At 44.6% G+C, this 144,179-nt stretch overlaps 6 protein-coding genes across 10 annotated transcripts in view; 1 reads left to right on the forward strand and 5 right to left on the reverse strand.

Annotated features, from left to right (window-relative positions):
* Nucleotides 1–15,748: 15,748 nt before the first annotated feature.
* Nucleotides 15,749–23,222, reverse strand: LOC121580623 (rhodopsin kinase grk7a-like). Its single transcript, XM_041895595.2, has 4 exons — nucleotides 22,493–23,222; nucleotides 21,542–21,985; nucleotides 17,758–18,038; nucleotides 15,749–16,947 (listed from the first exon to the last, which is right to left on the reverse strand). Exons 1-4 carry the CDS (start codon nucleotides 23,087–23,089, stop codon nucleotides 16,608–16,610), a joined length of 1,662 nt encoding a protein of 553 aa, XP_041751529.1. The 5' UTR covers nucleotides 23,090–23,222; the 3' UTR covers nucleotides 15,749–16,607.
* A 9,787-nt stretch (nucleotides 23,223–33,009) lies between these two features.
* On the reverse strand, nucleotides 33,010–64,174 carry LOC121581641 (olfactory receptor 1F12). Its single transcript, XM_045224911.1, has 3 exons — nucleotides 64,129–64,174; nucleotides 63,000–63,917; nucleotides 33,010–33,077 (listed from the first exon to the last, which is right to left on the reverse strand). The coding sequence occupies exons 1-3, from the start codon at nucleotides 64,172–64,174 to the stop codon at nucleotides 33,010–33,012; spliced, it is 1,032 nt and encodes a 343-aa protein (XP_045080846.1).
* A 1,393-nt stretch (nucleotides 64,175–65,567) lies between these two features.
* On the reverse strand, nucleotides 65,568–72,390 carry fbxo36b (F-box protein 36b). Its single transcript, XM_041896913.2, has 4 exons — nucleotides 72,295–72,390; nucleotides 71,823–71,931; nucleotides 70,429–70,601; nucleotides 65,568–65,905 (listed from the first exon to the last, which is right to left on the reverse strand). The coding sequence occupies exons 1-4, from the start codon at nucleotides 72,388–72,390 to the stop codon at nucleotides 65,576–65,578; spliced, it is 708 nt and encodes a 235-aa protein (XP_041752847.2). The 3' UTR covers nucleotides 65,568–65,575.
* Nucleotides 72,391–73,738: 1,348 nt separating this feature from the next.
* agfg1b (ArfGAP with FG repeats 1b) lies at nucleotides 73,739–89,438 on the reverse strand. Of its 4 annotated transcripts, none has more exons than XM_041895598.2 (12): nucleotides 89,073–89,438; nucleotides 88,169–88,262; nucleotides 87,703–87,818; nucleotides 83,437–83,578; nucleotides 80,721–80,877; nucleotides 79,552–79,659; nucleotides 77,655–77,799; nucleotides 77,401–77,495; nucleotides 77,244–77,312; nucleotides 76,672–76,833; nucleotides 76,334–76,422; nucleotides 73,739–76,073 (listed from the first exon to the last, which is right to left on the reverse strand). In XM_041895598.2, the coding sequence occupies exons 1-12, from the start codon at nucleotides 89,237–89,239 to the stop codon at nucleotides 76,014–76,016; spliced, it is 1,404 nt and encodes a 467-aa protein (XP_041751532.2). In that variant the 5' UTR covers nucleotides 89,240–89,438; the 3' UTR covers nucleotides 73,739–76,013. The 4 variants fall into 4 exon arrangements, with proteins under 4 accessions (XP_041751532.2, XP_041751531.2, XP_041751530.2 ...); XM_041895597.2 differs by having other exon boundaries at nucleotides 77,226–77,312; nucleotides 77,401–77,486; nucleotides 89,073–89,437; XM_041895596.2 differs by having other exon boundaries at nucleotides 77,226–77,312; nucleotides 89,073–89,433.
* An 11,758-nt stretch (nucleotides 89,439–101,196) lies between these two features.
* On the reverse strand, nucleotides 101,197–116,393 carry LOC121580626 (mitochondrial fission factor homolog A-like). Of its 2 annotated transcripts, none has more exons than XM_041895602.2 (7): nucleotides 115,932–116,393; nucleotides 105,800–106,033; nucleotides 105,026–105,204; nucleotides 104,552–104,637; nucleotides 103,245–103,418; nucleotides 102,267–102,345; nucleotides 101,197–101,746 (listed from the first exon to the last, which is right to left on the reverse strand). In XM_041895602.2, the coding sequence occupies exons 2-7, from the start codon at nucleotides 106,026–106,028 to the stop codon at nucleotides 101,615–101,617; spliced, it is 879 nt and encodes a 292-aa protein (XP_041751536.2). In that variant the 5' UTR covers nucleotides 106,029–106,033; nucleotides 115,932–116,393; the 3' UTR covers nucleotides 101,197–101,614. The 2 variants fall into 2 exon arrangements, with proteins under 2 accessions (XP_041751536.2, XP_041751534.2); XM_041895600.2 differs by having other exon boundaries at nucleotides 105,800–106,009; nucleotides 115,932–116,392.
* Nucleotides 116,394–139,808: 23,415 nt separating this feature from the next.
* LOC121580627 (serine/arginine repetitive matrix protein 2) overlaps nucleotides 139,809–144,179 on the forward strand; it is a 27,981-nt gene continuing 23,610 nt past the window's right edge. The window contains exons 1-2 of the mRNA XM_041895603.2: nucleotides 139,809–140,598; nucleotides 142,700–143,659. Coding sequence (XP_041751537.2) covers nucleotides 142,725–143,659 — 935 coding nt within the window. The 5' untranslated portion in view covers nucleotides 139,809–140,598; nucleotides 142,700–142,724. The remainder of the gene's footprint in view (nucleotides 140,599–142,699; nucleotides 143,660–144,179) is intronic.

A 144,179-nucleotide genomic window follows, 5' to 3' on the forward strand; every position in this document is an offset into this window, starting at 1 on the left:
GGGGGGCCAGTATGAAAAAAAAGAATAATGTATGCACTAACTGTAAGTCGCTCTGGATAAGAGCGTCTGCTAAATGACGTAAATGTAAATGTAAAAAGATGAGAGAGGCCTGTAATTTTCATCATAGGTATACGTCAACTATGACAAACAAAATGAGAAAAAAAATCCAGAAAATCACATTGTAGGATTTTTAATGAATTTATTTGCAAATTATGGTGGAAAATAAGTATTTGGTCAATAACAAAAGTTTCTCAATACTTTGTTATATACCCCTTTGTTGGCAATGACACAGGTCAAACGTTTTCTGTAAGTCTTCACAAGGTTTTCACACACTGTTGCTGGTATTTTGGCCCATTCCTCCATGCAGATCTCCTCTAGAGCAGTGATGTTTTGGGGCTGTCGCTGGGCAACACGGACTTTCAACTCCCTCCAAAGATTTTCTATGGGGTTGAGATCTGGAGACTGGCTAGGCCACTCCAGGACCTTGAAATGCTTCTTACGAAGCCACTCCTTCGTTGCCCGGGCGGTGTGTTTGGGATCATTGTCATGCTGAAAGACCCAGCCACGTTTCATCTTCAATGCCCTTGCTGATGGAAGGAGGTTTTCAATCAAAATCTCACGATACATGGCCCCATTCATTCTTTCCTTTACACGGATCAGTCGTCCTGGTCCCTTTGCAGAAAAACAGCCCCAAAGCATGATGTTTCCACCCCCATGCTTCACAGTAGGTATGGTGTTCTTTGGATGCAACTCAGCATTCTTTGTCCTCCAAACACGACGAGTTGAGTTTTTACCAAAAAGTTCTATTTTGGTTTCATCTGACCATATGACATTCTCCCAATCCTCTTCTGGATCATCCAAATGCACTCTAGCAAACTTCAGACGGGCCTGGACATGTACTGGCTTAAGCAGGGGGACACGTCTGGCACTGCAGGATTTGAGTCCCTGGCGGCGTAGTGTGTTACTGATGGTAGGCTTTGTTACTTTGGTCCCAGCTCTCTGCAGGTCATCCACTAGGTCCCCCTGTGTGGTTCTGGGATTTTTGCTCACCGTTCTTGTGATAATTTTGACCCCACGGGATGAGATCTTGCGTGGAGCCCCAGATCGAGGGAGATTATCAGTGGTCTTGTATGTCTTCCATTTCCTAATAATTGCTCCCACAGTTGATTTCTTCAAACCAAGCTGCTTACCTATTGCAGATTCAGTCTTCCCAGCCTGGTGCAGGTCTACAATTTTGTTTCTGGTGTCCTTTGACAGCTCTTTGGTCTTGGCCATAGTGGAGTTTGGAGTGTGACTGTTTGAGGTTGTGGACAGGTGTCTTTTATACTGATAACAAGTTCAAACAGGTGCCATTAATACAGGTAACGAGTGGAGGACAGAGGAGCCTCTTAAAGAAGATGTTACAGGTCTGTGAGAGCCAGAAATCTTGCTTGTTTGTAGGTGACCAAATACTTATTTTCCACCATAATTTGCAAATAAATTCATAAAAAATCCTACAATGTGATTTTCTGAATTTTTTAAAATCCATTTGTCTGTCATAGTTGACGTGTACCTATGATGAAAATTACAGGCCTCTCTCATCTTTTTAAGTGGGAGAACTTGCACAATTGGTGGCTGACTAAATACTTTTTCTCCCCACTGTACATATGGACAAGCAATAACAGAGCGGCATGGACTAAGATACAGTCGAATATTATAGAATAGAATGCAGTATATACATATGAGATGAGTAATGTAAGATATGTAAACATTATTAAAGTGACTAGTGTTCCATTTCTTAAAGTGGCCAGTGATTTCAATAGGCAGCAGCAGCCTCTAATGTGCTAGTGATGGCTATTTAACAGTCTGATGGCCTTGAGATAGAAGCTGACCTCGCCTTCTGGATGATAGCAGTGGCTCAGGTGGTTGATGTCTTGATGATCTTTTTGGCCTTCCTGTGACATCGGGTGATGTAGGTGTCCTGGAGGGCGGGTAGTTTGAGAAGCAATAGAGAACAAAAGAGGAAAGCCCCCCCCCCTTGTGCCATGTCATGAGGATACCTGGAACACCTATTGAGATGCGCCTTTTGTTCAGTACATCAGCTGATAAATGAGGTGAAAAGGAGACAGGAGTAGGACTTTAACCCTTTGGGATGGTGATATCCAGTAGTGATATTTAACATAGTAGTAGCCTAATGGTTTGCAGTCAAGCAATAATTGCGTTTAAGCACCCAACATAACAATATTATATATTAGTAGTAGATAATAAGCATCATCTTAAATTAAAGGCGCTTGGTTGGCAATTACTTTGATTACCGTAAATAAACTGTGATATTTATTACCGTAAATAAACTGTGATATTTATTACCGTAAATAAACCGTGATATTTATTACCGTAAATAAACCGTGATATTTATTACCGTAAATAAACCGTGATATTTATTACCGTAAATAAACCGTGATATTTATTACCGTAAATAAACCGTGATATTTATTACCGTAAATAAACCGTGATATTTATTACCGTAAATAAACCGTGATATTTATTACTGTAAATAAACCGTGATATTTATTACCGTAAATAAACCGTGATATTTATTACCGTAAATAAACCGTGACCTTTTTGCCCCTTGTGCTGTCTGTGCCTAACAATGTTTGTGCTGCTGCCATGTTGTGTTGCTGCCATGTTGTGCTGCTACCATGTTGTGCTGCTGCCATGTTGTGTTGCTGCCATGTTGTGCTGCTACCATGTTGTGCTGCTGCCATGTTGTGCTGCTACCATGTTGTGCTGCTACCATGTTGTGCTGCTGCCATGTTGTGCTGCTGCCATGTTGTGCTGCTGCCATGTTGTGCTGCTGCCATGTTGTGTTGCTGCCATGTTGTGCTGCTGCCATGTTGTGCTGCTGCCATGTTGTGCTTCTGCCACGTTGTGCTGCTGCCACGTTGTGCTGCTGCCACGTTGTGCTGCTGCCACGTTGTGCTGCTGCCACGTTGTGTTGCTGCCACGTTGTGTTTCTGCCATGTTGTGCTGCTGCCACGTTGTGCTGCTGCCACGTTGTGCTGCTGCCACGTTGTGCTGCTACCACGTTGTGCTGCTATCACGTTGTGCTGCTGCCACGTTGTGCTGCTATCACGTTGTGCTGCTGCCATGTTGTGCTGCTACCATGTTGTGCTGCTGCCATGTTGTGCTGCTGCCACGTTGTGCTGCTGCCATGTTGTGCTGCTGCCATGTTCTGCTGCTGCCATGTTGTGCTGCTACCATGTTGTGCTGCTGCCATGTTGTGCTGCTGCCATGTTGTGCTGCTACCGTGTTGTTGTCATGATGTGTTGCTACCATGCTGTGTTGTCATGTGTTGCTGCCATGCTATGTTGTTGTCTTAGGTCTCTCTTTATGTAATGTTGTGGTGTCGCTCTTGTCGTGATGTGTGTTTTGTCCTAAATTATTATTATGTTGGGTTTTTTGCCCCCTTCACCGCAGGAGGGCTTTTGCCTCGTGGTAAGCCGTCATTGTAAATAAGAATTTGTTCTTAATTGACTTTCCTAGTTAAATAAATATACAATATTTTGTTTTAAATATTCCATTTATGTTGAGAACTAAATGAATTTAAGGGGCTTGCTTGCTCAGAGAAGTATAATGTTTATTTCTTGCTTGATGATTGTGACACACATATTGGAGCAAACTAATATGTTCAGAATATTACACACATAAGCCAGCGCTTACGAACTTAGCTACATGTTTAGCCAAGCACAGGTGGTCTGCGGCACCTTAATTGGGGAGGACAGGCTCGCGGTAATGGCTGGAGCGGAATCAGTGGAATGGTATCAAATACATCAAACCCATGGTTTCCATGGTTTCCATGTGTTTGATGCCATTCTATTCACTCCGTTCCAGACCTTATTATGAACCGTCCTCCCCTCAGCAGCCTCCATTGTAGCTAAAGTATTATTACACTACTTATATAGTAGGCTTACAATATGTTCAAAGGCTGATGCAAGGATGTGATCAAAACAACATAGAAATTCAGGTAAAATGTGGGGGACAGTGGAGGCTCTCAGAGGAGGTAGGGGAGAACCATCCTACTTAGTGATTTTCAGAAAGAAAAAAAAAAAATAAAACATTAAAATAGTTATCCTTTTTAGATAAAACTATGCTAAATATATTTACGTCACCAAATACCTGATTAAAACCAGTGGAGGCTGCTAAGGGGAGGACGGCTCATAATAATGGCCGGAACGGAGCAAATGGAATGGCATTAAATATGTGGAACCAGGGACCCTCTGCACACATCGACAACAGTCACCCTCGAAGCACCGTTACCCGTCGCGGCCCTTGCAGAGGAAGAGGAAGAGAACCACCGACCTCAAGGTCTCAGAGCGAGTGACGTCAGCGATTGAAACTCTACTGGCGCGCGCCGCTAACTAGCGAGCCATTTCTCACCGGTTACACCGGTTACACCGGCCTTCTTTTTAGACAGAATATGAGGTGGTGTTCTATTAATGGCAGCACCGCTTTTATCAAATGTTCATATTGATATTTTAGGCTACGCTGTGAAAACGGTTTCCATGCATGGGCACACAAATCCAAAATGATTTATGCGATTGCGAAATCGAATGCTTCTAACGAAAGAGTCACCTAACTTGTGTGGTTCTTCTATAGGCTATGCATAGGCAAATATACGTACTTGTTGGATGCGCATTTGGTATCCAGCTGTGTAGTTAGGCCTAGTGATATTACATTTATATTTTAGTCATTTAGCAGACGCTCTTATCCAGAGCGACTTACAGTTAGTGAGTGCATACATTTTCATATTGTAGACCATCCTCAGCTGATCCAGGAAATATTTTTCTGAATGACAGTCAAGTCAGCTGTCATGATGTAGCGTGTGACGCAAAAACAGCCTGTGCGGAAAATGGTGTTTCGGAAAAATGTCCAGAATATGTTGTCTCCTTGTTCAGTGAAGTTGTGATCCACGTTGGAACCAACGCAATACCCCAACATTTATGTTGATTATCTGCTATTGTCTGCTTGATAGAAATTTTAACAGAGAAAGCATCAAGGTAATTTTTCTGTTGAGTTGGATTGGACATCGAGGTAGGCTTCAGCGCGCAATTGTGTAGGATAGTTTAGGCTATCGCGCGAACACCCAACGGTATTTTCCTTTCTATTATTCAGGACATTGAATGACATCAAATCAGATGCCTAGTGGGCTTATAAACACAATGATTTGGTGAATTTGAATGATATAAATAATTATAATGATGATGGTGAGAGCCCAGTAACAGATGGACTCCAATCACTGGCACCGCGCAGTTTCTCTGGACCCCCTTCCCTAAAAACAACACTCTAATGCTCAAGGCTCTCGCTGTCTATGGTTCTGAAATTGCGAGGTGTTTGCGGCTACCTATCCATAGGCTATCAGATTATGTAGTGCTAGTGCCTGTAGTAGTCTATAACCTTTGCTTTAATGGAAACATTTGTATTTGGTCGTCAAGGTTATGTTTCACGAAGCTATAGGCCTACGGTGTCGCAATGCTGCTATTTAGAATGCTGGCTGGTGGCAATAATGTACTTACTTGTTCGGTAATTAAAGCGGGACATTCAGACATTGCAGATAGCAAAATTAATGTTCGATGCAAGAGCATACTAATCTGTAAGCAATAGATTTTTTTTTGAATATACAACTGTCCTGTAGGCCTATAGCCTAAATTTAGCCAGCCATGCTCTCTCTGGCAGCTTGCATAGCATGTTTGTGCTGCGTAAAACCAGTCTATTAATGCCAAATAATACAAACAGTCAAAACAATAGCTCACTAGGGATTGTTTCATTATGCAGACAATGCAGTCTAGCCTTCTAGCCTATCTATAGCTATATACATTGTGTTACTTTACAGCCTTATTCTAAAATTGATTAAATTGTCCCCCCTCATCAATCTACACACAATACCCCATAATGACAAAGCAAAAACAGGTTTTTAGAAATTTTTGCAAAGTTATTCAAAACAAAAAGCTGAAATATCACATTTACAGAAGTATTCAGCCCCTTTACTCAGTACTTTGTTGAAGCACCTTTGGCAGCGATTACAGCCTCTGGTCTTCTTGGATAGGACGCTACAAGCTTGGCACACCTGTATTTGGGGAGTTTCTCCCATTCTTCTCTGCAGATCCTCTCAAGCTCTGTCAGGTTGGATGGGGAGCGTCGCTGCACAGCTATTTTCAGGTCTCTCCAGAGATGTTCGAGTCCGGGCTCTGGCTGGGCCACTCAAGGGCATTCAGAGACTTGTCCCTTAAGCCACTCCTGTGTTGTCTTGGCTATGTGCTTAGGGTCGTTGTCCTGTTGGATGGTGAACTTTCTCCCCAGTCTGAGGTCCTGAGCGCTCTAGAGCAGGTTTTCATTAAGGATCTCTCTGTACTTTGCTCTGTTCATCTTTCCCTCGATCCTGACTAGTCTCCCAGTCCCTGCCGCTGAAAAACATCCCCACAGCATGATGCTGCCACCACCATGCTTCACCGTAGGGATGGTGCCAGGTTTCCTCCAGATGTGACGTTTAGCATTCAGGCCAAAGAGTTCAATCTTGGTTTCATCAGACAAGAGAATCTTGTTTCTCATGGTCTGAGAGTCTTTAGGTGCCTTTTGGCAAACTCCAAGCGGGCTGTCATGTGCCTTTTTACTGAGGAGTGGCTTCCGTCTGGCCACTCTACCATAAAGGCCTGATTGGTGGAGTGCTGCAGAGATGGTGGTCCTTCTGGAAGGTTCTCCCATCTCCACAGAGGAACTCTGGAGCTCCTTCAGAGTGACCATCGGGTTCTTGGTAACCTCCCTGACCAAGGCCCTTCTCCCCCGATTGCTCAGTTTGGCCTGGCGGCCAGCTCTAGGAGGAGTCTTGGTGGTTCCAGACTTCTTCCATTTAAGAAAGATGGAGGCCAATGTGTTCTTGGGGACCTTCAACGCTGCAGAAATAGTTTGGTGTCCTCGACACAATCCTGTCTCGGAGCTCTACGGACAATTCCTTCAACCTCATGGCTTGGTTTTTGCTCTGACATGCACTGTCAACTGTGGGACCTTATATAGACAGGTGTGTGCCTTTCCAAATCATGTCCAATCAATTGAATTTACCACAGGTGGACTCCAATCAAGTTGTAGAAACATCTCAAGGATGATCAATGGAAACAGGATGCACCTGAGCTCAATTTCGAGTATCATAGCAAAGGGTGGGAATACTTGTGTAAATAAGGTATTTCTGTTTTTTCTTTTTAATAAATCTGCAAAAAATCTAAAAACCTGTTTTCGCTTTGTTATTATGGGGTATTGTGTGTAGATTGAGGAGGAAAAATATTTATTTAATCCATTTTAGAATAAGGCTGTAACGTAACAAAATGTGGAAAAAGTCAAAGGGTCTGAATACTTTCCGAATGCACTGTATAATGGGACGTTTTTAGATTGCGTAAATAACAACAGTAATTGTGTGATAGTGGGGATGGAGAGCTGTGTTCCTAAACAAAAAACTACAAGGGTGCTCGCTTCAGTTCCTCAATGGCAAAGCTAGGAGAGCTAAAAAAAACAATCACCTTGTGGCTAGTCATAAAAGTGCATTGACGTTACTTAAGTGCTGCACACTTTGGAGAGCTGTGTGGCCACTTGGAGACACCAGTTAGACCTCTCACTCAAACCCTTGTAATAATTTTTTTCTTATCTTGCTCCTACTCCAAAATTTCAATGAATATTCTTATTATGTTACTGAATGTATCTAGAGTATTTCCAAATTTCATTATTGACAAATGCTGTGAAAAATACAGTAAATGTAAAATGCAATTTCTTTTTATGCTAAAAAACTCCCTAGTCCTTGCGGATGACAAGCATACCCATAACATGATGTAACCACCACCATGCTTGAAATTATGAAGAGTGGTACTCAGTGATGTGTTGTGTTGGATTTGCCCCAAACATAACGCATAAAGTTAATTTCTTTGCCACATTTCTTGCAGTTTTACTTTAGTGCCTTGTTGCAAACAGGATGCATGTTTAGAAATATTTGTGTTCTGTACAGGCTTCCTTCTTTTCACTCTGTCATTTAGGTTAGTATTGTGGAGTAACTACAATGTTGTTGATCCAGCCTCAGTTTTCTCCAATCACAGCCATTAAACTCTGTAACTATTTTAAAGTCACCATTGGCGAAATCCCTGAGTGGTTTCCTTCCTCTCCAGCAACTGAGTTAGGAAGAAGGGCCTGTATCTTTGTAGTAACTGGGTGTATTGATACACCATCCAAAGGGTATTAATAACTTCACCATGCTCAAAGGGATATTCAATGTCTGCTTTTTTAACCATCTACCAATAGGTGCCCTTTGCGAGGCATTGAAAAACCTCCCTGGTCTTTACATTTTAGTCATTTAGCAGACGCTCTTATCCAGAGCGACTTACAGTTAGTGAGTGCATACATTTTATTTTTCATACTGGCCCCCCATGGGAATCGAACCCACAACCCTGGCGTTGCAAACGTCATGCTCTACCAACTGAGCTACATCCCTGCCGGCCATTCCCTCCCCTACCCTGGACCAATTGTGCGCCGCCCCATGGGTCTCCCGGTCGCAGCCGGCTACAAACGACAGAGCCTGGATTTGAACCAGTATCTCTAGTGGCACAGCTAACACTGCGATGCAGTGCCTTAGACCACTGCGCCACTCGGGAGGTTGAGTCTGTGTTTGAAATTCACTGCTTGACTGAGGGACCTTACAGATAATTGTATGTGTGGGGTACAGAGATGAGGTAGGCATTCAAAAATCATGTTAAACACTATAATTGCACACTTATTATGTGACTTGTTTTTACTCCTGAACAGTGGCGGCTCCTGAAAAAATTCTCAGGGGGGGCAATTTTTCTGATGATTTAGGTGACCTACACACATTTTAAAAAAGATATGTCCAGCAACAACATGAAGACAGGGGCAGCATATAAGTCAATACCAGAAGCATTTATTGACTGATCTCAAAAGTGTTGGCTTACCAGGGTTGGTGGAGCCCTCAGTTTCATCTTTGCCTCGCAAAGCTAACTCAAACACTCCGCAAAACTTCACACACTGGATTAGCCGGCTGAGGATGTGGCGGTTCTTGCTAATGTCGTAGTAAATATATTTGTTATAGTGAATATGGAATATGATATGTAGTGTAAAATGTTGTGCTAAGATCTATTTAGGTCAGGAGCTGGTTATAAGTTCTGTTCCTATCCAATAACAATGGACAAAAGGGTCCTATCTTGTCAGCCTTGTCAGTTTCAGTTCTCCAGTAAACTTGTGATTATCAACACTAACCTCATCGTTGTGGCGGCGGACAGCTAGCCTGTATCCCTCATCCAGTTGAGTGGGAATGTTCACTCTCCCCAAAGCAGACAATCTCAAACAGCTATCCATGTGGGTCTTTGACAGCTCATGTTTCTTAATCTTTCCTGAAAGATGGTGCATGTCCGTTACACACCAGTCGCTGTCCAAGCGGTGCTGTCTGCCGTGCCGCCTTCAGGGTGAAAGAGTAAGCAGGGGGGTAGCAGAAGACTGCATTAGCTACATCGCAGCCTGCTAGCCAGGTTTTTCGTTCGTACCAATTTTTGGAAAATCCTCGGGTGTAGGACTTCCCCCCTTTAGTAGAAACCTGTTGAATTATTAAATTTGGTCCGGGAGGTCCTAATTGTTTCGTTGCCAATTTATCTTCATTTGTTCGCCGACAAAAAGGAACTTCTTTCAAAGACACAATCGAGTTGCACTGAAGCCTAGCCATTTTGATAGAAGTAGTGAATTGATTGACGCTGCTACCCGCTCTTTTCTTAGTTACGTTCATGGTTATATGTTACGTATGACGAAAGCGCGTAAGTGCAAGCCCTCAGAAACCCATAGAGATTGTATTGAAAGCTCTGATATTTGAAAAAAATTGATTTTACATGGGAGTCTATGACAGACTTCTGGGCGATTTTCAACCTGACTGAAATCGCCCCAAAGAGGGGGGCCATTTGAAGCACGACTTTAGCCTGATTGGACATTTAGTGGCACTGTGGCAGATCAGACGTCTAGATTACAACACTGATAACTACTGTTGCCGTGATATAATTGATTAGAAAAAAAATCCCTTCCTTTTCCCGTTTGGCAGTGCGTCGCCCATATCGCCCTATTGAACACACCGCCCCTGCTCCTGAACTTATTTAGGCTTGCCATAATAAATGGGTTGAATACTTATTGACTAAAGACATTTCAGCTTTTCATTTTTAATTAATTTGTAAACATTTCTAAAAACATAATTCCACTTTGACATTATGGGGTATTGTGTGTAGGCCAGTGACACAACATCTCAATTTAAGCCATTTTAAATTCAGGCTTTAACACAAAATGTGGAAAAAGTCAAGGGGTGTGAATACTTTCTGAAACCACTGTAGGCCAATTTCCATGAGTGTAAGGGGTTCAAATAAGTTGTCTTTGATGGTCTTTTAAACACGTTTTGTCCTTTTTCAAGTCACCAGCTTTCCCTGATGGAGGATAATGTCATGATCAGAAAAGCTTGAATTTCTAATTAATCGGTGAAAATCCCTACAACTGGCTATGGCTATGCTATGTTTAACTCTAGGATCCAACAGGTTGTGGCAAGGTTCTTTAGGGAGCGCTGCCCTTCACCACCAATAGCTGTCAATACCTGAGTCCCACTCTTTAACAGATAATCTCTCTTCTTTTGGCTCTAGTAGCTTTGGTCTACCTTCGTCACTCCCCTCACAGCCCTTAAGCCTTGACCTTGGAACATCGTCTCTGCATCAAGCGAGCTAAAAGTCAGGAATGTCCCCTCCGCCCATTCTGTTTCACTCCAACACTGATTTGTAAACTAAAAAAACACTGTTTTCTCTTTATACGTCTCTTGCTCTGCCTCCTCTCTCCTCTCTCCTCTCTCCTCTCTCCTCTCTCCTCTCTCCTCTCTCCTCTCTCCTCCCTCCTCTCTCCTCTCTCCTCTCTCCTCTCTCCTCTCTCCCATTCTTTCTTTCCTTTTCCGTGTCTCTTTCACCATGTGTTTATTCCTCTCCAGTAGGCTATTGAACTTTTCACCTAAACAAACATTCCTAATGATTTATCAGGTTTGAGCTCTATTTTCCCCACCAATTTTTTTTAGTAGCTAAACGCCATTTTGTAAGGAACGGTAGTGTATCTATCCTCCTGAGGCTTCCCTTTAGATCCTGGGAGATTAGAGGTTGATTTCAGTACGCTGGGGGTAAGGCCGATTATCATCTTATCAGCTAAGAGTAGCACACTGAAATCTGCTCTGGGCCGCACACATCCTGCTTGTGATCTCTACCTAATGGGATTACTGCGGTCAAATTTTTTTTTTTACAGTGAGATGTTTTCTTCGTCATACTCGTATTCGTAATTGTATCCGTTTTATCACACTTTAGCACATTTACTTGTGATCGGAAAAACTGGAATTGCGCTTTAAAAGCCTTTAAGCCTATACCCAGGGCTCTTCGACCAATTCGCATATGCAATTTTTTTCTTCTTCTGTGCGACCAGTACTTTTATTTTGGGAGCACCGTGCGACAAAAATACTATCCAATAAAAAACTAAATATGACTCACCACGACACTCTTCTCTTCACTGCTCAAACAAGACAGGCTCAAACAAGACAGGCTCAAACAAGACAGGCTGATGGATTGTTTACAAATCATAACCAATCATAATGCTACAAATGTGTAAATGTAGCTAATTAAACCAATCAAACTTTCGCTCAGAACTGTGCTGCCCGTTTGGTCAGCTAAGTATTGGCATTAGCATTAGCAAGCTAGCTAGCAAGAACAACAACTGTAAATGCGGCGGAATTGAAGCTTTCTTTAACAAAAAAACAAATTATGAAAATGATCAACCACAACCAGAAGAAGATTATGTTGAGGACACTGTCGGAGATGCTGCAACTACCGCTCCTCCTCCTTAGAAAAATAAAAAGATCAACATGTTTTGAGGGTTGGCTTTACGAATTTAAGTGGCTAAGGAGGGACAAAACCGTCGAAAGTGTGGAGTAATAGCAGCAGGAATACTTATTTTGCCACTGGGTCCAGCAACCTAAAACACCAGTCGTTGCTAAAACATAACTTAAGCCAAAAGCACATCAAGTGCATCGGGGCAGGGGCGGGGGCAACATCACTAGGTCTACCACCAGGCAGCCGCATTTGACAGGCAACAGGTGGCAACCCAAGCCGATCAACAGCATAGCTGCAGGAAGTAGGGGTGCTGAGGGTGCTGCAGGAAGTAGGGGTGCTGAGGGTGCTGCAGGAAGTAGGGATGCTGAGGGTGCTACAGAAAGTAGGGGTGCTGAGGGTGCTGCAGGAAGTAGGGGTGCTGAGGGTGCTGCAGAAAGTAGGGGTGCTGAGGGTGCTGCAGAAAGTAGGGGTGCTGAGGGTGCTACAGGAAGTAGGGGTGCTGAAGGTGCTGCAGAAAGTAGGGGTGCTGAGGGTGCTGCAGGAAGTAGGGGTGCTGAGGGTGCTGCAGAAAGTAGGGGTGCTGAGGGTGCTGCAGGAAGTAGGGGTGCTGAAGGTGCTGCAGAAAGTAGGGGTGCTGCAGAAAGTAGGGGTGCTGAGGGTGCTGCAGGAAGTAGGGGTGCTGAGGGTGCTGCAGGAAGTAGGGGTGCTGAGGGTGCTGTAGGAAGTAGGGGTGCTGAGGGTGCTGCAGGAAGTAGGGGTGCTGAGGGTGCTGCAGGAAGTAGGGGTGCTGAGGGTGCTGTAGGAAGTAGGGGTGCTGAGGGTGCTGCAGGAAGTAGGGGTGCTGAGGGTGCTGCAGGAAGTAGGGGTGCTGAGGGTGCTGCAGGAAGTAGGGGTGCTGAGGGTGCTGCAGAAAGTAGGGGTGCTGAGGGTGCTGCAGGAAGTAGGGGTGCTGAGGGTGCTGCAGGAAGTAGGGCTGCTGAGGGTGCTGCAGGAAGTAGGGGTGCTGAGGGTGCTGCAGGAAGTAGGGGTGCTGAGGGTGCTGCAGGAAGTAGGGGTGCTGAGGGTGCTGCAGGAAGTAGGGCTGCTGAGGGTGCTGCAGGAAGTAGGGCTGCTGAGGGTGCTGCAGGAAGTAGGGGTGCTGAGGGTGCTGCAGGAAGTAGGGCTGCTGAGGGTGCTGCAGGAAGTAGGGGTGCTGAGGGTGCTGCAGGAAGTAGGGGTGCTGAGGGTGCTGCAGCACCCCCTGACTAATGAAAAATAAATAAAAAAAGTGTATTAAAAAAAGGCCTTTATTACACCTGTATGAGCGGAGAAATACTCCTCAGCACCCCCCTCCTCCCCCTCAACAAAAATTATCTGCAGCACCTACCCTAAACCCTAGCCCTAAAAACAAGTAGAATTATTAGCAAAATTTTACATCAAAAAAATGTATTAGTTATTGTGAAAGGAGACTAAACATTTATTTCATTATCCAAGTATCAGATCATAGTCATCATGTTGCATGGTTACAACATCAATATTATTATTATTATTATTATTATTATTATTACTACTATTATCTGTTAGCTGATTGCAGTAATGGATAACAGTTTACAGTTGCACAACAAAGCTTCTTTTTTAATCACCTATGTAAATATGTTTGCAGTCACACTTTTGTCAAGGTAACAACTGGTGATTAAGAACGATAGGACAGTCATTTGCAGTCAAATAAATATGTTTTTTTCTGGTGCTCCTAAATTTTGTCTGGTGCTCCATACTTTTTGAAATTAGGAGCACCTGTGCTACCAATTAAAAAAAGGTGCGCAAGCCAATCGTTGCAGCTGGTTCAACCTACACCCCGCCCATTTATTGTCAGACAGCTGAACTAGCCAATTTAGTTATTTAGAGCACACAGCCCTTCACACTGTCTGACTGACATGAGAGTGATGCGTGCTGGCATCTGAAAAATACTTTTTTTCTGATCACGGTAATTACAAAAAATACTTTGTATCATAATCGTATTCGGAAAGTTCTCCATATCCGTTACGATACTCGTTTTGTCTGAGTACTAGGCACACCCCGAGTTCTGAGGTCGATAGACACTGTGGGACTTTGAGTCTCTTAGAACAAGGGGGATCTTTTCATGTTCATGAGGGGCATCGCTTAACATGCTGACCAATACGCTCGCGTTGCAAAATAAAATGTACACATACATGTTATTCAATAATTTCATCCAAACTGTTCGCGCGCGTCAACGAGCGTCTGCGTAGCCAGGCGCTAAAATAGAACTTGGTTCTATTTTTTATGCTTGACGCACTGCAAGTCCCGCCTCTCCCATCTCCTCATTGATTTTTAGAAGCATATACCCAAGTGGGTGATTGAAAGATGAACTGAGGTCCACACTCCAGTCCTGTTGGTGGTGGTAATGCACCTTAAAGTTGGTTGCCAACCGCCATATAAAGTCTGAAGGAGGAGAGATTACTAGAAACTAACTAGGTTTCTCCTTTTATCTGTGGATTAATTGTCGGAGTAGAGAACACATGATTTTGTGTGACTCAAAATAGGTCAGAATTCTACAAAGATCCAGAAAAAAAGGAGCATATGCATTTCAGGTAAAATAACAACCCAATGTTTATATCCCAGGACAAATTAGCTAGCAACAGCAAGCTAGCTAGCTAAATGGCCATGAATGTTTCATATGTTTTGACCTGTCCCCAAATGTATATAGTTGGTTCAGAGTTCATGTGGATATTTCAACTTGCGTGTCCTGATTGTGTCTGGTGTGGATGGACAAAATAAACATGCGCGCGATGGCGGACGCACGCACGCGCGTGCCTGGTCTAGACAGCATGTAAATCTTATGTTCAGCTGTTTGATTCCTAATGCAGCAACTTGAGCGAAATGAATGAAAAGTGCTTTCACACAAGAGCAAACACACACACACACACACACAAACACACACACAGGAACACACACGCACAAGTACAATAGTGAAGTACCATCGGAGGTAGTAAGAAAAACACAAGCTTTAAAATACATATATTTTTATTTCTTCAAATAACTCAAGATTCAAGCAAATCCCTGATAAATGTCAGATGTTCCTACAGTAGCATACGTAATGTTTTCCTCTCAAATTATATTTACAAGTATGTTTATCATATTTATATTCATAATATAATAAAGTTAGTCAATTTAAAGTTATATAATAATAATAATAATATATTATTATTATTATTATATGAAATAAGTCTTAGCCCTGAGACAACAAACAAGGGAACTGTGATTTTTTGGTTAAACGTTTTGAAAGCTAACTAGATTCTAACTTCAGATTTGTACACGTATCTCGAACTTCAGACAAATCACATGCATGGAAGCAATTTTCCAGTTAAAGTTGGGGGGGCAAATAGATATTCCTGGTACAGGAACACATTGTTGGCCTAGCCCAACTCTTCTCAATGTTCAATCATAGAGTCCTACTGGCTTTTCCTGAGAAACCAGGGCATAGAACCTTCACAGCCCACGAGAGTTGAGCATTCATCCAGTCATGACTAGCACTTAATCTGTGGATTTCTCCCCTGTCAATGCATAGATATACATATTTATATACAACGCCGTTTACATTTTAGTCATTTAGCAGATGCTCTTATCCAGAGCGACTTACAGTTAGTGAGTGCATACATTATTTTTTATTATTTTTATATATATTTTTATACTGGCCCCCATGGGAATCGAACCCACAACCCTGGAGTTGCAAACACCATGCTCAACCAACTGAGCTACATCCCTGCCGGCCATTCCCTCCCATACCCTGGACGACGCCGGGCCAATTGTGCGCTGCCCCATGGGTCTCCCGGTTGCGGCCGGCTACGACAGAGCCTGGATTCGAACCAGGATCTCTAGTGACACAGCTTAGACCACTGCGCCACTCGGGAGGCCTTTATAATAGTGTTTACAAATAGAACTAGATGCTGGATTGGAAAGTCCACCTGCTTGGAAATTTTGTGATCGACTTCAAGTAAATCTCTGTCACATTTAGTTAGAAATGTCCATAGAGACATTGATCTCATGAAATATTTGACCCAAAAAAGTTAGCACCTCTGCCTTTAGGGGGGGGTTGAAAAAAACCTGGCCTCTATCACATTCAATTAATGGAACACAATCAAGAACGAGATCCCAACCATATTCCCAAACTAGTAAATGTATCATACCGTGCTCCATTGTGGCCAATGGCTAGGGTTAGCACTGCAGTCTACATACACTAATCTTCTGGTGCAAGCTGTATGTAAACAGAGGCCTGTATTTATCCATTAATCATTTAAAAAATGTTTTATCCACAACATGAATTTGTTATATTCTACTCTTACGACCCCTGTTGGCCAGGAGGGCACTACTACATCATGAGAAACATCTGGGAGTAGCTGCAATCTGAATTGACAATACAAATCTTGGTAGTCACCTTTTACCCTCCTATTTGCTTGGAAGCTCAGGGAACTTTCGACCCATATTACTAAAATCAATGGCAACTGACCCGGTCCAGTGAAGGATACCTCATCTCTCTGTCTCCTGCTGCTCTCCTCCCTTGTGTAAAATAATGCATTTTGTTCAATTATTTCTGTGTGTAATGTTTCACAAGAATTTGACAGAACATGAGCGAATCAGTTGATGTATTGGTGCCATGTATTGGTGTATATACTGGTGTTTATATGTGCCAGCTTTGGCTGCTCACAGCAACGTGCATGTGCCAGACTTCCCCTCCCCGTCACCACCCCCAGCAGACTCTTTCCTGTTGGGGTCGTTCAGCTCGTCAAACAGGTTCGTATCGATCATCTCCTGTTGCCATGGAATGGCCACGGCTCCCGTGCCAATCTCCTTGAAGAACTTCTCGTCATTGGCGTCGAACACAATGCCCTTGATCTCGGAGAACTCAGCAATGTCGCCAGTGTCCTTGGCATAGACCACGTTGGGCTTGGGCACCCAAGGGGGGTCGATCAAACCAGCCTCCAGACGAGGAAAGTTGATGGCCTTGAACCATTCGTGCTTACGGGGGTCCTCACCTCCTCCCCTGTGGAGGAAAGTTTTTTGACACATCCGTATGAGCATCATACTGGCAGGTGAAGGCTAACTAGCTAACTAGGCTAACAGTTAATTATTATTGCAGTTAACTCAGCAATAAATACAGTTGAACAAACAAACTCAAATACTGTGTTCTGAAAAATGTATTAAACCAGTTGTTTGCGGAGTACATTGGATACTATTGATACTGCCTTGATCAACTGTAATGTAGGTAGTTGACTGACAACTGAGTTGAAAATCTATGTTGCATCAGCATGCTCGCATGTTAGCCAACAACAGGTTTGGGGTCAATTCCATTATAATTCCTGTCAATTCAGGAAGTACACTAACATTCACATTCCAATTCTCTGCAATGCTTTTCAATTAGGAAAATGTGGAATTGGAATTTGGTTTACTTTCTGAATTGACTGTAATTGAAAAGGAATTGACCCCAACCCTGGTCATCAAGCTAGCAAAATGCTATTATCAAATCAAATCAAACTGTATTTGTTGCATGTGCCGAATACAACAGGTGTAGACCTTACAGTGAAATGCTTACTTACAAACCCTTAACCAACAATGCAGTTTTAAGAAAAATAAGTGTTAAGTAAAAAATAGATAACTACAAAATACGGTACAGAGTCAATGTGCGGGGGCACAGGTTAGTCGAGGTAATTGAGGTATTATGGCAGCTATGGTGAGCTACCTGACTTGAAAGGGCTGTTTCTTCATAAATGACAGCATCAGTAGAGAATAGAGAATTGCTATTATTGCGTATATTATATTATTAATGGTAGCCTGGATGGACTGATGCTCTTACTTGCAGCCCAGACGTTCGTCGATATTCTTCTTGAGGAACTCCTGGATGATGGCCTTGGTGGGCGCGTCGAAGTTCTTGTGCTCCCATGGCGGTTCCTCTTTGCAGATGCGACGCTGCACCTCCTCCTTCTCCACCTTCTGCTTCCCGGATTCGGGACCCTTGAACGGAGTGTAGGCGGCCACCATCTCGTAAATACTGCAGCCCAGCGCCCACCAGTCCACTGATGTCCTGTAGGGAACTTCGTTCAGGATCTCAGGGGCCATGTACGCTCCGGTTCCAGCCTGGGACGGTGTAGGGGAGGCAGAAGAGAGATTCAGGAAGAATGGAAGAAAGATGGAGACAATTAGAGGACAACTCATCATTCTACAGTATGTTTGAAATATCAGCTCATTTGTTCCTGTCATGATATCAGATCCATCACATGGTATGGGTAACATGGTTTTAGAAGTGATACTAACCATCACTACAGTTCCTTCTCTACTGTATCTGTTTCCTGTTTCCCAAAAGTCAAAATGTATCTTAAAGCATGACAGATAATGAGAGCATGCCGATGCCAGTTATAATGGGTTATCGGGAAGCTGATGCACATGATGAGGAAGGAACAGCCTGAGTGATATTCTACTTGCCAGGGGTCTATACCATGAGATATGATTAGACAGAAATTATGTTTTAGTGTTAGTTTGGCACATTTTCTACTAGCCTGGTCTGAGAAGTGCTAGCCTTGGGCTAGCGAAGATGAGACCAGGTGAGACCTAGTGAGGATGAGACCAGGTGAGACCTAGGGAGGATGAGACCAGGAACATGAGGTTAGGCAGGATCTTAGGAATGACTAGAGAGCGACAGAGAGAGAGGGACAGGGAGGGCTTATATAAAACAGGAACTATGAACACAGCCATTTGCTGTTTTATATAAGCCCTCTTCTTCCTGTCTCTCTCTAGTTCCTCCTATGGTCCTTCCTGACTTCAGCCATAGCTTGGGACAAGTAGCTTAATGCTAATCTCTCTCTACCTGTCAAGAGTCATGTGTGCATCCATGGTGACGGATCTCTCCTTCTGCTTACATAAAGGATGTCAATCCATGGACTCTAGTGAGCAACCACATGCAGCATATACTGTAAGCTACACACACACACACACACACACACACACACACACACACACACACACACACACACACACACACACACACACATCTATATGCATAACCATGCACAAACATTGCATTACAAATGTGCATAGCGATACATCCTGGAGATCCCTGTGGTCCTGTATTCTAGAGGATGACACTAACACAGCACTATACATTAGATCTTTAGCATGATTTCAAGGGCTTTTCACCTTGGCTGACTGGTATCAGGTGTCTATTTAAGCAATAAGGCCAGAGGGGGTGTGGTATATGGCCAATATACCACGGCTAAGATCTGTTCTTAGGTGCCTATTAGCATTTATCCTACATGAGCTAAAGCAGGACTGCTTGCCAGATTTATCCTTGTACACAGAAATGGACGTGGCACTCCCATCTTTCGGTTGACTTTTGACCCGCGCTTAAATGCTAACCACATTGAAAACACCTCTCCAAAAGAGGACAGCTATGGACTACTCCCTGTGACTGGTCAAATCAAAGCTCTCCAAACACCTGATTGGTCCAGCATGGACGCAGTAAGGACATTGGCCAAACAGCTGGTGCAAACTTTGACCTCTAATTCCGTAGATCTAAGGCCTCATGAATACACTGCATTGGCAAAAATTGTAACTAGACCCCCAAAAGGATGCCACTATACAGACATTCATTAATACACACAAACTGTGCCTAAGGTTAACCTGGTTTTGCTAGTCTGATCAGGGGACTGATTTGTGTAATGCCTGCTAAGTAAGAGGCTTAGAAAGCCAAAGCCAGCCATGCCTAAGTCCAGGCTCCCCGGTCTGCCGAGGAGGACAAGAGAAGAGCTCTGGATAATGAGCTTACTGGGCTTCTATAGAGCCTGCATCTTACTCTTCATTGACCTGTAGAGATGCCCCAATCTGCAAAACTCTGTGACAAATCATTTTACAGGAAAGCTAATGGTAGACTGGTTCACAGGATTTATAGACATACACACAGCATCTTAAGAACAGGTAAAAGTCTTCCCAAGATGCATTTTTCATCAAGTATCAGTCAAACACCCAGGTAACAACACAATTAGCACAATTAACACAATTAGCCTTGTCTTCCCTGAATGAAATGGTTGACTTAACCAAGGGAGATGCTTCTAAAGTATCTGTTTCTCTGGTTTGTTGACTTGCAAACTCCTGTCCTGTGTCTTTTGATTGGTCAGATTTGGTTTTGATGACCAATTGTTTTTATCCTGGTTGGGCAAAACAGACACCCCACATAGAGACCTTAGAATAGTCCCGTGTAGCTCAGTTGGTAGAGCATGGCGCTTGCAACAGCAGGGTTGTGGGTCCGGTTCCCACTGGGGACCAGGTATGAAGAAAAAAAATGTATGCACTCACTAACTGTAAGTCGCTCTGGATAAGAGCGTCTGCTAAATGACTGAAATGTAAATGTAGAGTGTTCTACGGTCTCAAGAGGCTATCTTTATATAGCACAAAGATGCTGTTCCCATGAGTTTAGGCAGTCTCCAAGGAGTTCAGGGGCTGGACATAATAATCTCCTTGTCACTGTAGAGATCAAGAGGACACCTCTGACACACCCAACCCAACCCCCAACTCTACTTACAACGCAGTCACTCAGCCCCCAAAATGGTCGTCCTATAATTGTCTGGGCTAAAATAACCACCCACTAAGGATCAAATCGGTTATATCAAGGATGGGCAACTGGCAATTTCCAAAGATAAATAACTTATTTGGGGGGGGGGGTTCAGTCGGGAGTTAGAATAGTAGAATACACTAAATGCAATTTTGACATTTGGTTGTGCATCAGCAGTTTCTCTATTGTTATGTCACTGATAGTCACACAATTAGCGTATGTAAGGCAAAACATTTTTAGATTGCTAAGTTAGTCTAGCCAGCTATCTTGTAGTAATCATGGTCGAATTACCGACCGGGGGGCCCCCATTGATTCTGTTAGTCAGTCTCTCTCAGATATCATATTAAAAACAGCAAACATTTCCCTCCACCCTATGGCAAAATGAGTAGAATTGCAGGAAATGTGTTATAAAATTGCAAAATCTTCTCTACAGGAAAGATGTATTTTTCTCTCTGTTGTCAAGAGGGGGGCCGCTAAAATGTTTTGCTCGCAAGGTGAGGGGGCCCCCCGACCAAATTTCACTTAAGGCTCCAAAAAGGCTAGGGCATGCTCTGACTGCATGTGTGGGTACTGATGTGGGTACGCAGACCCAGGACCCACTGCGGCCCCTCATGATGAGTTCAGATTTTTCGTGGTCCCCACCCCCATCAAAGTTGCCCATCCCTGGTGTAGATCAATGATTTATATATACACTAGATGACTGACGGGGGCACTGTTTTAAAGCCACCACGCCTCCATCTTGCCCATCCCTGGGTTATATAATGGAGGCAGAGACTCCTCTTGGACAGATCCTGAACAATCCAGTAACCATCCAAATTGTCACGCTATGTTGAAAAGGTCAACGCTGCAAGCTTGCTATCAGATCGTAATCATAAAGGAACCTTTCACGTCATCAACTCTCTGTCTTCATTGTCATGACATCATCATCATCTCTTCATACTCATTCTCCACCATCCCTACTGCTCCCGACTTTCGATAGTTTCCCAAAGCCACAGTCAACTACAAGTTCTTGAAAACCCAACTTCAACAGGCTTACCTTCTGGGAGATTGTCTTTCCAGCAGGCAGCTCCACAGCCAGACCCAGATCAGAGAGTCGGCACTGGCCAAAGCTGTCCAGCAGCACGTTCTCGGGCTTCATGTCACGGTATATGATATCCATTTCATGCAGGTGAAGAATGCCTGTGCAGATCTGCGCTGTGTAGTAGATGATGCGTGGCATCTCGATACCTTTGGTCTTCTCACTGACGTAATAGATGTGGTACCTGAGGTCTCCGCCGTTCATCAGGGTCATGACGAGGCACAGGTGGGTCTTGGTGTCGTAGGCGTAGGCCAGGTTGACAAGGAACAGGCTGTTGACCTTTTCCAGGATTTGCTTCTCCAGCAGGGCCATCTTCTCACCATGTTTCTTCTTCAGGCGCTTCTTGCACAGCTTCTTGCAGGCGTACATCTGGCCTGTGTTCTTCACCTGTACGGCACACACCTGGACAGAGGGAGACCGTGGGTTAAAAGGACTCCTGAATACCTCAGCAAAGTTCCCTGAGGGTTGTATAAATGGAACCTCATGACACTCAGATTTGATACTGACACAGTGCTTTCATTGACAATATTCATCTTGCAGAACAACTCGATAATTATACAAGCTTGAAAGTATGCATAGAGTAGTAAAGATGTGATGAAACTGATTCTGTGCTTAAGAACCGCGGGTCATCTCTTGTGGGGGATTAGCGAGAGATTAGCTCTTTGCAAGTTAACTGAGGTGTACTTTGTACTGATAGACACTGCATCAGTGAAACTATAGGAACGACAACATGGGATTAATCATTGATTCTGTGCATAATTTTTTCTTTTGTGAATTGTCCTGTTGCCACAATTCTTTTTTTTTACATTCATTAAAGAGATAATATTGCAGATACATATTACTGACACGTAGTCATTTTGCCGGTATTGCAAAGACATGATGCTGCTGTATTGGTTTCTGAATGCTTACCTCTCCGAAACCTCCCTTGCCCAGAGTTCTGAACTCATAAAAGGTTTTATCACTGATGGGCTGCTTCTCGTACTCCTTCCACTGCAGGAATTTGTCAAAGAAGGGGCTAGTTTGGTAGTCCGTGAAGGGCTTGTCTTTCAGAAACTCTCGTGTAGCTTCCTTCACCTTGACGTTCATCACTTCGTCAAAGTCCTTGTCTGTCACTGCCTTACACTTGTCGGCTACCTCCCCGGTGAGGTAAGTCAGAAAGTTCTTGGAGTCGGCCTTGCAAAACTTTGTCATCATGTTCGCCCTCTGCTTTTCCTTATCAGCGCCTTCCGCCAGATCCCAGTCATTCAGCTCGTCCAGGTACTCAGCGGCATTGATGTACTCTGGGGTAGCAGCCAGGAACTGCCGGAAAAACTTCTTGCCGATTGGCTGCCTCTCACAGAGCGACTCAAAGTTCTTATCAATGGTGGTCCGGATGGCGGCACACTGCTCGGCCGGGGGCAGTGACAAACTCCGGCGACGCTTCTTCATCTCCTTGTCATCGCCACCCTGGGCTTTCAGGTAGGCCGTGTTGGCCACCAGGTTATCCAATCCCCCCATGTCACACATCTTGGTGGCTTCGTCTGGTCTGTCCCCCCCCTACGTGACTGGGTTCTTCAGCAGTTCCTTAGGATCCCTTGCTTCGTGCAGTGTGTTTCTGTGTGAATGTGCAACTCGCTCCAAAGCCAGGGCGCGAATGAGCGACAACACCACACGTACCTGCAGACCTAAGACACACCCAGTAATTACTCCTTTAGAATTAAATACCTGGGAGGGATTTTGGCTTAAGGATCTTTGTGTGGTCTATTTACAGATGTTGTTCAAGGAAAGGGAATTGTAAGAAGGTTCTCTCCTAAGAGGCTTTATGGCTCTCCAAATTTGGCCCGGTGTCAACCTGTGACTATTGGAGGCCCATTGGGTTCTGTTGACTAAACACTTAGGTTGAGATGATGAGAGGAGAGAAGAGGATCTGTCTGCACATACTCATGCAACACACACACTCATACAACACACACACTCACTCAAACATATCCTCATACCTTTTGTTTTCATTATTACAAACCCCAAATTATTAAAAACAGTTACATCTACAATTCCCGTCTACTATGAAGTCCTAGAGATCTCTGAAACATTCAGATTAGCCAGTATAGATTCTATTGGATTATGGGTCAGAGCCGTAAATTGGCAGATAACTTGTTGATATATATCAAGCTTTATCCCATCTCTGAATGGTTTCTGAACATTTGATGAACAAGTTGTGAGAAGACACAGGATTCACAGGTTATTTATTTTTATATTATTCAGATATAACTGATTCCTGCTGTATGCGGCATGTAGCTGAAATGTAAGACAGCACTAAGATGTCAGAGGTTATAGGGGCGGCAGGTAGCGTAGTGGTTAAGAGTGTTGTGCCAGTAACCGAAAGGTCGCTGGTTCTAATCCCCGAGCCGACTAGGTGAAAAATCTGTCGATGTGCCCTTGAGCAAGGCACTTAACCCTAATTGCTCTGGATAAGAGCGCCTGCTAAATGACTAAAAAGTTATTGGCGCAAAGGCTGCACAAGTGGTATATTTGCTTTACATCAAGAGTTGTAAGCAGTAGAGTAAACAATCATCTTGCAACGAGCCAGGGCCCAGTTTACCAAGAGCATAGTAAGGCTAAGTTCATCATTATAACCATAGGAGCTCTCTTTCTCTCTCTCGCTCGCTCTCTCTCTCTTTCTCTTTCTCTTTCTCTCTCTCGCTCGCTCGCTCTCTCTTTCTCTTTCTCTCTCTCTCTCTGTCTCGCTCTCTCTCTCGCTCTCTCTCTCTCTCCCAGTATCAGCAGGTCACTTCAGACAGTTTACTCATAATCTGTCTGCCTCTCCCTCCTCCCACCTGTGTATCTCTCTCTCTCTCACACACACACGGACACACACACAAAACTCAGAGCACAGAGACACATTGTTGACTGCATGGGACACCTTATTCTTAATTTGAGCTAACATACAGAACCATGACATTACATTTTACATTTACATTTTAGTCATTTAGCAGACGCTCTTATCCAGAGCGACTTACAGTTAGTGAGTGCATACATTATTTGCATCTGTTTCTTAAAACTCCTCACATTGTTTAACAATTTTAAAAAGTTATATCTATCTTATAATATATATCTGATTTCCCATATTTAACCTGAAAATCTACTGTCAATCTGCCTGAATATGACATTTTCTCCTCTTATGAAAACTCTAATAGTAAATGTTAAACATTGAGCACTTTGTAACATGCTCAATCTCTCACCCCTCATTTAATCCCTCTTCTCCATCCTCTTCTCCATTTTCTACTTTCCCCTGACCTCTTGGATATGAAATATCAATGCTGTATACAATGGATGACATCATACATGACTAAATGTTTACCATTGAGAAGCAAGTATCAGCGTTAGTGAGTGAGACACGCAGGGCTCTATTTTAACTAAACCTAACACAATGGTAAATCTGGAGGTAGTGCTGTTGGTCAAAGGGTGTGTCCAAAATACTTTGTATATTTTTCACAGCGGGAATTATGTGCGCAATAGCTGGTGGTGGCGCGAAAGGGCTGGGGTTTTGATGAATAAATAAGTTGTAGGTGTGACGAGGGCTTGGCCACTCACTGGGCCAATGAACGTGTTCCATGGCCTAATACTGCATGTATTTGTTGGGGGCACGGAATATTCTCACCCTAGTGCAATCAATGTGGCTTGATACTACAGTTTATTAAAAAGCTTCAGTAAACAGTAATAATAACAGTAAACAAACATTCAATGTTTGTTCAATATGTTTGGAGTGTTGCCAGTCAACATTGTTGTAGGCCTATATGTCTTTACTCATCGCACGTTCCTAAAAAAATTAATAAAAGGCTCCCGTAAATTGGATTGTATGTGTGAGGCATGTTCTCAATAAGCAAGGTAAAGCCTACCATTGATACTGCACTATAATTGAAAAGATAACTTGTTGAACAAGCAAAATTAAGTACAGTTTGAGTCAATTGGAGGTGTACCTGTGGATGTATTTCAAGGCCTACCTTCAAACTCAGTGTCTCTTTGCTGGACATCATGGGAAAATGAAAAGAAATCAGCTAAGACTCAGAATTGTTTTTGTAGACCTCCACAAGTCTGGTTCATCCTTGGGAGCAATTTCCAAACGCCTGAAGGTACCACATTCATCTGTACAAACAATAGTACGCAAGTATAAACACCATGGGACCACGCAGCCGTCATCCCGTTTAGGAAGGAGACGCGTTCTGTCTCCTAGAAATGAACGTACTTTGGTGCGAAAAGTGCAAATCAATCCCAGAACAACAGCAAAGGACCTTGTGAAGATGCTGGAGGAAACAGGTACAAAAGTATCTATATCCACAGTAAAACGAGTCCTATATCGACATAACCTGAAAGGCTGCTCAGCAAGGAAGAAGCCACTGCTCCAAAACTGCCATAAAAAAGCCAGACTACGGTTTGCAACTGCACATGGGGACAAATATTGTACTTTTTGGAGAAATGTCCTCTGGTCTGATGAAACAAAAATATAACTGTTTGGCCATAATGACCATCGTTATGTTTGGAGGAAATAGGGGGTTGCTTGCAAGCCGAAGAACACCATCCCAACCGTGAAGCACGGGGGTGGCAGCATCATGCTGTGGGGGTGCTTTGCTGCAGGAGGGACTGGTGCACTTCACAAAATAGATGGTATCATGAGGAAGGAAAATTATGTGAATATATTGAAGCAACATCTCAAGACATCAGTCAGGAAGTTAAAGCTTGGTCGCAAATGGGTCTTACAAATGGACAATGACCCCAAGCATACTTCCAAAGTTGTGCCAAAATGGCTTAATGACATCAAAGTCAAGGTATTGGAGTGGCCATCACAAAGCCCTGACCTCAATCCTATAGAAAATGTGTGGGCAGAACTGAAAAAGTGTGTGCGAGCAAGGAGGCCTACAAACCTGACTCAGTTACACCAGCTCTGTCAGGAGGAATGGGTCAAAATTCACCCAACTTAGTGTGGGTAGCGTGTGGAAGGCTACCTGAAATGTTTGACCCAAGTTAAACAATTTAAAGGCAATGATACCAAATACTAATTGAGTGTATGTAAACTTCTGACCCACTGGGAATGTGATGAAAGAAATAAAAGCTGAAATAAATCATTCTCTCTACTATTATTCTGACATTTCACATTCTTAAAATAAAGTGGTGATCCTAACTGACCTGAGACAGGGAATTATTGCTAGGATTAAATGTCAAGAATTTAATTTAATTTAATTTAATGTCAGAGTTTAAATGTATTTGGCTAAGGTGTATGTAAACTCCTTCACGGCGTAGTGTGTTACTAATTGTTTTCTTGGTGACTATGGTCCCAGCTGCCTCGAGATCATTGACAAGATCCTCCCGTGTAGTTCTGGGCTGATTCCTCACCGTTCTCATGATCATTGCAACTCCACGAGGTGAGATCTTGCATGGAGCCCCAGGCCGAGGGAGATTGACAGGTCTTTTGTGTTTCTTCCATTTGCAAATAATCACACCAACTGTTGTCACCTTCTCACCAAGCTGCTTGGCGATGGTCTTGTAGCCCATTCCAGCCTTGTGTAGGTCTACAATCTTGTCCCTGACATCCTTGGAGAGCTCTTTGGTCTTGGCCATGGTGGAGAGTTTGGAATCTGATTGATTGATTGCTTCTGTGGACAGGTGTCTTTTATACAGGTAACAAGCTGAGATTATGAGCACTCCCTTTAAGAGTGTGCTCCTAATCTCAGCACGTTACCTGTATAAAAGATACCTGGGAGCCAGAAATCTTTCTAATTGAGAGGGGGTCAAATACTTATTTCCCTCATTAAAATGCAAATCAATTTATAACATTTTTGACATGCGTTTTTCTGAATTTTTTTGTTGTTATTCTGTCTCTCGCTGTTCAAATAAACCTACCATTAAAATGATAGACTGATAATTTCTTTGTCAGTGGGCAAATATACAAAATCAGCAGGGGATCAAATACTTGTTTTCCCTCACTGTAGATGGTTTTTAAGTAAAATTGTGGGACTTGCTTTATTTACATTTACATTTTAGTCATTTAGCAGACGCTCTTATCCAGAGCGACTTACAGGAGCAATTAGGGTTAAGTGCCTTGCTCAAGGGCACATTTACGTCATTTAGCAGACGCTCTTATCCAGAGCGACTTACAAATTGGTACATTCACCCTATAGCCAGTGGGATAACCACTTTACAAAAAAAAAAATATTATTATTTATTTTTTGGGGGGGGGGGTAGAAGGATTACTTTATCCTATCCCAGGTATTCCTTAAAGAGGTGGGGTTTCAAATGTCTCCGGAAGGTGGTGAGTGACTCCGCTGTCCTGGCGTCGTGAGGGAGCTTGTTCCACCATTGGGGTGCCAGAGCAGCGAACAGTTTTGACTGGGCTGAGTGGGAACTATGCTTCCGCAGAGGAAGGGAGCCAGCAGGCCAGAGGTGGATGAACGCAATGCCCTCGTTTGGGTGTAGGGACTGATCAGAGCCTGAAGGTACGGAGGTGCCGTTCCCCTCACTGCTCCATAGGCAAGCACCATGGTCTTGTAACGGATGCGAGCTTCAACTGGAAGCCAGTGGAGTGTGCGGAGGAGGGGGTGACGTGAGAGAACTTGGGAAGGTTGAACACCAGACGGGCTGCGGCATTCTGGATGAGTTGTAGGGGGTTTAATGGCACAGGCAGGGAGCCCAGCCAACAGTGAGTTGCAGTAATCCAGACGGGAGATGACAAGTGCCTGGATTAGGACCTGTGCCGCTTCCTGTGTAAGGCAGGGTCGTACTCTCCGAATGTTGTAGAGCATGAACCTGCAGGATCGGGTCACCGCCTTGATGTTAGCGGAGAACGACAGGGTGTTGTCCAGGGTCACGCCAAGGCTCTTCGCACTCTGGGAGGAGGACACAACGGAGTTGTCAACCGTGATGGCGAGATCATGGAACGGGCAGTCCTTCCCCGGGAGGAAGAGCAGCTCCGTCTTGCCAGGGTTCAGCTTGAGGTGGTGATCCGTCATCCATACTGATATGTCTGCCAGACATGCAGAGATGCGATTCGCCACCTGGTTATCATCATTATTTTCCACCATAATTTGCAAATAAATTCATAAAAAATCCTACAATGTGATTTTCTGCATTTCTTTTTCTCATTTTGTCTGTCATAGTTGACGTGTACCTATGATGAAAATTACAGGCCTCTCTCATCTTTTTAAGTGGGAGAACTTGCACAATTGGTGGCTGACTAAATACTTTTTTCCCCCACTGTATACCCTTTGTTGGCAATGACACAGGTCAAACGTTTTCTGTAAGTCTTCACAAGGTTTTCAGACACTGTTGCTGGTATTTTGGCCCATTCCTCCATGCAGATCTCCTCTAGAGCAGTGATGTTTTGGGGCTGTCGCTGGGCAACACAGACTTTCAACTCCCTCCAAAGATTTTCTATGGGGTTGAGATCTGGAGACTGGCTAGGCCACTCCAGGACCTTGAAATGCTTCTTACGAAGCCACTCCTTCATTGCCCGGGCGGTGTGTTTGGGATCAATGTCATGCTGAAAGACCCAGCCACGTTTCATCTTCAGGTTTTCACTCAAAATCTCACGATACATGGCCCCATTCATTCTTTCCTTTACACGGATTAGTCGTCCTGGTCCCTTTGCAGAAAAACAGCCCCAAAGCACGATGTTTCCACCCCCATGCTTCACAGTAGGTATGGTGTTCTTTGGATGCAACTCAGCATTCTTTGTCCTCCAAACACGACGACTTGAGTTTTTACCAAAAAGTTCTATTTTGGTTTCATCTGACCATATGACATTCTCCCAATCCTCTTCTGGATCATCCAAATGCATTCTAGCAAACTTCAGACGGGCCTGGACATGTACTGGCTTAAGCAGGGGGACACGTCTGGCACTGCAGGATTTGAGTCCCTGGCGGCATAGTGTGTTACTGATGGTAGGCTTTGTTACTTTGGTGCCAGCTCTCTGCAGGTCATTCACTAGGTCCCCCCGTGTGGTTCTGGGATTTTTGCTCACCGTTCTTGTGACCATTTTGACCCCACGGGGTGAGATCTTGCGTGGAGCCCTAGACCGAGGGAGATTATCAGTGGTCTTGTATGTCTTCCATTTCCTAATAATTGCTCCCACAGTTGATTTCTTCAAACCAAGCTGCTTACCTATTGCAGATTCAGTCTTCCCAGCCTGGTGCAGGTCTACAATTTTGTTTCTGGTGTCCTTTGACAGCTCTTTGGTCTTGGCCATAGTGGAGTTTGGAGTGTGACTGTTTGAGGTTGTGGACAGGTGTCTTTTATACTGATAACAAGTTCAAACAGGTGCCATTAATACAGGTAACGAGTGGAGGACAGACGAGCCTCTTAAAGAAGAAGTTACAGGTCTGTGAGAGCCAGAAATCTTGCTTGTTTGCAGGTGACCAAATACTTATTTTCCACCATAATTTGCAAATAAATTCATTAAAAATCCTACAATGTGATTTTCTGGAAATAAAAATCTCAATTTGTCTGTCATAGTTGACGTGTACCTATGATGAAAATTACAGGCCTCTCTCATCTTTTTAAGTGGGAGAACTTGCACAATTGGTGGCTGACTAAATACTTTTTTTCCCCACTGTATTTGCTAGATTCATAATAGTGTTGTAAGACAAAGCAAGGAAAGTAACCTTCAAAAACGTGATGTAGTTTTATTGGAATTTGCAGCTGTTGTTGGTAAGTAATTAATTAACTCAGGGTGTGAAGACCTACACAATCAATAAATCTTCCTATAAAAGATATACAAAATCAGAAAATGTTCTGTAGTTTGTCTTTCACTTTGAAAGTGTGGTGTATGTTGTGTAGATCAGTGGGGTAAAATCCCAATTGAATCCATTGTTAGATTTAAATTTTAGGGCGGAAAACTGTGCAAAGGAGACTTTCACTAGGCACTGTATTTTCAATTCAAACCACTCTCACGACTTGACCATTTAAACACGTATTGTAGATGGGCTACTTGGCTGCAAGGCCAGGATAAAAAAGACGACGCATTCCTGTGTAACCAGACTTTGTTATAGTAGGGTAAGGTAGCTTACTGAGGGCTTGGTTTTTAATCAAGGGAAACGGAAAACAAGCAACTGTTACAGTAAAATAACTTAAAGAGATTCTCCGGTACTTTTGTATACTTTTTAGCCAGTAGTTTTGAAAGTAGCACTCACGAGCCAAAAGTGGTCCCCGAAAATTGCGTACTACGTCACATACGTGCAGATATGTGCACCACGTCATTGCTCTCTCTCTCTTGCTCTGCTGTTTGTGCATCTTGCTAGCTGTCACTCAAATGGCGAGGGGCTGAAGCTCATTAGCTAGAACTCAAATTGCTAGGGGGCTGGCCCACATGGTGGAAAATTTTGGGAAAATGGCTGCACACAGCTTCCAGTAAACAGTCGCTTTCAAACTAGGGATTTCGTGGCTAATTGAGGTAATTCTGCTCATAGATTATGCATGTATGAAGTACAAATTGACACATCCAGCCCAAAGCGGGAGGTTTAAAAAATACTTACTAGTCACCAAAGTTCCAGAGCATGTCTTTAAATGTTTCTAAATAAGAGGGTCACTGGCATCATGGAATCATCTCATCTCTCGTTTCATGATGGGCATATGGACACATGTATGGATCGGGTTTTACGCACGTCCAAAATAATATTGGGATCTAAAATAATGTACAATACATCAATAAAAAGGGGATGTCCTCACTGTTTTGCTTCTCCTTAACTTGATCTCTTAATAAAGCTTTGGTGATTAAGATTTATTTCAAAGCGGTCTCACGAGCCAAAGCCTTTTATTGACAGGCTTGGATACTAGTACTTGGCGAACGCATTGGGCAGGACAAAAAAAACAGCCTTCATTGAGGGGAGGCTGTGCTTGATATTTAATCAAATGAAATGAAATGAAGAAGAAAAAACATTAGTTTTTTTATGTTTCTAATTACAAGGGGCACAAAAAACACATCTCCTCTCTTGATCCATGAGCATGAGGGCATCATGGCTGGATAGGTTGCGCTTCCGCAATCAAAATCCATACCATTACCAACTGGTTACCGCTAAGACCTTCATTTCGTTGGTCTTAAATCTTATCATTTGTGCTGCATGAAATGGTCACTTTTGCGCTTGTTTTTAATTAACCGAAATTAAAAAATATTGCCACCCCTCCCACCTCAGCGCAAGCGAGCTGGTGTTAGACAGGTAAATTGCCGAACCTGGCGCATGTGGTTGAAAATGCCAACTAACGTGCGTTTGACACTTGCGCCGCCTTAGCGCCTGCCGAAAAATAGGGTCAGATAAAAATGGCCACCACTGGCCTGCTCTAACTCTCAGGGCGTCCCTGACCTCAGACATGTGACAGGATTGAGGCTAAATGGGGGACATCAGATCGCCAACAGATCAGAACGATTTACATCGTTTGGGAATGATTGGATATTTTTACTGTGGAGCCAGAACAGATTGATCTCTGAATGATCCCAATTAAATCACCAAGGCCCAGGGCCTTAAGTGGTCACCTAGGGCCACCGGCCACTGGGGGGGGGGGTCATGACCGAATACCGACCGGCCCTGACCTCCAGGGGCCCCCATTGATTTTGTTAGTCATTCTCACTCAGACATCATATTAACGTGGCATAATTCATTACAAAATGTGTAGAATTGAACGAAATTGGCTGTAAGACTGAATTTTTTTTCTCTCTGCCCCCCAATGGCGAAATTAGTAGAATTGAATGAAATTTATTATGACATTTTTGTTTTCTCTCTGCCCCCATGACAAAATGTGTAGAATTGCAGGAAATAAACTTCAAAACTCTCCACCACAAAGAGGGTGTTTGTGTGAAAATTCACTAGCTTGCTTTGTCATTCTCGACATCTCAGTTCTCTCACTCCGTCTGTATTCTTACAGGTGCAACTCCAGCTGTAAGTGGCCACACAAAAGCTGACATGGCAGGGCCCATAGTTACAACGGGTCCATGGCAGGCCCCATAGTTACAACGGGTCCATGGCAGGCCTCATAGTTACAACGGGTCCATAGCAGGCCCCATAGTTACAACGGGTCCATGGCAGGCCCCATAGTTACAATGGGTCCATGGCAGCCCCCATAGTTACAACGGGTACATGTTGCAATGCTTTGATTCAATGCTCTGATCCAAACTCAATCAGTTGATTAGTCATTAAGATGTCACAGCCCATTATCCTCCTACAGGGGATTTCATTTCTTACCCCTGTGACCAGGGGCAAGTGACGGAGCAAATTACATCATCCCGACCATTACTGGTTCCGTTGGTTGGCAGAAACCTCAACCTAAGGCTATGAAGCTATATAGGCTAATTCAGTCCGATAAACCTAAGCTAATATGAGCTTATCCAAGCCCAAAGAATCCCCAGCTCCCAGAGCAGTGTGTAAGAGCGGGGGGGGGGTAAACGACTTGTCCATGGCTCGAACGCTCTAGCTAAGAGCTACGGCCCCAGTTCTCTCCAGTGTCACGTTGTACTCAAGCAGATCACTCACCCACGCTGCACGTAAGGGGGGATAGCAGGGGAGAGGGTCTAAGGTTACACTGTTGTATCGGACATTAAAGCTACAGTGGATGCATTCAAATTTGACGTTTGCATAGACTTGAGCAGATGTCCTTTTTATGCTGATTTAGCGTTCAAGTTTTAATACGCGGACGCAAATCCCTGCAGAAAATCTGATATTCTCTTAGTGGTTTATCATGTAATATTATGTAATATTCTAGAAGTGGTATGTTATTTATGATATTAAAACTATTGCTGTCATGAATATAACTACAGGTGCTAAGAAGTCAGATAATGCCTTTTCAATGCAAATGGGGGTGTGTCAGGTGAAGTGGCGTGAGGTAAGCAGCCACTGAAGCTCTGCCGCAGGTCACCACATGGAGAATCTCATTCAGACTCCTTTGGGATCCCTGCGGCGCACCACTACACTCCCTGACATGGATCCCTAGATCAACTTGTGTCCTCTGTGGCTTAGTTAGTAGAGCATGGCGCTTAACAACGCCAAGGTTGTGGGTTTGATTCCCGCTGGGGCCACCCGTATAATATATGCATATGCATGATTGTTAACCTTTTTAGGATAAAAGCATCAGCTAAATGGCATTATTATTATATTACTAACCCACAGACACCTACACAACAAACTAATTCACCTACAGGGACTCCTCGACAACAATGAAATGTACTCGCAGTAACACACACACACACACACACACACACACAGGTACACAAACACACATTTAACTTTTTATACATTTGTGAAGTGCATGGAGACTTTCTAAATACTGTATAGTAAATCAGTAATATATACTTAATAGATAATAATGTAAATATAATTTTTAAATCCACCATGACAAATGAAGAACTATAAATAGCACATATTTCAGTGCTCTCGCATACAACCGCTAATGCATTGTAAGCATCATGCTAAGGTAAATCCTTTGGTTGCTCTCCCTCTCCCTCTTCTTAACTGTATGCTTAGTGCTGACCTGTCATCTCAGCCGACCTGCCCTAACCTTGCTTGCTGATTGGTTGGGGGTAGGGGAGTTAAGAATCAGACAAACAATCCCCCATCTGCTTCATGGCCTGGAGTGCCCTCCAGCAACCCCTCCCAACACGGCAGAGCTGAGTTGGAGGCCTCCGGTCTACCAGAGTTTCATAAACGTAAAGTTTTGAAGAAGCACAGCACTGGTCTTTCTCTTTCACTCTGCACACATTACACACACACACACACACACACACACACACACACACCACGCACACACACACACACACACACACACACACACACACACACACACACACACACACACACACACACACACACACACACACACACACACACACACACACACACACAAATCCAATCTCACTATTTCAAACACTTAATAGATCCACAAGTATTTGGTCACACACACACACACACACACACACCTGCACAGTCACTTTATAAGCCATGAATGGTCCCTCATCACAAAAGCTACTTTATCTGATAAGTGCGTGGTGACATCAGACAGCTCCCATAATGCTCTGACAACTAATTCCTGTACGACAGCGCCTGTCAGAGCCCACTACTACAGTATACTGCATTGTGCCTCCCATCATGGCTCTAATACATTCTGATTATGTTGTCCAAACACCATGGCTATGGATCCTATAGATGCTAGTCTTTGGCTGAAAGTGTTTGCCCTCTAGTGGCTGGTTTGCAGTCCGGGGTACTCTCATTAACCCGAAGTAGCAATCATAATCCTATGTCACAAGTGAGACAGATTAGCTAATGCTAAAAGGAACGGGAATACAGGGTATTTATCACTAGGCTTGTAAACAGATCCAGGACACAACCAAATAGAGAAGAGACGATCTGATGGACACGTTTTATGGCTGGCCTAGCTGACAGAGGTTCATGGTACTATTAGATCACTTCAAGATAATGATACAAGCCATCCACTCTCTCATGGACACAGTGTGCATATTAGTCCCACTGTATCAGGTTCACTTAAGACTTTTAAAAGTGTTGACATATGAACACTGAAGGCAGTGCTATTTTCTTCTTGTTAACTGAATTAGTGGGACTCATATACACTTTCTGAGTTAAACGTACACTGGGTGAATTTGCTGTGCACGTTTGTCATCTACTTCCTGTGCAACCTCCTTTGGCCTCCTTTACGCTTTCTCAAGTTGAAATGTCCCAGCTAACACTTCTAGGGAGGCAGACCGTTTTTGTTGTGTTACCTGTACTGTTCCCCTGATGTTTGAGTGTTCAGTTTTCTGTTAGTTAGGGAGACATTCTATGTATGTTAGCAAAAACCTCCTTGGAACCTACGCTACATGACCAAAAGTGTGTGGACACCTGCACATCGAACATCTCATTCCAAAATCATGGGCATTAATATGGAGTTGGTCCCCCCTTTGCTGCTATAACAGCCTCTATTCTTCTGGGAAGGCTTTCCACTAGATGTTGAAACATTGCTGAGGGGACTTGCTTCCATTTAGCCACAAGAGTATTAGTGAGGTCAGGCACTGATGTTTGGCGATTAGGCCTGGCTCGCAGTCGGCGTTCCAATTCATCCCAAAGGTGTTCGATGGGGTTGAGGTCAGGGCTCTGTGCAGGCCAGTCAAGTTCTTCCACACCGATCTCGACAAACCATTTCTGTATGGACCTCGATTTGTGCACGAGGGCATTGTCATGCTGAAACAGGAAGGGGCCTTCCCCAAACTGTTGCCACAAAGTTGGAAGCACAGAATTGCCTAGAATGCATTGTATGCTGCAACGTTAAAGATTTTCCTTCACTGGAACTAAGGGGCCTAGCCCGAACCATGAAAAACAGCCCCAGACCATTATTCCTCCTCCACCAAACTTTACAGTTGGCACTATGTATTGGGGCAGGTAGCGTTATTCTGGCATCCGCCAAACCCAGATTTGTCTGTCGGACTGCCAGATGGTGACGCCTGATTCATCACTCCAGAGAAAGCGTTTCCAATGCTCCAGAGTCCAATAGCGTCGAGCTTTACACCACTCCAGCCGACGCTTGGCATTGCGCATGGTGAGCTTAGGCTTGTGTGCGTCTGCTCGGCCATGGAAACCCATTTCATGAAGCTCCCGACGAACAGTTCTTGTGCTGACGTTGCTTCCAGAGGCCAGTGGTGGAAAAAGTACCCAATTGTCATACTTGAGTAAAAGTAAAGATAGGTTAATAGAAAATCACTCAAGTAAAAGTGAAAGCCACCCAGTAAAATACTACTTGAGTAAAAGTTTGAAATATAGTTAAGTATCAAAAGTAAACGTAAAAGTATAAATCATTTCAAATTACTTATATTAAGCAAAACAGATTTTTTTTTTTTTACATTTATGGATAACCATGGGCTATCTTCAACACTCAGACATAATTTATAAATGAAGCATGTGTTTAGTGAGTCCGCCAGATCAGAGGCAGTAGGGAAGACCAGGGATGTTCTCTTGATAAGTGTGTGAATTGGACCATTTTCCTGTCCAGCTAAGCATTCAAAATGTAACAAATACTTTTGGGTGTCAGGGAAAATGTATGGAGTAAAAAGTACATTATTATGTAGTGAAGTAAAAGTAAAAGTAGTCAAAAATATAAATAGTAAAGTACAGATACCCCCAAAAACGAATAAAGTAGTACTTTAAAGTAATTTTACTTAAGTACTTTACACCACTGCCAGAGGCAGTTTGGAACTCGGTAGTGAGTGTTGCAACTGAGGACAGACAATTTTTACGCGCTATGCGCTTCAGCACTCGGCGGTCCCGTTCTGTGGCCTTGTGTGGCCTACCACTTCACGGCTGAGCCATTGTTGTTCCTAGACGTTTCCACTTCACAATAACAGCACTTTCAGTTGACCGGGGCAGCTCTAGCAGGGCAGAAATTTTACGAACTGACTTGTTGGAAAGGTGGCATCCTATGACGGTGCCACTGAGCTCTTCAGTAAGGCCATTCTACTGCCAATGTTTGTCTATGGAGATTGCATGGCTGTGTGCTCGATGTTATACACCTGTCAGCAGAATCCACTAATTTGAAGGGGTGCCCACATACTTTTGTATATATAGTGTATTTAGCATGTTTTGGTGTTTGAGTTAGGAGAACACTCCCTTAACGTCAAACAGAACTTAGCCAGACACATTTCATGGGACATTGCAAGAAGATTCATGTGTCCAGTTTTCTTTGTTAGGAGAATATTACATCAACGTCACACTAAACATACACAGAACATGATTGCCATGTTCTCAGAATATAAGATACGAATGTTCTAGACACGTTTCATTGGAATGTTTTAAGAACATTCCTCTGTCCGAGGACATTTAAAACATAGGACATTCTGCCATTGTCCCCTGGAGGTTTTTGTGTAGTTCCAGGCTTGTTCTGGGGACATCCCTAAAGACGTTTTTAGGACGTCGCCTGATGGTCCCGAAGAAACATTCTCCCCCCAAAAAAACGTGTTACATTACACATCATCTCCTGTTCAGCTGCGAAGCCCATCCAGGCGAACCACTGATCCATTCAACACTCTTTGTCTGTTGGCAAGGTTAGGGACACCCACACACAGTGTTTTCCATTTTAATATTTGACATACATGACTATATTGTGCATGTTTATTTATACAGTAACTATTATTCAACATGCCTTCACCTGGGATTTGAACTCACAACCTCTCCGTTCAGGGCATTCCTGATCTTCCTGCTACGCCGCAATGTCTGTGTCAATATTGAACTTCACCTGTATTGCTAAACTTTGCACTTCGAGGTAAATCCCAGCTCTGTTAAAAGTACACTCAATAAAAACTGTTATTTATCATTAACCAGGTTTCCATCCAACCGTTTTCTGCGAGTAAAGTACATGTCGGATAAAAAATGTCATGACAGGCCTCATGAATACAGAAAATGTGTCGGTAACAAAATACACTAGATGAGGTGGGATCTTTTTGTGTCGGTAAAATTCATTATGCGAGAAATGGCAGGGGAAGCTTTTATGCGCTAGTTTATTAGGCTACAGATTAAATCAATTATGATGAACTTCACAGGGGTGCTGAAAGTGCAAGGTGATGAGCTTGATGCTCCTTTCCAATAAAAATCGAGGGTCTTATTCTGGTGACATGAATCATGATCCACGATGCTTGTCTGTTTGACAAATAAAAATAATCTCGCTCTTTTGTCCATAATGATCTCATCATGTAGGCTATACCCACAGTGTATCTGCAAGCTGTTGGCTAGAGCGCACGTGCCAATAACAGAGTGAACACACTCGCTATATAACGCAACATTCTTTGTGACAAAACCGTCACAACCATCAGTAGAGTTGAAAATGTGATGGAAACCCATTTAACTTGTATTTTGTTATTCGGTACATGGAAATGTAACCACAAAATGTATTTTTATGTGCGCTACGTCATCACGCACATCTTTTTTATTCGCAACAAGTCAATTTGTTGGAAACATCTCTCTGGTGGGAAAATGTGCATATCGTTTTTATGCGGATTTTAGAATATTCACATGAAAATCTGTCACCATTTGGATGGAAACCTAGCTATTGTGATTACGGAGTAACATTAAAACAGACTAATATGCCTCACCAACATTAGACAACTATACAGAAAACCCTCAAATTGCTGAAATAAATAAACCAAATCAATGATGAGAGAATAGTCAGATTAACTGATAACCGACACAGACATGGTGGCGTGGCAGGAAGATTGGAATACCGTGAACCAAGAGGTTGTAAATTCAAATCCCAGGTGAGGACATGTTAAATAATCATTCCTGTATAAATGAACTTAAATCATGTATGTCAAATATTTAAGTTGAAACAGGATGACATTGCTCGTCCTAATATTTATATAGTTCTTAATTCCATTCTTTTACTTTTAGATGTGTGTATTGTTGTGATTTGTTAGATACTACTGCACTGTTGGGGCACAAGCGTTTCCCTACACCCGCAATAACATCTGCTAAATATGTGTATGTGACCAATACAATTTGATTTGATGTTAAAAAGCACTGTTTGTGTGGTTGTCCCTGACCTTGCCAACAGACAAAGAGCTGTGAGTGGATCAGTGGTTCACCAATCAGGGCCTTGATGGGCTTGGCAACAGTAACAAGACGTAGTGTGTAGAGAAACACTTTTATTTTTATTGGAGAACGTTTCTTTGAGACCATCAGGCGACGTCCTAAAAAACGTCTTTAGGGACGTCCCTGGAAACAAGCTGGGAACTAGACGAAAACCTCCAGGGGACCATGACAGAACGTCCTATGTTTTAAACGTCATTGGACGCAAGAATGTTCTTGCAACGTTCCCATGAAACGTGTCTAGAAGATTAATATCTAATATTTAGAAAAACATGGCAACTATGTTCTGTGTATGTTTGGCGTGACGTTAATGGAATATTCTCCTTACCCTCAGAAAACTGGACTATTCTTGCTACGTTCCAATGAAACGTGTCTAGAACATTCATATTAAATATTCTGAGATCATGGTAACCATGTGCTGGGTAAATTCTGTTTTGACATGAAGGGAATGGTCTTTTGGAAACAGTCCTTTCAGTATCACTGGAACATTCCCACGTTTGGTAATGACCTAATGAGACTCTCCAAAGTTGTGGGAACGTTTTTTTTCTTGTTAGCTGGGGTCATTCAATGAATATATGACACACACCCACTCAGGGACCTTTTTAGATACTGTGTATGAGATGTAACGTAGTTTCTATTTATACATAAAATATCGTGTTACTCCCTTATGGAGATTGGAAGAGTGGGCCACCTGGTCAGCCCAGCCAGGACACCTGGCCACACACAGCGATGCATATAATGATGTCCAGGGAGGAGAGGGTCACTGGAGTGAATAAGAAAATAGTAATCTTTTAAACTCAAGGCCTTAGATTTATAGTTAGACAGGCTGTTCAATTGAAAGTCAGGTGTATCAAGTGTTACCCGGTGCTGTCGAGAGTTTGGGACTATAATGTACTATCTGCAAAATGTAGTTTATTGACAGAGCCTTGTTCTGTTAAACGTTCTCTACCCGTATAGTACTCTAAATACCCCAATTCATGTTGTTAAGTTCAAAATAATACAATATAAAAATTGCTGACACCATTCAAACCAATGAGGGTTCGTAAAAAATGTAAAGCCAATTATCTCAGAATCATCGTTTTGCAGATAGAACCTTATAGTCAACTCACGATGAATATGCAAATCTGCAAATTATGTTGTGTCAGCATTATTTCACTATAGTTGCTGGTTGAAAATACAATCTATACAGGACCTTTTTTTTCCAGCAGATTTTGCATGGGTGGAGTTTTTGCTTCTCACATGACATTAAATGAGGGAATCATTTTACAGATCAATAACAAAAGCCTAGATTCAATCCAGACTGCGTGCACCGCGTTATAGCGCGATTTAAACATTTAAAGGCAATGTTCCTGCGTTTGCGGAGACTGCATTCACGGTAAACGCAGCATACAGTACGCCGGCTCAATCGAAAAATCACCTTTACATTTCAAACGCGCTATAGTGCGGATCTTCCGCAGTCCGGATTGAATCTAGCCTAAAGAGACTTTAAAACCTCCCTGCCAATAACCACCTTTCAGTTGACTAATCCTGCCCATTACACCACCCCCAACCCATCCATAATCCTAACAGAAATCCTTCCCTGTACACCCACCCCTTCCATAATCCTAACTGTGGTCCCCTCTCCACTCCACTCAGACCACTTCCAGACAAAAAAACTACTGTTTTTTTTATTTTGTACCATTTTAACTTAAAACTATTGTAGTTAGTAACTTTATTGTTACCCAGAAATTATTTAATATGAAGCTCAAGATGGCTCTGATGGGCCTTTTAAATGAATCAAAAATAATTTTCAATGGTGCCCTGAGAAAGATTTTACAAAATATATAAAAAATGGATGGAGCCTAGTAGTTAGAGGGGGTGGCTAGTCTTGCAAATGTATTTTGGATGATGTGTAATTTGTGTAGGTAGGAAGCATATGTACTGGCCCAGACAATATTTGAAGTAAATGAAGCTGTAGTATAGTTTGGAAGCAAGCTTGATGAACCAAACCACTAATCTTTCTGAAGATACCAATGGACTTTACTACAAAGTGAATGTGATCTTTCCAGCACTTTTCATTAACTAAAACTGCAAGAAATCTAGTGGATGAAACGTGGTCCTCTGTAGCTCAATTGGTAGAGCATGGCACTTGTAACGCCAGGGTAGTGGGTTCGATCCCCGGGACCACCCATATGTAAAAATGTATGCACACATGACTGTAAGTCGCTTTGGATAAAAGCGTCTGCTAAATGGCATATTATTATTATTATTATCAATTTCATTCCCACCAATTGAGATTCTGGCAATTCTGGCAAATTCTACAATATTTCTTATTTTTACCACTAGTGAATACAAGAAAGTAGTAAAAAAAAAGATTTGTTTATCTGGAACCATTCAGACAATTTGGCTATGCCTGTGTAGGCTTCATTGATTAGTGAATCGAAATGCTTGTGTGATGAAATCAAGTTGGTATCATCAGCAAAAAGTATGGGAAGTAAGGTAGAAGACACATCAGCAAGGTCATTGATACAGTGGCTTGCGAAAGTATTCACCCCCCTTGGCATTTTTCCTATTTTGTTGCCTTACAACCTGGAATTAAAATTTATTTTTTGGGGGTTTGTATCATTTGATTTACACAACATGCCTACCACTTTGAAGATGCAAAATATTTTTTATTGTGAAACAAACAAGAAATATGACAAAAAAACAGAACACTTGAGCGTGCATAACTATTCACCCCCCCAAAGTCAATACTTTGTAGAGCCACCTTTTGCAGCAATTACAGCTGCAAGTCTCTTGGGGTATGTCTCTATAAGCTTGGCACATCTAGCCACTGGGATTTATGCCCATTCTTCAAGGCAAAACTGCTCCAGCTCCTTCAAATTGGATGGGTTCCGCTGGTGTACAGCAATCTTTAAGTCATACCACAGATTCTCAATTGGATTGAGGTCTGGGCTTTGACTAGGCCATTCCAAGACATTTAAATGTTTCCCCTTAAACCAATCGAGTGTTGCTTTAGCTGTATGCTTAGGGTCATTGTCCTGCTGAAAGGTGAACCTCCGTCCCAGTCTCAAATCTCTGGAAGACTGAAACAGGTTTTCTTCAAGAATTTCCCTGTATTTAGCGCATCCATCATTCCTTCAATTCTGACCAGTTTCCCAGTCCCTGCCGATGAAAAACATCCCCACAGCATGATGCTGCCACCACCATGCTTCACTGTGGGGATGGTGTTCTCGGGGTGATGAGAGGTGTTGGGTTTGCACCAGACATAGCGTTTTCCTTGATGGTCAAAAAGCTCAATTTTAGTCTCATCTGACCAGAGTACCTTCTTCCATATGTTTGGGGAGTCTCCCACATGCCTTTTGGCGAACACCAAACGTGTTTGCTTAATTTTTTCTTTAAGCAATGGCTTTTTTCTGGCCACTCTTCCGTAAAGTCCAGCTCTGTGGAGTGTACGGCTTAAAGTGGTCCTATGGACAGATACTCCAATCTCCGCTGTGGAGCTTTGCAGCTCCTTCAGGGTTATCTTTGGTCTCTTTGTTGCCTCTCTGATTAATGCCCTCCTTGCCTGGTCCGTGAGTTTTGGTGGGTGGCCCTCTCTTGGCAGGTTTGTTGTGGTGCCATATTCTTTCCCTTTTTTAATAATGGATTTAATGGTGCTCCGTGGGATGTTCAAAGTTTCGGATATTTTCTTATAACCCAAACCTGATCTGTACTTCTCCACAACTTTGTCCCTGACCAGTTTGGAGAGCTCCTTGGTCTTCATGGTGACGCTTGCTTGGTGGTGCCCCTTTCTTAGTGGTGTTGCAGACTCTAGGGCCTTTCAGACAGGTGTATATATACTGAGATCATGTGACAGATCATGTGACACTTAGATTACACACAGGTGGACTTTATTTAACTAATTATGTGACTTCTGAAGGTAATTGGTTAAATCAGATCTTATTTAGGGGCTTCATAGCAAAGGGTGTGAATACATATGCACGCACCACTTTTCCGTTATTTATTTTGTATACTTTTTTGAAATAAGTTATTTTTTTCATTTCACTTCACGAATTTGGACTATTTTGTGTATGTCCATTTCATGAAATCCAAATAAAAATCAATTTAAATTACATGTTGTAATGCAACAAAATAGGAAAAAGGCCAAGGGGGATGAATACTTTTGCAAGGCACTGTATAAATTAGGAATATCAAAGGTCCAAGGAAACATCCTTGTGGGACGCCACAGGTAGATGCAAAACAATTTGCATATACAAATTGTTCTCTATCATATACAGTGCCTTCAGAAAGTATTCACAACCCTTGACTTTTTCCACATGTTTTTGTGTTACAGCCTGAATTTAAAATTGATTAAATTGAGATGTTTTGTCACTGGCCTACACACAATACCCCATAATGTCAAAGTGGAATTATGTTTTCCGAAATGTTTAAAAATTCATTAAAATTAAAAAGCTGAAATGTCTTGAGTCTATAGATATTCAACCCCTTTGTTATGGCCTAAATGAGTAAAACTTTGCTTAACAAGTCACATAATAAGTTGCATGAACTCACTCTGTGTGCAATAATAGTGTTTAACATGATTTTTGAATAACTATTTTTGAATAACTATATAATCTCTGTACCCCACAAATACAATTATCTGTAAGATCCCTCATTCGACGAGTGAATTTCAATCACAGATTCAACCACAAAGACCAGAGAGGTTTTCCAACGCCTCGCAAAGAAGGGCACCTATTGGTAGATGAGTAAACAAAAACCAAAAAAAGCAGACATTGAATATCCCTTTGAGAATGGTGAAGTTATTAATTATCCTGCCCAACTCAGTTGCCGGAGCGGAAGGAAACCGCTCAGGGATTTCACCATGAGGCCAATGGTGACTTTAAAACAGTTACAGAGTTTAATGACTGTGAAAGGAGCAAACTGAGGATGGATCAATAACATTGTAATTACTCCACAATACTAACCTAATTGACAGAGTGAAAAGTAGTAAAAATATTCCAAAACATGCATCCTGTTTGCAACAAGGCACTAAAGGAAAACTGCTAAAATATTGGCAAAGCAATTCACTTTTTGTCCTGAATACAAAGTGTTATGTTTGGGGCAAATCCAATACAACACATTACTGAGTACCACTCTCCATATTTTCAAGCATAGTTGTGGCTGCATCATGTCGTGGGTATGCTTGTAATCGTTAAGGACTGGGAAGTTTTTCAGGATAAAAAATAAATGGAATGGAGCTAATCACAGGCAAAATCCTAGAGGAAAACCTGGTTAAGTCTGCTTTCCACCAGACACTGTGTCACGCCCTGACTCAGGGGACTCTTATATGTTGAGTCAGGGTGTGTATGTGTGTGTATGTTCTATGTTGTTTTTCTAGTAGGTGTATATCTATGTTTGCCGGTGTGGTTCCCAATCAGAGGCAGCTGTCGCTCGTTGTCTCTGATTGGGGATCATACTTAGGCAGCCTATTGGCACTAGTGGGTTGTGGGATCTTGTTCCTTGTAAGGTATGTTGTGTGTGCTACCTTGGACTTCACGTTTCGTTTATTGTTTTGTCGAGTGTTTATTGGTTTAATAAACATGTACGTATATCACGCTGCGCCTTGGTCTGTCCCGTCATTAAACGAACGTGACAGAAGATCCCACCAAACGAGGACCAAGCAGCGTGCCCAGGCGGAGCGGATGGCCATGTCACAGGTGGCCAATTTGTGGTCATGGGAGGAGATATTTGCAGGGAAAGGACCATGGGCTAAGTTAGATGCCCAGGCAGGAGAGGAGCAACGGCAACACGGAGGAGGCCGGTCGAGGAGGAAGCCCGAGAAGCAGCCCCAATAATTTTTTTTGGGGGGGGCACACAGGGTGGTTGGCGGAGCCTAGGGTTAGAGCAGAGCCAACTCCCCGTACTCACGCGAAGAGGCGTATGACTGGGCAAGCTCCGTGTTATGCGGAGCTACGTACTGTGTCGCCAGTGCGCCGGCACAGTCCTGTACGTCCTGTGCTTGCACCACGCACGTGCCGTGCGAAGATGGGCATCCAGCCAGGACGAGGTGTGCCGGCTCAACGCTCCTGGTCTCCAGTACGCCTCCTTGGTCCCGCATATCCTGCGCCAGTTCTACGAACTGTATCGCCAGTGCACGTGCACAGCCCAGTGCGTCCTGTGCCAGCACCCCACACGTGTAGTGCGAAAGTGGGCAGCCAGCCAGGACGGGTTGTGCCAGCTCTCCGCTCTAGACCTCCAGTCCGCCTCCACAGTCCGGCCCGGCCTGTTCCTGCTCCTCGCACCAAGCCAGTGGTGCGCGTCGCCAGCCCGGCCCGGCCTGTTCCTGCTCCTCGCACCAAGCCAGTGGTGCGCGTCGCCAGCCCGGCCCGGCCTGTTCCTGCTCCTCGCACCAAAGCAGTGGTGCGCGTCGCCAGTCCGGCCCGGCCTGTTCCTGTCCCTCGCACCAAGCTGGTGGTGCGTGTTCCTAGTCCGTTCCGGCCCGTGCCTGCTCCTCGCACCAGACCAGTGGTGCGTTTGTCCAGTCCGGCACGGACCGTGCCCGTTCCACCGGTGCCTGTTCCGGCACCGGTCAGCTGCTCCACTCCGGAGCCAGAGCAGTCCGCTCCACCGGTGCCTGATCCAGTGCCGGTCAGCAGCTCCACTCCGGAGCCAGAGCAGTCCGCTCCACCGGTGCCTAGTGCAGCTCCGGTCAGCGGCTCCAGTCCAGACCATGACGTCAGCCCCTCTCCAGGTTCGGGGTCTCCCACATCAGGGTCCAGACAGGGCCTGGCGTATCGTGGGAGGAAGGAGAGGGGAAGCAGCGCGCGGAGGTCCAGACCAGACCAGGGGCGCAACAGGGAGGCGGAGAGTGAGAGGTCGTCACGCCCCGAGCCGGATCCGCCTCCGAGGCGGAATGCCCACCCGGCCCCTACCCTGTTATGTTTATGTTGTGCGGTCAGAGTCCGCACCTTTGGGGGGGGTACTGTCACGCCCTGACTCAGGGGACTCTTATATGTTGAGTCAGGGTGTGTATATTCTTTGTTGTGTATGTTCTATGTTGTTTTTCTAGTAGGTGTATATCTATGTTGGCCGTTGTGGTTCCCAATCAGAGGCAGCTGTCGCTCGTTGTCTCTGATTGGGGATCATACTTAGGCAGCCTTTTGGCACTAGTGGGTTGTGGGATCTTGTTCCTTGTAAGGTATGTTGTGTGTGCTACCTTGGACTTCACGTTTCGTTTATTGTTTTGTCAAGTGTTTATTGGTTTAATAAACATGTACGTATATCACGCTGCGCCTTGGTCTGTCCCATCATTAAACGAACGTGACACACTGGGAGATGAATTCACCTTTCAGCAGGACAATAACCGAAAACACAAGGCCAAATCTACACTGGAGTTGCTTACCAAGACGACAGTGAATGCTCCTGAGTGGCCGAGTTACAGTTATGACTTAAATCTGCTTGAAAATATATGAGAAAACCTGAAAATGGTTGTCTAGCAATGATCAACAACCAATTTGACAGAGCTTGAAGAATTCTGAAAATAATAATGGGCAAATGTTGCACAATCCAGGTGTGGAACGCTCTTAGAGACTTACCCACAGTGGCGATTTTAGCATGTACATCTTGGTGGGGCAAACTCCCCAACAGTTTTTTAGATGCATGCCAGCAAAGCCACTACACAACACAACACAACATTATACAATACATTAATTGCACTATAACGGCGACAGACGGTGCCCACAAACTGTTAGGGCCTACATAAAGCTGTCCCAACAGCAGAAGCTTTCTTTTCAGCACCATGGAGTGAATCCTTACCACCGCTACACCTGGCTATCAGCGGAGCATTGTCGGCAGCGAAACAGTTCATTCAGCCTCATTTACTGCCTTTTTAAAAAACATAGCTGATATGGCTGACTTGCTTAAACAAATGTGGTTTCTACTGACAATTGAGATGTTCAAGGGAACGATGAGCGGATAAGAGGCAATCTGTAATTTCGATTAAGACAATGAGCGAGCTAAGACAGACATAGTAAATATAGCTATCTGTTCAGCACTTTTGAAATGTGTAGCGACAGAATTCAGAACACGGGCCGTTCTTACAGTATTCTCCCTGTACACCAAGTCAGAACCGTAGGATAAATACAGCGGTCCTTCTTGTGGGCAAATTTTGTCATTAAACTTTGTCATCAAAGTCTGGCATTCTAATCCAATATGGATGGTGTTAAGAGATAGATGGGAGGGGTTGAATGGAGCTGAAAGTTGGGACTAATAACAACTAATAACAAGATAACTAATGTAAAACATACTGTGTCCGTAAAAACGTATATAGGTTATAGGTTAATAACTTTTATGAAAGAGCACAGTTTAAAAAATATGGCAAATAGAAATCAAACCGGATGGACATCAGAAATAGATGGGAGAGGTTGTGGGTAGAGGAAGGGCAGGAGTAAAAACAAACAAAATATAACTATTGTAAAATAGACCGTGTCCATAAAATGTATATAGTATGTATAAGCTGGAAGTAGAGGCCTAAGCGTTGTTGTTCACTAGTTTACTCTAATTAGGGAAAGGGTGGTGGGGTTGGAAGATAATAAAGGGAAATATATTTTTAAAACTAAATATGTATATATGTATGTATATGTATTTATATGTATGTATGTATGTATGTATGTATGTATGTATGTATGTATGTATGTATATGTATGTGTATATGTATGTATTTATATGTATATGTGTGTATGTATGTATGTGTGTGTATACAGTGAGGGAAAAAAGTATTTGATCCCCTGCTGATTTTGTACGTTTGCCCACTGACAACGAAATGATCAGTCTATAATTTTAATGGTAGGTTTATTTGAACAGTGAGAGACAGAATAACAACAACAAAATCCAGAAAAACGCATGTCAAAAATGTTATACATTTATTTGCATTTCTGGCTCCCAGGTGTCTTTTATACAGGTAACAGGCTGAGATTAGGAGCACACTCCCCCTGCTCAAGAAAGCACATATACATGCCTGTCTGAAGTTTGCCAATGAACATCTGAATGATTCAGAGGAGAACTGGGTGAAAGTGTTGTGGTCAGATGAGACCAAAATTGAGCTCTTTGGCAACAACTCAACTCGTCGTGTTTGGAGGAGGAGGAATGCTGCCTATGACCCCAAGAACACCATCCCCACAGTCAAACATGGAGGTGGAAACATTATGCTTTGGGGGTGTTTTTCTGCTAAGGGGACAGGACAACTTCACCGCATCAAAGGGACGATGGACGGGGCCATGTACCGTCAAATCTTGGGTGAGAACCTCCTTCCCTCAGCCAGGGCATTGAAAATGGGTCGTGGATGGGTATTCCAGCATGACAATGACCCAAAACACACAGCCAAGGCAACAAAGGAGTGGCTCAAGAAGAAGCACATTAAGGTCCTGGAGTGGCCTAGCCAGTCTCCAGACCTTAATTCCATAGAAAATCTGTGGAGGGAGCTGAAGGTTCGAGTTGCCAAACGTCAGCCTCGAAACCTTAATGACTTGGAGAAGATCTGCAAAGAGGAGTGGGACAAAATCCCTCCTGAGATGTGTGCAAACCTGGTGGCCAACTACAAGAAACGTCTGACCTCTGTGATTGCCAACAAGGGTTTTGCCACCAAGTACTAGGTCATGTTTTGCAGAGGGGTCAAATACTTATTTCCCTCATTAAAATGCAAATCAATGTATAACATTTTTTGACATGCGTTTTTCTGGATTTTTTTGTTGTTATTCTGCCTCTCACTGTTCAAATAAACCTACCATTAAAATTATAGACTGATAATTTCTTTGTCAGTGGGCAAACATACAAAATCAGCAGGGGATCAAATACTTTTTTCCCTCACTGTATATACAGTGGGGAGAACAAGTATTTGATACACTGCCGATTTTGCAGGTTTTCCTACTTACAAAGCATGTAGAGGTCTGTAATTTTTATCATAGGTACACTTCAACTGTGAGAGACTGAATCTAAAACAAAAATCCAGAAAATCACATTGTATGATTTTTAAGTAATTAATTTGCATTTTATTGCATGACATAAGTATTTGATCACCTACCAACCAGTAAGAATTCCGGCTCTCACAGACCTGTTAGTTTTTCTTTAAGGAGCCCTCCTGTTCTCCACTCATTACCTGTATTAACTGCACCTGTTTGAACTCGTTACCTGTATAAAAGACACCTGTCCACACACTCAATCAAACAGACTCCAACCTCTCCACAATGGCCAAGACCAGAGAGCTGTGTAAGGACATCAGGGATAAAATTGTAGACCTGCACAAGGCTGAGATGGGCTACAGGACAATAGGCAAGCAGCTTGGTGAGAAGGCGACAACTGTTGGCGCAATTATTAGAAAATGGAAGAAGTTCAAGATGACGGTCAATCACCCTCTGTCTGGGGCTCCATGCAAGATCTCACCTCATGGGGCATCAATGATCATGAGGATGGTGAGGGATCAGCCCAGAACTACACGGCAGGACCTGGTCAATGACCTGAAGAGAGCTGGGACCACAGTCTCAAAGAAAACCATTAGTAACACACTACGGCGTCATGGATTAAAATCCTGCAGCGCACGCAAGGTCCCCCTGCTCAAGCCAGCACATGTCCAGGCCCGTCTGAAGTTTGCCAATGACCATCTGGTTTAATCCAGAGGAGGAATGGGAGAAGGTCATGTGGTCTGATGAGACAAAAATTGAGCTTTTTGGTCTAAACTCCACTCGCCGTGTTTGGAGGAAGAAGAAGGATGAGTACAACCCCAAGAACACCATCCCAACCGTGAAGTATGGAGGTGGAAACATCATTCTTTGGGGATGCTTTTCTGCAAAGGGGACAGGACGTCTGCACCGTATTGAGGGGAGGATGGATGGGGCCATGTATCGCGAGATCTTGGCCAACAACGTCCTTCCCTCAGTAAGAGCATTGAAGGTGGGTCGTGGCTGGGTCTTCCAGCATGACAATGACCCGAAACACACAGCCAGGGCAACTAAGGAGTGGCTCCGTAAGAAGCATCTCAAGGTTCTGGAGTGGCCTAGCCAGTCTCCAGACCTGAACCCAATAGAAAATCTTTGGAGGGAGATGAAAGTCCGTATTGCCCAGCGACAGCCCCGAAACCTGAAGGATCTGGAGAAGGTCTGTATGGAGGAGCGCGGAGAAGATGGCTGCCGTTTTACAGCCCTCTAACCAATTGTACTATTATGTGTGTTTTTCCGCGTTATTTGTAATTTATTTTGTACATAATGTTTCTGCCATCGTCTCTTATAACCAAAGAGAGCTTCTGGATATCAGGACAGCGATTACTCACCTCGCATTGGACGAAGATTTCTTCTTCAACGAGGCGGTCGCGAAGGATATCCTACAGACACCCGACAAGGCCCAGATCCCCGTCATTCACGTGAGGAAGAGACGGAGATATCGCGGACGCAGATCCGGGTGCCTTGTAAGGATCCGACGGCGAGCGAGTAAACTGCCTCTCCCATCAATCCTATTAGCCAACGTTCAATATTTTGAGAATAAAATTGACGATTTAAGATTACGGTTATCCTACCAACGGGACATTAAAAACTGTAATATCTTATGTTTCACGGAGTCGTGGCTGAACGACAACAATGATAACATTCAGCTAGCAGGCTATACGCTACATCGGCAGGACAGAACGTCTGACTCTGGTAAGACAAGGGGTGGCGGTCTCTGTATATTTGTAAACAACAGCTGGTGCACAAAATCAAATACTAAGGAAGTCTCGAGGTTTTGCTCGCCTGAGGTAGAGTATCTTATGATAAGCTGTAGACCACACTATTTACCAAGAGAGTTTTCATCTATATTTTTCATAGCTGTCTATTTACCACCACAAACCAATGCTGGCATTAAGATTGCACTGAATGAGTTGTACAAGGCCATTAATCAACAGGAAAACGCTCATCCAGATGCAGCGCTCCTAGTAGCCGGGGACTTTAATGCAGGGAAACTTAAATCCGTTTTACCTAATTTCTACCAGCATGTTAAATGTGCAACCAGAGGGAAAAAAACTCTAGACCACCTTTACTCCACACATACAAAGCTCTCCCTCGCCCTCCATTTGGCAAATCTGACCATAACTCTATCCTCCTGATTCCTGCTTATAAGCAAAAACTGAAGCAGGAAGCACCAGTGATTCGGTTAATAAAAAAGTGGTCAGATGACGCAGATGCTAAGCTACAGGACTGTTTTGCTAGCACAGACTGGAACATGTTCCGGGATTCTTCAGACAGCATTGAGGAGTACACCACATCAGTCACTGGCTTCATCAATAAGTGCATCGATGATGTCGTCCCCACAGTGACCGTATCGTACATACCCCAACCAGAAGCCATGGATTACAGGAAACATCCGCACTGAGCTAAAGGGTAGAGCTGCCGCTTTCAAGGAACGGGACTCTAACCCGGACGCTTATAAGAAATCCCGCTATGACCTCCGACGAACCATCAAACAGGCAAAGAGTCAATACAGGTCTAAGATTGAATCATACTACACTGGCTCTGACGCTCGTCGGATGTGGCAGGGCTTGAAAACTATTACAGACTACAAAGGGAAGCACAGCCGCGAGCTGCCCAGTGACACAAGCCTACCAGACGAGCTAAACCACTTCTATGCTCGCTTCGAGGCAAGCAACACTGAAGCATGCATGAGAGCACCAGCTGTTCCGGACGACTATGTGATCACGCTCTCCGTAGCCGATGTGAGTAAGACTTTTAAGCAGGTCAACATTCACAAGGCCGCAGGGCCAGACGGATTACCAGGACGTGTACTCCGAGCATGTGCTGACCAACTGGCAAGTGTCTTCACTGACATTTTCAACATGTCCCTGACTGAGTCTGTAATACCAACATGTTTCAAGCAGACCACCATAGTCCCCGTGCCCAAGAACTCTAAGATAACCTGCCTAAATGACTACCGACCCGTAGCACTGACGTCTGTAGCCATGAAGTGCTTTGAAAGACTGGTCATGGCTCACATCAACAGCATAATCCCAGAAACCCTAGACCCACTCCAATTTGCATACCGCCCCAACAGATCCACAGATGATGCAATCTCTATCGCACTCCACACTGCCCTTTCCCACCTGGACAAGAGGAACACCTACGTGAGAATGCTATTCATTGACTACAGCTCAGCATTCAACACCATAGTGCCCTCTAAGCTCATCACTAAGCTAAGGATCCTGGGACTAAACACCTCCCTCTGCAACTGGATCCTGGACTTCCTGACGGGCCGCCCCCAGGTGGTAAGGGTAGGTAACAACACATCTGCCACACTGATCCTCAACACGGGGGCCCCTCAGGGGTGCGTGCTCAGTCCCCTCCGGTACTCTCTGTTCACCCATGACTGCATGGCCAGGCACGACTCCAACACCATCATTAAGTTTGCCGACGACACAAACAGTGGTAGGCCTGATCACCGACAACGATGAGACAGCCTATAGGGATGAGGTCAGAGATCTGGCCGTGTGGTGCCAGGACAACAACCTCTCCCTCAACGTGACCAAGACAAAGGAGATGATTGTGGACTACAGGAAAAAAAAGAGGACTGAGCACGCCCCCATTCTCATCGACGGGGCTGTAGTGGAACAGGTTGAGAGCTTCAAGTTCCTTGGTGTCCACATCACCAACGAACTATCATGGTCCAAACACACCAAGACAGTCGTGAAGAGGGCACGACAAAGCCTATTCCCCCTCAGGAGACTAAAAAGATTTGGCATGGGTCCTCAGATCCTCAAAAAATTCTACAGCTGCACCATCGAGAGCATCCTGACTGGTTGCATCACCGCCTGGTATGGCAACTGCTTGGCCTCTGACCGCAAGGCACTACAGAGGGTAGTGCGTACGGCCCAGTACATCACTGGGGCCAAGCTTCCTGCCATCCAGGACCTCTATACCAGGCGGTGTCAGAGGAAGGCCCTCAAAATTGTCAAAGACTCCAGCCACCCTAGTCATAGACAGTTCTCTCTGCTACCGCACGGCAAGCGGTACCGGAGTGCCAAGTCTAGGTCCAAAAGACTTCTCAACAGCTTCTACCCCCAAGCCATAAGACTCCTGAATAGCTAATCATGGCTACCCGGACTATTTGCACTGCCCCCCCACCCCATCCTTTTTACGCTGCTGCTATTCTGTTAAGTATATATGCATAGTCACTTTAACTCTACCCACATGTACATATTACCTCAACTACCTCAACTAGCCGGTGCCCCCGCACATTGACTCTGCAACGGTACCCCCCTGTATATATAGCCTCCCTACTGTCACTTTATTTTACTGTATATATAGCCTCCCTACTGTCACTTTATTTTACTTCTGCTCTTTTTTTCCTCAACACTTTTTTTGTTGTTGTTTTATTCTTACTTTTTTTGTTTAAAATAAATGCACTGTTGGTTAAGGGCTGTAAGTAAGCATTTCACTGTAATGTCTGCACCTGTTGTATTCGGCGCATGTGACCAATAAAATTTGATTTGATTTTGATTTGATTTGAGGAGTGGGCCAAAATCCCTGCTGCAGTGTGTGCAAACCTGGTCAAGACCTACAGGAAATGTATGATCTCTGTAATTGCAAACAAAGGTTTCTGTACCAAATATTACGTTCTGCTTTTCTGATGTATCAAATACTTATGTCATGCAATAAAATGCAAATTAATTACTTAAAAATCATACAATGTGATTTTCTGGATTTTTGTTTTAGATTCCGTCTCTCACAGTTGAAGTGTACCTATGATAAAAAATTACAGACCTCTACATGCTTTGTAAGTAGGAAAACCTGCAAAATTGGCAGTGTATCAAATACTTGTTCTCCCCACTGTATCTATATTTGCAAAAACATATATGGGGGATTGGAAGTGATGCAGACAATTACATTGATGGAAGCTACCTGCAATATTAAAGCTGATCTACCGCCTAAAAATAAAATAAAAATAAATAAAAAACTCGGAAAAAAACAAGGTCGAATCATGACGTCGGTGATCTTCAGGTTGGAGCTCTAGAAAGAGGCCCGAGTTCCCGACTTGGAATTCTGAGTTGGATGACCGTTCAAAATGTATTTTCCCAGTCGGAGCTCATTTTTTTCAGAGTTCAAAAGCATCTTGAACTCACTGAAGTCTGAAATTTCCCAGTTCCGAGTTTCCAGTTGTTTTGAACGCGGCAGAAGTCATGCTGGATTGACTGCATGCCCAATGTATTCAACCTTTTTTGGCCAATGGTGTTGCGTGTGAATGTTTATAATTTTAAGCTTGGAAAAGAGGCCCTTAAGCCCAGACTTGGACCACACACCCTTTCCACCAAATAGCAGGGGAAGCAAAATAGTGATTGCTTTGCAATGTTTGCAGTTAGCCACTGATTCCTTCCAAACCACACCTTCTTGAGTTTGCGATTTCCAACTTCTTGTGTAATGTTTATGTCCAATGTCCAATGGCCGAAACGTTTTATCTATAATTTCTCTTCATATGACAATGTTTGAAAAGGATTTGCCAGTAGATTGTCAACGTGATTCATGATGATGACTGCTTGTCAAGCTTGCTAGCTAAGATTTTGAAAGTATGATGTTGACATGATCAGTCCAATCAAAGCTACGGTAGATATAACGTGATTTGACGTCATTTTATCTGTGGCCAATGACCTTGAGCCTTCTTGGATGAGCACTTCTAATGTTAATCTGTGGTAGCAGCCAAGGGGGCTTGAACTTTCTAGCTCTCCCTGTAGATTTTGCGGAGACTTAGTGTCCCCATGAGTGACAGAACACTGAGCCAATCACGGCGCAACTAGAGAAGATTACCAACCCCTACGCCCTTTCTGCTGGCTGCCCCTCCCCCACAGAAAGCACTGAGCTGCCTTACTCAAGAAAGCACTGAGCTGCCTTACTCAAGAAAGCACTGAGCTGCCTTACTCAAGAAAGCACTGAGCTGCCTTACTCAAGAAAGCACTGAGCTGCCTTACTCAAGAAAGCACTGAGCTGCCTTACTCAAGAAAGCACTGAGCTGCCTTACTCAAGAAAGCACTGAGCTGCCTTACTCAAGAAAGCAAAAAAGAGACCATGTTATTATGCGGCTTTATTAACTCAATACAGTTTTTATTACATTGTTTGCAAACTGAAATGTGACACGTATTAATGCCAAAAATAACATGCAACAGGTGGGGATCTGCCTGCCCTGAATGATTGGTCACCACAGCTTACCCAGACCACTATTATCACTGCAAAAGGTGCTTCTACAAAGTATTGACTCAGGGGTGTGAATACTTACACTCGCATGGAATAGCCTTCATTTCTTAGAACAAGAATAGACTGACGAGTTTCAGAAAAAAGTTATTTGTTTCTGGCCATTTTGAGCCTGTAATCGAACCCACAATTGCTGATGCTCCAGATACACAACTAGTCTCAAGAAGGCCAGTTTTATTGCTTCTTTAAATCAGCACAACAGTTTTCAGCTGTGCTAACATAATTGCAAAAGGGTTTTCTAATGATCAATTAGCCTTTTAAAATGATAAACTTGGATTAGCGAACACAACGTGCCATTGGAACACAGGACTGATGGTTGCTGATAATGGGCCTCTGTACGCCTATGTAGATATTCCATAAAAAAATTGCCGTTTCCAGCTACAATAGCCATTTACAACATTAACAATGTCTACACTGTATTTCTGATCAATTTGATGTTATTTTAATGGACAAAAAAAAAGGTTTTCTTTCGAAAACAAGGAAATTTCTAAGTGACCCGAAACTTTTGAACGGTAGTGTATGTAAATGAGATATGTCTGTATTTACTTTTCAATAATTTTGCGAACATATCTAAAAAAACATGTTTTTCACTTTGTCATTATGGGGTGTATTTAATGCATTTTGAATTCAGGCTGTAACACAACAAAATATGGAATAAGTTGAGGGGTATATTTAATGCATTTTGAATTCAGGCTGTAACACAACAAAATGTGGAATTAGTCGAGGGGTATGAATACTTTCTGAAGGCACTGTACATAATTATATAGGCATTTATATGTACATTCATGAAAACGGTAATAATGCAATTCAGCAAGTAATATTTCATTATCAAACGCTTTGGATAAATCTAGACGACTGCCAAGAGCGTTGTTGTTGAGGGCTGTAAAGATTTTATACACAAGTTGTAAAAGAGCCATATCTGTGGAGTAGTTTTTACGAAAACCATATTGGTGCTCATATAGAATACAGTGTTGAAACCATATTGGTGCTCATATAGAATACAGTGTTGAAACCATATTGGTGCTCATATAGAATACAGTGTTGAAACCATATTGGTGCTCATATAGAATACAGTGCTGAAACCATATTGGTGCTCATATAGAATACAGTGCTGAAACCATATTGGTGCTCATATAGAATACAGTGTTGAAACCATATTGGTGCTCATATAGAATACAGTGCTGAAACCATATTGGTGCTCATATAGAATACAGTGCTGAAACTATATTGGTGCTCATATAGAATACAGTGCTGAAACCATATTGGTGCTCATATAGAATACAGTGTTAAAACCATATTGGTGCTCATATAAAATACTGTCTTGGTTTAAACGTTTCAACATTATTCTTTTACACCAGTTTCTCTGAGACTCATGAAAAACATGGTAGTACAGATATAATTAGTAAAATATCTTGTTATCCCCAGGTTTAAAGAGGGGGATAGCACTGGCAACTTTAAAATATTTAGGTACAATACCAGTTGGCATAGATTTGGTGAATATTATCTACATTAGAGGGTATATCATCGAGGAAGACACCGATTTCACCAAAGAGGCACCAATTTCATCATGACCTGCTGCTGATACCTTTAAGTTACCAATGACCTCCATCACCTCCATCACATCAGGTGGATCAAACTGAAGGAGAGAAGGGACATTTCCCTTAATGTAATCCAAAGGATTTCCATCAGTTTTTGCCTGGTCTTAAAATCATGGATACCATTTTTATGTCTCTGCATCCAGTATGAAAGAAGTTAAGAGTTTGTTTTGCGAGTCAATGCTAACTAGCGTTAGCGCAATGACTGGAAGTCTATGGTATTTACTAACAGTTACCATAGACTTCCAGTCATTGCGCTAACGCTAGTTAGCGACTTCCTTTAAACTGCATGCAGAGACATAAAAAATGGTATCCACGGCACCTTAATTGAGGAGGACGGGCTCGTGGTAATGGCTCGAGCGGAAGAATGGTATCAAATACATTTTATTTAGCAGACGCTCTTATCCAGAGCGACTTACAGGAGCAATTAGGGTTAAGTGCCTTGCTCAAGGGCACATCGACAGATTTTTCACCTAGTCAGCTCGGTGATTAGAACCAGCAACCTTTCGGTTACTAGCACAACGCTCTTAACCACTAAGCTACCTGCCGCCCTACAAACACATGGTTTGATGCCATTCCATTTGCTCCGTTCCAGCCATTATTATGAACCATCCTCCCCTCAACAGCCTCCACTGATCCACAGGTTCATCTGACTCTGGGGAAGCAGATAAAGGAAAGGACTTCATTGCCAAAATCCTGAAGTGTCCTTTTAAAAGAGAGGAACGGACTATGGGAGACAGTACTACATAGAGCCATGACCACATGGAACTCTATTCCACATCAGGTAACTGATGCAAGCAGTAGAATCTGATTAAAAAAAACAGGTAAAAATACACTTTGTGGAACAGCTGGGACTGTGAAGAGACACACACACACAGGCACATACACACGTACATATAGACACTCACTCTACACACACGTACACATGGATGTTGTATTGTAAATATGTGATAGTGGAGTAGTGGCCTGAGGGAACACACTAAATGTATTGGGTAAAGTGTTATGAAATATAATGTAATGTAATATTTTAAATGGTATATACAGTGGGGAAAAAAAGTATTTAGTCAGCCACCAATTGTGCAAGTTCTCCCACTTAAAAAGATGAGAGAGGCCTGTAATTTTCATCATAGGTACACGTCAACTATGACAGACAAATTGAGAAAGAAAAATCCAGAAAATCACATTGTAGGATTTTTAATGAATTTATTTGCAAATTATGGTGGAAAATAAGTATTTGGTCACCTACAAACGAGCAAGATTTCTGACTCTCACAGACCTGTAACTTCTTCTTTAAGAGGCTCCTCTGTCCTCCACTCGTTACCTGTATTAATGGCACCTGTTTGAACTTGTTATCAGTATAAAAGACACCTGTCCACAACCTCAAACAGTCACACTCCAAACTCCACTATGGCCAAGACCAAAGAGCTGTCAAAGGACACCAGAAACAAAATTGTAGACCTGCACCAGGCTGGGAAGACTGAATCTGCAATAGTTAAGCAGCTTGGTTTGAAGAAATCAACTGTGGGAGCAATTATTAGGAAATGGAAGACATACAAGACCACTGATAATCTCCCTCGATCTGGGGCTCCACGCAAGATCTCACCCCGTGGGGTCAAAATGATCACAAGAACGGTGAGCAAAAATCCCAGAACCACACGGGGGGACCTAGTGAATGACCTGCAGAGAGCTGGGACCAAAGTAACAAAGCCTACCATCAGTAACACACTACTCAAATCCTGCAGTGCCAGACGTGTCCCCCTGCTTAAAACAGTACATGTCCAGGCCCGTCTGAAGTTTGCTAGAGTGCATTTGGATGATCCAGAAGAGGATTGGGAGAATGTCATATGGTCAGATGAAACCAAAATATAACTTTTTGGTAAAAACTCAACTCGTCGTGTTTGGAGGACAAAGAATGCTGAGTTTCATTCAAAGAACACCATACCTACTGTGAAGCATGGGGGTGGAAACATCATGCTTTGGGGCTGTTTTTCTGCAAAGGGACCAGGACGACTGATCCGTGTAAAGGAAAGAATGAAAGGGGCCATGTATCATGAGATTTTGAGTGAAAACCTCCTTCCATCAGCAAGGGCATTGAAGATGAAACGTGGCTGGGTCTTTCAGCATGACAATGATCCCAAACACAGCGCCCGGGCAACGAAGGAGTGGCTTCGTAAGAAGCATTTCAAGGTCCTGGAGTGGCCTAGCCAGTCTCCAGATCTCAACCCCATAGGAAATCTTTGGAGGGAGTTGAAAGTCTGTGTTGCCCAGCGACAGCCCCAAAACATCACTGCTCTAGAGGAGATCTGCATGGAGGAATGGGCCAAAATACCAGCAACAGTGTGTGAAAACCTTGTGAAGACTTACAGAAAACGTTTGACCTGTGTCATTGCCAACAAAGGGTATATAACAAAGTATTGAGAAACTTTTGTTATTGACCAAATACTTATTTTCCACCATAATTTGCAAATAAATTCATAAAAAATCCTACAATGTGATTTTCTGGAATGTTTTTTCTCATTTTGTCTGTCATAGTTGACATGTATCTATGATGAAAATTACAGGCCTCTCTCATCTTTTTAAGTGGGAGAACTTGCACAATTGGTGGCTGACTAAATACTTTTTTTCCCCACTGTAACTGCCTTAATGTTGCAGGACCCCATGAAGAGTATGGGGATCCTTAATAAATACAAATACACAATGACAAAAAAAGTTATTAAATACAAATAAAATAACATAAGGATCACTATAGGTCTTCCAACATTAAATTGAGATGTGAGAGCCATAGAAGCCTTTTTCCTGTTCAACAGTTGATTGATAATTGTCCAAGTTGACTTAATATTGTTTGAAGATTCTTGGAATTTGCTAGTAAATCTTTTTTGTGATATCCGAAGTAGATGGCTAAATCTGTTCTCATACTTTTTGTAATTGGCACAATTCCGGGTGGGATTAGTGAGAAACCTTGATGTAAGTAGTTTTGTTTTAAGTGAGGATTTAGTGATGATTTAGTGAGGATTTTATAGAGAGGTCTGACTGAGGGAAAGTAGTGGTGAAATATCATGAAATATCATCAATCAACATCTTAAAGCACTCATTATTACTTTAGTTAAATATTCTACATGTAACGCTACTATCCATTTCCACCTGTTCTTTTCCAGCCGACAAAGAGAAGTGGAATATTGGAAAGTGGTCAGAAACGAGGATTTAAATAACAAATACTTGAATACGGATGTAGTTCAATCAGACAACACGCAATACCAATACAATGGGTTTTTAATTTTTTACATTTTATTGAATTTTTTATTGGGCCATCCACCCTCTTCAGAGAACAAAAGTAACTTCGTTTTACTTTTTTACAACTATTTTGTTACATATACAGTGCCTTTCGGAAAGTATTCAGACCCCTTGACTTTTTCCACATATTGTTAGGTTACAGCCTTATTCTAAAATTGATTAAATTGTTTTTTTCCCCTCATCAATCTACACACAATACCCCATAATGACAAAGCAAAAACAGGTTCTTAGAAATGAAAATTGAAATATTAAATTTACATAAGTATTTCAGACCCTTTACTCAGTATTTTGTTGAAGCACCTTTGGCATTACGGCCTCAAGTCTTCTTGGGTATGACGCTACAAGCGTGGCACACCTGTATTTGGGGAGTTTCTCCCATTCTTCTCTGCAGATCCTCTTAAGCTCTGTCAGGTTGGATGGAGAGTTATTTTCAGGTCTCTCCAGAGATGTTCGATCAGGTTTAAGTCCGGGCTCTGGCTGGGCCACTCAAGGACATTCAGAGACTTGTCCCGAAACCACTCCTGCTTTGTCTTGGCTGTGTGCTTAGGGTCGTTGTCCTGTTGGAAGGTGAACGTTCGCCCCAGTCTGAGGTCCTGAGCACTCTGGAGCAGGTTTTCATCAAGAATCTCTCTGTACTTTACTCCGTTCATCTTTCCCTCGATCCTGACTAGTCTCCCAGTCCCTCCCGCTGAAAAACATCCCCACAGAATGATGCTGCCACCACCATGCTTAACCGTAGGGATGGTGCCAGGTTTCCTCCAGACGTGATGCTTGGCATTCAGGCCAAAGAGTTCAATCTTGGTTTCATCAGACCAGAGAATCTTGTTTCTCATGGTCTGAGAGTCTTTAGGTGCCTTTTGGCAAACTCCAAGCTGGCTGTCATGTGCCTTTTACTGAGGAGTGGCTTCCGTCTGGCCACTCTACCATAAAGGCCTGATTGGTAGAGTGCTGCAGAGATGGTTGTCCTTGTGGAAGGTTCTCCCATCTCCACAGAGGAACTCTAGAGCTCTGTCAGAGTGACCATCGGGTTCTTGGTCACCTCCCTGACCAAGGCCCTTATCCCCCGATTGCTCAGTTTTGGCTGGGCGGCCAGCTCTAGGAAGAGTCTTGGTGGTTCCAAACTTCTTCTATTTAAGAATGATGGAGGTCAATGTGTTCTTGGGGATCTTCAATGCTGCATAACATTTTTGTTACCCTTCCACAGATCTGTGCCTCGACACAATCCTGTCTCGGCGCTCTACGGACAATTCCTTCGACCTCATGGCTTGGTTTTTGCTCTGACATACACTGTCAACTGTGGGACCTTATATAGACAGGTGTGTGCCTTTCCAATCATGTCCAATCAATTATATTTACCACAGGTGGACTCCAATCAAGTGGTAGAAACATCTCAAGGATGATCAATGGAAACAAGATGCACCTGAGCTCAATTTCGAGTCTCATAGCAAAGGGTCTGAATACTTATGTAAATAAGGTATTTCTTTTTAATACATTTGCAAACATTTCTAAAAAACTGTTTTCGCTTTGTCATTATGGGGTATTGTGTGTAGATTGCTGAGGATTTGTATTTATTTAATACATTTTAGAATAAGGCTGTAACGTAACAAAATGTGAAAAAAGTAAAGGGGTCTGAATACTTTCCGACTGCACTGTACATTATACATTATTGATACATATCACATACATGGTACTTCTATACACAGTAGTACATGAAATAAAATATAGTTTGATTTACACATTACACATCTGGCTGCTTGGTATACTGAAAATTTTCCATCTTCCTCTAAAGGACAGACCAACATGTATGTTGGCGGTGCACAGCGGGTGGCCTTCCTATCTCCTCTGACCACAGACCATCGACCATCTTTATCGGTTCTTTTCCCGACGATTCTACATGTTCAATCGCCACCATTGTCTACAGCAGGTTCAGTAATCCTCATACAATGTCCTCATACGATTGCACTTCACTTGTCTCTGGTTTCAGTTACGTCACTGGCTTCAGTTCCTATACTAGTTTCAGTCAGTCCACTGGTTTCAGTTACGTCACTGGCTTCAGTCCCTATACTAGTTTCAGTCAGTCCACTGGTTTCAGTTACGTCACTGGCTTCAGTCCCTATACTAGTTTCAGTCAGTCCACTGATTTCAGTTACATCATTGGCTTCAGTCCCTATACTAGTTTCAGTCAGTCCACTGATTTCAGTTACGTCACTGGCTTCAGTCCCTATACTAGTTTCAGTCAGTCCACTGGTTTCAGTTACATCACTGGCTTCAGTCCCTATACTAGTTTCAGTCAGTCCACTGATTTCAGTTACGTCACTGGCTTCAGTCCCAATACTAGTTTCAGTCAGTCCACTGGTTTCAGTAACATCACTGGCTTCAGTCCCAATACTAGTTTCAGTCAGTCCACTGGTTTCAGTTACATCACTGGCTTCAGTCTCTATACTAGTTTCAGTCAGTCCACTGGTTTCAGTTACATCACTGGCTTCAGTCTCTATACTAGTTTCAGTCAGTCCACTGATTTCAGTTACGTCACTGGCTTCAGTCTCTATACTGGTCCATGTGCACACTGTGGTTTCTGTATTTGCTGGGCTCTCTAGGTTTATTCCAGGTCCTTCACTTGATGCAGACTCTATACTAGCTTCAGTCTCTAGTGTAGCACAGGTTCCAATGCTAAGTGCAGACTCTGCGCTGGTTACAGTCTCTGTACTAGTCGCCGTTCTGGAGATCATTGCGGTCCCTGTACTAGAGCAGTCTGTGATGCCACTGCTGGTCTGGAACACTTTTGTCCAGCGGGGGAGGAAGCGGGGGAGCTGCTTCCGGAGTTCCCGGCTGCGTAGGCCGTACACCACGGGGCTGAGCCCTTGCCCCACTAAGAACACCACGTAGTTGGTCACTGTGGCAGCCATATTGTGCTTCAACCTGGCGATGATGGGCACCAGAGGGAGAAGGTACAGGATCATCTGCAGCATGTGGATCAGGATGGTGCGGCGGCCGTAGCTGTTGGAGCGTGAGAAATGCCCCGCCCGGCAGCCCTCCATGTAGATGAGCACATAGCTGGTCATGATGAGCAGTATCAGGAACGCCACCAGCGCCAGGCTGCTGAACCGAGACGCTGGACTCTCCAGCGTGGTGGAGCACACGGGGTCCAGCGCCACCACATAGGCCCAAGAGGACTGGGCGCAAGCCAGGACAGTGAACAGAACCGGGTTGAGCAGGGCCACGAACCAAGCCAGAGCTATGACGGAAGCCCGAATGCGACGCACCAGCTTCGGGTAGTGGAGCGGCCGCAGAATGGAAAGGCAGGTGTTGATGGCCATGAGGGTGAGGGTGATGCCCATGCCACGGCCCAGAGCCACCTGGAAGTCAAAGAGGAGCCAACAGGTCAGGCGGCTGATGGGCAGGCGGAGGGCGCGGAGGCCGTGCAGGACGGTGCCCACGGCGTTGAAGCTGGTCACACAGGCACAGTGATGGCACAGCAGGATGAAGCGGACGTTGCGGCGCAGCTCGGCCGTGTGGCACACTGTCACCACAATGAGGTAGGTCAAGAAGAAGGTGGTCACGAAGATGGCCCCGTGGATACATACTTTCACTGTGTCCAGCAGCCATATGTCATCCCCAGATATAGTAGCATTTAAAAGGCCTGAGTAGAGGAAAGACACGACTACAGTAAAGCAACAGATAACGGGAATAGGAAATAACATGTGAAGTTAAACCACATAAAGGCAAGGGTGAGATTATTTAGATACTTCGATAAACCACATATAACGTCAACGACAAAACATTGACTGTAAACCCAAGATCGAGCACTCATAGGTTGAGACAAAAAAAAAGAACAAAAAAAACAGCAGAAAAAAATCTCTCTATGTCCTTACCCATATTCTGTTCCACTGCCACATCATAGTTGGAGTCATTGGACATCGCTTCTGCTGATTCTGGCAGGTCGCAGGGGTGAAAACTAAATTCGGAATTTGCCAAACCAAGAATTCACAAAACCAAGTTAATGGTGCCAACAGCTATGGGTGTCTATCTGCTGTGGTAGGTAGCCCTTTGCTTCGGGTAACGGTTGCCTTCTCCATCCTTCTCCCACTCTTTCCTTGTGTTTTCTGTCACGTGTCACCCCCGCCATGCATTTAGTTATAGATTCTTTATCGACTGCCTCCTAATCCGTGGGTTTAGTGGAATAGATTGTTCTGAGAGTCAACACCTGCCTCTCAGCATAGCAAAATTCTATATTTAACAGTAAGTCGTGCAAGTTCTTGTGCTCCTAGGTGTGTGTGTGTGCTGTGCTGAGTGTGTGTGTGTGTGTGTGTGTGGACATCCGACCTGCATCAGGAGGGTTTGCCGCTACTGAATGTGAATAACACTCTCCCTATTATGAACGACTTTTTTTTACATGTTCATGATGAATACAAATATAAGGATGTTAAAATGATTGGACCCCTTGGTCGTCAAGTTATTTAGCCGAGATAAGGATTTAATATAGAATATAGGTTTAAGTCATGAGCATGTTTAAAATATTGTTATATTTTAAACATTGTAAACATACATAATATACACTACCAGTCAAAAGTTTGGACACACCTACTCATTCAAGGGTTTTTCTTTATTTTTAATATTTTTTACATTGTAGAATAATAGTGAAAACATCAAAACTATGAAATAACACATATGGAATCATGTAGTAACCAAAAAAGTGTTAAACAAATCAAAATATATTTTATATTTGAGAATCTTCAAATAGCCACCCTTTGCCTTGATGATAGCTTTGCACACTCTTGGCATTCTCTCAACCAGCTTCATGAGATAGTCACCTGGAATGCATTTCAATTAACAGGTGTGCCTTCTTAAAAGTTAATTTGTGGAATTTCTTTCCTTCTTAATGTGTTTGAGCCAATCAGTTGTGTTGTGACAGGGTAGGGGTGGTATACAGAAGATAGCCCTATTTGGTAAAAGACCAAGTCCATATTATGTCAACAACAGCTCAAATAAGCAAAGAGAAACAACAGTCCATCATTACTTTAAGACATGAAGGTCAGTCAATACGGAAAATGTCAAGAACTTTGAAAGTTTCTTCAAGTGCAGTCGCAAACTCCATCAAGCGCTATGATGAAACTGGCTCTCATGAGGACCGCCACAGGAATGGAAGACCCAGAGTTACCTCTGCTGCAGAGGATAAGTTCATTCGAGTTACCAGCCTTAGAAATTGCAGCCCAAATAAATGCTTCACAGAGTTCAAGTCACAGACACATCTCAACAACTGTTCAGAGGGGACTGTATGAATCAGGCCTTCATGGTCGAATTGCTGCAAAGAAACCACTACTAAAGGACACCAATAAGAAGAAGAGTCATGTCTGTACCGAGCTGCTCCGGCCCAGGGTCCAACTCAGAACCTGGCTCTATATCTGCAACATGGCTCTCTGGGTCCTCACTGCGCTCCACCATGGTGTCTACATCGTAGCTCTCTGTGTCTTTACGGAGTAGCTTCTGGCTCTTCTTCCTCCTGCGGCTGATCTGTTTCTGCAGCTGCAGCTTGCTGGTGAAGAAGACGCTCCTCCAGCCCAGCTCCAGGGCCAGGGCCTCCACCTCGGCCGACACGGAGCCGCAGTGGCCGCGCACCGCCTGCTCCCAGAACTCCTCCGAACGACACAGCTGACAGACGCACAGGGAACAGTGGTTAGGGACCTAGACCAGAGGTTGCGATCAATCATGCAGTCAGTTAACTCACCAGGGGTTTAAACCACACACAAAAACAACAATGGACAGATTCACATATAGAAAAGAAACCAACAGAATATGGAAATAAACACGTAATTACACTCAGATATACCCATGTAAAGTTACAATAGGATTCACATACTGTCTACATCATAGGCAGTCCACTGTCTACATCATAGGCAGTCCACTGTCTACATCATAGGCAGTACACTGTCTACATCATAGGCTGTCTACATCATAGGCAGTACGCTGTCTACATCATAGGCAGTCTACATCATAGGCAGTACACTGTCTACATCATAGGCAGTACACTGTCTACATCATAGGCAGTCCACTGTCTACATCATAGGCAGTCCACTGTCTACATCATAGGCAGTCCACTGTCTACATCATAGGCAGTACACTGTCTACATCATAGGCTGTCTACATCATAGGCAGTCCACTGTCTACATCATAGGCAGTACACTGTCTACATCATAGGCAGTACACTGTCTACATCATAGGCAGTCCACTGTCTACATCATAGGCAGTACACTGTCTACATCATAGGCTGTCTACATCATAGGCAGTCCACTGTCTACATCATAGGCAGTCCACTGTCTACATCATAGGCAGTCCACTGTCTACATCATAGGCAGTACACTGTCTACATCATAGGCTGTCTACATCATAGGCAGTCCACTGTCTACATCATAGGCAGTCCACTGTCTACATCATAGGCAGTCCACTGTCTACATCATAGGCAGTCCACTGTCTACATCATAGGCAGTACGCTGTCTACATCATAGGCTGTCTACATCATAGGCAGTCCACTGTCTACATCATAGGCAGTACACTGTCTACATCATAGGCAGTCCACTGTCTACATCATAGGCAGTCCACTGTCTACATCATAGGCAGTACGCTGTCTACATCATAGGCAGTCCACTGTCTACATCATAGGCAGTCCACTGTCTACATCATAGGCAGTACGCTGTCTACATCATAGGCTGTCTACATCATAGGCAGTACACTGTCTACATCATAGGCAGTACACTGTCTACATCATAGGCTGTCTACATCATAGGCAGTACGCTGTCTACATCATAGGCAGTCTACATCATAGGCAGTACACTGTCTACATCATAGGCAGTACACTGTCTACATCATAGGCAGTCCACTGTCTACATCATAGGCAGTACACTATCTACATCATAGGCAGTCCACTGTCTACATCATAGGCAGTCCACTGTCTACATCATAGGCAGTACACTGTCTACATCATAGGCAGTACACTGTCTACATCATAGGCAGTACGCTGTCTACATCATAGGCAGTACACTGTCTACATCATAGGCAGTCCACTGTCTACATCATAGGCAGTACACTGTCTACATCATAGGCAGTACACTGTCTACATCATAGGCTGTCTACATCATAGGCAGTACACTGTCTACATCATAGGCTGTCTACATCATAGGCAGTACACTGTCTACATCATAGGCAGTCCACTGTCTACATCATAGGCAGTACGCTGTCTACATCATAGGCAGTCCACTGTCTACATCATAGGCAGTCCACTGTCTACATCATAGGCAGTCCACTGTCTACATCATAGGCAGTACACTGTCTACATCATAGGCAGTACACTGTCTACATCATAGGCTGTCTACATCATAGGCAGTACGCTGTCTACATCATAGGCAGTCTACATCATAGGCAGTACACTGTCTACATCATAGGCAGTTCACTGTCTACATCATAGGCTGTCTACATCATAGGCAGTACGCTGTCTACATCATAGGCAGTACGCTGTCTACATCATAGGCAGTCTACATCATAGGCAGTACACTGTCTACATCATAGGCAGTACGCTGTCTACATCATAGGCAGTCTACATCATAGGCAGTACACTGTCTACATCATAGGCAGTACACTGTCTACATCATAGGCTGTCTACATCATAGGCAGTCCACTGTCTACATCATAGGCAGTACACTGTCTACATCATAGGCAGTACACTGTCTACATCATAGGCAGTACACTGTCTACATCATAGGCTGTCTACATCATAGGCAGTCCACTGTCTACATCATAGGCAGTACACTGTCTACATCATAGGCAGTACACTGTCTACATCATAGGCAGTACACTGTCTACATCATAGGCAGTACACTGTCTACATCATAGGCAGTACACTGTCTACATCATAGGCAGTACACTGTCTACATCATAGGCTGTCTACATCATAGGCAGTCCACTGTCTACATCATAGGCAGTCCACTGTCTACATCATAGGCAGTACACTGTCTACATCATAGGCAGTCCACTGTCTACATCATAGGCAGTCCACTGTCTACATCATAGGCAGTACACTGTCTACATCATAGGCAGTACACTGTCTACATCATAGGCAGTCCACTGTCTACATCATAGGCAGTCCACTGTCTACATCATAGGCAGTACACTGTCTACATCATAGGCAGTACACTGTCTACATCATAGGCAGTACACTGTCTACATCATAGGCAGTACACTGTCTACATCATAGGCAGTCCACTGTCTACATCATAGGCAGTCCACTGTCTACATCATAGGCAGTCCACTGTCTACATCATAGGCAGTCCACTGTCTACATCATAGGCAGTCCACTGTCTACATCATAGGCAGTCCACTGTCTACATCATAGGCAGTCCACTGTCTACATCATAGGCAGTACACTGTCTACATCATAGGCAGTACACTGTCTACATCATAGGCAGTCCACTGTCTACATCATAGGCAGTACACTGTCTACATCATAGGCTGTCTACATCATAGGCAGTACACTGTCTACATCATAGGCAGTACACTGTCTACATCATAGGCAGTACACTGTCTACATCATAGGCAGTACACTGTCTACATCATAGGCAGTACACTGTCTACATCATAGGCAGTACACTGTCTACATCATAGGCAGTCCACTGTCTACATCATAGGCAGTACACTGTCTACATCATAGGCAGTACACTGTCTACATCATAGGCTGTCTACATCATAGGCAGTACGCTGTCTACATCATAGGCAGTCTACATCATAGGCAGTACACTGTCTACATCATAGGCAGTACACTGTCTACATCATAGGCAGTACACTGTCTACATCATAGGCAGTACACTGTCTACATCATAGGCTGTCTACATCATAGGCAGTCCACTGTCTACATCATAGGCAGTACACTGTCTACATCATAGGCAGTACACTGTCTACATCATAGGCAGTACACTGTCTACATCATAGGCAGTACACTGTCTACATCATAGGCTGTCTACATCATAGGCAGTCCACTGTCTACATCATAGGCAGTACACTGTCTACATCATAGGCAGTACACTGTCTACATCATAGGCAGTACACTGTCTACATCATAGGCAGTACACTGTCTACATCATAGGCAGTACACTGTCTACATCATAGGCAGTACACTGTCTACATCATAGGCTGTCTACATCATAGGCAGTCCACTGTCTACATCATAGGCAGTACACTGTCTACATCATAGGCAGTACACTGTCTACATCATAGGCAGTACACTGTCTACATCATAGGCAGTACACTGTCTACATCATAGGCAGTACACTGTCTACATCATAGGCAGTACACTGTCTACATCATAGGCTGTCTACATCATAGGCAGTACGCTGTCTACATCATAGGCAGTACGCTGTCTACATCATAGGCAGTCCACTGTCTACATCATAGGCAGTACGCTGTCTACATCATAGGCAGTCCACTGTCTACATCATAGGCAGTCCACTGTCTACATCATAGGCAGTACACTGTCTACATCATAGGCTGTCTACATCATAGGCAGTACACTGTCTACATCATAGGCAGTACACTGTCTACATCATAGGCAGTCCACTGTCTGTTTTCACTCCAACCCCAGGTGTTACTGACCTGATTCATCTTATCAACCTGCTAATTATTACAATCAGGTGTGCTAGATTAGGGTTGGAGTGAAAACCTACAGGAGGGTAGCTCTCCAGGAACAGGGTTGGGCAACCCTGATGTAGACAGTGTACTGCCTATGATGTAGACAGTGTACTGCCTATGATGTAGACAGCGTACTGCCTATGATGTACACAGTGTACTGCATATGATGTAGACAGTGTACTGCCTATGATGTAGACAGTGTACTGCCTATGATGTAGACAGCGTACTGCCTATGATGTAGACAGCGTACTGCCTATGATGTAGACAGCGTACTGCCTATGATGTAGACAGCGTACTGCCTATGATGTAGACAGCGTACTGCCTATGATGTAGACAGCGTACTGCCTATGATGTAGACAGCGTACTGCCTATGATGTAGACAGCGTACTGCCTATGATGTAGACAGCGTACTGCCTATGATGTAGACAGCGTACTGCCTATGATGTACACTGTGTACATGCATGCACCGAGTCTCACACAGACAGAGTGGGTCCATTCACCTTCCTGAACCTGTGTGAGGTGTGTCCAAGCCGTGCCACGTCCTCCAGTTCCAGATGGGTCAGGATGTGGAGCAGCAGGGGGTCGGGCAGACGCTCCAGGTAGTCATAGTGACCCTGACATAGTGCCTGGCTGTACTGAAGGATCCGTGGGCCAAACACCACACTCAGCTGACCTGGGAAACCATCACACCAGTGGAGGCTTATAATAATGGCTGGAATGGAGTCAATGGAATGGTATCAACCATATGGAAACCACGTCGTTGATGTGTTTGATACCATTCCATTGACTCCATTCCAGCCATTATTATGAGCCGTCCTCCCCTCAGCATGCCCACCAATGGGGCCATTGCTTACCTTTTTTTTGTGCTGTGAACAACCTAGCCAAAGTCCGGTACAAGGGCTTTGTAGACCATTAGACCATGGGAGAATCTCAATTGCATTTCCTTGACTCCTCGCGTCCCCTCTCCTTCTCAAACCCCATTGGATGAGAAAGTCAGAGGTCCCTCCCCTCTGACCTTCTCCAATGGGTTTTGAGATTCTCCCCATCTCTCTGACCTAGCAACTAGGCGATTTCAAAAGTATTTATAGTAAAAGACGTCAAAAAAAAATCTGCACCCGCGAATGGACACAATCTCCAGACCAAGGGTCTCTAATCCTGTTCCTGGAGAGCTACCCTCGTAGATTTTCACTCCAACCCCAGTTGTATCTAACCTGGTTCAGCTTATCAACCAGCTAATTATTAGAATCAGGTGTGCTAGATTAGGGTTGGAGTAAAAACCTACACTACGGTAGCTCTCCAGGAACAGGCTTGGAGTAAAAACCTACAGGACAGTAGCTCTCCAGGAACAGGCTTGGAGTAAAAACCTACAGGACAGTAGCTCTCCAGGAACAGGCTTGGAGTGAAAACCTACAGGACAGTAGCTCTCCAGGAACAGGCTTGGAGTAAAAACCTACAGGACAGTAGCTCTCCAGGAACAGGCTTGGAGTAAAAACCTACAGGACAGTAGCTCTCCAGGAACAGGCTTGGAGTAAAAACCTACAGGACAGTAGCTCTCCAGGAACAGGCTTGGAGTAAAAACCTACAGGACAGTAGCTCTCCAGGAACAGGCTTGGAGAACCCTGCTCTAGACCATTGCCTCTACGACCCCTGCCCTCCTGGAAACTGCCCTTCTGACACACCTGTGAACCTAAATCATGTGGGCACTGCACGACTTAGCCAACTGGAATAGTATCATTTAATTAGGGGTTGATTGGGATACAATCAATGCAGTCATTTTTAGCATGGTAATTCACTTCACTCGAGGGCATAGGGTTATTTTTGGCATCTAGGCTATTATCTATCTAGCTATTAGTGAGCAGGTGGGTTGTGGGATCGCCTACACAGGGAACCTTACTCTGAAGCCGGCTGTCATCCAAGAAGTCCTTGTGAGACTCCCTCAGTTCTCCTGGCTTTGTGTTCCTACCATCACTTCTCAAAGAAATCTTCCACCATCTCCAAATAACCTGGAAAATATGGGCCTATGAGTATTGCAGAGCATGTGGTATTACTGTACTTAGTCAGCAAAGCAATTAAGCTAGCTAAATTGTTCTGTTCGTTACTAGTGCTGACTATTTACTTTGCTAACTATTTGTTGCCATCTTGCTGGCACAGCCTTATTTGTTAGTTAGCAAGCTACTACTATATTATATTGTTATGTCTCTAACGTTAACGTTACTGACAGCTAACGTTATTCTAGCTAGCTAAAATTGAAAGATTAGCGTTAGAGAATGAAAGGGCAAGGCAGTAAATGGCTTGCTTAGAAATGTCTAAGAAAAATGTACCAAATATTTTACATTTTAGAGAGGACATAAGACGAAAAAACGTACCTCTGTCTTGGTGACAGAAAATTGGAAGAAGTCTTTATTGGGTGCAGGGCCTTGACCACTGACTTCAAATAAACTTTTCCCCAGCAAAGTCGCCATTTTGGACGTTTGGTTTGAGTTGCCATGGCAACGAAAGGACTCGTTATGGTTTTTCCAGTATGCTGGAATGTAACAAAATCCCTCCTGCTGCAACATGCTACAATGTAACAAATGTAAAATTGCAACTTCCTCTTGGGTTTGAAGTCACTTTTGCAGCTGTGTATAAATGAATAGCTATGTTTTCCTGGTACTTGAGTCAAGTTCTATGAAAACATTTCCTCATAAAGACATATATTGAACAAAAATATAAATGCAACATTTTCTAAGATTTTACTGAGTTATAAATCAGTCAATTTAAATAAATTCATTAGGCCCGAATCTATGGATTTCACACGACTGGGAATATAGACAGAAAAAGGTAGGGGTGTGGATCAGAAAACCAGTCAGTATCTGGTGTGACCACCATAGAGTTGATCAGGTTGTTGATTGTGGCCTGTGGAATGTTGTCCCACTCTTCAATGGCTGTGCAAAGTTGTTGAATATTGGCGGGAACCTGAACACGCGGTCATAAACGTTAATCCAGAACATCCCAAACATGCTCAATGGGTGACATATTTGCTGAGTATGCAGGCCATGGAAGAACTGGGACATTTTCAGCTTCCAGGAATTGCGTACAGATCCTTGCGACATGGGGCCGTGAATTATCATACCGAAACATGAGGTGATGGCGGCGGATGAAAGGCACGATAATGGGCCTCAGGATCTCGTCACGGTATGTCTGTGCATTCAAATTGCTATTGATAAAATGCAATTGTGTTCGTTGTCCGTAGCTTATGCCTACCCATCCCATAACCCCACCATGGGGCACTCTGTTCACAATGTTGACACCAGCAAACCACTCGCCCACACGACGCCATACACGTGGTCTGTGGTTCTGAGGCCAGTTGTACGTACTGCCAAATTCTCTAAAATGACATTTGAGGCGGCTTATGGTAGAGACAGGAACCTTCAATTCTCTGGCAACAGCTCTGGTGGACATTCCTGCAGTCAGCATGCTAATTGCACACTTAAAACTTGAGACATCTGTGGCCTTTTATTTTCCCCAGCACAAGGTGCACCTGTGTAATGATCATGCTGTTTAATCAGCGTCTTGACATGTCACACCTGTCAGGTGAATGGATTATCTTGGCAAAGGAGAAATGCTCACTAACACGGATGTAAACAAATTTGTATACAACATTTTAGAGAAATAAGCGTTTTGTGCGTATGGAACATTTCTGGGATCTTATATTTTAGCTCATGAAACATGGGAGCAACAATTTACATGTTGGGATTATATTTTTGTTTAGTGTAGATTTGAACCTCAAATAGGGCATTCTAAATGAAAAAATGAGAATCAAGAGCAAACTGTAGTTAAAAATCTTTAATATATTTATACATATATTTATATGTACACATTGACTAACATATTACTGTAATGGCGAGTAACACGATTACATTAATTAAAAGTGATGGGGGGCACAATTTAACCATCGCTCCAAATAAAAACAAACTTCTCAGGTGTTTTTACAAATCTGCGCAGGGCCGTAGCTACATATGAGGACACCAAGGTCCGGACACTGGGGAACTACATTCCGGACCTCGGTAATTTTTTCTAATAAAAATAAAATGTAACATTAACAAAATTAATTAGGAACTGAGTCGAGGTCTCCACTTACTGTTGAGAGTTAGAATAGTAAAATACACAAGGTGCAATTTAAAAAAACTTGGTTGTGCATCAGTATGAAAAATGTATGCACTCACTAACTGTAAGTCGCTCTGGATAAGAGTGTCTGCTAAATGATAAAAAAAAATGTCACTCACTGACAATCACTGCCCATGTCAGTTAATATTTTTTAGATTGGTAAATGGGTCTAGTTAGTCTAGCCAGCTATCTAAACTTGTAGTAATCATGGCCGAATTACCAACCGGGCACGCAGGTCACGTGTCTTATTAACATGGCATAAGTCATGGCAAAATGTGTAGAATTGCAGGGAATTAGCTTTTAAAATGGCAAAGAATGTATTCCCACCCTATGGCAAAGTGTGTAGAATGGCAGGATATTAGCTGTAAAACTGAAACAACAAAAAAAGTTATGTAAAGCAAACATAGTTGTTTACCTTTTGTTAATAAACTAAATTTGTCGACTGAAGTGAATGAAGCTACGGCCACTAATGTGATAATGGCTGGGGTCATTTATGCTTGTTTTTGCTGTTCTCCAAATAGCATTTTAGAGTTTGTAAATCGTATAAATGCAGTAAATGACCTTTACTTCCTTAACATTTCTTTGATGGGGTAAAATCTTGGATTTGTTTGGGGGGGGAGAGACCCCACTTTAACTCAGAACCTGGCTACGGCCCTGCACCTGCGGGTCGGGTTACATGGGGAGGGCTCCTTAGAGCATTAGAACCTTAATGGGAAAAAAAATACAGAAAGGTCATTATTGAGTGGATATTCCCTTTAATCTCTATTCTGCAGTAGACACCTGCCTGTCATACAAACTGCTGCTGCTGGAGTCTGGGGTATTGTGTTTTTACAGCAGGTATTAGCTGTTCCTTTTCAAACAGCCTCTTACCTATCCAACGTTCGTGTGTTTGGGCTGTTGTTACACTTGGGACTTCCTCCTAGCAACAAGTAAAAAAAACAACAACAAAAAAACAGTTGTATTCAAGATTATTCTACTGTTTTGTAAACCGTTAAGCAACACAGGGAGGGCTCCTTAAGAGCATTGGAACCTTAAAGGGAAACTCCACTCAAAAAACGATATTTGGGTATTTTTTGGGATAGCACTATGGTGTTTTGAGCTCAATAAGAACAGGGCAAATGTTCCGTAGACAAATGTTGTAGATAGAAATTGAATGAAAAAAGAGTCAATATGATTCCCTTCAAAAGACACATTTTTGTTCTACACAACATATTTCTATCGAAATGTTCCACAACGTTGTGCCCTGCTGAACGGACTCCAGGTTGCACCCCAAGTAATAGCAGTATTAATCATGCACCAAATAAAAGTCCCTTTCCTGGACACCATAACTGCAGGCAGAGGCGTCACGCCCATTGAAACCGCTACACAATACATTGTTTCTTTTACACAGAATTCATTAAATGATACTAAACATGACCATCGGTGCCCCCTCAAATGCAATTAGGTGAATAACGCCTCTGCCAGCCTGATTCTTCACCAACATCTAATCATCGTCCTCGATGCGAAAATCTTCACGTCACCTCAGTTCACTCCAAGACTTGTTGTATACAAACAACCCTGTTAGTTATCATATAAACCCACTGGTAGAAACATTGTAGTGGCACCTCCACAATGTTGCCCGCCCACGTCAAGTCCTAATTATACATAACATGTATTTTAAACGTGATTACAAATGCCGATATGCACAATAAAAGAGCTTATTGCCAAACATAATAAACTACAAAATATTATGTATAAAGAACTTATAAGTCCAATGGCATCGTTCCAGGGCAGTCCCAGATCCCATAGTCCTTCATAGTGTCATAAACATAGTTAAGAAAATCTTGAATTCAGAGTTTCAGAAATGTACTGTCACATCACTGGGTGTGACTGAGCCGGTCATTGAATAGGTGCTGCATGCTGCCCTCTTGTGGTGACGACGGGGAGGGAGGGAGGCGCGCTAAAGGAAGGGGTTGGTGGTGGAGCTTCCAGAGGGGTAGGATCCTGCCGGGGCGCCCGCCTGGTTGGAGACAAAGGGTTAATCAATATTAGCTGAGAGAGAGGGCGCATGGGGTGACCGTCCACATAGGCGTTTTTACTTTGGACCCATGCAGAAGTTGAATGTGTAAGTAAACTGCATGTGTTCAGACTTGCATTTGTTGGTCAAAGTCAGGCACAAAGTGTTTCATACTTGTATTACAAGTATTACAATTAAAGACCACAATACGTCCTTCGGTCCTTCGACATGATCTGGAAACATACACGCTATTAAATGCTCACCATAAATGGGTTATTGGTCATCCCCGGCCCAGCCACGGGCTGCCCAAAGGGGGTCATGGAGGCCTTGGTCTGTCCGTAGACACCAAGGCCTGTCGACACAGAGGAAAAAAAAAACAGATTAGGCTTAATGGTCTCTTTACCAATTAGGTTCCCAAATAGTGGGCGACGGCTATTTAGTTACAGAGTGGATACTAGCCAGTAACATGATCTTTGTTTGTAGTGGAGGGTCACAAGAAAAGTCACAGCACAAAAATAGTTTTGGAAATCACAGCTTCAATGTTAAGGCCAAACTATATTGTGATTGAGAACACTAAAGGAGGACAGAGTACACTACTTACCATTGGGTTGCTGGGGGTGGTAGGCCCCTGGCTGGGGGTAAGGGAAGGGGGCTTGGCCAGGGAAGGGCTGCTGGAAGGTCCCACTGAAACTGGTCGGGAGGCAGTAGGAGGAGGGCTTCCCAAAGCCAGCAGGCAAACTCATAGAACCTGTGGCAAAGGAGGCTAGGACACACAGAGAGGGGAGGGGAGTGACATGAACACAGTGGACACACAGAGAGAGGAGAGGGGAGTAACATGAACACAGTGGACACACAGAGAGAGGAGAGGGAAGGAGTAACATGAACACAGTGGACACACAGAAAGAGGAGAGGGGAGGGGGCGGAGTGAGTAACATGAACACAGTGGACACACAGAGAGAGGGGAGGGGAGGGGGCGGAGTGAGTAACATGAACACAGTGGACACACACAAACTTACCTTTCAATGTACAGTATCTACTGATATCAAACAATGCTATTTCAGACAAATAGCAGAGGCCCAAACACACATACACACTTGATATGTATGTATGCACTTTAATGTGCTCACACACACACACACACACACACACACACACCTGCAGCCGGTGCTATACCATTGGTCTGGAAGGGGTTGGTGGCCATATCGGGGGCAGCAGCAACAAATGGGTTATTGGACGGGACAGCTGAAACAACAGGACATGACATTATGTTTTCATTATGTTTGAGGGTCAACCATTTCAGAAAACACTGTAGGTGTAACAATCCCCTCACCTGCAAAGCCTTGCTGCACATGCATGCTGGGTAAGACTGGCTGAGTCTGGGCAGGCGAGGTTCCCAACACAGCTCCAAACATATTCCTAGATTCACTTAAACACATTACATAAATACATTTCTTAGCTCATTGAACCACAAAAAAAAAAAAACTATTTTTAAAGGCAGAGAGAGTGTGTATATCTAGAGTTAGAGTTTGCATATCTATAAATGTGTTTTTAGTGCCAGGTTTTGGAGTGGTGCCTGTCTCTCACCCCTGGACACTGCTCCCTGTAGGGGCCGAGGAGCTCAGCTCGTTGTCCAGCTCAGCCAGAGCGGCGTAGCGGTCCTCTGCCGAGGGACCCAGCTGGGACTGGGCTGGTACAGCACCAGCCACCGACGGCACTGGGACACCTCGCCCTACAGTGAGGGGAAAAAGTATTTGATCCCCTGCTGATTTTGTACATTTGCCCACTGACAAAGAAATGATCAGTCTATACTTTTAATGGTAGGTTTATTTGAACAGTGAGAGACAGAATAACAACAAAAAAATCCAGAAAAACGCATTATAAATTGATTAGCATTTTAATGAGGGAAATAAGTATTTGACCCCCTCTCAATCAGAAAGATTTCTGGCTCCCAGGTGTCTTTTATACAGGTAACGAGCTGAGATTAGGAGCACACTCTTAAAGGGAGTGCTCCTAATCTCAGTTTGTTACCTGTATAAAAGACACCTGTCCACAGAAGCAATCAATCAGATTCCAAACTCTCCACCATGGCCAAGACCAAAGAGCTCTCCAAGGATGTCAGCGACAAGATTGTAGACCTACACAAGGCTGGAATGGGCTACAAGACCATCGCCAAGCAGCTTGGTGAGAAGGTGACAACAGTTGGTGTGATTATTTGCAAATGGAAGAAACACAAAAGACCTGTCAATCTCCCTCGGCCTGGGGCTCCATGCAAGATCTCACCTCGTGGAGTTGCAATGATCATGAGAACGGTGAGGAATCAGCCCAGAACAACATGGGAGGATCTTGTCAATGATCTCAAGGCAGCTGGGACCATAGTCACTAAGAAAACAATTGGTAACACACTACGCCGTGAAGGACTGAAATCCTGCAACGCCCGCAAGGTCCCCCTGCTCAAGAAAGCACACATACAGGGCCGTCTGAAGTTTGCCAATGAACATCTGAATGATTCAGAGGAGAACTGGGTGAAAGTGTTGTGGTCAGATGAGACCAAAATGGGGCTCTTTGGCATCAACTCAACTCGCCGTGTTTGGAGGAGGAGGAATGCTGCCTATGACCCCAAGAAAACACCCCCAAACATGGAGGTGGAAACATTATGCTTTGGGGGTGTTTTTCTGCTAAGGGGACAGGACAACTTCACTGCATCAAAGGGACGATGGACGGGGCCATGTACCGTCAAATCTTGGGTGAGCCAAGGGCATTGAAAAATGGGTCATGGATGGGTATTCCAGCATGACAATGACCCAAAACACACGGCCAAGGCAACAAAGGAGTGGCTCAAGAAGAAGCACATTAAGTTCCTGGAGTGGCCTAGCCAGTCTCCAGACCTTAATCCCATAGAAAATCTGTGGAGGGAGCTGAAGGTTCGAGTTGCCAAACGTCAGCCTCGAAACCTTAATGACTTGGAGAAGATCTGCAAAGAGGAGTGGGACAAAATCCCTCCTGAGATGTGTGCAAACCTGGTGGCCAACTACAAGAAACGTCTGACCTCTGTGATTGCCAACAAGGGTTTTGCCACCAAGTACTAAGTCATGTTTTGCAGAGGGGTCAAATACTTATTTCTCTCATTAAAATGCAAATCAATTTATAACATTTTTGACATGCGTTTTTCTGGATTTTTTTGTTGTTATTCTGTCTCTCACTGTTCAAATAAACCTACCATTAAAATTATAGACTGATCATTTCTTTGTCAGTGGGCAAACGTACAAAATCAGCAGGGGATCAAATACTTTTTTCCCTCACTGTACACAGGGCTCAATATACACACATTCACGCACAGGGGAAAGGACATGGACACGAACACACACAAAAGAAAGAGGCACATGTGGGTATGACAAAAACAAGCTAACACGTCCCCCTGTTGGGCTTGGAACAGAGATAATGTAAACGAGAAGGTATGTATGAGAATGGGACTCAGCGGTACCTGACGCAAACGACTGTGAGGGGGGTGAGGTCCTGAAATGCGGCGGTACTCCAGAGTTGCCAAACGCCTCAAAGTTGGCAAAGTTAGCTTTTGAGTTAACCTGGGTCGCTGCAAACCACAGGGAGGAAACACAAAACCCTGACAATGTGAGGAATGAGGAACGAACGGCATGATGGTAAAATGGTAGGAGTGGCAAATGACAATGATTTAACATAGAGACATATTATAACGACGTATGTACACGTGTAGGCATGTTCACAGTCTCACTGCACTCCTCATTTGCATGCCCTCGAGATTTATTTAAATTTGGACTCTTTGAAGACAAAACCATTCAAATCTACTCAATATTGGGCGACGCCTAACTCCCACTTAATAAAAAAGGGGCAGTCTGCAGTTGCTACATACATTTTTGGACTAATGAATTTATTAAATGTACCCATTGATTCTTGAAGAATATAACTTATAAATGCCTCATGAGCTTTAGTTCAACTGTCGTACCCGGTCAGAACCCAAAATAAGCTTTTTTTTACTCTGTATAGCCTCAAAACATGGTTAAAACTATAATGTTGATATCATGGATGGTCAGTCCTTGCATCCATAGCGGTCTATGAATTTGAGAGTGGTTACATTTATCCAGCCCCATCCCTCAGCTTTATACCAAAACAAGGGCGGGGAATAGTCTTATTGTTTCAACTGCAATTGCTGCATTAAATCAAATGTTCACTTAGTCTCCTATTGACATCAATGTATGACTAAGAGAAAATTCAACCTAAATGGAAGTTAGGATTTGCCCCTGTGAGTTTGAGTGAAGGCCATTCTCATGCATTACCTGATTGGCTGGGGAAACCTGACTGGCTCATTACCTGATTGGCTGGGGAAACCTGACTGGCTCATTACCTGATTGGCTAGGGAAACCTGACTGGCTCATTACCTGATTGGCTGGGGAAACCTGACTGGCTCATTGCCTGATTGGCTAGGGAAACCTGACTGGCTCATTACCTGATTGGCTAGGGAAACTTGACTGGCTCATTACCTGATTGGCTGGGGAAACCTGACTGGCTCATTACCTGATTGGCTAGGGAAACCTGACTGGCTCATTACCTGATTGGCTGGGGAAACCTGACTGGCTCATTGCCTGATTGGCTAGGGAAACCTGACTGGCTCATTACCTGATTGGCTGGGGAAATTTGCAAAGTTGGCAAAGTTGGCGTTGCTGGCAGCCTGAGAGGGCGGAGCGGCAAAGATGTCTCCACCCAGGTCCGAGAGGAGGTCAAACTTCTTCTCCTGAACTACGGGATGGGCCAGGGAGCGAACCACCATCGGGGACTGGCGGAGGGAGAGAGAGACCATGAGCAATAATTAATAATAACAATTTATTCAACTTATATAGTGCTTTTCAAAAAACCTTAAATTGTCTGTGATTCAAAGCACACAAAAAAAAACAAGTAATTTAGAAAAACAACATCACAACGTCATGGATAGTCATTAGAAAGTTAATGGCTTGAGTGGTCATCTGAGGGAGGTGGTCAAGCAAGAAGAGAAAGTCCAGAGGCAGGCAGGAAAGTCACATCAAGGTGTCTCACTGTCTCTGGCTTTTCCGCAGTAAAACTCAGTCAGATGAAGTTTGAGCTAAGCCACACTAGTCCATGGACTCTGTAGTAGGTAGCTAGCTACAGTGGGGGGGAAAAGTATTTAGTCAGCCACCAATTGTGCAAGTTCTCCCACTTAAAAAGATGAGAGGCCTGTAATTTATCATAGGTACACGTCAAATATGACAGACAAATTGAGAAAAAAAAATCCAGAAAATCACATTGTAGGATTTTTAATGAATTTATTAGCAAATTATGGTGGAAAATAAGTATTTGGTCACCTACAAACAAGCAAGATTTCTGGCTCTCACAGACCTGTAACAACTTCTTTAAGAGGCTCCTCTGTCCTCCACTCGTTACCTGTATTAATGGCACCTGTTTGAACTTGTTATCAGTATAAAAGACACCTGTCCACAACCTCAAACAGTCACACTCCAAACTCCACTATGGCCAAGACCAAAGAGCTGTCAAAGGACACCAGAAACAAAATTGTAGACCTGCACCAGGCTGGGAAGACTGAATCTGCAATAGGTAAGCAGCTTGGTTTGAAAAAAATCAACTGTGGGAGCAATTATTAGGAAATGGAAGACATACAAGACCACTGATAATCTCCCTCGATCTGGGGCTCCACGCAAGATCTCACCCGTGGGGTCAAAATGATCACAAGAACGGTGAGCAAAAATCCCAGAACCACACGGGGGGGACCTAGTGAATGACCTGCAGAGAGCTGGGACCAAAGTAACAAAGCCTACCATCAGTAACACACTACGCCGCCAGGGACTCCAATCCTGCAGTGCCAGACGTGTCCCCCTGCTTAAGCCAGTACATGTCCAGGCCCGTCTGAAATTTGCTAGAGTGCATTTGGATGATCCAGAAGAGGATTGGGAGAATGTCATATGAAACCAAAATATAACTTTTTGGTAAAAACTCAACTCGTCGTGTTTGGAGGACAAAGAATGCTGAGTTGCATCCAAAGAACACCATACCTACTGTGAAGCATGGGGGTGGAAACATCATGCTTTGGGGCTGTTTTTCTGCAAAGGGACCAGGACGACTGATCCGTGTAAAGGAAAGAATGAATGGGGCCATGTATCGTGGGATTTTGAGTGAAAACCTCCTTCCATCAGCAAAGGCATTGAAGATGAAACGTGGCTGGGTCTTTCAGCATGACAATGATCCCAAACACACCGCCCGGGCAACGAAGGAGTGGCTTCGTAAGATGCATTTCAAGGTCCTGGAGTGGCCTAGCCAGTCTCCAGATCTCAACCCCATAGAGAATCTTTGGAGGGAGTTGAAAGTCCGTGTTGCCCAGCGACAGCCCCAAAACATCACTGCTCTAGAGGAGATCTGCATGGAGGAATGGGCCAAAATACCAGCAACAGTGTGTGAAAACCTTGTGAAGACTTACAGAAAACATTTGTCCTGTGTCATTGCCAACAAAGGGTATATAACAAAGTATTGAGAAACTTTTGTTATTGACCAAATACTTATTTTCCACCATAATTTGCAAATAAATTTATAAAAAATCCTACAATGTGATTTTCTGATTTTTTTTCTTCTCATTTTGTCTGTCATAGTTGACGTGTACCTATGATGAAAATTACAGGCCTCTCTCATATTTTTAAGTGGGAGAACTTGCACAATTGGTGGCTGACTAAATACTTTTTTTCCCCCACTGTATCTACTCCTTCACTACTACCAAAATTAAGCGCCCACTTGGATGACGCTATGGCAGTCACGTGGCACCAGAAAGCACTCCACATTTCAATAATAATTAAACAGCAGCCTTGTAACTCCGTCCTCCCTACGTGCCTCATCACTGCACACCTCTGCAGTCTTGCTTTCGGCTTCACTCCATCCTCAACCTCCAGACACTAGCTGTCATTTGAATCAAAACAGCTAGCCAGCTAACGTTAGCAAGCTATTCAAACAGCTTCAGCCAGCTTCAGTCTTAACGCTGATGATATGAATTAGCTATATTAAATTGTTCATTCTTAAAACAAAAAAGATTGTAGGTAAAAAATGCTATACAAATTAATTACAAAAATATTTACAAAATGTACAGGAGCTCTCTGCTTAGGCTGCTGCTAGGGCGCCATGGCAACAGTCTACTCAATGATGACATGCTTCAAAGAAAAACAACTGGGGACATTTTGGGTTGCACCCATTGACTTATATAATGACTAGACCAAGTTATGTAAATGGCTAAAAGGGCATTTTTTTTGCAAATGACTCAAAAGCACATCAGCCTGAAAAGTATTACGCCATATGTTAGGAAAGCAGATAGAAGCAATACCTGATGTGCTGGGGGGGTCTTGTTGAGCTGCAGGGTTTTCAAGGGCTGGACTTCAGAGGTGCTGGCTGTGCTGCTGGCTGAGGAGCCCGACTTGGAGGCCTGGGACAAGGCTACTGTCCTCGCCTGGTCTGGAGGGACGTACCTGTGTGCACACAACCATTCATCAAAATACATCCAGGGCTGGAATTGCTGGAACTGAGTTCCAAAGGTGTAAGAATTTTGACATGTAAAACTGTGTTGTTCATGAATTCATAGGATTTCATATGGGCAGTTCTCTAGAGTGATTTTTCCTCCAATTCCACTCCTGAATACATCACAATAGAAACTGGAGGATCTCCTCTACACAATTCAAGCGATATTTTCAGTTAACGCAATCGATATTTTCAGTTAACGCAAGCGATATTTTCAGTTAACGCAAGCGATATTCAATTAACTCAAGCGATATTCAATTAACTCAAGCGATATTCAATTAACTCAAGCGATATTCAGTCAACTCAATAGAGATAATTAGTCAACTCAACTCAATAGACCCACCCAGTCAACTCAATAGACCTATCCAGTCAACTCAATAGACCTATCCAGTCAACTCAATAGACCTAACCAGTCAACTCAATAGACCTATCCAGTCAACTCAATAGAGCTAGCCAGTCAACTCAATAGAGCTATCCAGTCAACTCAATAGAGCTATCCAGTCAACTCAATAGAGCTATCCAGTCAACTCAATAGAGCTATCCAGTCAACTCAATAGAGCTATCCAGTCAACTCAATAGACCTATCCAGTCAACTCAATAGACCTATCCAGTCAACTCAATAGACCTATCCAGTCAACTCAATAGAGCTATCCAGTCAACTCAATAGAGCTATCCAGTCAACTCAATAGAGCTATTCAGTCAACTCAATAGAGCTATTCAGTCAACTCAATAGAGCTATTCAGTCAACTCAATAGAGCTATCCAGTCAACTCAATAGAGCTATCCAGTCAACTCAATAGAGCTATCCAGTCAACTCAATAGAGCTATTTAGTCAACTCAATAGAGCAATCCAGTCAACTCAATAGAGCTAGCCAGTCAACTCAATAGAGCTATCCAGTTACCTCAATAGAGCTATCCAGTTACCTCAATAGAGCTAATCAGTCAACTCAATAGAGATAGCCAGTCAACTCAATAGAGATAGCCAGTCAACTCAATAGAGCTATCCAGTCAACTCAATAGAGCTAGCCAGTCAACTCAATAGAGCTAGCCAGTCAACTCAATAGAGCAACCAGTCAACTCAATAGAGCTATCCAGTCAACTCAATAGAGCTATCCAGTCAACTCAATAGAGCTATCCAGTCAACTCAATAAAGCTATCCAGTCAACTCAAGCGATATTCAGTCAACTCAAGCGATATTCAGTCAACTCAATAGAGATAATTAGTCAACTCAACTCAATAGAGCTATCCAGTCAACTCAATAGACCAACCAGTCAACTCAATAGAGCTATCCAGTCAACTCAATAGAGCTATCCAGTCAACTCAATAGAGCTATCCAGTCAACTCAATAGAGCTATCCAGTCAACTCAATAGAGCTATCCAGTCAACTCAATAGAGCTATCCAGTCAACTCAATAGAGCTATCCAGTCAACTCAATAGAGCTATCCAGTCAACTCAATAGAGCTATTTAGTCAACTCAATAGAGCTAATCAGTCAACTCAATAGAGTTAGCCAGTCAACTCAATAGAGCTATCCAGTTACCTCAAGAGCTATCCAGTTACCTCAATAGAGCTAATCAGTCAACTCAATAGAGATAGCCAGTCAACTCAATAGAGCTAGCCAGTCAACTCAATAGAGTTAGCCAGTCAACTCAATAGAGCTATCCAGTCAACTCAATAGAGCTATCCAGTCAACTCAATAGAGCTATCCAGTCAACTCAATAGAGCTATCCAGTCAACTCAATAGAGCTAATCAGTCAACTCAATAGAGCTAGCCAGTCAACTCAATAGAGCTAGCCAGTCAACTCAATAGAGCTAGCCAGTCAACTCAATAGAGATATCCAGTCAACTCAATAGAGCTATCCAGTTACCTCAAGAGCTATCCAGTTACCTCAATAGAGCTATCCAGTCAACTCAATAGAGCTATCCAGTCAACTCAATAGAGCTATCCAGTCAACTCAATAAAGCTAATCAGTCAACTCAATAGAGCTATTCAGTCAACTCAATAGAGCTATTCAGTCAACTCAAGCGATATTCAGTCAACTCAATAGAGATAATTAGTCAACTCAACTCAATAGAGATAACCAGTCAACTTAATAGAGCTATCCAGTCAACTCAATAGAGATATCCAGTCAACTCAATAGAGCTATCCAGTCAACTCAATAGAGCTATCCAGTCAACTCAATAGAGCTATCCAGTCAACTCAATAGAGCTATCCAGTCAACTCAATAGAGCTTTCAGTCAACTCAAGCGATATTCAGTCAACTCAATAGAGATAATTAGTCAACTCAACTCAATAGAAATATCCAGTCAACTTAATAGAGCTATCCAGTCAACTCAATAGAGATATCAAGTCAACTCAATAGAGATATCCAGTCAACTCAATAGAGATTCCCAGTCAACTCAATAGAGATATCCAGTCAACTCAATAGAGATATCCAGTCAACTCAATAGAGATATCCAGTCAACTCAATAGAGATAGCCAGTCAACTCAATAGAGATAGCCAGTCAACTCAATAGAACTATCCAGTCAACTCAATAGAACTATCCAGTCAACTCAACAGAGCTATCCAGTCAACTCAACAGAGCTATTCAGTCAACTCAATAGAGCTATCCAGTCAACTCAATAGAGCTATTTAGTCAACTCAATAGAGCTAATCAGTCAACTCAATAGAGCTTTCAGTCAACTCAAGCGATATTCAGTCAACTCAATAGAGACAATTAGTCAACTCAATAGAAATATCCAGTCAACTTAATAGAGCTATCCAGTCAACTCAATAGAGATATCCAGTCAACTCAATAGAGATATCCAGTCAACTCAATAGAGATATCCAGTCAACTCAATAGAGATATCCAGTCAACTCAATAGAGATATCCAGTCAACTCAATAGAGATATCCAGTCAACTCAATAGAGATATCCAGTCAACTCAATAGAGCTAGCCAGTCAACTCAATAGAGCTAGCCAGTCAACTCAATAGAGCTAGCCAGTCAACTCAATAGAGATAGCCAGTCAACTCAATAGAGATAGCCAGTCAACTCAATAGAGATAGCCAGTCAACTCAATAGAGATAGCCAGTCAACTCAATAGAGCTATCCAGTCAACTCAATAGAGCTATTTAGTCAACTCAATAGAGCTAATCAGTCAACTCAATAGAGCTTTCAGTCAACTCAAGCGATATTCAGTCAACTCAATAGAGACAATTAGTCAACTCAATAGAAATATCCAGTCAACTCAATAGAGATATCCAGTCAACTCAATAGAGATATCCAGTCAACTCAATAGAGATATCCAGTCAACTCAATAGAGATATCCAGTCAACTCAATAGAGATAGCCAGTCAACTCAATAGAGCTAGCCAGTCAACTCAATAGAGCTAGCCAGTCAACTCAATAGAGCTTTCAGTCAACTCAAGCGATATTCTGTCAACTCAATAGAGATAATTAGTCAACTCAACTCAATAGAAATATCCAGTCAACTTAATAGAGCTATCCAGCCAACTCAATAGAGCTATCCAGTCACTCAATAGAGATATCCAGTCAACTCAATAGAGATATCCAGTCAACTCAATAGAGATATCCAGTCAACTCAATAGAGATATCCAGTCAACTCAATAGAGCTAGCCAGTCAACTCAATAGAGCTAGCCAGTCAACTCAATAGAGCTAGCCAGTCAACTCAATAGAGATAGCCAGTCAACTCAATAGAGCTATCCAGTCAACTCAATAGAGCTATCCAGTCAACTCAATAGAGCTATCCAGTCAACTCAACAGAGCTATCCAGTCAACTCAACAGAGCTATTCAGTTAACTCAACAGAGCTATTCAGTTAACTCAACAGAGCTATTCAGTTAACTCAACAGAGCTATTCAGTTAACTCAACAGAGCTATTCAGTTAACTCAACAGAGCTATTCAGTTAACTCAACAGAGCTATTCAGTTAACTCAACAGAGCTATTCAGTTAACTCAACAGAGATATTCAGTTAACTCAACAGAGATATTCAGTTAACTCAACAGAGATATTCAGTTAACTCAACAGAGATAATCAGTGAACTCAACAGAAAGCAGAAGAGTGAAGCTCCTCACCATCTTTTCTTCTCATATTTTTCCTGGAGGAATTCTTTTACTTTCTGTTGTTCGCGGAAGTCTGGAACAACCAATGTCCTGTCATCGTACAGCCCCAACCAGATGTATTTACAAACCTAGAGAGAAAGTGTGTGGGGAAGGGGGTGGAGAGAGAGAGCGAGAGAGAGAAGAGAAATGCCAATAAACTCCCTTGAGACAGAAAAACTGAAAGACGGCAGACATGAGGAGGCTGATATGCACAAAGACAATAATCTATTGTTCTTCAACACTGGTCCTGGGGATCCACAGGGTCAGCAGGCTTTTATTCTCAATACTGACACATCTGACTAAGCTAATCATCAGTGCCTTTGAATGAATCCGATGTGTTAGTGCTAGGCTGAAACAAAAGCCTGCACTCCCTGCGGATCCCCAGGACTAGAATTGAAGAACACATTTCTTAGCACATTACTTGAATTAATGTCAGTACCTCGTTGGTGTGTTTCTGTAAGAATTCAATTTCCTGTAGTGTGAAGGTGGTCATAGAGATGGACTTCACTCTGTGGGGGGGATTCAAGCCTCGTCTAGAGTGTGTGGGGTGGGGGTTAACGATAACAGAGGGTAACAATTGGTGAGTATGCATTCTGTGTCAATAACTTTACAATGACCAGGCACAACATGACTGAACACTCACAGCTAAATGTGCATTCTGGCTACATATTGGACATAAATTACTAACATTCACTGTCAAAAGTGACAACCATCAGTGGAAGTCAGTCATATGTATCATATAAGGGTATGCATTCATGTGCACATATGGAGTGAGATGATCCGTTTAAACATCAGTTGTGTTTTTGTCAGTAGTCCCTTCCTGTTGTGGTCTCTAAACCATATGGATTTGTATTACTTGACCCACAATGTTTTCTATAAGTGTTTGGCAAGCAACAGATGCGACCATTTCTGCATTGCCCAATACACATCATCTATATCGGCGTGAGCAACGGATGTCCCAAACTACGCCTACTGTATTGATAAAAGTGGATTGAGAAAGAGCCGAGGTTGTGCAAGAGTTTCGCCGGTAGTGCAGTGACGTGCTGCTTTGACACACTGGGCAAATACGCTTTTTATCAGCAACTATCACACACTAACCTTGACACAAGTATTTTCGGCACAAACAATTGGGTGACCTTTCAAAGATTGGGAATTGAGACCTCTCCTTAAAACAAAGCATGGGCTTGCGACCCTTCTGAACCAATAGCCTCGAGCTAACGTTGGATAGCATTACCTACTGTGTTGGGGAGCTTGATAAGTAACATTAGCTAAACAACCCAAATACACCAAAAAGAACTACATTAGCTTGCTTTAAAAACAACAATAGTCAACACAGTACTTACAGGATGCCAGAACAGGTGGTGCAGACGAAGGAACCCACTGTCATGTTGGCATAAGTCGGGCCGCGCTGGTCGCAATCAAAGCACTTCCTATTCGGGGGCTGGCTAGTCATTTCCCGAAGCATCTTAAGATGCGTCTCCTCTTGTTTTCGCTTCGCACTCGTCGCCATGGTTGAGAAAAGGGGCTACTAAAGGTGGGAGAAGTTTATCCAGGGCTAGGGAGGGGATGTCTTGCCTCGAAGGCGGTGGTCCAGACACCTTGCAAGGAGGTCTAGTGGGACGGACATATTTCTTCTTCGTTGGTATAAAGATGTACTAGACAGTTAACCGGAGCGTGACTGACACCTACCGGTGGGAAGCTCTGGTGGGCAGCAATGACCATTCGACAACATTACATTGATGAATAACAGTTTAATAGTAAATACAATGTTTACCATCATACTGACATATTCTGTAAAAACAACAATGATTTAAGAGATAATCTCCTCTTCCAAAAGACATCCTTAGGAGTTGTGCTCTACTTTGACATTATCCTGTCAGTTTATCATAAAGTCCTTTGCCTAAAATGTGCCACTGTTGAGGGTAGCAGGTGTCCACCCATTTGCCTTCCCTCCATAGAAATCAATCGTCTCCTGTTTTGGCTGAGGGAACAAGCAAGACCCCACAGACAGTGGTTGCACTGTTCTCGCCAATGAGTCCCCCGCCTCCGCGCATCCTGTTTACTCGCTAACTAGGAGTTGGCTAGGGTCGTGTTCATTAGGGCACACAACATTTTAAAACGTTTTGCAACGGGAAACAAATAATATGAACATTACCTATTGGACATGTCCAGTTAGTCTGTCCCAGTTTCAATGTATTTTCTTACGTCTCTTGCCTAATGAACATGACCCTGAGGTAGTCGCTGTCCCGAATCACTAATCTTTACATAATAAGAATCGGTTTATGCTCAATTGTTAGGAAGTTAAAGAAGTGTACAGATCAGATGATCTGCACAGCTGCATGCTCAGGTAGACCCTCATGAACAAGCATAGCCTGAAGACCCGACATTGAATCGCATAGAATTCTACGTCGGGCAGAAATGAGCATTTGAATGCTGAATAAAATTATACTTTACCAGTTGCCCTTGTGGTTGGTCCTTTTGCAGGTAGGAATGTAAGACAAAATACCACTGTAGTGTTATCAACCCGACCTTCAGTATGCTGGTCTGTATATCGTTTGTATTTCTGGTTTATATTTTCAATACTGATGCAATTCGCACGTGACAAACACTTACACAATATGGCAGAGCCTAACTGAATGGCAAACACTTACAGCGGATTTTCAACTCGACTACATTCAGCTATTGTTTACATATTTTGCATCACATGCGATGCGTCAACAGGTTGAAAATACCGCAAAAAGTCGGGTAAACAACACTTTCCTGTGGATTTATCTCCACCTCCTACCGCCAAATGGACCAGCAGCATGTACAACCGGTCAAGTGTAAATATCATTTTATTCAACATTCTGGCTTGTAGAGACTATTGCGTCTTTTTTTACAATGACTGGTGTAACCATGGTAACAGTCTGACAGCTGGGGTGGAATCATTAGTTCAAACAGTTGCAAAACGTTTAGTTTTGCGACTAAAACGAGCGTTTATATCGGACAAATTAAGGTAGGCCCCGCCCCGTTTAATACCGTTTGCTTCTGGAATCCCCAGCTTCAGCCGGCTACAAGTGGAGAGATAAGGCTGGTATTCCAGACAACACAATGACTGAATACATACTAGAAATACACTGGCCGATTTAGGTGCCACATCTCTTTCAGTTTAGCCTGGATTCCTGGCAGTTTTTGCTTTAGCCAACCCGGTTATCTCGAAATGTTATCTTTCCAAACAAGGCAAGGCAAGGCAAGGCAATGTGACGTCACATGCGCCGAATACAACAGGTGTAGACCTTACAGTGAAATGCTTACAAGCCCTTAACCAACAATGCAGTTTTAAGAAAAATAAGTGTTAAGTAAAAAAAATAGATAACAAAAAAAAAATTAACATAACAAATAATGAAAGCGCAGCAGTAAAATAACAGCAGCGAGGCTATATACAGTCAATGTGCGGGGGCACAGGTTAGTCGAGGTAATTGAGGTAATATGCACATGTAGGTAGAGTTAAAGTGACTATGCATAGATAATAAACAGAGAGTAGCAGCAGTTTGGCAATCAGGCTACTCCCAGTTCAGCAGTACAGGGTCATGTTCAGCAGGGCACACGGTAGTGAATCATTACGCAGGCAACAGAGAAGGAAACCCTGTGCTCGTACTGGACAAGTTCAGGTAGTATCTTCACACGGTTTCAAAGCGTTTTCTCCTGTTTCGAGCCTACTGAACACTACCCAGAAGAAAACATGGATTTCAACACTTTTTTAACTGTTTCCAGAAGAGAGACATCTCTATTGACAGTCAATATAACCAAATAAATTAAAGGTGATCAATCAATAAAGGCATACCTACACTGATGAGGTTATAAAACAACCGTGAAAATCGCTGTACGATTCAAACTGTTAACGTTAGCTGTGCTGGATATAATGGACCAGTGTAAAGGGTTGATACAGTATGAGGATCTCCAAAGCCATAAGTAGATATGAAGCATTTCGCATCGATTAACTGCCTAATAAAGTGATATATATATATAGCCATCTTTATACAGGGCTCTGGTACCTCATGATGAGATAGAGAGTTCAGCAGGTACTCCCACCGTAAAAAGGTGAGGCGTCGTCTCATAGTGGTGTTATATCACCTGCTGCCTTTTCTGCGTAACGCGGAAGAAGTCTTCCATGCAGGTTTGTCGGCTCGGTCCTGCTGCCTTGGCACCCTCCCTCTCCTCTCATAGGTCTCACGGAACTTCGCCACAGGTCTCACGGAACTTCGCCACAGGTCTCACGGAACTTCGCCACAGGTCTCACGGAACTTCGCCACAGGTCTCACGGAACTTCGCCATAGGTCTCACGGAACTTCGCCACAGGTCTCACGGAACTTCGCCACAGGTCTCACGGAACTTCGTCACAGGTCTCACGGAACTTCGCCATAGGTCTCACGGAACTTCGCCACAGGTCTCACGGAACTTCGCCACAGGTCTCACGGAACTTCGCCATAGGTCTCACGGAACTTCGCCACAGGTCTCACGGAACTTCGCCACAGGTCTCACGGAACTTCGCCACAGGTCTCACGGAACTTCGCCACAGGTCTCACGGAACTTCGCCACAGGTCTCACGGAACTTCGCCACAGGTCTCACGGAACTTCGCCATAGGTCTCACGGAACTTCGCCACAGGTCTCACGGAACTTCGCCACAGGTCTCACGGAACTTCGCCACAGGTCTCACGGAACTTCGCCACAGGTCTCACGGAACTTCGCCATAGGTCTCACGGAACTTCGCCATAGGTCTCACGGAACTTCGCCATTCGACCGCGTACCCTGTGATCCCTACATGGGTCATTCTACAGATTCGGTGCCTTTTGTGATTGAGGAGGATGAAACAATGAACATTAAAATCTTAAGCTTTTTTTTATTTGATGTGACAAAGTAATGTGTGTACTTGATAGAAAATACCTTTTCCCATCTCAATGTAGAGTATTAAGTTATTATTCTGTATTATTTTCTCAAACAAGTCCCAATTTAATTCAACCCCATCACAGTCATTTTGTTATTCAACTATTCATTTTTCCAATAAGCTTGAGATCAGCTTCTGGCATAATCTCACAGTTTAGATGTCCCTTGTAAATAATGGCATATTGTAATTAAAGAGAAAATCAAGAAAAACTGACCAGCACCATCCTTTCCAGTTTACGATGAAGAAATTTCTAATCTAACTCCACATTTTCGCAAGAAATGTGCAAGAATGCTGCGTAATTCCTGACAAAATTGAAATAGCCTTATTTACCCTGATTTAATACACACAATAAAAACACTATTGATGTTATATTTTGTGTATTTAATACAAAAATGTAAAAAAATAATCTCGTAACAGGGATGAATGCACCGCAACAGGGTTGAAAATCATGTAACAGGGTTGAGTGAAAAGCATCACGTGTCATATGTTTTATCTTTTGAGATCACTAACATGTTGCCATTTTTTAAACATTTTAAACATTTTTAAACCTACTGTCAACATAGCTTTTAAAATCTAAAGAATCTAGATGAAAGCTAGACAGAGTAAAACACATTAATGAACTAATAACAGTAACAACATCTGAAATTGTAGGTCAAGGTCAAGTCAATGACCAGTTTACTCTCCAAAACGAATTACTGTATCCTTTTAATCACTATGTAGTAAAATGAACGTGAACTTGCAGATAATACTCCTAAATATGTCAGTACAAACCAGTCGACTAGTGAACATGAACCCCTCACGCACCAGTTGCCAAGGCAGTATACTGTATGTCTTTTTAGACTAGTCTTCATTTACATTCTCTAGTCTTTTTATGCATTACCAAATTATGCTTTAAAGCAACAAAACTTTATTTTCTGTTGATTGTGTGTCCATGACCACCACCACCTCGTGTCTTAAAGATCTTACATTTCCAGGAGAATTACCTGACCACCGGCGCGCGGATGTCCCTCACCTTCCTCTCTATGTGTGTTTCATTTCTGCTGCTGTTTTTTCCATTGTTGAATCTGAAATTGTAGGTCAAGGTCAAGTCAATGACCTGCTTACTCTTCAAGACTAAATATTGTATCCTTTTAATCACTATGTAGTAAAATGAACATGAACTTGCAGATAATACTCCTAAATATGTCAATGTATATAGGAGAGAGAACAAATTAATTGTCACTTTTTTAAAGTTATTATTTTCAAAAATTCCTCGTACTTTTAGTTGATACTGTAAAACCGTAAACAACAAACATTCAACAAGAAAATATGATTGGTATTAAGCAATATACATTAAATATTGCTAAGATTTAACAGCTATTCAACCCTGTAACAGCCATTCAACTCCGTAACATTGAAAAATGTGATGGGGTTGAATGTGACAGGGTTGAAGATTTTGTGCTAATCTGTTGCTAATTCAGGATGCTAGCAGCTAGCAGTGTGCCACATGGCCTTATTCAACAAAAGACATTGTTATACTTCATAGCTATAAAAACAATTATTGGTCAAATCTTAACTATGAATTCCCCCCCCCCCCAACAGAGTTGAATACCTGAGATTGACAAAGCCCATATGTGCTTAAAAACATGAAATATTTATAAAAAGTGAGAGAGCAGCTTACCACTTGTCACACCAGGCTTCTCTGAAGACTTGTATGATGTCACTTCCTCATAAATGATGTCCACAGGATCAAACCATTATTTAATTGTGAGTGGGGGTATTGTTGCGTTACGGGGTTGAAAGAAATACAAGGACAGGGGTAAAAGCCTGAATTTCTCAGAAAATAAAACCCATATGTGCTTAAAAAACATGAAATATTTATAAAAAGTGAGAGAGCAGCTTACCACTTGTCACACCAGGCTTCTCTGAAGACTTGTATGATGTCACTTCCTCATAAATGATGTCCACAGGATCAAACCATTATTTAATTGTGAGTGGGGGTATTGTTGCGTTACGGGGTTGAAAGAAATACAAGGACAGGGGTAAAAGCCTGAATTTCTCAGAAAATAAAATGTCTTATGCTGAGAAAATGGATTATGCATAATAAGGGGGCATATACAATTAATTTAACAAAAAAAAAGCATTATTATTTAACACTGTGTACTCAAAATGAGTCACGCCATTTGCATGATGGTCAATAGGGACAGGCGAAATTCTTAATACTCCTAAGAAAAGCAAACATATAAGTATTGAAATTCATCTCTGTTTAAAATCATATTCTCTACTCCATATTAAAAACATGTAAAACTTTGAAATGTTGTAATTTAAGTGTAGTTTGATAAATGTTCTGACAAGTTATAACACTAGTACATCTTGGGACACTGACAATACTGAAATGTCACCGAATCTGTAGAATGACCCACATATCACACATACATGGATTACTACCATTTTAGATGACTAGGCCTGGACATAAAACATGCACTGCAGATCCAGATGATTAGAGTTGTGCACACCAGGGGTCGCATTGTATCAAGCGTCTCAGTTTTAGCTTTTAGAACACAATGAAGAAGATGACATGGACAGGGAGGACCTGATCCTAGAGCAGCACTCCTGTTCTGGGATGCTTGATACATACGACCCCTGGTCTAATTCCAAAGGGGGTCATACAGGACCAGAACAGTACTTGACGTGTTTCTCATGGCACAGAAACTGGACCAGGGCCTCCTCATCCGGCTCAGTCCAGATCAGGTCAGAGGGCTCGGTCAGGGTGGCATCCAGAAACAGCTTGCGGGCGTCCTGGTTCTGCCAGAACAGTGGGACAAGGGTGGAGCTGGAGAAGGAGAGGTTGGAGAGTGTTATTCTAGGTACAGTCCATGGACAGGGACATAGCATAAGAGGTGAGGTCTGAGTTGAACAATTAAATAATTATTAGTTAATATTATGTTCATCATATGTGGAGTGGTAACAAATGACATTGATTATTTCCTTGGTTTACTAGAATGTTTAATCCGGATTCATAAAGAAGACTTCTGCAAACGCATTGGCTCCAAAATCTCCAAGTCAATTGCATTGTAGTAATATGAGCAGTGGTCAGAGAGGAAACATACCTTTCTGTTGATGTTCAGTACTACGTTCTCTATGGTCCGGTGCTGCTGGATCAGTCAGAGCTCTCTTAGGCCTGCAATCTTATCGCAGTAGTCAACAGCCCAACAAGATACACAAATCCACAAACTGACAGATATTAGAAGGAGGATAAGGAGAAGAGGTGTTAATGACTCTGGGAGCATTGTGAGAGGATAATAGTTGTGAGATCATACTTGAGAGAAAAGTACATAATGATGTTGTATGCCTTACAATACAATGACAGAGTGTGCTTATATATACATGAAGCTTATGACCATGTAATGAAGGCCTATGACCATGTAATGAAGGCCTATGACCATGTAATTAAGGCCTATGACCATGTAATTAAGGCCTATGACCATGTAATTAAGGCTTATGACCATGTAATGAAGGCCTATGACCATGTAATTAAGGCCTATGACCATGTAATTAAGGCTTATGACCATGTAATGAAGGCCTATGACCATGTAATTAAGGCCTATGACCATGTAATGAAGGCCAATGACCATGTAATTAAGGCCTATGACTCTTTCATTACAAAAGCTTCGGGTGGTCTTACCTCTTCATGTGTAATCTTCGGAATGTCTAGCAGCTTGGGTAGAGAGTATGCAATGACTTCACTGTGAGGAGAGGAAGAATTCGACAGAGAGAAGCGGCCATCAGTCATTTCAATAACAATCAATAAATATAATTTGTATAGCCTTCTTTTACGAATACTTTGCCACAAAGTGCTTGGAATGCCATCCAGGCCTAAAGCCTATTCTATTGGGGAAGCCCACAGCCATATCGACATGGTTATGGACTCATACAGCTGCACACTCGCCGGTCTTTCTTGGCATTGAGCTGACGGATCAGGACGTTTCCACCAAAGGGCAGTGTCCATGTCTTCTGATGCCACCGCGTCTACTGTGCCCCGTTTCACCAGGTGGGCAAATAATTCCTCGCCATCCCCCGGAACCTTGAGAGAGGGAGGGGAGGGATACATGTCATTGTGTGGTGGTTAGTGTGTGTTCAAGTCAACTTGGTGTATTCAGGGTGTGTTCAGGGTTAGCATGCTACATGCTACACAGAGGATTGGTACACTGACCTGGATGATGGACCCACCCAATAAGCTTCAGGAGCTGGAGACAGTCACGTGTCTGAGGACACACTACACAGGCACACAGAAACAGGTCAAAAGTCCAATACAGGAAGACAGAAAACGTGGGTGTATTCATTTAGACCAAGAATGTAGCACAGTTGCAAAACATTCTTGGTGGTGATATATTGGTATTTTATTGGTATTATTTGATCTGTATATATTTTTTAATTTTTATATTATGTGTTGTGCGAGGTTGGGGATTGGGTAGGTCCGCCTGGTGTATGTTTGGGATGGGGGTTGGAGGGGTTGTTAAAAAAGGTATTGTTATTTATCGATTGTATTGCCTTGATGTCAAGCCCTGACTCAGGGGACGCTTATATGTTGAGTCAGGGTGTGTATATTCCTTGTTGTGCTTTTTCTATGTGTGGGATCTAGCATGTATAGATCTATGTTGGCCGGTGTGGTTCCCAATCAGAGGCAGCTGTCGCTCGTTGCCTCTGATTGGGGACCATACTTAGGCAGGCTATTGGCACTGTCTAGTTGTGGGATCTTGTTCCTGGTAAGGTATGTTGTGTGTGCTACCTTGGACTTCACGTTTCGTTTCCTTTGTTGTTTTGTCGTGTGTTTATTAAGTTCAATAAACATGTACGCATATCACGCTGCGCCTTGGTCTGACCCGTCATTCAACGAACGTGACAGAAGATCCCACCAAACGAGGACCAAGCAGCGTGCCGAGAAGGAGCAAACGCCTGGGACTCAACAGGAAGTAACATTAGTATATGTCCTCCTCGGTTGGGGGAGAATTACGGAGGAGGAGGCCGTCCGCTACCGGAAGGCGATGAAGGAGGATGCCCAGGTAGGAGAGGAGAAACGGCACCAACAGTGCCGACAACGGAAACCCGAGAGGCAACCCCAAGAAATTTTTTTTGGGGGGGCACACGGTGTGGACGACGAGGCAGCAGGAGGCCGTGAAAGGGCGGATCTGCAGGTTAGGAGAGGAGGCCACCATGTTACGGGGGCTGTTGGCTCAGAGGGAGCAGGAGTTATTCGGTCTGAGGGAGGCACTACAGGAGGCTAAAAGGGAGAAGGAAAGAGTAGAGGCACGGCGAGAGGAGCTGGTTAGGCAGCAGAAGGAGCGGGGGTTAATAAAGGAACCCAGTCCTGCTCCTCGCACCAAGTCAGTGGTGCGTGTTCCCAGTCCGGCCCGGCCCGTTCCTGCTCCTCGCACCAAGCCTGTGGTGCGCGTCGCCAGCCCGGCCCGTTCCTGCTCCTCGCACCAAGTCAGTGGTGCGCGTCGCCAGTCCGGCCCGGCCCGTTCCTGCTCCTCGCACCAAGCCAGTGATGCGCGTCGCCAGCCCGGCCCGGCCTGTTCCTGCTCCTCGCACCAAGCCAGTGGTGCGCGTAGCCAGCCCGGCCCGGCCTGTTCCTGCTCCTCGCACCAAGCCAGTGGTGCGCGTCGCCAGTCCGGCCCGGCCTGTTCCTGCTCCTCGCACCAAACCAGTGGTGCGTGTCGCCAGTCCGGCCCGGCCCGTTCCTGTCCCTCGCACCAAGCCAGTGGTGCGTGTTCCTAGTCCGGTCCGGCCCGTGCCTGCTCCTCGCACCAGACCAGTGGTGCGTTTGTCCAGTCCGGCACGGCCCGTGCCCGTTCCACCGGTGCCTGGTCCGGCACCGGTCAGCTGCTCCACTCCGGAGCCAGAGCAGACCGCTCCACCGGTGCCTGATCCAGTGCCGGTCAGCTGTTCCACTCCGGAGCCAGAGCAGTCCGCTCCACCGGTGCCTGATCCAGCTCCGGTCAGCTGCGCCACTCCGGAGCCAGAGCAGTCCGCTCCACCGGGGTCCAGTCCAGCTCTGGTCAGCGGCTCCACTCCGGAGCCAAAGCAGTCCGCTCCACCGGTGCCTGATCCAGCTTCGGTCAGCAGCTCCACTCCGGAGCCAGAGCGGTCCGCTCCACCGGTGCCCAGTCCAGCTCTGGTCAGCGGCTCCAGTCCAGACCATGACGTCAGCCCCTCTCCAGGTTCGGGGTCTCCCACACCAGGGTCCAGACAGGGCCTGGCGTATCGTGGGAGGAAGGAGAGGGTAAGCAGCGCGCCGAGGTCCAGGCCAGACCAGGGGCGCAACAGGGAGGCGGAGAGTGAGAGGTCGTCACGCCCTGAGCCGGATCCGCCTCCGAGGCGGAATGCCCACCCGGCCCCTACCCTGTTATGTTTATGTTGTGCGGTCGGAGTCCGCACCTTTGGGGGGGGGGGGGTACTGTCACGCCCTGACTCAGGGGACGCTTATATGTTGAGTCAGGGTGTGTATATTCCTTGTTGTGCTTTTTCTAGGTGTGGGATCTAGCATGTATAGATCTATGTTGGCCGGTATGGTTCCCAATCAGAGGCAGCTGTCGCTCATTGTCTCTGATTGGGGACCATACTTAGGCAGCCGATTGGCACTGTCTTGTTGTGGGATCTTGTTCCTGGTAAGGTATGTTGTGTGTGCTACCTTGGACTTCACGTTTCGTTTCCTTTGTTGTTTTGTCGTGTGTTTATTAAGTTCAATAAACATGTACGCATATCACGCTGCGCCTTGGTCTGACCCGTCATTCAACGAACGTGACACTTGATGTGATCCAATAAAAACAATTGTTCACAAAAAAAAAACATTTTGCAATGGAAACTGTTCACTCTAAACGGAAAACATTTCGCAACGAAAACGAGTTTCAATTGGACAAATTCAGGTAGGTCGCGCCCCGTTCCGTTCTGTTTGCATCTGTTGGCTTCAGTTTGGTTCCTAGTGAATACACCCCTGGTATGCGCTGTGATTGAATTCCAATGTTTCTCTTACCTGTTCCTGAACGACTGTGGGAGCTCCAGCCTGCAGGCTGTGTGCTCTTCTCCAGCTGGAAGGAAACATTGCTCTACTTGTGAGGTAGGTAGCTCAAACGATCAATCTGTCACGGGACTAGGGCGAGAGGACGGGAACATGGGTTAGAAACAGAAACAGGGCCCCTGATCCAGAGTTAGTTGACGCAGAATAGAAACGCATCCCAATAGTCTAAAGTGACTCCCTCTTCATCTAGGCTACGGTCTATAGGGGCGGCAGGTAGCCTGCTAGGCAAATCCCCGCCTTATCTTAGCTCATTGGTCACCATAGCAACACCCACCCGTAGTATGCGCTCCAGCAGGTATATCTCACTGGTCATCCCCAAAGCCAACACCTCCTTTGGCCGCCATTCCTTCCAGTTCTCTGCTGCCAATGACTGGAACGAACTGCAAAAATCTCTGAAGCTGGAGACACTTATCTCCCTCACTAACTTTAAGCGTCAGTTGTCAGAGCACCTTACCGATCACTGCACCTGTACACAGCCATTCTGAAATTAGCCCACGCAACTACCTCATCCCCATATTGTTATTTATTTTGCACCCCAGTATCTCTATTTGCACATAATCTTTTGCACATCTAGCATTCCAGTGTTAATACGAAATTGTAACTATTTTGCACTATGGCCTATTTATCGCCTTACCTCCATAACTTACTACATTCACACACACTGTATATATATTTTCTGTTGTATTTTTGACTTTGTTTTGTTTACCCCATATGTAACTCTGTGTTGTTGTTTTTAATCGCACTGCTTTGCTTTATCTTGGCCAGGTCGCAGTTGTAAATGAGAACTTGTTCTCAACTGGCTTACCTGGTTAAATAAAGGTGAAATAAATAAATAAATAAAAATACACAGTTGTGGTGGAAACCTGTTGTTTTTACACTCATCTACCAATAGGGGGCAGAGGGTAGAGAACAACAGATCATATACTTTTCAACCACCCATCATTTATTACAGTAAAATATTTACAAACAATATATTGATATATTACAATAAAATATATAGATACATAAATACACATAAATAAATGTTCAACTAAAGAAAACAAATAAAAAAACAACTGTTTTTCAACTAAAGATGGCAGCTTTGTGTTGCGTGAACAGCGACTGATAAATACAGAACAGAATCACATTTGTCGCAATGTTTCTTAGCTGTTTATATTCTACAAGATACATACATATTTATTCCAGAAAAATATGAGTTCAAATGATTTTTTCCCCACACACGGCAATTACATCATACAGTGCTAAAGACTTCATTGGATGATAATGAATAAACAATAGACTCATGCTCTGCTTCTTGCCAACATCGACGTAGGAGAGAAATAAATCATCAATCCACACCATAAAATGTAGTAATTGGTATGAATCCCTTTACACAGCACGTGCCACTCAATGCTTTTCTTACATTTGGGGAAATATAAAAAATAACGTTTTACTCCATGAAGTAATCCAACAATGTGTACGCCGCCATCTTGTCTATTTAAAGTCTTCTCTCATTGAGACAGGCGGGTCGACCCCAAAGGGCCTCATGTCATGATGACAGACACCTGTCTCGATCAATGAGGGAAGACTTTGAAAAGACAAGATGTCGGCGTACACATTGTTGGATTACTTCATGGACCGTAAAAATAATTGTCTAAATTCAAACAGACCCCCTGCAACTGGACAAGGACATTTTCTGAGACTCCTGTTTCCACAAATCGAGGACGAAGACAGTATTGCCAAGGTTGGTCGGAAACGTTCTGTGCTACACCAAACAGTACCTAACCGGTAACTCCCAGTATATTAGATACCAACATATTTTTTTGGTTAAATCACATTATCTGGTGTTACAATCTGTAGCTAGAATTGAGATATTTGTAGTTAAACGACAAGGTAGGACCTGGACATTGGGTTCTGTGCGGTTCTAACGTCGAAACCAGATCCAGGTATTGATGAGCCAGAACGCCACGGTGGCGGAGTAGAGGATCACCTCTCGCTTGGAGCGCTCCTTGTTCTCCTCCTCCAGTAGTTGTAGACGTCGGTTCAGCTTCACAATCTGAACGAGCAAGTGAATTAATGAATGTAGTGAATCAGTTAGTCAAAAGGATGATTCATCAGAACAGCTGATTCAGTCCATTCAGTGAATTAAAAATAAATTCGGTTTGGTGGATTGAAAACTCCTTATGGGGACCATTTTGTTATTTCGTCATGGAGGGAGTGTCAGTTCCACACCAATTCAGGACATCCCCAAAATGTCATTTCCTTAACTGACATGGAATTGACTCAAATTCTGTGAGTCAGCCAATTGATCAATTTATACATTACATATCTATCAGTGGTGGCACTTTAAATGGGGAGGACGGGCTCATAGTAATGGCTGGAACAGAAAGAATGGAATGTGTTTGTCCCTTTCCATTCACTATTATGAGCCATCCTCCCCTCAGCAGCCTCCTCTGATACCCAGTATGTGTTAGGGACAGTCATTCATTTGATCAATATATAACTTGGAAGGTATTCAATCATTTAAGAAATATAATTGGATAGGAGGGCAACACAAGGTACAATGCTTTGACTACCTGTCGCCGTAGTGACGAGGCGTCCACTAAGCCTGAATCGTCAGGGGTCATGTCCATGTCGAGGGTCAAGTGACCAGCCCTACAGAAAACAAAAAGCAGAACACAACTATAATACTTTGAAAATATGACAGAACATAAATGGATTTACCGTATATGAAAATGTTACATTTTAATCTTTACTGGCTGCAACACTGCAAAAGCCAACATCTCCATACTGAAGCAAAATGCATTTCCCCAACTGATGGACTACATTTTCCTTTTGGCTTGGTTAGTAACATTGTAAATACTTGACTGAGAGTATTTTAATGGTCTTTCAACTTCAACGGTCTTTCTTTCAACTTCAACGGTCAAATCAGTTTTAGTTGTGCTAAACACGCCATCACCACTTCGAGGTCAGCCCAAAGGTGAGATGTCATGACTCGGTGTGTCAGCTTCATTATTGAGAGGGTAAGTACAGGCTTTGTGCCAATACAGCAGTATTCGAGCTAACAGAGGAGAACATGAGCTAACTATGCAGTCTAATGCCATTCCATTAGAACACACACACACACAGGTCAAGAGTCACCTTGATTCAGCGGAAAAAAGGACAAAGTCATCATGAGTTATGAACAAATATAAAAAGGGGCTATTGTAAACCAACTGGCTGTCTGATGTTATCCTAGAGAATGACTGAAGTCGCAAGATAAAATTGACCAAAGAGATGTAGCTACTCACTACAGCTTACTTAGAGATAATTCATATTAATCTCATCCTAGTTTAGAGTAAGCATGGGGCACACATTTCTTCATCCTTCTCCTGAAGTGTGCGTACTTGCACACTTTCTCACATAGATTTAAAAATGGTGGAAACTCCCTCCAGTCAGTGTTTACACCAGTCCTATGCTTTTAAATCCATGACCGGCAGTGTGCAAGTGCACACTTGTGGAGAATCAGGATGCAGCATTGTGAGTGTGTGTGGCTGAGGAGATCAAGGGGTCACCTGCGGTGGTTGTCGACCTCCAGGACCTCCAGGACCTGCTGGTAGGCCCGGCGCGTGGTGCATTGGATGTAGGATAGGACCCCTCCAGCACTGTACTGTAGGTTCACCACGTCCTCAGGGGTACACAGTGGAGGACAGGCACGGAGAGAGGGGGCAACGGGAGACAGGGTTACACTGAGAGAGAGAGAGAGAGAGAGAGAGAGAGAGAGAGAGAGAGATGGAGAGAAGAAGGGATGGATGGAGAATTGAAAGAAGGTAGAGAGATGGACAAACAGAGGGGTTAGCACAGAGGAAGAGGCAAAGACACAGCAAGGAATTGAGAAAGAGATGCAGCGAGAAAGGCATTTCATAGTCTCTCGTGACTAATCTGGGCAACCCAGACCAAATCTGGCCTCCGGCCAACTACTCGATTTGGTTCTAGGGGAGAAGTTTTACTAGTGTGAGTGATGGAACCAGAGTGGATCGGATCCTCTTTGGTAGCACCCCAGTCTCGTGCAAGTCTATGGGCCAAATATCCTCTCCCCTTCCAAAATTCAAAAGATGCTAGGTGCACCCCCGCAAAATTATGATTAGTCCAAAACCAGCACACCGGAATAATTGTTTCACATTATCCATCAAATCCCACAGTCTAAGGAAAGACGTAACATTTGAATGTTTAGTCCTCATGAGATTCTTCCTGTGACAGATGACATTTAAATGTTAAAGGGATACTTCGGGATGTTGGCAATGAAGACCCAGAGTCAGATGAACTCATGGATACCATTTTTATTTACATTTTAGTCATTTAGCAGACACTCTTATCCAGAGCGACTTACTGGAGCAATTAGGGTTAAGTGCCTTGCTCAAGGGCACATCGGACAGATTTTTCACCTAGTCGACACAGGGATTCGAACCAGCGACCTTTTCAGCGGTTATTTTTACGAATCATAATCTCGCCGAAGTGGTGCTAAAAGCGGGGACAGGGATTCTAACCCTGAAAATACTGTTAATAAAAACTGCTTACCTGCAAAATAGTCGCATTGAAAACATTGTCATATACCTCCATGTTGTTAGCATGCAGCATATACAAATACTATAAAAACGGGGGTACTTTCCAGAAAGGAAGGGGCTGGGGCTTTGACAGTGGGGGTGCGTGGACTTGTCTACTTCAGATTTGAAAGCCTTTTTGCCCCCAGAACCAAATCAAGTAGCTGGCAAGCGCACACACAAGATTTGGTTCTGGGTGCTGAAATTAGGCATTTCATAAACTACGAGAAAGAAAGCGATGACTCTTCCAATACTTCCCTCACACCTGGGCTGGTGCTTACCTTACGTCAGTTCTGTTGGCCGGGCCTCTCTGGCGGATGCTGGTGGTATCGCTCACAGTGCGCTCCCGCCGCGACTGAGAGTGGACCTGTGTGTGGGGCACATCAGGGATGTCTGATGTATTATTTATTATTATGATGGGATCGCTATATTTTCATTTTAGCCTAAGATTCTAAAGTGATCAGCCTATTTCTGCCTAATTAGAAACGTAGTAATGGATAACTAGGAAGTGATCTGTTACTACGGGGGGATCCTTAGAGTAAGATGCCCAAACCTACAGTATGGGTTGGTCTACTTACCCGCTGCTTAGTGTTAGCATCGTAGAAACAAAAACAATGAGTAACCGGACCCCGGTTAGAACGCTCCAAATAGCAAAGCCGAAAGCAGTATTTTTTTGCTGAACATTTCTCATTTCCGAGAACCATCTATGGCTCTGTGTAGTTCTAATGACATCATACCGTTGACTCAAGACTCACCCCCTGAGTGGCGTGGGCCAGTGGTGTGGGAGCCTGGTCCGTCTCCAGGGAGTCCAGGGAATGTTCGTTGAGGGTGAGGATGCGTGGCGGTGCCTTCATGTCCAGTAAATCCACAGGAGGAGTGGACTGGATCAGGTCTAGGTCTCTGGGCCGGGAGTAACGGGAGTCCCCATCGTCCCCTGGAGATGGTGGAAGGAGAACAGGGTCATGATCATTAGTCATCAAACGGACTGAAACAGATTGAAACGGATTGAAACGGATTGAAACGGGAGGACTAGCTGGACTTGTCAGCACAATGACTCAACAGGCATTTGGACTAACCAACTGACAACCAGATGGCTCTGTCCAGGTTTCCCCACACACAACCAGATGTCTCTCTCCAGGTTTCCCAACAAAACCACCTTGACAACCAGATGGCTCTCTCCAGGTTTCCTCACAGACAACCAGATAGCTCTCTCCAGGTTTCTCCACAAAATCACCCTGACAACCAGATGGCTCTCTCCAGGTTTCCCCACAGACAACCAGATGGCTCTCTCCAGGTTTCCCCACAGGTTTAAGCTTATTTCCTGCAATTCTACACATGGGGTGCAGAGAATTTTTGCCATTTTAAACCTAATCTTCTTGCAATTCTATACATTTTGGCATGTCTAATGTGCATTCATGTGATAGGAGTGACTCAAACATTACAACACAATCTATGGGCAAAAAAAAAAACTCCCCTGCCGACCCCCTCCCCACAGTTTGGGAACCACTGATAGACCACACACTGCTCACCTGCTATCACGATCCTCTCTGGTACATGCATCATGTGGGGGGCCAGGGGCTGAGACAGCAGCCCATGTTGGTTTTCGGGGGCCACTTTCAGTGTGTTGGGGATGCGCATGCGCTGGCTGATGCCCTCGGTGTACTCCAGCTCATAGTGAATCCGATTCATCTCTGCCTCCTCCGAAGAGGAGGAGGGGAAGGTCGCCCCGCTCATCCAGCCTTGTAATAACAACAACATTAAGCCTAAATAATCAAACATTTCAAATCGCCCATTAGTCAATCACCCATTATATGCAATTTAACAAACTGTGTTGATAACAGGGCATTTGATATAACATAATGATTTCATGGTTTTATTGCATTCTACACATTGACATTCTTGTGCATTCCTTGAAGTTAATACCAACTCATAATCAAATCATGATGACTGCATTTATAAGTTAAATTATAATGTAGGCTACCATTTGATTTGGGCTAACTAACAGTGTTTTTTGTACTTATGGTTATTAATAGCCCGATACCTCTGCTTAATCCAAATATTTATACTGAACAAAAATATAAACACAACATGTAAAGGGTTGGTCCCATGTTTCATGAGCTGAAATAAAAGATCCCAGACATTTTCCGTACGCACAAAAAGCTTATTTCGCTCTGATTTTGTGCACAAATGTGTTTACATCCCTGTTAGTGAGCATTTCTCCTTTGACAAGATAATCCATCCACCTGACAGGTGTGGCATATCAAGAAGATAATTAAACAGCACGATCACTACACAGGTGCACCTTGTGCTGGGGACAATAAAAAGGCCACTCTAAAATGTGCAGTTTTGTCACACAACACAATTCCACAGATGTCTCAAGTTGCATTTGGCATGCTGACTGCAGGAATGTCCACCAGAGCTGTTGCCAGAGAATGTAATGTTAATTTCTCTACCATAAGCTGCCTCCAATGTTGTTTTAAGAAAATTTCGCAGTACATCCAACCAGCCTCACAACCGCAGACCACGTGTAACCACGCCAGCCCAGGACCTCCACATCCGGCTTCTTCACCTGCGGGATGGTCTGAGACCAGACACCCAGACAGCTGATGAAACTGTCAATTTCTGCACAAACTGTCAGAAACCGTCTCAGGGAAGCTCATTTGCATGCTCCTCAACAGGGTCTTGACCTGACTGCAGTTCAGTAATTCAGTTCGTAACTGACTTCAGTGGGCAAATGTTCACCTTCGATGGCCACTGGCACGCTGGAGAAGTGTGCTCTTCATGGATGAATCCCAGTTTCAACTGTACCAGGCAGACTGGGTGTATGGCGTCATGTGGGTGAGCGGTTTGCTGATGTCAACATTGTGAACAGCGTGCCCCATGGTGGCGGTGGGGTTATGGTATGGGCAGGCATAAGCTACGGACAACTAACACAATTGCATTTTATCGATGGCAATTTGAATGCACAGAGATACCGTGACGAGATCCTGAGGTCCATTGTCGTGCCATTCATCCGCCGCCATCACCTCATGTTTCAGCATGATAATGCACAGCCCCATGTCGCAAGGATCTGTACACAATCCCTGGAAGCTGAAAATGTCCCAGTACTTCCATGGCCTGCATACTCACCATACATGTCACCCATTGAGCATGTTTGGGATGCTCTGGATTGACGTGTATGACCGCGTGTTCCAGTTCCCACCAATATCCAGCAACTTCGCACAGCCATTGAAGAGTGGGACAACATTCCACAGACCACAATCAACAGCGTGATCAACTCTATGTGAAGGAGCTGTGTCGCGTTGCATGAGGCAAATGGTGGTCACACCAGATACTGACTGGTTTTCTGATCCACAGCCCTACCTTTTTTTTTAAAGGTATCTGTGACCCACAGATGCATATCTGTATTCCCAGTCATGTGAAATCCATAGATTAGGGCCTAATTTATTTATTTCAATTGACTGATTTCCTTATATGAACTGTAACTCAGTAAAATCTTTGAAACTGTTGCATGTTGTGTTTATATTTTTGATCAGTGTGGCTACGGAATTGTAAAGCAATATGTGATGGCTCCATATCTGGTGTTATGGCTTAGCTAATGGAAAACTCTGCCATATTTTTCAACTAATCTGGTCTTGGCGATACTTTCTTCGTTCTCGATTTGGAAGAAAAGTATCTTATAAATGTCCAGTTGCAGGTGGTTTTTACAAAAACCAGAGAAAATTCAACAATATATTAAATCCATGTTTTGTACCGCATGAGGAGGTTCCTCGCCATCTTAGCTGCCTGCACATCTAGCATTACCCAGCATCTTTGCAGGAACTCGTTTCTATATCGTGGAGCTCCGCCCCATAGGGGAGCTCTGCTCCTAGTGGTTTACCCTCTGCCCTAAGGCAGCAACAGCCTGAAGCAAAATTATGCACACACCTGCAGCCAATGGGAGCACAGGTGTCCCTATAAGAGGGGACGCTTCCCCTCAATCAGCCTCCCATTATCTTCAGCGACTGGACGACTAGACTGAAGAAGCCAAGAAGAGAAGAAGACTCAGGAAGAAATCGCCGTCGATGAGCCAGCCATCGACGTCTTCTAAAATGAGCACGCCAGGAGATTTTCCACCCCCAAAAGCCCTTTTCAGGGATCAGTGCCGATGCTCCTCCATGGCATCTGCGGACCCCCACAACCTTTTTTTCGTGTGTTTGGGGCCGCAGCATGCCAAGGAAGGAACCGGCAATCCCCCTAATTGCGCCTCCTGCGCCCTCCTTCCTATGAAGGTGAGGAAGCAGCGTTGGGCGTTCTTTAGGGAGGATATCCCCCTAGAGGATGTACTGTCTCTTCTCGCCTCTGCTTCAGAGGCGTCGACGGACAGTGCTGACTCAGGGGAGGACAAGGAGAGAGACGCAGAGATGGATGTTCCAATGGAACAATCCGACCCTCTGGCGCCAACCTTCAAGACCCCCTTCCCTATGGGGAGGGCGAGATCTGAAGGCTCCTTGTGCGATGACGACACGGGCTCTGTTACGTCAGCAGCCCTGTCCTTCACAGCGGCCTCTCTGCGTGCAGACTTTCCTGAACTCATTGAGAGAGCCGCCAATCGACTCGAGATAGCGCTGCCCCCTGCTCCCCCCCCTGTGGAGGTCGACATGATGGAGGGCGGCCCCTACTCTAGACCGAGGAAGGCAGCTGAGCCGATGGCTCCTGCTATGCCTTCCCTCTGAAAATATGTAGAGGGCTCGTGGGATACACCCCTGGCGGTGCGTTCGCCGGCCAAAGTGTACACCCCATTCACGAGAGTGGCTGGAAGTGAGTGGGCTGCTAAGGGAATCCCTAGGCTCGAGAGCGCCATGGCGGCGTATCTAGTGCCGGGTTCGAGTCCCTGGGCGGCCTCCAAGAAAGCCACCTTGCCAGCACAAAAGGACAGACTCACAGCACAGCTGGCTGAGAAGTCCTTTACGCTGGGAGCCCAAGCTGTGTCAGCGGCTAACAACATTGCCCTCCTCGCGGCCTCCCTATCCCGTCTAACAACGGGTAGGTCTGATTTGACCAGCGAGGAGATTGAAGAGGCGTCCAGGATTTCTGGCGCTATTCTTCATTTGACACAGGCGTCAGCGATATGCGCAGGCCGGTCCATGGCCACCTCGGTGGTCATGGAACGTCACCTCTGGCTGTCAATGACAGCCATGAAGGAGACGGACAGAGCCTCGCTGCTAAACGCTCCCGTCTCTAGCGAGGGCCTCTTTGGGGTCGCCGTTAAGGAGGCGACGGAACGTTTTGGTAAGCTTGACGAAGAGAGAAAGCACCTGGCTAAACACCTGCCATTGGCAGGCAAGTTTAGCAGGGCCTCAACTAACCCGTCAACCTCTAACGCCCCCAGTAGAACTACAGGGAGGCGACGGGCCAGGCGACAGGCGCCTACCACCGACAGCAGGCGAGCGGGCTCGGCCCCTCCAGCGACGACGATTCCGCCGGCGAGAGAGGTCGTCACAAAACCGTCCTGGCAACACCAGAAGGTCAGCCAGAAACGACGGCGTCAATGACGGGACGAGGGGGAGAGGACGGATGACGGCTCGGCGCTGGGCGCGACAGAGCCCACTGTTCCCCCCCACCCCATTGTTCAGGGCGTGGAGGGAAATGTTTATTGTTGTTATGTGAATAAAGAGCTGGCTCTCACTGACATTGTCACAAAAGAGCCTTTCTTCCATGACACATTGCAGAGTACTTCACGTCCTATGAATTTCTCTCACCATCCTGAGTGTAGCTCAATCCACCGAGGGTGCGTAGTTGAACACACTCAGGAGAGGAAAGAGAAAAAGGTAGCAAGGCGTAGCCTTAGCTCACCTAATAAAGATATTTTACTACAGACTCCTAGGAGCTCTGTAGTAAAGGTCTCACATAGCAGGCAGCTGTCTCAGTCTAAATATGACATGAAGACGCAGCCGCTAGCTGGGAATGACGCCTGGCTTCAGGCTAACGCCTCAGCCAGCGCAGTTCAGACCCGTGCGACGTTCACGGAGGGCCGGAATACTAGAGTTACAGGTGTAACCAATGTATGGGCGCCCCCTGTTAATTCAGAACGTAACAATGCCCACTACTCTGAGTGCAGCTCACCACACCTAGAGTGTGCTGTTGAGCAGCCTCATGAGACCAGTAAAAAAGAGGTATTGTGGCGCCACCTTGTGGTACCAGTTAGAGACCACACTTTCCAGACTCTGTTGAGTACTGCAGTGGACGGATCTCATGACAAGCAGCAGTCTCAGTCAGACAATGACATGATGACGCAATTGCTATCCGGGGAGGGTGCTCTGTCTCAGGTTAATAGCTCAGTCAGTGCAGCTCAAAACCGTGCTGCGTTCACGGAGGGCCGGAATACTAGAGTTACAGACGTAACTGACGTATCAAGGCCTCCGATTCTCTCAGAACGAGCTGATGTTTCCTCTCCCTTTCGAGGGGGGCCCGCCTTGGGCTATTCCACCAACCCAGTGCTGGGGAATAGCGGCGGCGAGGGCCATAGAGGAATACAGGTCCTTCCTACTGGATGCACCACAGCTTCGTGCGCGCCCGCTTTCTCTGCATTGTGGGCAGTGGCAACGAAGCTGTACCCTCTCACGCTGGCTAGAACAGACGTTGCAGAAGGGTTATGCCCTCCAATTCCATCGAACCCCACCCCAGTTCAGGGGAGTGGTGGAGACGGTGATGAAAACGCCGGACAAAGTGGCCGCTCTGATGTCAGAGATTACGGAACTTTTGGCGAAGGAGGCGGTCACAGTAGTTCCCCGGGAGCAAAGGAACAAAGGGCTATATTCGCCTTATTTCCTAGTGCCCAAAAAAGACGGGGGGAGTGAGGCCGATTTTGGATTTACGCACTCTCAACGAGAGCATAACCAAACGACCCTTCCGAATGCTGACGACAAAACGTCTACTGGAATGTGTCCAGAAAGGAGACTTTTGTACAAGCATAGACCTAAAGGACGCGTACTTCCATGTGCCGATACAATCGCGTCACAGGAAGTTTCTGCGGTTCGCCTTTCAAGGGGTGGCGTACGAGTTCACGAGGATGCCGTTTGGGTACGCCCTGGCACCTCGAACGTTTTCCAAATGTGTGGAGGCGGCATTGGAGCCGTTGCGTCGTCAAGGGATAAGGTTATTAGCCTACCTAGACGACCTGCTGGTTCTCGCCCCGTCAGCAGAGCTGGCGTTCACTCACACAGCACAGACAGTGATTCATCTCACACGTCTGGGGTTCGCTGTGAATTGGAGAAAGAGCGCACCCTGGCCCAGTCATCAGATTGTCTACCTGGGGCTACAGCTAGACACTAATGATGAGGGCTCGAATTTCGGACCCTCGAAGGGTAGCATTGCTGCTAGCCCTGAGGAAGTGTCGTCCGAATCACACAGTGACGGCGCTGTCGATCATGTCACTTTTGGGTCTCAATTCGTCAGCCCACTCTGTGGTCCCGCTGGGACTTCTGCACATGCGCAGAATACAGCGATAGTTCGCCCAACTAAGACTAGACCCAGTGCGTCAACGTCATCGGTTGGTGGTGGTTCCTCTCTCGCTAAGAGCAGACCTGGACTATTGGAGGAATCCGAGCGTTCTCACGCACGGAGTCCCGATGGGCAAGGTGTCATCCTACATTCCAGTATTTACAGATGCTTCTCTGACTGGATGGGGAGGGACATGTCAGACTCAAGCGATAGGAGGTGTATGGCCTCAATCAGGTCGTCACATAAACCTCTTGGAGTTGGAAACGGTTCGACTGGTTCTGACCCACTTCACGCCTACCCTTCGGGGTCGCGATGTGCTGGTCTGGTCAGACAACCGGACCACAGTAGCTCACATAAATCGCCAGGGAGGGGTCAGGTCACCTGCCCTCCACCGGGCGGCAGAGGAATTGTGGCTGTGGGCTCACAAGCACCTTCGCTCGTTGAGAGCAGCACACATTCCGGGCTACTTGAACGTAGGAGCAGACCTCATGTCAAGAGGGGGTCCTCGAGACGACGAGTGGTGTCTGCATCTGGACATTGTTCTCCGAATTTGGGAACAGTTCGGGAGAGCCGAGGCGGATCTGTTCGCGTCACGCGTGAACGCGCAATGTCCCCTATGGTTCTCTCTGAGGGAACAGGACGAGCCACCACTGGGAAGAGACGCATTCGCGCACTACCCGTGGCCGAAAGTTCTCCTGTATGCATTCCCTCCGCTGTCTTGCATTCTCCCACTGCTAGCCAGGGTGAGGTCAGAGGGGCTGTCAGTGATACTGATAGCGCCCGATCGCCCAAGATGTTGATTGCGCCACCTTGGCCAATTCCACATCGACGGGACGCGTTGACCCAGGCGGGAGGCTCGATAGGGCAGTAGCCCATAATCGGCCAACCACTGAAGGCTTGGTTCCTGAATGGGACAGGTTGAGGCGCCGTGGGTTATCTGATGCAGTGATCAGAACCATACAAGGCGCACGAGCCGGTTCCACTTCTAGGATGTATACCAGCAGATGGAAAGTTTTTTCACGATGGTGTGACACACAAGGTGTGGACCCCATGAACTGTCAGGTTGAGAGTGTGCTCTCTTTTCTGCAGTTTATGTTTGATAAGCAGAAATCGCCCTCCACCATTAGAGTGTTTGCAGCGGCAATTTCAGCTGGTCATGAGGGGTTTGGCGGAACGAATGTGTTCAGCCACCCTTTAGTGAAACGTTTCTTATTGGGAACGCGGCGGCTTAGGCCAATGCCTAGAGCCACGCTGCCCCAGTGGGATTTGGCCTTGGTACTCGAAGCGCTATGTAAGTCGCCGTTCGAGCCATTGAATCAAATACCCCTCAAGATGCTGTCTATCAAGACGGCACTGTTGATCGCCTTGACTACCGCTAAGCGTGTCAGTGATTTGTGTGCCCTGTCGACGAGACCCGACTGCCTTGCCATTAATGGCGATCTGAGCAGAGCGGTGTTACGTCCTAACCCGGCGTTTGTGCCGAAGGTTATTAGCAGTGCATATAGATCACAGACCGTGGAGTTGTGGGCTTTTTCTCCCCCTCCTCATGGGGAGAGGAGTGAGGAAAAGCTTCATTGTCTGTGCCCAGTGCGCGCTTTGGCGTGTTACGTTGAGCGCACAGCAGCGATTAGGTCATTGCCTCAGCTGTTTGTGTGTCACGGTGCGGCTGCATTAGGTAGACCACTTTCAAAACAGCGATTGTCTCATTGGCTTTGTGAAGGTATTGAGACAGCTTACGAGGCAGCGGGGCGACAACTGCCTCAGGGTATCAGAGTTCACTCCACTTGTGGAGTAGCAGCTTCTACTGCCCTCTTCAGAGGAACAGGGGTAGAGGATATTTGTAGAGCAGCGTCATGGTCGACACCGTCTCCATTTATCCGTTTCTATCTATTAGATATGTCTTCTAACTCTTTGGCTCGATCTGTACTCAGCGTGGCTGAAGGGAGATCTTGAGCAAGAAAGAGAGGGAAAAAGCAGGACTGTGGACATGGGTGTCCATCAGGTCCGCTTTGGTTAGGAAGACATATTCTGTTTCTATCTATTAGATATGCCTTCTAACTCTTTGGCTCGATCTGTACTCAGCGTGGCTGAAAGGAGATCTTGAGCAAGAAAGAGAGGAAAAAAGCAGGACTGTGGACATTGGTGTTCATCAGGTCCGCTTTGGTTAGGAAGACATATTCTGGACAGATATGTTTTCTAACTCTTTGGCTCGGTCTGTACTCAGCAAAGCTGAAAGGAGATTTTGAGCCAGGAAGAGAGGATAAAGCAGGACTATGGGCAGGTTCCCATCAGGTCCGCTTTGGTTAGGAAAACATGTTTTTTGATAGATAGAAAGCCTATCTCTCTGGCTCGATTGTACTCAGCATAGCTGAGGGGGAATCTTGAGCTAGAAGAGAGAAAAGCAGGACGATGGACGCAGGTCTCTATCAGGTCCGCTTTGGATGGAAAGCATATCTTGTGGCATGTCTCTTGACTGACAGGGTCAGTATAGTAGAGACATGTATTGAATTGACAGAATGTGAGGTCATCTATCTGATTGTTCAGTTTAGTATGACTTATATTTTGTTCCTGCCTACTAATCTATGGGATTCCATTGAGTGAGTGAGGTGGTCTACTGTGTACATAATGTAGAGTGACACTTGGTGTCATTCCATTAGTGGTCGGTAGTGTTTTCACAGGATATTGAGGCACATCTATCTGCTAGTACAGATTAGTGTAGCTTCTATTCTGGTGATCTGCCCACTAGTCATTGGCATTGCCATTGAACTAGGTGGGGCGGGTCTTTAACCGATGACGCTGTATATTGTGACGCCCGGAGGGGTTTTTTAGTTGCAGTACTGCGGGAATTGGTTGCGGCCATTGCTAGGCTTGACCTTTTCATTTTTTAATGGGAAGTGTTAGGCTCGGCAGGGAGTACATTTTGGAGCGCTACGCTCCGCCTTAAACCACTAGGAGCAGAGCTCCCCTATGGGGCGGAGCTCCACGATATAGAACGATTAGTTACCGGAGTGTAACTCCAGTTCTATGAGTGGAGCGGAGCCCCATAGGACATAAGGCCCTGCCGACCCTCTCTAGTCTCGCTGAAGATAATATCTCGGGAGGCTGATTGAGGGGAAGCGTCCCCTCTTATAGGGACACCTGTGCTCCCATTGGCTGCAGGTGTGTGCATAATTTTGCTTCAGGCTGTTGCTGCCTTAGGGCAGAGGGTAAACCACTAGGAGCAGAGCTCCCCTATGGGGCTCCGCTCCACTCATAGAACTGGAGTTACACTCCGGTAACTAATCGTTTTTTTCTGTGACACCGCCGCGACCACATGTATAGGTAGATGTTAGCCATCACGCAGTGCGACCAAAACAAAGATATGCACACATGCCATTTCTCACTCACTACACTGTAGCTAGGTTTTATTGCATTCTACACATTATTTACATTATTGTGTGCATTACTGAGGTTTTTGATAAACTCCTAATCATATCATAATGACCTTATTTATAAGCAAAATGATTACGTAGGCCAGATACCTCTGCTTAATCCAAAACAACCCAAACAAACATGGACTGAAATTAGCTCGCACTAATTGTATTCACGTGCTATTCGGGATCCCCCATATCGAAGTTGATATTGCAAATGTTTACATAAGGATTTAGATAAGGGTTTAGATAAGGATTCATGTTAAGGTTTAGGATATGGACGTCCCGAGGATCCCAAGTAGCAATGACCTTGGCTCAACTGCGTGGGTCAGAGTGAATTTCTTGACAGTGAGCAATAACGGAGCCCCGTGTGGCTGTGATAGTTGACACTCGTATCAAGCAATGATAACTAGTGTGAAGATATTGCAAATACTAACTAGTTAACGTTAGCTACCTATGTATCCTTAGGCAACGTTTTCAGTTTTTCCCCATCAGGTTAGCTAGCTATTTGAAAGGCTAGCTAAGTATATTGTTTCGACGCTTTGCAACCGAAAGCCGAAAGGGCAGTCAGTCGTTGGCGGACTGGATAATGTAGATTGATTGTAGAGTTGTAGTAACACAAACCAGACTGAATGTTTTTGCTAATAAACACGTGCATGCCAAATCATTATTGTTGCAAGTAACTATAGCCAGCTAACTGGCTTGACGTTAGCTAGATAGCTACAGTCATTTTCTCACGACGGTGAAGGCTAAATATTCAGACACTTACCCTTATGTTGTATTGCTTCGTCGAACTGCAGATTTCATAAGCTAAATTATAACATTTAATTAAAGTGTTAATGTTATCCGTGTGCTGCTCATCAACCAACCGCGTGGACCTGTAGTAGTCGACAAGACAGGGTAGGGGACTGTACCAGCTAGCTAGGAAATGTTAAAACAGCGGTAGTAATGGCAAACTAATCATTGTCAACGGTATCGTAGCTTGCTAGCTTCAAGGACATTTCGAGCTAGCACATTGCTAACATTAGACATATTACTTGACATGTTCCACTAACTGGTGTGAATTAGCATTAGTTAACATAGTAGCCTAGTTACTAACACAACACGTCTTTCATCTCAAGGATAAAGTCACATATGACATATCATATGCACTGTGTACAAAACATTACGAACACCTGCTCTTCTTTCCATGACAGACTGACCAGGTGAAAGCTAGCTATGATCCGCTTATTGATGTCACTTGTTAAATCCACGTCAGTCAGTGTCACAGTTGTAGATGAAATGGAGCATACGGTTTAAAGAAGGAATTTGAAGAGTTGAGACATGGATTGTGAATGTGTGCTATTCAGAGCGTGAATGGGAAAGACAATATTTATCAGCCTTTGAACGGGGTATTGTAGTAGGTGCCAGGAGCACTTCGACCCCCCCCAACAAAAACAAAAAATAACTTTACCAGCACTTGACCCCCCTCCTAGCTCTGACTCTACTTTATTGAGGAAAAATGTACTTTCTATGCCTGTGATATGTGGTTGCAACTTAGTATTAGGAAGGTGTCTTTAATGTTTTGTACACTCAGTGTATAACATATATTGGATATAATAAACTGAAAATAAGAAAGAGTAAAACAATAATAGGACTATTAGTACAATTATCTAAGGAGCGATTTAAAAGAAAAACACAATGAAGCAAGATTACCTCCAAATCTCAATAGTTTGGGAAATGTATGTAAAACTAAAATGTTTATATGGGACATCCTAGCCACTTCCTTTGATTGTTGGTTTATCAAGTTTTTCCCGCAGATTAAAACTATTCCCCAACCATTGCCTGAGAATCCTGTCTACAGTGGGGGAAAAAAGTTTTTAGTCAGCCACCAATTGTGCAAGTTCTCCCACTTAAAAAGATGAGAGAGGCCTGTAATTTTCATCATATGTACACGTCAACTATGACAGACAAATTGAGGGAAAAAAATCCAGAAAATCACATTGTAGGATTTTTCATGAATTTATTTGCAAATTATGGTGGAAAATAAGTATTTGGTCACCTACAAACAAGCAAGATTTCTGGCTCTCACAGACCTGTAACTTCTTCTTTAAGAGGCTCCTCTGTCCTCCACTCGTTACCTGTATTAATGGCACCTGTTTGAACTTGTTATCAGTATAAAAGACACCTGTCCACAACCTCAAACAGTCACACTCCAAACTCCACTATGGCCAAGACCAAAGAGCTGTCAAAGGACACCAGAAACAAAATTGTAGACCTGCACCAGGCTGGGAAGACTGAATCTGCAATAGGTAAGCAGCTTGGTTTGAAGAAATCAACTGTGGGAGCAATTATTAGGAAATGGAAGACATACAAGACCACTGATAATCTCCCTCGATCTGGGGCTCCACGCAAGATCTCACCCCATGGGGTCAAAATGATCACAAGAACGGTGAGCAAAAATCCCAGAACCACACGGGGGGACCTAGTGAATGACCTGCAGAGAGCTGGGACCAAAGTAACAAAGCCTACCATCAGTAACACACTACGCCGCCAGGGACTCAAATCCTGCTGTGCCAGACGTGTCCCCCTGCTTAAGCCAGTACATGTCCAGGCCCGTCTGAAGTTTGCTAGAGTGCATTTGGATGATACAGAAGAGGATTGGGAGAATGTCATATGGTCAGATGAAACCAAAATATAACTTTTTGGTAAAAACTCAACTCGTCGTGTTTGGAGGACAAAGAATGCTGAGTTGCATCCAAAGAACACCATACCTACTGTGAAGCATGGGGGTGGAAACCTCATTCTTTGGGGCTGTTTTTCTGCAAAGGGACCAGGACGACTGATCCGTGTAAAGGAAAGAATGAATGGGGCCATGTATCGTGAGATTTTGAGTGAAAACCTCCTTCCATCAGCAAGGGCATTGAAGATGAAACGTGGCTGGGTCTTTCAGCATGACAATGATCCCAAACACACCGCCCGGGCAACGAAGGAGTGGCTTCGTAAGAAGCATTTCAAGGTCCTGGAGTGGCCTAGCCAGTCTCCAGATCTCAACCCAATAGAAATTCTTTGGAGGGAGTTGAAAGTCTGTGTTGCCCAGCGACAGCCCCAAAACATCACTGCTCTAGAGGAGATCTGCATGGAGGAATGGGCCAAAATACCAGCAACAGTGTGTGAAAACCTTGTGAAGACTTACAGAAAACATTTGACCTGTGTCCTTGCCAACAAAGGGTATATAACAAAGTATTGAGAAACTTTTGTTATTGACCAAATACTTATTTTCCCCCATAATTTGCAAATAAATTCATAAAAAATCATACAATGTGATTTTCTGGATTTTTTTTCCTCATTTTGTCTGTCATAGTTGACGTGTACCTATGATGAAAATTACAGGCCTCTCATCTTTTTAAGTGGGAGAACTTGCACAATTGGTGGCTGACTAAATACTTTTTTCCCCCACTGTATCTATTCTATTGAGTGTCTCAATTACCCAGTGTATGTCTGTCCGTTTTTTGATATCCCAGACAGTGCCAGAACCTCATATGGGCTCCACAGCCTCCACATGCTCATCAAGCTCTCTTTTTCATCCAGTACATCCTCCTCATACCTTTCAGTCCATAGAGATCCTATTATAGTAATTCCTAATTCTCTTTTAATCTCTCTGCATCAGCTGAATTCTCAGAAACTCTCTTGGTGTCACCGCCTTGGTGTCCATTGTGCCCGTCTCATGACATCCTCCTTTCGCTCCCATCTCTTGCTCTCTTTCCAGATGTGCTCTATTTCGTCCAGCAGAACCTTCCACAGCTGTTTTATAAACTGCTGGAGTAGCGTTCCCTCAACTCACTCTTATCCTCCATCCCTTTCGCCCTCTCTTTCTGTCCTCTCTACATTCCCCAATATGATCTCCACCTCTTGCTCCAAAGTTTTCAGGGACCATACTTGGTAATTCTCATATCACCCTCTCTTTTTCTCTATATCTGCCTGTCTCCCTCTTCCATATTTTGTTTCTTTCTCAGCATTTCAAAAGACAAATATTTTAACAACAGGAGGTAACAAATCTCTGAAGAATGAGTATGGAACTACAGTGTGGGCTTGGACATTTGAACATAATACCTTGTAGTCACCCCCCCAAAAATCGTTAATAGTATTGACACAACACGCTATGAAAGTGACACGTCATTTTCCAGGATGTAGCCTGGTAGTTTTGGAACTTTCGTAGGCAACGGTCTTCAGTGATGTAGCCTGGTAGTTTTGGAACTTTCGTAGGCAACGGTCTTCTGTGATGTAGCCTGGTAGTTTTGGAACTTTCGTAGGCAATGGTCTTCTGTGATGTAGCCTGGTAGTTTTGGAACTTTCGTAGGCAACGGTCTTCAGTGCAAAAACTAAATAAAAGGCATCTGGCAGAAGTAAATTCATCAACAAACAATCTAGTTTAATTGACCTTTTTTCTTTGTCTCTTCAATTCCCCCTCACCTTCCTCTTCTTTTTAAATTTCTATCATGTCCGATAACCAATCACCCTCGAACTGAAATTCAAATTCTGTTTGTACATTTTTACAATTACTTATAATATCGACAAAAACAACGACACAACAGAAATGTCTACCTTACCTGGTCTCTAGCGATCTCTGTCTGGTATTACAGCCTGATTTCAACCAACTGTCTCGCTTTTTCTCACATTCCTCTCTCCGTTATTCTGTTCTGCTTTTCCATCACTCTCAAACTCCATCTCTTTTTGTCTGTTGTTCCCACATTCTCATCCTCAATTACTTGCTCCTCTGTTGTTCTTTCCATCTTTTCCTGACCCTCTTCCTCCACTGTGCTTTCCATCTTTCTCTCCACCTCCATCCTCCTCCCTTTCTCTTTTGTATCACGTTGGTGAGTCTATCCATCGCTCTCTCCATAGCCTCCTGGATAGTTGGTTTCACCTCCGTCATCCTGCTCGATGTCATTTGATCTGTCATCCTTTCTATTTTGGCCTTTCTCTTCCCACCCCCAACTCCAACTTATTTGCTTTTGGAGCAGACCGTCATGCTCGTCAACACTCCAGCAGACCACTGCTTCTCCCCTCTCCTCCATCTTCCTACCCCTCTGTCTCTTCACTGATTACCTGTTATACAAGCACTCTTGTTCAAGCTCTTTCTCATCCCCAACTCCCCATTGACTTGTGCCTTTTGTCGCTCAGCTTTCGTCCTCCCATTTCTCCTTGCTGTCTCAACACTGTCACTCTCAAATTCCTCTGATTTAGAATATCTGTGAGAAAACAAACACATTCAACACATTCAGGAATAATATTACCAGTGTCTTTTCATTTTCAAAACACTGATTCTATTGAACTAGTATAACACTGGAAACCAGGTCAAATTAGCTGTGGAAAACATGGCTACCATGGGGAAAGAGCACACCGCTCACTTTGTAGAACCTTGGGTTTATGACATGGTTTGTTACCATGACCTAATTTCAATGTGAATCACTGTGCAGCATTCAAAAAGTATCCCATTTGTAAAGTATTGATTTTATAGCAAGATATAGCAAACTCACCACAAGCAGACCGAGTGGAGAAACAGGCGATTCTTTAAATATTCAGTTGTCCTGAATGAAGCTGAACCATCTGAATGTGAGAGGATAAGGCTGCTTCATTGTTCAACTAAAACGGTAAACAAAGTCTCGAAATGTAAAGACCTGCTCAAAGCTTTCAGTTATTTGCTGCAACTACTGATTGTGTTCTATCCATAGTCCTGTTTGTTAGGTTCTCTTGTGATGTCAAGCATCAGTGTTACATCACCAAACGTCACAATTTGTAACCGTGACGTCAATTTCTTTAATTCTATCCATTCGCTCACTATGGAAACCACCTTATGATGTCAGACCTGATTACCTGGCTATGTCACAGGCTGAGGCAAGTTGTAACCTAGGGGTTTCGTCAACCATGTTGTAACTTCCCCTAAGGACAAAAGGGATACGCTGGTAATAAGCAGGAATCAAATCAGTTAAAACATGAGCATGCTATCAGTCTCGGACGTTGGGTTTTGTATTCTGCAGTTCAAACAATAAAGCGGTCACCTAGCCACTGTTTTGGTAAAGAGCTGAGGAATGGGGCTGGAGAAATGTCCATCCATGACCATTCCTGATATCAAAATGATTCGTTTTAATCATGTTTTGAGGCTATACACTTTGTTTACAATGACATTGTTTACAATCACTGGAGTAAAACAAGCTTATATTTTGGGTTCTGATGGGAAGACAGTTGAAGTAAGCTGATGAGACATTTATAAGTTAAATTCATCAATAAACCATGGCTGTACTGTATATAATTACTTAAACGTTTTTTTTTAAACATTGATGTACTTTAGCAACTACATATTGTTCAGACAGAAGCTACCATTAGTCAAAAGGTCAAAGTCTACAGTTTTCAACTCAAGATAACTTGCAGAGAGGCAGGTTTCAGCACCATCTGCCACATAGAGCTGGAAACAGACCAGTCTGTATTATTGAAGCTTGCCTTTCTATAGTTGCTGAAAAATATCTCATGAGAATTCTCCTCAGAATTAAGACAAAGGTGGCATTTGTATGTAGCAGTTCAGCTTGGAGTCTGGGTTTGCTAATTCAGGCCAACAGATGGCGCCTAATATCTGCGCTTTCAGTTGAACTTGTTTTGAGTGTGAAACTATGTAGGTGGCCAACACTATCGACAGCGATATCATGAATACAGTGAATGGAAGGAGGGTTATGTGTTAAAAGCTGACGAAGCTGAATTTGTGTAGGCTATAACAAGAAAGCGCTGAGCTCCAATACACCAATCATCCGGGGCATATGCAGGAAGCAAAGCAGGAAGCAAAACAGAAATGGTAAATGGGTCGTGTTTTCTTCACCCAACATCACAATACCCCTGTAAGGTAAATTATTTCCCTGCAGGACATAATAGTTTGCATGACCACAGGCGTCAAATCACAATTTTTACTGCACATTGTGGTGGCTATACAGTAATAATTTTATAAAGTCACTTATGCACGCCACCTAGTGCAATCACCTCCGTAACCACAGCGCATTAACAATAACCTCCAATGAATCCTACGCAATAGTAGCCTACGCTAGGAGCTCATGTAAATCTGTACATATTTAATTAAGTCATTTTGATTGTATTTTTTTTTAAATCAAAATTTTTGTTTTTGTTAGCTGTCGGCATGGCATGATAGCTGGCAAGTCAGTTGGTTTTGCCTAACTAATGCTTCACTGTCATCAAGAAGCTCCGCTAGCTGTGTTTTCATTGGGAGTAAGGGGATGGTGTTTGGAGAGGGCAGGCTCGTTGAAGATGTTAAAGTTTTGAGAAGTTTTCTCCGGGTAGTTAGCTTCAAGGTGGACTATTCTGGACTGATGTGCAGTGTGCTTTACTGTCGCCTTGGCGTCTGTCGTGGCTTCACCCAGGTGGGTGCCACACATCAGTAGTGGAGTGAGTTCTACCCACAGAGTCTGACTTCGGAGACTACAACTGAGAAGCACTGCTTCAAGGATGGCGAGGACCAGGGAGCCCTAATTAACATCTCTGGACCAGTCTGAAACCCCTTGGATGTGACCCGCCCTCTGTTTCATCTCCAAACTGCCTCTATTCTGGCCTTGACTGACGCTTACTGCTCGAACCATGAATGAACTACCCTGCCTGCCGCGATCTTCCATGAACTATTTGTTTTTGTTCTTCAAAATTCTTTGTCTTTTTTTTTGTTCGCTTAAAGCACTTTGAGATTTTAATGAAAAGCGCTATAAAAATGTAATAAATTATTATAATTATAATAACCTATCACCGTAACCACAGTCCATTTCACAGCGTTCAACACCATAACCACAGTCCATTTCACAGCGGTCAACACCGTAACCACAGTTAATTTCAAAGCGGTCATCACCATAACCACAGTCCATTTCAAATCGGTCAACTCCGTAACCTCATTGCATCTCCTGGTCATCTCCATAACCACAATGCATCTCCTGGTCAACTCCGTAACCACAGTGCATCTCCTGGTCAACTCCGCTAAATGAGTGGGCTAGTTGTTAGTTGTTGGAGGGGAGGGGGGAGGGGCAGTGGTGTAAAGTACTTAAGTATAATTACTTTTAAGTACTACTTAAGTAGTTTTTTTGGGTATCTGTACTTTACTTTACTATTTATATTTTGGACAACTTTTACTTTTACTCCACTACATTCCCAAAGAAAATAATGTACTTTTTACTCCCTGACACCTAAAAGTACTCGTTACATTTAGAATGCTCAAGCAGCACAGAATTATGGCACCTATCAATATAACGCTTTGTCATCCCTACTGCCTCTGATCTGGCGGACTCACTAAACACAAATACTGCGTTTTAAATGATGTCTGAGTGTTGGAGTGTGCCCCTGTCTGTCCTTAATTTAAAATAATACGAAAATTGTGCTGTCTGGTTTGCTTAATATAAGGAATGTGATGTATAGCATTTACTTTTACTTTGTACTTTTACTCAAGTATGACAATTGAGTACTTTTTCTACCACTGTACTTAAGTACAATTAAAAGCAGATACTTTTAGACTTTTACTCAAGTAGTATTTGACTGGGTAACTTTCATTTTTACTTGAGTCATTTTCTGTTAAGGTATCTTTACTTTTACTCAAGTATGTCAATTGAGTACTTTTTCCCACCACTGGGGAGGGGAGAGGTCGATAAATGAATGGGCTAGTTGTTAAGGTGGTGTAGTGGAACATATGGAACATGGAACATTACAATGTGAAGACGAATGCTGAGGGTCTTTAGAGTGTTGTTGTTGTGACAGATGGAAGCCCCTGGAATGCACCATATCATTTTGAGGGGGGTCTGATGCAACAGTAAAGAACAGACATCAAAGATACAACATCCTCAAAAAGTTATACAGCTGCACCATCGAGAGCATCCTGACTGGTTGCATCACCGCCTGGTATGGTAACTGCTCGGCCTCCGACCGCAAGGCACTACAGAGGGTAGCGCGTACGGCCCAGTACATCACTGCCATTCAGGACCTCTATACCAGGCGGTGTCAGAGGAAGGCCCTAAAAATTGTCAAAGACTCCAGACACCCTTGTCATAGACTGTTCTCTCTGCTACCGCACGGCAAGCGGTACCGGAGCGCCAAGTCTAGGTCCAAAAGGCTTCTACCCCCTACAGCTTCAACCCCTAAGACATAGGACTCATGAACAGCTAATCATGGCTACCCGGACTATTTGCATTGCCCCCATCCCCACCCCAACCCCCTCTTTTACGCTGCTGCTACTCTGTTTATTATTTATGCATAGTCACTTTAACTCTAACCACATGTATATATTACCTCAATTACCTCGACTAACCGGTGCCCCCACTCTGTACTGGTACCCCCTGTATATAGCCTCGATACTGTTATTACATCGACTAACACATTGACTCTGTACTGGTACCCCCTGTATATAGCCTCGATACTGTTATTACATCGACTAACACATTGACTCTGTACTGGTACCCCCTGTATATAGCCTCGATACTGTTATTACATCGACTAACACATTGACTCTGTACTGGTACCCCCTGTATATAGCCTCGATACTGTTATTACATCGACTAACACATTGACTCTGTACTGGTACCCCCTGTATATAGCCTCGATACTGTTATTACATCGACTAACACATTGACTCTGTACTGGTACCCCCTATATATAGCCTCGATACTGTTACTTTAATTATTTGCTATTTTTTTCTTATCAAATTTTTTATTTTCTTAAAAACTGCATTGTTGGTTAAGGGTTTGTAAGTAAGCATTTCACTGTAAGGTCTACACCTGTTGTATTCAGCGCATGTGGCAAATAAAATTTGAATTGATTTGATAGGCCTACATACAGTATTAACATACAGTACCAGTCAAAAGTTTGGAGACACCTACTCATTCAAGGGGTTTTCTTAATTTTTACTATTTTCTACATTGTAGAATAATAGTGAAAACATCAAAACTATGAAATAACACATATCGAATCATGTAGTAACCAAGAAAGTATTAAACAAATCAAAATATATTTTAGATTTTAGATTCTTCAAAGTAGCCACCGTTTTGCACACTCTTGGCATTCTCTCAACCAGCTTAATGAGGAACGCTTTGAACAGTTGATGTTGAGATGTGTCTGTTACTTGAACTCTGTGAAGCATTTATTTGGGCTGCAATCTGAGGTGCAGTTAACTCTAATGAACTCTGGGTCTTCCTTTCCTGTGGCGGTCCTCATGAGAGGCAGTTTCATCATAGCGCTTGATGGTTTTTGCGACTGCACTTGAAGAAACTTTCAAAGTTCTTGAAACTTTCCAGATTGACTGACCTTCATGTCTTAAAGTAATGATGGACTGTCGTTTCTCTTTGCTTATTTGAGCTGTTCTTGCCATAATATGGATTTGCTCTTTTACCAAATAGGGTTATCTTCTGTATACCACCCCTACATTGTCACAACACAACTGATTGGCTCCAACACATTAACAAATTAACTTTTAACAAGGCACATCTGTTAATTGAAATGCATTCCAGGTGACTACCTCATGAAGCTGGTTGAGAGAATGCCAAGAGTGTGCAAAGCTGTCATCAAGGCAAAGGGTGGCTATTTGAAGAATCTCAAATATAAAATATATTTTGATTTGTTTAACACTTTTTTGGTTACTACATGATTCCATATGTGTTATTTCATAGTTTTGATGTCTTCACTATTAATCTACAATGTAGAAGATAGTAAAAATAAACGTTTGACTGGTACTGTACATATTGATGGTATTGACTACAGAATGGACTGCTTGCCTGCAAAGGTCTCTGATGGTTTCCAGGAACTGCCTATACTAGCAGGATGGTAATGATTTGGCTCTATGGGTGTGTGCATGCACAGCATGTGCGTGTGTGTCTGTGTGAGAATGAGGTCAACTTTGTGCCTATGTGAATGAATGGAAATGTATGTGTCTGAGATAGAGAGAAGCATGTGTTCAGGCATGTGTGGGAGTATTTTTTTGCGTGCGTGTGTGCGTGCATGTGTTCAGGTATGTGTGTGTGTGTGTGTGTGTGTGTGTTCCGGTATGTCAGGTGTCCATGTGCTGCTGGCCAGAGCGGGAAGCTTCTGCTCCACTTAAGAGGGGGGTACAGGGGTGAAAGTAAGCTGCGCTGAAACATTAATTTACATTTACATTTACGTCATTTAGCGACTTGCAAATTGGAGTCTGACATTCTGTGTTCTCCTACACACAAACAAACTATTGACACTAGTTATTGAGCTTCATTGTGAAGGATCAACGGCTAGCTACGTCAATAGGTTCCCGCCACGGTTTAATGGTCTTGTGTACAGTACCTTAAATGTACATTCAAGTTGATGGTGGCTTGTTGATGACTGTTCCAAACTATTTTGCCTCATTCATTTTTTATTGATTGGCTAATTGTCCTAGCCACATCATTTGCCAATTAGCAGATCGATATTAGTTTAAATCATTACATGCTTGGCTGAACTGCAAAAAAACTAGACTGTAAATTCAATAAAGGGAAACCCTTGATTAGGTGCCCTGATGAGGTCTACTGTAAATCAATGACCCAAATCAACAATGTGTGCTTACCTCCTATCACTTAAATCTACACTTCTGTAAGTACATGAACATATTTGAAGGAGCACTCCTCAATCTCTATTCCTCGGTTTGGGTAGGGTGGTGGTGACTACAGAATTCAAATAACCTACCTCAGTGGCAGTTACATTGACCAAAACCCTAACCTCAGTTTACAGTACAAACAGTTAATTGTTAGGGGCTCACTGTAGGCAGAAACAGAGATTGAGGAGTGCTCCTTTAAACCAGGACTACGCATTTCACTTTTTCATATCTCAAAACACAGTATCATCATAAAACCCTCTGAACTGTTGTGTGCTGCAGCACTGTCATTTGGAAGTAGTTGTCTTTTAACCCCTAACCCCCCACTCCCCACCCCCCAGAATCAGTTGAGTTGCACTAATTGAGTTACACAAACAGACTCTGTTCTCTTTAGTCTGTGTGCATTGACCTCTGACCCTAACCCTCTGTCAGTGAGTAAACAGTCCCTTTGAGGCGCTATACACTGAGGCTGGGGGGAAGAGATCAGGTTGGTGGGAAAAGATCAGGGGGGGAGGTCAGACAGGGGGGAAGAGGTCAGGCTGGGGGGAAGAGGTCAGGCTGGGGGGAAGAGGTCAGACTGGGGGGAAGAGGTCAGACTGGGGGGAAGAGAACAGACTGGAGGGAAGAGGTCAAACTAGGGGGAAGAGGTCAGACTGGGGAAGAGGTCAGGCTGGGGGGAAGAGGTGAGGCTGGGGAAGAGGTCAGGCTGGGGGGAAGAGGTGAGGCTGGGGAAGAGGTCAGGCTGGGGGGAAGAGGTCAGACAGGGGAAGAGGTCAGACTGGGGAAGAGGTCAGACAGGGGAAGAGGTCAGACAGGGGAAGAGGTCAGACTGGGGAAGAGGTCAGACAGGGGAAGAGGTCAGACAGGGGAAGAGGTCAGACTGGGGAAGAGGTCAGACAGGGGAAGAGGTCAGACAGGGGAAGAGGTGAGGCTGGGGGGGAAGAGGTCAGACTAGGGGGAAGAGGTCAGGCTGGGGGGGAAGAGGTCAGACAGGGGAAGAGGTCAGACTGGGGGGAAGAGGTGAGGCTGGGGAAGAGGTCAGGCTGGGGGGAAGAGGTCAGACAGGGGAAGAGGTCAGACTGGGGAAGAGGTCAGACAGGGGAAGAGGTCAGACTGGGGAAGAGGTCAGACAGGGGAAGAGGTCAGACAGGGGAAGAGGTCAGACTGGGGAAGAGGTCAGACAGGGGAAGAGGTCAGACAGGGGAAGAGGTCAGACAGGGGAAGAGGTGAGGCTGGGGGGGAAGAGGTCAGACTAGGGGGAAGAGGTCAGGCTGGGGGGAAGAGGTCAGGCTGGGGAAGAGGTCAGGCTGGGGGGGAAGAGGTCAGGCAGGGGAAGAGGTGAGGCTGGGGGGGAAGAGGTCAGGCTGAAGTGACTGATTCTGGATGAAGCGGCTGGTTTTGTGTCTGTCCAGTCAACAACGTCGCCCACAGAAGGTGCCACTAGTAACATGGTTGACACTTCCTTTACAGTAACAAAAAAAAAACAGTAAAACAAGCTGGTAGTAACTGGCTATTTAGTTGTGAGATTTGGCATGTTGTCAATTATTTTGAAATCATTGTCATTTAACTGATATCTGGTAACAGTATAATATAGAACATATATAGAATATGGCATACTGTACCTTATGAGAGAGCACTTGTGATTCAATTCAAAGTTCTTGATTGATACTCTATGCAGTACCAGCGCTCATGGTGGAAGTGCCATTGAAGTACAATTAGAGTTCTGGTTTGGTCATCTAAAATAACAAGCACATGCAAAAGCACATGAAATGTTTTTTATGTTTTTAAATGTTCGAGCAATCACCAGTAAAACCATTCTCGTGAATGACCTCATTACTGAGCCCAAGTTGATTTTATGTTTCTCACTGAAACGTTGCTGTCTTCAGACTGTAGTGCCGCTCTCATTGAAGCCTCCCCCCGGAATACAGCTTTTCATACTCTATCAGAAAAGGGCGGGGGGACCGCCTCTATTTTTACTAATGCTCTCAGCTGTCAGGACATTTCATTTGGCGTCTTTGGGTCTTTTGAGCATCATGTTATACTGTTTAAATTTCAGCCACCAGTGCTGGCATCACCCCGCTCCTCCGCACATTCCACTGGCTTCCAGTTGAAGCTTGCATCTGCGACAAGACCATGGTGCTTGCCTACGGAGCTGTGAGGGGAACAGCACCTCCTTACCTTCAGGCTCTGATCAGTCCCTACACCCAAACGAGGGCATTGCGTTCTTCCACCTCTGGCCTGCTGGTCCCCCTACCTCTGCGGAAGCACAGTTTCCGCTCAGCCCAGTCAAAATTGTTCGCTGCTCTGGCACCCCAATGGTGGAACAAGCTCCCTCACGACGCCAGAACAGCGGAGTCACTGACCACCTTCCAGAGACACTTGCAACCCTACCTCTTTAAGGAATACCTGGGATAGTATAAAAGTAATCCTTCTATCCCCCCCCCACCCCACTCACCCAATAATATATATATATATATATATATATATATATATATATACAAAATAAAAACTAATATAAAAATGAAAAATGAACGGAATAATTTTTTTTTTTATGAAGAAAATAAATAAATGGTAAAGTGGTTGTCCCACTGGCTATCATAAGGTGAATGCACCAATTTGTAAGTCGCTCTGGATAAGAGCGTCTGCTAAATGACGTAAATGTAAATGTAAATAACCCTGTATAGGCCACCAAACCACTGCCCCACTTTATTTGCTGATATCTCTGAACTATTGTCTATTGTCTTTGAGAAATATGATAAAATCATTATGTTGGGTGATTTTAATATTCATGTTGACAAAGAGACTGACACCAAGGCCAGTGAATTTATGAATATTTTGAGCTCTATGGACATTCTCCAACATGTTACTGGGCCCACCCATAACCGCGGCCATACTCTGGACCTGGTTATTACCAAGGGGCTTTCTATTGACATATCCTCTATTGTTGATGTTGCTTTCTCTGATCACCACTGTGTATTTTTTACTACCTTGTTGCCCATAGCACAGGGTAATACTGAACGCATTATTAAGAAATGCTATCTTACCTCTGAAGTTGCTACAGATTTTATTGAGTGTATGAACAATACTCCATCACATATTCTGCCTTCCTCTGTGATGATTTAGTTGATAACTTTAATAGCAAATGAAGGGCAACCATTGATGCCATAGCTCCAGTAAGGCTGAAAAGGGCCACATCCAAACGGAGAGCCCCTTGGATGAGAGAGGAAACTAATCAATTAAAGAGAAATTGCAGAAAGGCAGAGCGGAAGTGGAGAAAGTCAAAGTTGCAGGTCCATTATGATATTCTGAGAGAGATACTTGGCATATATAACAAGGCAATTAGAAATGCCAGAAGGGCTCATTTTTCTAACTTGATAACTAATAATCCGAATAATTTGAGAGAGCGCTTCTCGACCATTGATGGCCTGATAAATCCTACCCCCTGTAAACCTATGTGAACTTTCCTCCACATCTAAATGTGATGAGTTTGCGGCATATTTCAGAGATAAGATACAAACATTAGGCTGGGTATCAGTCAAGCAAGACCTGATGAGAAGTTTGATGATATGTGCCCTAGTCTACCATGCAAAGGCACTATGGATTTATTTTCCCTGGTTGACACAGACATGCTCAGGAAAGTGATATCACAATTTAAGCCTTCTACCTGCCCTCTTGATCCTCTCCACATCACCTTCTTCAAAACAGTTTTTTAATTGCAAATCTGAAGAAATGCAAGCAATTGTTAATCACTCCCAATTCACAGGAACTTTCCCCACTGCACTAAAAACTGTTATGGTGAAACCCCTTCTGAAGAAACGTAATCTAGATTATTCAGCTCTTAGCAATTTTTGGCTAGTCTCCAGCCTTCCATTCTTAAGCAAAATTCTGGAGAAATTGGTTTTCAAACAGCATCTCTATTTTTGAACAATTCCAATTTAGTTTTCATGCCCACCACAGCACAGACAGCCTTAGTTAAAGTGGTAAATTATCTTTAAGTATTTTTCCCACATTTTGTTACGCTACAGCCTAATTCTAAAATGGATTAAATAAATAAAAACACTGATCAATCTACACACGATACCCCATTTTGCAGATTTATAAAAAATATAAAACAGAAATACCTTATTTACATAAGTATTCAGACACTTTGCTATGAGATTCTAAATTGAGCTCAGGTGCATCCTGTTTCCATTGATCATCCTTGAGATGTTTCTACAACTTGATTGGAGTCAACCTGTGGTAAATTCAATTGATTGGACATGATTTGGAAGGGCACACACCTGTCTATATACGGTCCCACAGTTGACAGTGCATATCAGAGCAAAAACCAAGCCATAAGGTCAAAGGAATTGTCCGTAGAGCTCAGAGACAGGATTGTGTCGAGGCACAGATCTGGGGAAGGGTACCAAAAAATGTCTGCAACATTGAATGTCCCCAAGAACACAGTGGCCTCAATCATTCTTAAATGGAAGAAGTTTGGAACCACCAAGACTCTTCATAGAGCTGGCCGCCCGGCCAAACTGAGCCATCGGGGAGCAGGGCCTTGGTCAGGGAGGTGACCAAGATGGTCACTCTGACAGAGCTCCAGAGTTCCTCTGTGGAGATGGGAGAACCTTCCAGAAGGACAACCATCTCTGCAGCACTCCACCAATCAGGCCTTTATGGTAGAGTGACCAGACAGAAGCCACTTCTCAGCAAAAGGCACATGACAGCCCATTTGGAGTTTGCCAAAAGGCACCTAAAGACTCTCAGACCATGAGAAACAAGATTCTCTGGTCTGATGAAACCAAGATTGAACTCTTTGGCTTGAATGCCAAGCGTCATGTCTGGAGGAAACATGGCACCATCCCTACGGTGAAGCATGATGGTGGCAGCATCATGCTGTTGGGATGTTTTTCAGTGGCAGGGACTGGGAGACTAGTCAGGATTGAGGGAACGATGAACGGAGCAAAGTACAGAGAGATCCTTGATGAAAACCTGCTCCAGAGCGCTCAGTAATGTTCACCTTCCAACAGGACAACGACCCTAAGCACACAGCCAAGACAACACAGGGGTGGCTTTGGGACAAGTCTCTGAATGTCCTTGAGTGGCCCAGCCAGAGCCCGGACTTGAACCCGATCTAACATCTCTGGAGAGACCTGAAAATAGCTGTGCAGCGACACTACCCATCCAACCTGACAGAGCTTGAGAGGATCTGCAGAGAAGAATGGGAGAAACTCCCCAAATACAGGTGTGCCAAGCTTGTAGAGTCATACCCAAGAAGACTCGAGGCTGTAATCGCTGCCGAAGGTGCTTCAACAAAGTACTAAGTAAAGGGTCTTGAAGACTTATGTAAATGTTATATCAGTTTTTATACATTTGCAAAGATTTCTAAAAACCTGTTTTTGCTTTGTCATTATGTGGTATTGTGTGTAGATAGATGAGGGGAAAAAACTACTTAATCCATTTTAGAATTAAGGCTGTAACGTAACAAAATGTTGAAAAAGTCAAGGGGTCTGAATACTTTCTGAATGCACTGTTTATGTTACCCCTTGGCAGCGTTATCAGAAAGCACAGCATTGATTTTCACTGCTACGCAGACAATACACAACTTTACATTTCTGTGTCACCAGAGGATTTTAGCTCCACGGATAAATTATTAGACTGTATTAGTGATTTAAATACTTGGATGGCTCACCTTCCTCCAGCTAAATCAAGACAAGACCGAGGTACTTCTTGTTGGAGCCAAAGCACAGAGAGAGAATCTGGCCACACATTTTAATTCATGGGCAATAAAGATAAAACACCAGGTAAAAAACCTAGGTGTTATTTTAGATTCTGAACTCAATTTCGAATCACACATTAGTAACGTGACCAAAATCGCTTTTTACCACCTGAGGAACATCGCCAAGGTGCGTCCGCTTCTCTCTCAGGCTGATACAGAGAGACTCATCCATGCTTTTATTACAAGCAGGCTTGACTACTGTAATGCTCTCCTGTCTGGTCTACCCAAGAAAGCCATTGGTCAACCTCAAAACATACAGAATGCTGCAGCACGGGTACTGACCAAGACCAGACGGAGAGCACACATTACACCGGTTTTAATGTCTCAGCACTGGCTGCCTGTGAGTTTTAGAATACATTTTAAGATTCTTCTATTGGTTTTTAAATCAATCCACGATTGTGCACCCCAATACATGTCAGACATGCTTTTAAGTTATGTACCAAGTAGGTCCCTCAGGTCCACTAGCACTTGACTTTCAACTATCCCAAAGCCTAGGACCAAGAGGCATGGAGAGGCAGCCTTTAGTTACTATGCCCCCAGCCTCTGGAATAGCCTGCCAGAGAACCTGAGGGGGGCCGAACTGTGGACATACATACAAGAGATCTTAAAACACACCTTTTTAACTTTTCTTTCCTCTGGGTGCTTTTTAGTTGTTCAGTTTTTATTGTTATTCTTTAGTTTTTGATCCTCTTATGTTTGTTGTGTAGTAAATATTTCCGTTTTTATTTTAATAGTTTTTTCCTGTTAAGCACATTGTGTTGCATTCCATGTCTGAAATGTGCTGTATAAATAAAGCTTGATTTGATTTGATGACATCCACTAGTAGTAATACGAGTCTGGAGCTATAGGATGTTATTTACAAATCCAGTGTTGAGAGAGTAACCAGTGTCATCTGCACAACAAAGTACTTGGCCCTCAAATTTGACTGCTTTCTTAGCTACTTATAGGCATTTTCCATTTGGGTACAGAACCATACTCTACCTACAAAAGCTAGTCCCTATTTAATCTGGAGTACAGTTTGGCTCCTTTTGTAGTGCTAAAAGGGTACTAAAATGAACCTAACTCTCAACTGCTGACTTACTTTCTAATGTTCTGTATAGATCTATAACATGCAATGTATAACTAACTCAATCTTAACACATGTACCCCTGATTCTCTCCTCTCCTCTACTGCTCCCTACCTGCTCTGCTCTCTACTGCTCCCTACCTGCTCTGCTCTCTACTGCTCCCTACCTGCTCTGCTCTCTACTGCTCCCTACCTGCTCTGCTCTCTACTGCTCCCTACCTGCTCTGCTCTCTACTGCTCCCCTACCTGCTCTGCTCTCTACTGCTCCCTACCTGCTCTGCTCTCTACTGCTCCCTACCTGCTCTGCTCTCTACTGCTCCCTACCTGCTCTGCTCTCTACTGCTCCCTACCTGCTCTGCTCTCTACTGCTCCCTACCTGCTCTGCTCTCTACTGCTCCCTACCTGCTCTGCTCTCTGCTGTCCCTACCTGCTCTGCTCTCTACTGCTCCCTACCTGCTCTGCTCTCTGCTGTCCCTACCTGCTCTGCTCTCTACTGCTCCCTACCTGCTCTGCTCTCTACTGCTCCCTACCTGCTCTGCTCTCTGCTGTCCCTACCTGCTCTGCTCTCTACTGCTCCCTACCTGCTCTGCTCTCTGCTGTCCCTACCTGCTCTGCTCTCTACTGCTCCCTACCTGCTCTGCTCTCTACTGCTCCCTACCTGCTCTGCTCTCTGCTGTCCCTACCTGCTCTGCTCTCTACTGCTCCCTACCTGCTCTGCTCTCTACTGCTCCCTACCTGCTCTGCTCTCTGCTGTCCCTACCTGCTCTGCTCTCTACTGCTCCCTACCTGCTCTGCTCTCTACTGCTCCCCTACCTGCTCTGCTCTCTACTGCTCCCTACCTGCTCTGCTCTCTACTGCTCCCTACCTGCTCTGCTCTCTACTGCTCCCTACCTGCTCTGCTCTCTACTGCTCCCTACCTGCTCTGCTCTCTACTGCTCCCTACCTGCTCTGCTCTCTACTGCTCCCTACCTGCTCTGCTCTCTGCTGTCCCTACCTGCTCTGCTCTCTACTGCTCCCTACCTGCTCTGCTCTCTGCTGTCCCTACCTGCTCTGCTCTCTACTGCTCCCTACCTGCTCTGCTCTCTGCTGTCCCTACCTGCTCTGCTCTCTACTGCTCCCTACCTGCTCTGCTCTCTGCTGTCCCTACCTGCTCTGCTCTCTACTGCTCCCTACCTGCTCTGCTCTCTACTGCTCCCTACCTGCTCTGCTCTCTACTGCTCCCTACCTGCTCTGCTCTCTACTGCTCCCTACCTGCTCTGCTCTCTACTGCTCCCTACCTGCTCTGCTCTCTACTGCTCCCTACCTGCTCTGCTCTCTACTGCTCCCTACCTGCTCTGCTCTCTACTGCTCCCTACCTGCTCTGCTCTCTACTGCTCCCTACCTGCTCTGCTCTCTACTGCTCCCTACCTGCTCTGCTCTCTACTGCTCCCTACCTGCTCTGCTCTCTACTGCTCCCCTACCTGCTCTGCTCTCTACTGCTCCCTACCTGCTCTGCTCTCTACTGCTCCCTACCTGCTCTGCTCTCTACTGCTCCCTACCTGCTCTGCTCTCTGCTGTCCCTACCTGCTCTGCTCTCTGCTGTCCCTACCTGCTCTGCTCTCTACTGATCCCTACCTGCTCTGCTCTCTACTGCTCCCTACCTGCTCTGCTCTCTACTGCTCCCTACCTGCTCTGCTCTCTGCTGTCCCTACCTGCTCTGCTCTCTGCTGTCCCTACCTGCTCTGCTCTCTACTGCTCCCTACCTGCTCTGCTCTCTACTGCTCCCTACCTGCTCTGCTCTCTACTGCTCCCTACCTGCTCTGCTCTCTACTGCTCCCTACCTGCTCTGCTCTCTACTGCTCCCCTACCTGCTCTGCTCTCTACTGCTCCCTACCTGCTCTGCTCTCTACTGCTCCCTACCTGCTCTGCTCTCTACTGCTCCCTACCTGCTCTGCTCTCTGCTGTCCCTACCTGCTCTGCTCTCTACTGCTCCCTACCTGCTCTGCTCTCTACTGCTCCCTACCTGCTCTGCTCTCTACTGCTCCCTACCTGCTCTGCTCTCTACTGCTCCCTACCTGCTCTGCTCTCTGCTGTCCCTACCTGCTCTGCTCTCTACTGCTCCCTACCTGCTCTGCTCTCTACTGCTCCCCTACCTGCTCTGCTCTCTACTGCTCCCTACCTGCTCTGCTCTCTGCTGTCCCTACCTGCTCTGCTCTCTACTGCTCCCTACCTGCTCTGCTCTCTGCTGTCCCTACCTGCTCTGCTCTCTACTGCTCCCTACCTGCTCTGCTCTCTACTGCTCCCTACCTGCTCTGCTCTCTGCTGTCCCTACCTGCTCTGCTCTCTACTGCTCCCCTACCTGCTCTGCTCTCTACTGCTCCCTACCTGCTCTGCTCTCTACTGCTCCCTACCTGCTCTGCTCTCTACTGCTCCCTACCTGCTCTGCTCTCTACTGCTCCCTACCTGCTCTGCTCTCTACTGCTCCCTACCTGCTCTGCTCTCTACTGCTCCCTACCTGCTCTGCTCTCTGCTGTCCCTACCTGCTCTGCTCTCTACTGCTCCCTACCTGCTCTGCTCTCTGCTGTCCCTACCTGCTCTGCTCTCTACTGCTCCCTACCTGCTCTGCTCTCTGCTGTCCCTACCTGCTCTGCTCTCTACTGCTCCCTACCTGCTCTGCTCTCTGCTGTCCCTACCTGCTCTGCTCTCTACTGCTCCCTACCTGCTCTGCTCTCTACTGCTCCCTACCTGCTCTGCTCTCTACTGCTCCCTACCTGCTCTGCTCTCTACTGCTCCCTACCTGCTCTGCTCTCTACTGCTCCCTACCTGCTCTGCTCTCTACTGCTCCCTACCTGCTCTGCTCTCTACTGCTCCCCTACCTGCTCTGCTCTCTACTGCTCCCTACCTGCTCTGCTCTCTACTGCTCCCTACCTGCTCTGCTCTCTACTGCTCCCTACCTGCTCTGCTCTCTACTGCTCCCTACCTGCTCTGCTCTCTACTGCTCCCCTACCTGCTCTGCTCTCTACTGCTCCCTACCTGCTCTGCTCTCTACTGCTCCCTACCTGCTCTGCTCTCTGCTGTCCCTACCTGCTTTGCTCTCTGCTGTCCCTACCTGCTCTGCTCTCTACTGCTCCCTACCTGCTCTGCTCTCTACTGCTCCCTACCTGCTCTGCTCTCTACTGCTCCCTACCTGCTCTGCTCTCTGCTGTCCCTACCTGCTCTGCTCTCTGCTGTCCCTACCTGCTCTGCTCTCTACTGCTCCCTACCTGCTCTGCTCTCTACTGCTCCCTACCTGCTCTGCTCTCTACTGCTCCCTACCTGCTCTGCTCTCTACTGCTCCCTACCTGCTCTGCTCTCTACTGCTCCCTACCTGCTCTGCTCTCTACTGCTCCCTACCTGCTCTGCTCTCTACTGCTCCCTACCTGCTCTGCTCTCTACTGCTCCCTACCTGCTCTGCTCTCTGCTGTCCCTACCTGCTCTGCTCTCTACTGCTCCCTACCTGCTCTGCTCTCTACTGCTCCCTACCTGCTCTGCTCTCTACTGCTCCCTACCTGCTCTGCTCTCTACTGCTCCCTACCTGCTCTGCTCTCTGCTGTCCCTACCTGCTCTGCTCTCTACTGCTCCCTACCTGCTCTGCTCTCTACTGCTCCCTACCTGCTCTGCTCTCTACTGCTCCCTACCTGCTCTGCTCTCTGCTGTCCCTACCTGCTCTGCTCTCTACTGCTCCCTACCTGCTCTGCTCTCTACTGCTCCCTACCTGCTCTGCTCTCTACTGCTCCCTACCTGCTCTGCTCTCTACTGCTCCCTACCTGCTCTGCTCTCTGCTGTCCCTACCTGCTCTGCTCTCTACTGCTCCCTACCTGCTCTCTACTGCTCCCTACCTGCTCTGCTCTCTACTGCTCCCTACCTGCTCTGCTCTCTACTGCTCCCTACCTGCTCTGCTCTCTACTGCTCCCTACCTGCTCTGCTCTCTACTGCTCCCTACCTGCTCTGCTCTCTACTGCTCCCTACCTGCTCTGCTCTCTGCTGTCCCTACCTGCTCTGCTCTCTACTGCTCCCTACCTGCTCTGCTCTCTACTGCTCCCTACCTGCTCTGCTCTCTACTGCTCCCTACCTGCTCTGCTCTCTACTGCTCCCTACCTGCTCTGCTCTCTACTGCTCCCTACCTGCTCTGCTCTCTACTGCTCCCTACCTGCTCTGCTCTCTACTGCTCCCCTACCTGCTCTGCTCTCTACTGCTCCCTACCTGCTCTGCTCTCTACTGCTCCCTACCTGCTCTGCTCTCTACTGCTCCCTACCTGCTCTGCTCTCTACTGCTCCCTACCTGCTCTGCTCTCTACTGCTCCCTACCTGCTCTGCTCTCTACTGCTCCCCTACCTGCTCTGCTCTCTACTGCTCCCTACCTGCTCTGCTCTCTACTGCTCCCTACCTGCTCTGCTCTCTACTGCTCCCCTACCTGCTCTGCTCTCTACTGCTCCCTACCTGCTCTGCTCTCTACTGCTCCCTACCTGCTCTGCTCTCTACTGCTCCCTACCTGCTCTGCTCTCTACTGCTCCCTACCTGATCTGCTCTCTGCTGTCCCTACCTGCTCTGCTCTCTACTGCTCCCTACCTGCTCTGCTCTCTACTGCTCCCTACCTGCTCTGCTCTCTACTGCTCCCTACCTGCTCTGCTCTCTACTGCTCCCTACCTGCTCTGCTCTCTACTGCTCCCTACCTGCTCTGCTCTCTACTGCTCCCTACCTGCTCTGCTCTCTACTGCTCCCTACCTTTTCTGCTCTCTACTGCTCCCTACCTGATCTGCTCTCTGCTGTCCCTACCTGCTCTGCTCTCTACTGCTCCCTACCTGATCTGCTCTCTACTGCTCCCTACCTGCTCTGCTCTCTACTGCTCCCTACCTGCTCTGCTGTCCTTAATTCACTGCTAATCCAACCTAAATTCCACCACCGCCTGGTTCTGTCAACTCATTTTTGGTCCCAACACAGTCCCGACTTGTTCCTGCAGCCGAGTGTGAGACCGAGGGAGGGAAGGAGGGAGAGATTGGGAAAGTGAGGGGAGGGGGCGAGGGGTCAGAGGGTAGGGTTGACGAAAACAACAGATCACTGCTCCCCTAATCCCTTTGTGTCGACAGTGTTAATCCAGCCGTACAAGCCCCCTGTACCCCCTGTACCCGCGTCTCGTACCCAGATAGTATTCCCTTAAGGAATAGATAGTCACACTGTAAACACAGCATTACTGTCCCCTAACAAACACACAACAACACTAACTCTAACTAACTGTTCTGCGTACATTCATCTGTGTTGCCCCAGGGATGTTTCAGCCTTAACATAGATTTCTGCTTTGCATTTTTGTGCAGAGCGTGTTTAAATTGTTGCATGGGGGTGACGGTGTGTTTTGCAAATGTGTTTCTTTTCTTCTGTGGCTTTCTGAAATGTTGTCTGTGTGCATTTGTTGTGTTTGTTGCATTTGTGTGTACAGAGTTGTTGTTTGGTATAGATCTGTGAATACATGCAAATGTAACTCAGTGAATTCATTGTGCTGTGTTTTTGTGTGTATCCCAGTCTTGTTTACAAGCTGAGAGAGAGCGGGAGGGGGAGAGCGGGAGGGATAGAGGGAGGCGGTGTTTATTGAGGTCATACCCTGGCAGTAGTGGAGGCACCGATGCCCCTCCCAACCCCCCATAATGTGCCCACTCCCGACCCCCCTCGCCCTCTACTCCAACCCACCAACCCAGGCTGCTGATAAGAGAGCTCTCCGTGGTGCTGAAAAGAGAAAAACACATTCAGTCACACAGTGAGTACAGTGCAGCCGTATAAAGCAGAGAAGACAAGATAGACAACAGGGCTGAGAGAGAGAGAGGCAGAGAGACACAGAGAGAGAGAGGCAGAGAGAGAGAGGCAGAGAGAGAGAGACAGAGAGGCAGAGAGAGACAGAGAGAGGCAGAGAGAGAGAGGCAGAGAGAGAGAGACAGAGAGGCAGAGAGAGAGAGAGAGGCAGAGAGACACAGAGAGAGAGAGAGGCAGAGAGAGAGAGGCAGAGAGAGAGAGAGACAGAGAGGCAGAGAGAGACAGAGAGAGGCAGAGAGAGAGAGGCAGAGAGAGAGAGACAGAGAGGCAGAGAGAGACAGAGAGAGGCAGAGAGAGAGAGAGAGAGAGGCAGAGAGAGAGAGAGGCAGAGAGAGAGAGAGCGCGAGAGAGAGAGGGGCAGAGAGAGAGAGAGAGAGAGCGAGAGAGAGCGAGAGAGAGAGAGCGAGAGAGAGAGAGAGAGAGCGAGAGAGAGAGAGAGAGAGAGAAGGCAGGAGATTTGCTGAGAGGAAGGAAGGTAGAGTAGGCGTGTTCTTTGTGATCCGTGCCTCTTGAAGCCTGGTCTCATCTGCTGAGGCTCAGGCTAGTGGAGTGGAGCTCTGTGTTGATGAGAGAGGCAGTGGAGAGATGCTCCGACTGAACACCCCCTGACACACCGCTCTGCTTCTCAACTACGGATGCTAACTTCACCTGTGGATCACACACACCCGGACAGCCAAGAGTTCATCGGATCGGTTCAGACAGAAACCCACCAGGAGCCGCCGGAGTCTGTGTTCAGTCTGCAAAAAGTGTCTGCAAGTCAAAAGGAGTGTGTGATGCTGGTAGGGTCTGTCTATGTGTGGGTGATGCTGGTAGGGCCTGACTATGTGTGTGATGCTGGTAGGGTCTGTCTATGTGTGTGCAGATGAGTGTGAAGCTGGCCCCTGGGTTGGAGTCTAGCATTGTTTGGACAGGGGCCTTGGGTCTCTCTGGCTACCCAGGGGAGGGAGCACTGGCCTGGGCATCCACAGGCCTCGCTACCCCCTGGCACCGCCCTGGCCCTGGAGGACTCCTTTGAGCAAGCCTAACTGTTTGGAGCGTACAATGGCTACTGGGCTTCCCTGTGGATTTAATTGGCTTTCTGCACACATGCTCCGGGATCTGTCGGAGTTGTTCTGCGGCTCGCACTGGACCCACATGGAGAACGCTGCTTTGGCCCTCCTCAAGCCAGCAGGGACACAGCTGCACTGTAAGTACCACGATGCATACATGCAAACACACACACATACACACGTGGGCATGCACACATACACGTATACACACACACCTTTCCCTAACAGTGCCATTGAGTTCATAGGATTTATGTTTGTTACCTGATCTTCTGTATGATGAGTGAGCCGTCAGTGACATTTTTGACACCGCTCGAGAATATCCCCTTCTCCCGTGACACCGTTACCTAGATACGGACATAGTGTGGCCACTGTCATTTCTGTTTTGAGAAAATTGCACCTCGGAGGACCAACAGTTGCAGCCAATGAGAGGAGAGGATGGAGAGGACAGGAACATAAAAAGTGAGGGATAGTGAGGGAAAGAGGGGATGTGGGTTAGTTTAGAAGCTGCAAAACAATGTTTTATGAGAATAGATTGAGAAAGGGAGAGAGATCTTCTCCGACAGATTTAGCTGATTTGAAGAGAGGAAAGAGAGGAGAACAAGAAATAGGTGAAAGAAAGAAAATACGTGTAAGACCAGAGGAGGAGAAACAGGGCTGAAAGGTTTCACTGAAAAACAATGTGATAAACAAGCTGATTTCAGCGCTGCAGGCTTACAGGGATTAAAGAGGCAGGCTTAATTCAGCTCCAGCAGTGTTTGAATCCTGCGTTGCCCCAAAACTGTGCCCTTCAAAACGAGTAGTCTCTGGCTCCACATGCAGTTAAACCCACTAACCCCAACATCGAGGTTATTCATGGTAACACAGAACCGACAGACAGTGGAGGTATAGTGATGCAGAGGATGCTGGTCTCTCTGAGTTGGCCATGTAATCTCCATCTGGCTGCCCTCCTACCTCTCTGACTCACACACACACACACACACACACACACACAGTCCCCGTAAACAAGCATGAGTTTTAGACTGATCTGAAAACATTGACCTATATAAGAGCATGCGCTGTCTTCCCTTTCGTCACACTCCGGCAGGTTACACTGTGCTGTTGCACACACACACACACACACATTCACTCTCTCAAACAGCGTAGTGTACACTCTGCATCTGCACACACACACACACACACACACACACACACACACACACACACACACACACACTTGAATCACACAACACATCATTAGATGCTCAGTGGTGTGTTTGGATGTGGCTGCAAACAGTGTTATATCAGTGGTGTGTTTGGATGTGGGTTTAAACAGTGCTATATCAGTGGTGTGTTTGGATGTGGCTGCAAACAGTGTTATATCAGTGGTGTGTTTGGATGTGGGTTTAAACAGTGTTATATCAGTGGTGTGTTTGGATGTGGCTGCAAACAGTGTTATATCAGTGGTGTGTTTGGATGTGGGTTTAAACAGTGCTATATCAGTGGTGTGTTTGGATGTGGGTTTAAACAGTGCTATATCAGTGGTGTGTTTGGATGTGGGTTTAAACAGTGCTATATTCACCGTCCATTCTCCTCCCTTGAGAGCATTAAAGAAATCAAAAGGGACGACAGTTGAACTGACGTCAGAGAAGAGTCTTTGTTTCAATGGAGCGTTCTCATTCACGCAGCTCATCTGTGACGCACAACTGTTTGGGGTGGAATCCTATAAAGAATAACCTTTTAGAGAATCAAATAAAAGCACAAGCCAGATTATTTGATCAGGAATCGCAGCAGTTCTACGTGTACGTCCAGGAATGCACATTAACGCAATCAGTACCACAATGCCTGATATTCTGTGTTCACGACGTTAAAGGATTTCTCAGTACTGTTGTTGCCCTAAAGCTACTGTGTCATTCGGTTTGCTTCTTTCATCAGTAAATTCTTGATCAATGGAAGTCATTTATCAGAGCGTGAGAAAACAGCAAGGAGAAAACCGACTAGATGGTGGCCCCCTCCAGAGTTGTATGTGTGTTTATGCGTTTGCATTGTACATTTCCCATGCTCCGGGGATAATTATGAAACTTTGACCGACTATTGCCACCGATACTAACAACCCTTTACCAGCAACAAACCTAATAGGCCACCAGACACCAGACACCAGCTGCCAGACACCAGCTACCAGACACCAGACACCAGCCACCAGACACCAGACACCAGCCACCAGCCACCATGTCATTAACACTTCTTTATTATGTGTTCCAGAAGGCTTCCGGATCGCTAGTGAAGAATGATGAGCTCCAAAGAGGAGGAAACTCTGAGATTTATCCAGTATGTTGAAGATAGTGGACTAAGAGCCTACAGCGGGCTGGTCTCTCAGAACCTGGATGTTGAAGATAGTGGACTAAGAGCCTACAGCGGGCTGGTCTCTCAGAACCTGGATGTTGAAGATAGTGGACTAGGAGCCTACAGCGGGCTGGTTTCTCAGAACCTGGATGTTGAAGATAGTGGACTAAGAGCCTACAGCGGGCTGGTCTCTCAGAACCTGGATGTTGAAGATAGTGGACTAAGAGCCTACAGCGGGCTGGTCTCTCAGAACCTGGATGTTGAAGATAGTGGACTAAGAGCCTACAGCGGGCTGGTCTCTCAGAACCTGGATGTTGAAGATAGTGGACTAAGAGCCTACAGCGGGCTGGTCTCTCAGAACCTGGATGTTGAAGATAGTGGACTAAGAGCCTACAGCGGGCTGGTCTCTCAGAACCTGGATGTTGAAGATAGTGGACTAAGAGCCTACAGCGGGCTGGTCTCTCAGAACCTGGATGTTGAAGATAGTGGACTAAGAGCCTACAGCGGGCTGGTCTCTCAGAACCTGGATGTTGAAAATAGTGGACTAAGAGCCTACAGCAGGCTGGTCTCTCAGAACCTGGATGTTGAAGATAGTGGACTAAGAGCCTACAGCGGGCTGGTCTCTCAGAACCTGGATGTTGAAGATAGTGGACTAGGAGCCTACAGCGGGCTGGTTTCTCAGAACCTGGATGTTGAAGATAGTGGACTAAGAGCCTACAGCGGGCTGGTCTCTCAGAACCTGGATGTTGAAGATAATGGACTAGGAGTCTACAGCGGGCTGGTTTCTCAGAACCTGGACCACGGCAGGAATGAGAGGAATAGGATTTATCTACAGGAGAAAAAGGACAAGAAGAGAAAACAGGAAGAAGCCATAAAAAGGTAGGAGGCTTAAAATGCATTCCTACACCTACAGGACCCCTCCCTAAAACCCGGGCCGCAGACCTTTTGACCTCAGACCTCAGACCTTTCAGGCCTTTTGAGAAATGATCCACACATACAGACTGGTCATGCTTGTCTATAGATGTACGATGTTGTGTCATACTCGTGTGAGGACTTCTCACAATAACGATACATGTAACAAAGCATCAGAGACAGTCATACACCTTATAATACACACCCACACACACCTCAACACACACACACACACACCTCAACACACAAACACACACCCTCCAAAACCCACACCCCAAAACACACACCCACACCCACACCCACACCCACACACCCACACTGCATGCTTGTCCAGTTATACGTAGATCCACTAAAACATTGCATGCCTGTAAAGTCACATGTTTAAGTTGTTGCCATCGTGGCCGTGGACCTCTTACAAGCCTCCAGGACAGACAATGAAACTGGCCCAAACATTCCCTTAAGGCACCCAGTCCAATCTTTCAAGGAG

This window comes from Coregonus clupeaformis, chromosome 14, assembly GCF_020615455.1.
Source record: "Coregonus clupeaformis isolate EN_2021a chromosome 14, ASM2061545v1, whole genome shotgun sequence".
In the NCBI taxonomy this organism is placed as follows: Eukaryota; Metazoa; Chordata; class Actinopteri; order Salmoniformes; family Salmonidae; genus Coregonus; species Coregonus clupeaformis.

Excerpts from the sequence above, each read along its gene's own strand:
- LOC121580623 (XM_041895595.2), bottom strand. The coding sequence starts at position 23,089 with ATGTGTGACATGGGGGGATTGGATAACCTGGTGGCCAACACGGCCTAC. Across the intron at positions 21,986-22,492 it reads GCAAGGGAGGTTTCGGAGAG|GTGTGTGCCGTACAGGTGAA; the intron begins GTAAGCATTCAG and ends CCCTCTGTCCAG. Across the intron at positions 18,039-21,541 it reads GAAAGACAATCTCCCAGAAG|GCTGGAACCGGAGCGTACAT; the intron begins GTAAGCCTGTTG and ends ACACCGTCCCAG.
- LOC121581641 (XM_045224911.1), bottom strand. The coding sequence starts at position 64,174 with ATGTCCAATGACTCCAACTATGATGTGGCAGTGGAACAGAATATGG. Across the intron at positions 63,918-64,128 it reads GGCAGTGGAACAGAATATGG|TCGTGTCTTTCCTCTACTCA; the intron begins GTAAGGACATAG and ends GCTTTACTGTAG. Across the intron at positions 33,078-62,999 it reads TGGCATCACAGACTGCTCTA|CGTGGGTGAGTGATCTGCTT; the intron begins GTACAGGGACCG and ends CCTTACGTGCAG.
- fbxo36b (XM_041896913.2), bottom strand. The coding sequence starts at position 72,390 with ATGGCGACTTTGCTGGGGAAAAGTTTATTTGAAGTCAGTGGTCAAGGC. Across the intron at positions 71,932-72,294 it reads TTTCTGTCACCAAGACAGAG|GTTATTTGGAGATGGTGGAA; the intron begins GTACGTTTTTTC and ends CATATTTTCCAG. Across the intron at positions 65,906-70,428 it reads CCTCACACAGGTTCAGGAAG|CTGTGTCGTTCGGAGGAGTT; the intron begins GTGAATGGACCC and ends TGCGTCTGTCAG.
- agfg1b (XM_041895596.2), bottom strand. The coding sequence starts at position 89,239 with ATGGCGACGAGTGCGAAGCGAAAACAAGAGGAGACGCATCTTAAGATG. Across the intron at positions 87,819-88,168 it reads TACAGAAACACACCAACGAG|GTTTGTAAATACATCTGGTT; the intron begins GTACTGACATTA and ends CTTTCTCTCTAG. Across the intron at positions 80,878-83,436 it reads AGACCCCCCCAGCACATCAG|TCCCCGATGGTGGTTCGCTC; the intron begins GTATTGCTTCTA and ends TCCCTCCGCCAG.
- LOC121580626 (XM_041895602.2), bottom strand. The coding sequence starts at position 106,028 with ATGTTGTTGTTATTACAAGGCTGGATGAGCGGGGCGACCTTCCCCTCC. Across the intron at positions 104,638-105,025 it reads TGGCCCACGCCACTCAGGGG|GTCCACTCTCAGTCGCGGCG; the intron begins GTGAGTCTTGAG and ends CCCCACACACAG. Across the intron at positions 101,747-102,266 it reads CCTCGTCACTACGGCGACAG|ATTGTGAAGCTGAACCGACG; the intron begins GTAGTCAAAGCA and ends TTGCTCGTTCAG.